A 140,012-nucleotide genomic window follows, 5' to 3' on the forward strand; every position below is an offset into this window, starting at 1 on the left:
TTGTAATACTATTACAAATGCTGATACTACTTCTACGACTCTGACAGTCACTTTTTAGTACTACTGCTGCTTGTACTTTTAGTATTACTACTACTGCTTGTACAACTACAGCTACTATTAATTTTCTGGTATTTGGTTGTCAAGCTGCTAGCTCCCGCTAGTGTTTTGCTAGTGGCTAACTAGTTAGCTCTCATCGACTGGAAGCTCTGAACAAGATGTAATAATGAAAAAAGAGCCAAAAAACTATTCTTGCTTATGAAAAGTTACTTTAAGTTTCTTTATCTCCAACGAACAACGTAGTATGCAATTGTATGCAGCACAGTGAGACAGCATACTTCTTGTTTCCGTTTTGACGCCGTCTACATCCAAGGAATGCTCTTAAACTTTGCCCCCACTAGGGGGGGATCCGCCACTGGTTGCAGGGTGTTCTCACCCTGTAAGTCATTCAATGACTGTCTCCAGCTGTCCCCGTGTTTGTTACACTGCATGTGTTGAACATGCAAATGTGTGATGTAATTGTGCTTTGCAAAACCTGTCAGAGTGATTTGGCTGCTCTGTCCATTATATTGATCTGTTGCACCATGGGATCAATGCTTAAATCATTTCTCAACAGATCACTACAACTCAATCATGGGCATGATTGCAACATTGTTATTAATTATTAAGCTTAATCAATCAATATGAAAGTGAGTAGAAAAAAAAATCCTTACACCACTGACAGGTGAAGTGAATAGCACCAACCATCTTGTTATAATGCAATGTTCTGCTGGGAAACCATCAGTCCTGACATTCATGCCCTATAGTAAAGTGCTAAATAAATACACTGACCATTTACCATAAACTGCATATAAAATTAGTTTTGTGTGCTGTGTGAGGGTTTTCTTTTTTTTTGTTGCTTTTTCTTTACAAAACAACACAACGTTTTATTTTCAATACAAAAATAAAATTAGTATTAAAGTGACTGATGTTATCTCTATCATTGGTGATCATATCACACTGAGGGGTTCAGTTCTTGGCATATTAACACACTGGTTTGCGAGGGAGGGCGCGCTATAAGAGCTCATCAGACACCAACTATTTGACAGCATAGCCCACAATGTGTGGTTTGATCACGAAGGGGAGTGGTGCTTGGATGTGTCTTAGTTTGAGATCAGAGAATCCGGCTCTCTCCAGGTGCTTCCATGTTTCCCGGGTGGCCTTGCATCCGCCGCAGTAGTACCAGAGGGGCTGCAGGACGTGCTGGAAGAAGTAGGACCAAGTGGATGGCTCTGCAACCACGTGCTCCATGAAGAAGAAGGCTCCACCCTGCAAGACAAACATTTGTTATGTACAAACTACAAAATATTAGAAATAAGTTTCCATAATTTCCTCTAGGGCTGGACCTGAATATCCTATCCGAATATTCGGTCATGAAGGTGGTACCTGAATATTTATTTTGAGACCCAACTATTCAGATAACCACCCCCCACTCCCATCACGAAGCGAACCAAATATTCGGATATTCATCATTAATCAGGGCCAAATATCCAGAGCCCAGAAACTTCTATTCAGGCCAGCCCTAATTTCCTCATAGTTGTGTGAGAAAAATCTAAGAATATTGACTGAAACCACATTCAGAACTCAGGCTGCAACTAACGATGAATCGATTAATTATCTGAGCATGATATACGTCATCAAAAGTGGAAGTGAGTGTGCAATGCAACAGAAATCACAGTCCAAGCAGAGCGCTGAACACAGACCGACGTCCGCGTTGCATCGTACATATATATGCACGATACCCATGGAGTGATTTCTGTTGGATATTGTGCTCAGGCGGTTAATCGATTCATCCCTAGTTGCAACCCTACAACCAGATGTTTTTGAGTCATGCAGGTGGGACGACCCTCCACCTGGACACCAGGTGTGTCTGCTCCAGTCGTCACCTGATTGAGGCACACCTGCAATCTAGTGGCTCAGCTGCACTTAATCGCCCCCATTTCCATTCAAACTGGCTTTCTGACAGGAGCTGCTGCCATGTGGAGCTCCAGCAGCATTATTCTGGGTTTTGGTTTTTAATGCCCATTTGGCTGTTTTGCATGGCAATAAACCATTTTCACTACATCATTACTGTCTCCTGGTTTTGAGCTGACTTTCGGAGCCGAGTTGTAACACAGATAGCACAGTGTGCAGTTCATTACAAAATACATAGAAAATCCAGTGGCAACCATCTAAAGATTACTGCTGAGCTTGAGCAAGTGCAGTTAATCATTTCCTATCATTGCATGTTCTGAAATCAAGTTACAGTCATTCTTGATTCATGTGATTTAGTTCTTGTTTTATAAAAGTTTATACATAAAAACATATAGTGTCTGTTCACCATATTTATTTTTTGTTATATAATCTCAAACCAAATGCTAATCATTTTTAAATGTTTTTTTAAATCATTTATGACCCAATACACGTTTTTTTTGGTTGTTTGTTTTGTATTTCTACAATAAGACATAAAATTTTTAAGTATTCCTAGAAAACTAAAGAACCCTGAACACTCCCTTTAAGTGCTGCTTAAAGTTCATCTCTGCTGTTTTAGTCACCTTTCCCTCTCTTGGATTTCTGAGATTCACTGTGGAAGATTATGAACGTTCATGTGTTTTTTTCAAATATATTTGCTCAAATTTCACATAAAATCTGAGTTTAAAGCTGAAAGCAGAATCTTTGACTTTAACATTCACAAGCCAACATTCAAAAAGTGCTTCAAAGATGTTATCAAGGCCTCAGATGACTGAATGTTTTTCCAGACAGTAGTTGTCAGTCATATTCTGAGGATCTTTTAGGGGTTGTTGTTGATGTAACTGACTACAAAATATTCTCAATAAAACATTCCCACAGTGTTAAATAATAACATTTAAAGAACATTATTGTGTTTTTAAAAGATCGTTGTTGAAACCAAAATAAAACAAAAACTGCTACTTTGTAGAATTTTTTGGAACAGAAGAAAATCATTCTAGCTGGGATAGCTGTGGTCAGGTCATATTAGTTGAGGGTTGAATTATCAGTCATGTTGTGACCTTCAGTCTATAATAAGCTACAGAAAACTTGGACTTTAATTCCATATTGTGTGATTTCCACTACGTATATTCAGTTTTTTCTTCACACTCCTATGCACCAAGCTATATGAAACGTAAACAGTATCTATACTCATAATCTGACCCTGCTACTCACTACTTTGTGTAGTGGGTTAGTTGTGAACGATTAATCCACAAGTTCCACTCCCCTCGCTGTGACCCTGATCTGCAGGTCACGGATGCAAACCAGCATTTGTCAATAAATTCAATTGTCTGGAGGACTCACAGGCCGCAGGATCCGGAGCGCCTCCCTCAGGGTCTGCTGGATGTCGTTAACGGAGCAGAGCACCAGCGTGCAGACCACCGCGTCCACCGACTCGTACCCGACTGCGCCCAGGTCCTCCCCGGTGGCCACCACGAACCGCTCATATGACAGGTGGTCGTTGTCGGCCATGCTCTTGCTCAGATACTTCTCGAAGTGCGGGTTGGGGTCGGTGCAGATCACTTTGCATCCGGCCGGGTAGTACTGGAAATTGGTCCCGGAGCCGCAGCCGATCTCCAGCACCGTGAGGCGGCCGCCGGGCTTGGCGAACTGGGTCAGACTGCGGAACAGCTCCTTCTTCTGCTCATGCATCTTCTCGTTGTAGGCGATCGAGAAGCCACTTAGACACATGGGGAAAATGCGTTCGTAGATGCGATACCCGCCCACGGCGTACATTAAATGCAGCGGCAGACACAAAATATTCATCACCGCCGTCAACAATGTCATTGCGAGCGTCATTTTTGCGGAGCTTCGTGTCGACCGGCAACTCCGACAGCGAGGCGTCAAGTGAAGTTTTATCCGAGGAGGAGAGCTCTACTGGGAAGTGAGCGGCAGAGGAGTCCCACCCCTTTCGCTGGAGCACCACAGCACTTTATGGAGGAAACAAACATGTCCAGAGGTCAACTGCAGGAGAGAATTAACTTTTCTTTTCCAGTTTAAATTAACTTCATACATCATACGTTTGTCAGATGAAAAGATAATTTTCCAAGTCGAGAAATAAAATGCAGGCTCTTGAAACTTTGTGTTCTTACACTCAAGACACAATAAGACTGAACTTTATCACTTCTTGTATCATATATTGCTCCGGAAATAACAACATGAGAATAAATGCAGTGCCTAGTACAACAGCAATAATGTTTAAATAAGATGCATTATTAAATATAACAATTAATAAGATACAATAAGATCAGAACAGAAAAGTTGGAATAGAAAAATACTTTGATCCCCAAAGGAAAATTCCGTTCTGTGAAGTGACCAACACAAAATGCACAACAAAGCGTAAAATATGCCACGATTAAAAATAAATCTATGTATTTTTGCCCCTTTGCTGTGATTAATAGTTTGCTTCTTCTCTCTAGGAGCTGTTGGGCCCGTGTGGCAGACTGATCCCCGTGATCCCTTCACTCCCTGTACAGTAGTGCACTTGGGTGTCTGTCAGTGGTGTGTTTTGTTTCTTCACATGTGTTATGTCGCATCAGGACCTTTCCCTCTCCCTTCAGTTAGTCATCTCTGCCTGGTAAACCCACAGCACTGTGTCTAGTGTCTGTATTTTGGAAGCAACTCAATTAAGCTTTGAAGGGGCCCTGGAGGATTGTGCAATATTGTGCCGCTTACTGATGATTTATTGGCATTGCCACCAAGAGATCTTCATTGAAAAATTGGAAATTTTAAGAGTTGTCAAACTTTATTTTGTATACAGTATTCTGGAATCACGTCAGTCTCTGGTGTTGTTCTTACTTGTGTGACCTTTTTGTGGGTGTTAGAGCGGTGATCCCCTCTAATAGATTGCCTGGGGGTGAGATTCCCCTAGGTGGCGTTGTTGGACACTTGGACAGTCTTGCCATAGTAGCATTAAGCTAACGATGTTTTTGTTGAGTTTCATGTAAACAGTTGAAGTGAGTTGCGTTACTGTAATGTAGTACATTTACTCAATAAAACTGTCAGTGGAGATGCTGGTTTACATTAATGTAATGTTTAGAAAACCTAAATATGTTTAAAACAGTGAGGTTAAGGTTCTGTGTTGTCATTAGTCCTGAATATCTGCTGGTTCTCTGAAGTTAAACTGAAAAAAACAGTAAATCTACTCTCTAGTGGTTATCATTGTTTAATGACTGATTCACATGTTGTAGTACGTATTCCTGCAGTATAGACTGGAAAAATAAACTCCCAGAATATGATAAATCTTATTGAGCATCTGTGGGATGTTCCAGGATAAGCCTGAGCTTGGGAGGTCCCACACAGCAACCCACAGGGCCCACAGAATTCACTACCACAGGACATCCCCAGAGGTCCTGTATCCATACCCCCCTGTATCAGAGGAGTTTTAGCAGCATAAAGGAGATCAACACAGTATTAGACAAGCAGTCATAATGTTATGCCTGATTGGTGTATTTTCAATTAAACTACCAACATTCTGCAGGTAAAACCTCTGTATTTCCTTTTCATACAATCACTTCAATCAAAGCAAAAGTATACATTTAAGTGACTTCATTTTCATATCATAAAAAGGTACAAATCAACCCACACAGGTAAAGACTGATACACAACAGTTCTCTATTGTTAGGATTATATCAATTTATCAGCAAGCAGGTTGGAAATGTGAAAGAAACACCAAGATAAACTTCTCACTGAAACTGTACACAAAATTAGTATTGTGTGCTGCGTATGTGAGGGTTTTTTTTTGCATCTTCTTTACAAAACAACACTAAATGCTTTATTTTCAATACAAAAATAAAATTAGTATTAAAGTGACTGGCATTATCTCTATCATTGGTGATCATATCACACTGGGGGGTTCAATGCTTGGCATATTAACACACTGGTTTGCGAGGGAGGGCACGCTATAAGAGCTCATCGGACACCACCTATTTGACAGCATAGCCCACAATGTGTGGTTTGATCACGAAGATGAGCGGCGCTTGGATGTGTCTTAGTTTGAGATCAGAGAATCCGGCTGCCTCCAGGGGCTTCCATGTTTCCCGGGTGACCTCGCATCCGTCGCCGAAGTAGTACCAGAAGGGCTGCAAGACGTGCTGGAAGAAGTAGGACCAAGTGGATGGCTCTGCAACCACGTGCTCCATGAAGAAGAAGGCTCCACCCTGCAAGACAAACATCCGTTATGCGCAAACTAAAAAATATTACAAATGGGTTTCCATAATTTCTTCATATGTGTGCGAGGTCTAACCTGCAACATATTGATGGAAGGCTGACGCACTTGAAATAAAGTGTATTGAAGTAAAATCTGAGAATACTGAAGGGCCCATGTTCAATATCTAATGGTTTTTGAGTCACGCAGGTAGCAAGGTGTGTAGTTCATTACAAAATAAACAGAAACTCCAGTGGCAACAGTCTAAAGATTACTACTGAGCTTGAGCAAGTGCAGTTAATCATTACATGTGTTGAAACAAAATTCCAGTCATAGTCCTGATTCACAAGATTTAGTTCTTTTTTTATAAGGCCTTCTACATAAAAAATATAGTGTGTTCAACATATTTATCTTTGCTATATAATCTCAAACCAAATGTGAATCATTTTTATATGTTTTTTTTTTAAAAATACAATCTCCTTTATGACCCAATACATATGCTGTTTGTTTTTTTGCAATTCTACAATAAGAATATTAACACACTGGTTTATATACAATAAGACTTTCATTTTTTGTTAAGTATTCCTAAGAAGGAAAATAAAGAATCCTCCTAAGTTCATCTCTGCTGTTTTAGTCATTGTTCCTTCTCTTGGAAGTCTGAGATTCACTGTGGAGGATTATGTATGCTCAAGTTCTTTTTTTTAAAAAATATATCTGCTCAAATTTCACATAAAATCTGAGTTCAAAGCTACAAGCAGGATCTGTGACTATGCAGCTATTTGAGTAGCCTGTGATGTGAAATGTGAAACCTGTACTGCACTTAAAGATAAGAATGAAGTTCTGCTGATGTAGGAAAATCACCTGTAATTAATAGTTTAAACTGTAGAATGACAAACATTTGTATCTTCACATTTATTTTGGATTTCTTATCGAATAAATGTCAATGTTTCTATTGAACTATTTATGGAAAAAGTCTGACTCAAACTATAAAGCAAAGCTTTTTTTACATCCTAAAACACATTTGGAGGGAATCTTTTAAAGAGTAGTTTCTAAAAACAGACAATTACTAAGCAGGGCATTTTACAGATTCAAAAATAAACACTTCTCCCTGTGCATGTGTGGGTTTTCTCAGGGTTCTCCGGCTTCCTCCCACTGTCTAAAAACTGGATAATTGGTAATTGTCCGTAAGTGTGACTGTGATTGTCTGTACGTGTAGCCCTGCCTTGCCCTCTCAGCTCCAGCACCCCAAGACCCTAATGAGGATTAAGAGGTGTATTGATAATGGATTGATGGATGAAATCTAGGAAAACATCCCAGCTAGCAGGAAATGTTCCCACAACATTACCTACAAGTTCTAAAGATGTCTTTTAATGCACGGTTAGAAGGAGATTTCTCATTTCAAAAAAATATTCCTTTAAGATTAAAAGGCAACACATTTTAACTTGAACAATCGGAGGATGTTGCCAGGTTATCTAACAAGAACATTCACAAGCCAACATTCAAAAAGTGCTTCAAAGATGTTATCAAGGCCTCAGATGACTGAATGTTTTTTTCCAGACAGTAATTGTCTAATATTCTGAGGATGTTTTGGGGGTATTGAGGAAACTGGCTGCAGAATATTCTCATAAAATATTCCCAGAGTGTTAAATGACAACAAAAGAAGGAACGTTTTCAATTCAGTATCCAGAAAATGTATTTAAAGAACATCCTCATGTCATTAAAAGAACGTTGTGGGAATTAAAACAACAACTGGTACTTTGTAGAACTTGCATAGTCACTACTTACATAACTCACTACTTTGTGTAGTGGGTTAGTAATGAATGTGCAGAGGTGAATGATTAATCCACAAGTTCCACTCCCGTCACTGTGACCCTGATCTGCAGGTCACGGATGCAAAACAGCATTTGTCAATAAATTCAATTCGGTTCTGTCTGGAGGACTCACCGGCCGCAGGATCCGGTGCACCTCCCTCAGGGTCTGCGGGGTGTCGTTAACGGTGCAGAGAACCAGCGTGCAGACCACCACGTCCACCGACTCGTGCCCGACTGCGCCCAGGTCCTCCCCGGTGGCCACCACGAACCGCTCATATGACAGGTGGTCGTTGTCGGCCATGGCCTTGCTCAGATACTTCTCGAAGTGCGGGTTGGGGTCGGTGCAGATCACTTTGCTTCCGGCCGGGTAGTACTGGAAATTGGTCCCGGAGCCGCAGCCGATCTCCAGCACCGTGAGGCGGCCGCCGGGCTTGGCGAACTGGGTCAGACTGCGGAACAGCTCCTTCTTCTGCTCATGCATTTTCTTGTTGTAGGTGATCGAGATGCGACTTTGACACATGGGGAAAACGCGTTTGTAGATGTTGTACAGGCCCAAGGCGTGCATTAAATGCAGCGGCAGACACAAAACATTCATCACCGCCGTCCACAATGTCATTGCGAGCGTCATTTTTGCGGAGCTTCGTGTCGCCCGTTAGCTCCGACAGCGAGGCGTCAAGTGAAGTTAAGCCGAGGAGGAGAGCTCTACTGGGAAGTGAACCGCAGAAGAGTCCCGCCCCTTCCGCTGGAGCACCACAGCACTTTAAGGCAATGTGGAAACAAACATGTCCAGAGGTCAACTGCAGGAGAGAATTAACGTTTCTTTTCCAGTTGTTCATACTTTTGATGTTTGTCAGATTAAAAGATATTGCTCAGAAAACGACAATAACATGAGAATAAATGCAGTGCTTAGTACAACAGCAATGACATATAAATATGATTCATTATTAATTATAATAATAAATGAGATCAGAACAGAAAATTTGGAATAGAAAACAGATACATTCTTGATCCCCAAGGGAAAAAAAATCTGTTGTGGGAAGTGACCACCACCACAATAAAAATAAAAAACGAGGAGAAAAGACACAAAATTCACAAGAAGGTGCACAATATACTATGATAAACAAAGTACTGAAGTGCAAAATGCAGCAGTGTCAGTTGCTGCCAATAAAAATATAATACAGTGAATTAGGATATTAAAATCTGTAAATAGAAGTGCAACAGCTGCAGAAAAACAAATAGCTTAGAAATAATTCTGGCAATTACACTCAAATAGCTTTTCACAGGACAGTGAAATATTTAAAATGTTAATAAAATATTATCAAATATTATTATGAAATAGGGCAAGTATTGGTAAAATAGGACATTTGCTCAAAAATTTGTATTCTGGAACAATTTACAGAATTATAACATTTCCTCAGCATCCAGTTGTCAATTCAGAACCGTTCTATATTAATCTATATTACCTAACATTAACCCCTTACTACAATATACAGAAGAAAAAAACAATAATAATCAAGCACACAGTTGATGACTCAATCTCAAAGACAATTTGTCCTAAAAATTTTTTTACAGGCACTACTGGGACACTGAAGTCTGATATAATCATACAAACAAACAAAAAGTGAATTAAAGAGCATAAATAACGTCAATGCTTCAAATAACCATACAGTGAACATGCATATGTGAACCACTGAAGAGTATTTCATTTTTTCCCTGGTATTATTTATCTATCTATCGCTCTTTGACTTGAGTAAATATGTTTTCTTAGATAAGGCTTCATGAGTTACAGCAAAAGGGCAAGGACCTCGCCTCTCTATGCATTATCTAATTTCTTGTCAGCTTATTTGAAATTGCTCCTACTTTAATATCCCTTCTAACATTAAGTGGCTGAATTATTCACAAGTAAACCAACAGAAAAAGAGGAAGAAGAACTAGCTGAATTCAAAGAAGCGATAGAAGTTTTAAAACACCTTTAATGTCTACATTTGCAACCTCTATTACAGTTGGTAAATAACGATAACAGTACTGACATTACTGTAAAGATTTAGGTATTTTTGCGGGAGCTTATTGCTACAGGTTTAATAGTGGTTTGTGTTTAGCCAAAATAACAGCCATTATCTTAAGTAGCTCAAGAAACTAAAATCTTGATTGTCGTGTTGGTAACTAGTGAGAACATTGAATTTTAGGGAAACAGTGAGTGGTGGTGTTAAGAGTTCTGACTTTTTATGGTAAAGCAGCATTTTTAAAAAATGTTTTATTTTTGTTTGTTTTATTCAGTTGGGAAAACCCACGCATGCACAGGGAGAACATGCAAACACCATGCAGAAAGATCCCAGGCCCACCATTTACAAACTCATTTTTCTTTATTTCAGACCTTGACCATATACAGCACCTAACTTTTCAGTCCTGCTATCACTCCTGCTTGCTTAATTGTTATATAGCTGTAGCTGTTTAAACATACTATGATACAGAATAATAAAAAGTGTTATTGTAATGTTTCTTACAGAGTGAACAGTAATTATACTCCACCTTATTCTTTTTCTGTCTTGGATACTTTCCATGTAGCAGCATTTCTGCATAGCGACTCTATAGTCCTCTTTACTTGGGGTAGGAGACTGTATTTCATATATTTCCAGAATTCAACAGTTAAACCACACCCATTAATAGTTTTTTTCTTGTAAAGATAAAACATATTGTTTCAGAATATATTATTTTATCCCTTCATTGTCAGCCAGTGGTGCAGGCCGAGGTCGCTGTGGTGCAAAGCAATGTAAACTGCTTGGAAGTCCTCTCATATTATAGTCTACAGTTAAATCTGACTTTAAATCTCACGTCTGTCCCTTCTACAGCACACTATGCAACAGATTTCATTATTTCAATATTCACTCGTTTGAAATGCAGTAAAAAGCTGCACAGAAAAGTGCCTAAAGATTTCCTGTAGACGTTAAGCTGCAGTTCCTTATTATTCCACAAGATAGAGACATAGTTGGAAGAAACTCAAAACAAACCCTGTCATCCTGCATTTTGAAGTGTGAAGGCTACAGACCAACGGTTCCAAAATAGTGATAATGATTATTTTAGTGACTGAATGTAAGCAGTGTGTCAAAATCAATCTAGAAGAGAGTTTTCCTTCAACAAATTTGTAATCAGGGACGCACACAATCTACTAGAGACAATCTTTATGGTTTTGAAAGTTTGAGATAAGAGTGAACTGTACTAATAAAAGTGAAGTATGCAACATAAGTCTCAAGTTTACCTTGTATGAACTTCCTTATTAATAGACTGTAAATTATTGTTGCTCTATGATCTTGATTTAAAAACTGTTATGACTAGAAACACACAGGAGCTGTAGGACCTTTAGAGCAGCACTCTGGAGCAATTACTAGATTTATTAGTTCAAATCAGAAACTAATAAAATTCTGTAGAATACTGATGTGCTGTAAAAAAAAAAAAAGAGGCAACAACAAACAAAAGCAAAACAAACAAAAAATACAACCCAAAACTAAACTACTCTGTATAATCAAGGTAATTTCAACTATGTTTAAATAAGACCATCTAAAGTTAATAATTTAAATGAATAGAGTCAAATATAAAACAAAAAGGATTATTTAAAACCTCCACAAAATAATGATTTGTTATGAAGAACAGAAACTTTATTTAACCTATTACTGTCAGGGGACTGCAGGCAATATCAAGCACCCCAACTGCCAAAGTAAACCACTAAGAGCAGACGTAGATAGGAAGGAGAGTGAGGAAATAATATCACTGTAACTAGCCCGATAGCAAATAACTGGCGCCAGTTCTGTTCTATGTGATTAAGTTGGGCAATGAAAGCTGCCATGGCAACTTCATAAAGGGGCTCTTCCGTCCATATTGGCATTGATAACAATAGGCAACATGAAGCTACCAGACAATCAACAAGACTACACTCAAGTCTCAAGTGTGATACTGCACTCTTTAATGCAGATACAGAGCTAAATATTCAAATAGTCTTGCCTATGTGAGATAAGGAAGGCCCTTAGTAAAGCAGGAGAAATCCGCTTTAAACAAGAAAAGATGTTTTGCTTCACACATGAGAGATAGATCAGTGGTAAATCTACTGCGCCATGGAAGATGAGCAATGACAAAAGTACCGATTACAATATGACTGGTTTTACAAAATAAAATTACTGGCAAGCAGCTACTCTGAACAAAAGTTTTTGTTCACGGTGCAACCGTAACAGTGCTGAGAGTGCGAATGTGAACATACCAACTAATAGCCACGGCCTTTAACTTTCTGAATTTGTCTCCCAGTCCCATTTGTCTCCAGCCTCAACAACATCCTGTTAGTTTGCATTCATGAACAACAGCCCAACTGACAAGAAGCTGGAGGCGAAGCAACAGAACAATAAAATGAAGGGAATGCTTCAGTGATGGTAATGTAAAGCAAGTTTCCATAATAAATTTTTGAAAATTTCATACAAAGGAACCTTCTTGTGTCCATTAGGATTTTTAAACAAAAATCGTCTTCACATTCAGGCTTTAGATAATTTTGGTTTTAATATATTTGGCATCAAATTTGACAAAGGTGTGTGTCTTGGGTCCTCAGCTCACAAAATACAGCAATGTTGCAGTGTGTGTGCAAAAAAGCTACAACCAGGACCTTAGAAATAAAATGTCCCACTGAAATCCATTACAATTGCTATTTTTGATCCCTCAGGCAGAACATTATGTATTCTGTGTTATTAGGTTTTCAGTTTGGAGATTTGGCTTAATTGAAAATTGTCTTTTTTTAATGTCCCCCATCCCCCCTTATAAAAACAACTGTGGCATCATGTAAACAAACTGTCATTTTACTGGTTCAAATCCTGAAAATATATGAATCACCCTATCAGACGAATAGTGATCCTCTCCTACATGAATATTTGTGAATTATGATGTAGATTTTAAAAAATAAGTCACTGAAATAGAAAAATAATTTTGATATATAAATTTTGGGGGGAATTATTTTTTGATGTGGACATTTTTGTCTTTAAGGACCTCTGTACATCTTTAAATGGACACTTAGGCATTATGTACTACTATTACAACATCAAAAAGAGTTGTTTTTGACAGTGCAGGAGATAGAAGAAATCAAAGCAGGGAAACATTGTTCAGAATACTTAATTCTGTCTATACTGCAGCATATTTATTGTCTTTTAGTGAATAATATCTGAAATGTGAAAGCACACAATGGCCTCCTTTTATATAAGACTTTTTTTTAAACATTATAATGACCTTGCACAAACAATATGAACTGTTTCACTGTAGCCCATTATCAAGAGGGTCACTATTTTGGTGACCTTGCTTATAGTGGTGATAATATCCACAATGAGTTTCCTTCTTGTCCTCCTGTCCTTCTGGGAGCCAGTCCAAAAATACCGGAAGCCAAGTTCAGTCTCTTGTGTTGTATAAAATTAAATATATATATCTATGAAATCTACTGAATTTCCAAGTTGAGATAAGTATTTTCAGCCCTTGAGCAGGCAGAGCAGAAAAGTAACAAATAAAACATAGCATGAACTAAATGAATGAAACTTTCAGGTACAAGCCAGAACCTTCTGGATAACAGAGGTATGCTGCCACCATGAGGACAGTTGTGAAAACACCTAACTTTTCTTTCTGTTTCGCTTCATTGGAGAAGCTGGTTTCCAAGAAACAAAACTTAAAAGCAGACAAAGTGGAGTCAAGGAATAAATAAATGGAAAGAATGGTGTTTCAGGAGAGAACGTTATATAGTTGAATCAGCTCTTGATATTTAGAAGACAAGGTAAAAGATTACAAAATAATTGCACTACTTTAAAAGTAAATTTATGAGTACATATCATACAAAATGTACAAATTCTTGATAAAAAAAATCTTTATCATCATAACAGCAATTGCTGCCAAGTGACAAAGTAACTGTCCAACACAAAGTAGTCCTAAGACAGAAAATAGATGCTTACTGTCACAAATATGACCCTGAAGAAAAAACAATTCTGCAGCACACTTCTGTTTATATAGTCTCTACTGTATGTGGCCTGTGTTGTAGTCATCGACACATAAAAGACTAGTTGTTTTAAATAGTGATAAATGACATTTGAAAACTTCGTCTGTGCTTGAGATGAACATTTTCGACTTACACTATGACATGCTGATATAAGCCTTACAGATTTGATATATTATTAAGAAACATAAAGCCAAAATCTCTGGAAATACACAGATGTACAATGAAAATATAAAGAGAAGGGTATATTTGGGTATTGGAAGCTAAAGCTATGTAGAAGATGTATGTTTTACTGCATTTGTTTGTTCTTATACATACACTGACTGTTGAAAAATGTCTTAGTAGTTGATTCACTGCATAAATACCATGCTATATTTTAAGATATTTTTTAGTGTTTGAAAGCAGCTTTGACACAGTGTACAGTATCTTTGTTTCATTCCATACAAACTGATTTGATGCTGAGGAATTCAGAAATACATAACGAGAAAATCAACTGACCCGTTTTGTTCAACTTCAATTATAAGTCCAGTTAAAGAACAGTGTCTGCACACTAAAATGTGAATGTTTAATTATAACCAGAACAATACCAGCACAATTATCAGAATCTTTGGACTGCCAATTTCTCTCTATGGTTATTAGTACTACAATAGAAAAGTTTTTTTAAATAAGTCTTTTCTTCTGATAATCCCCTGGAGGGTTGAACAGGTCATATCCATTTAAAAGGGCTTGTGGTAAGAAAGAAAGAAATATGCACATATATGTCGATCTGCATATGACCATTTATAGTAACTAATAAACATTAACAGCATAATATTCCAAAATCGAAAGCCTACACTTTGAAACAAAAAAATATGTATACTGTATATATGAGAAGTTAAGCTGAAAAAATGAAACCTATAACAGATACAAACACTAAAAAAACAAAAGTGCTACAAGGCCATTTTATGTCATTAGCAGCACTGCACATGCAAAGGTCTATAGTGGTTTCCTGCTTACATTCATGTCATAGCACAACTCAGAAGTTGTCAGCTCTCACATAATGCCAAAAACAAAAGAATTATGGGATGCCACAAAGGCAGCCATCTTGGCACTGCTGGAAATTGGCATTAGCAGGTAGAAAAAAAGGTAGCAAAAAAAGTGAAAATCTCCAAGACAGCTGTTCATTACACCGAGAAAACACAAGCCCAACATGGTACTACCAAACTGCCAGCTGGCTGCAGCAAGAAATGTCTTTCTACCCCACGAGATGACTGTGTGCTCATCCGTTCCCGTCAGGAATCATCGTCAGACCTCCAGGGACCTTAGAAATGAGTGGGCACTGTGGAGAAATGTGATTTGTTCGGCAAGGACAGTTGTAAACCGACTTCTTGAAGCTGGTCTGAAGTCCCACAGAGCACGGAAGAAGCCCTTCATCAAGGAAAGGCAGAGGAAAGTCTGGTTACTCTTTGCTGGGAATCACAAGGATTGGACTGTTGATGACTGGGCTAAGGTTCTCTTCAGGGATGAATCCAATTTTCAGTTGATGCCCACTCCAGCCAACTTACCGTACTGGTTAGGAGGAAGCCTGGAGAAGCCGACAAGCCAGACTGTCTTGCCCCTACAGTAAAACATGGGGGTGGATCAGTGACAATCTGGGGTTGTTTCATTTTGGGTGGAACAGGGCAAATGCCATTGTGTGAAGGTCAAATGAACCAGGTCATGAACAGGACTACTCTTGAAAACAGTCTTCTTCCATCAGCTGACTGGATTTTTCAACAAGACAATGCCCCTTGCCACACAGCAAGATCAGTTAACTTTTTGATGCGCAGTGTGTGTCAGGATATACCTATTTTCCATTGGATTTGGGTCACTTTTGACCCATGTTGTACATCAAAGGATGAAGGCTGGATGGAGAACCAGAACATTGGAGCCATGCCTTGGCCTGCTCCATTACCAGACCTAAATCCAGTTGAAAACCTGTGGAAAATCATCAAACACAAAATGGAGAACAACAAGGCCAAAAACTAAATAAATTTGTTTAACTTTGTGCAACAGGAATGGGCTGCTATGACAGCAGAACAATGTCAAAGGCTGGTGGAGAGCATGCCAAGATGCATGGCTGCAGTTATCAGAAACAATTGTTATGCAGTCAAGTACTAACTCCTGTGTGTATCATGTGACTGAAACAGACAGAAAAGAAAACATGGAATACCTAAAAGCACTGTTTTAACAGTACAATGCCATAGCTATTGATGGAAAAACTAACCTTAACCCTATCAAGAAAACCACGAAAATGGCTAGATATTGGCTCTACAATTAAACTTGTATGAGCTGTTTTTGTGATTATCATTATACTTATCCAAACAAATGTACCTTTAGTTATACTAGGCAATAAAATTAACAAGAAATTGAAGAAAACAAGGGTGGTGTAATAATTTTTTTAACCTGTCAAAAAGTACTTTGTTTGTTAGGGCAACAATGTGTTGCCAAGGCAACAGCATTTTATGAATCGTCAAAATTTTCACACTGTGGCATCATCAAGGTGGGAAGACTGAGCTGTCCAATTTTCAGAATGATATGACAAAGTTTCAGGTGATGCGACGTGCAAATGTAATGACAATAACATCTTAATGCCAATAGGTGTTGCTATGAGCATTTCTAAATTTATAAGTGTGGCTGTGTTCAGAACCGGACTGGTGTCCATCATATGAAGTTTGGTGCAGATTGGATCATGTGGTGCGGAGATATATATGGTTGAATTTTCATGGTGAGAAATCGAATTTTGCCGCACCTCCACAGACACGCCCTTTGATGACAAGTCACCATTTTCTCTGGGAATCATCATGAAAGTGTTTGGGCTTATGTCACCAAATTTGAGGTGAATCTGATCAACTGGGTAAGAATTTTTTACATGAAAGTGTAAAAAATGTGTACTTCCTCATTCCACAAGGTGGCAATATGACTGTCAATGTATTTAACCACATGGATGTCATCAGGGCACGACTCTGATCATACATGTAAAGTTTCAGGTACATTGAAGCATGTCCAGCAGAGTTAGACACCACTTCCTGTTTCATGGCGAAGGATCAACATTTTTGGGAACTGCCATGGCCACGCCCTTTGACTTTTGCGGAGCATTTTGATAACTTTTCATCAGGAAGCAGTGTTGCATGACCTGGCCAAATTTGAGGTCTGTGGGACTTACCCCCGATGAGTTATTATTCTCAAAACATTTACACATAATTCTAGATGACTGACTTCCTGTTGGGTTTAGGACGTGATTGACTTTTTGTGTGTCCTGATGTACTACACGTGCCTACCAAATATTGTAGCTGTAGGTCGTGGCACTTGGCCAAATGACCACTTTTTCAATTTTGCAGGGGGCGCTATGGAGCCAGTCCTTATGTGCATGCCAAGTTTGATGCATTCTGGGGTATGATAAGGCTGCCATAAAGGCAATTAATTTGCCAGGAGGAAAATGTATGAAGAAAAATAATAAGAAGAAACCCTAGGGTTTCAATAGGGTCCTAGGCACCATGGTGCCTTGGATAGTCGGTGCCCTTGTACCGCCTGTCCTCAGCACCGTCGGTACTCGGACCCTAATTATGAACCCATTTAATGACTGGATATATTGTAGAAAACTTCATTAGATCTATGTATATTCCTTTATGTTTATCCCATTATAAATCAAGACATCTCCAGCATAAATTGCTATGGAAATGGTGCCAGTTGTGCATAAAATTTCACCAGAATGCAGATAATGAAGTGTTTGTCCCTCTGAATTTCCCAGGGAAGACACCCAGACCACACACTGTGTCACCCCAAATATGAAAATGAAATCTATACCCATGCACAAAATGGTACATCCACTGTTTGAAACCATACCTACTACATCTGTTGTAGGTTATTGAACAAGCAAAATAAATGAAAAAAACAACTAACATTATGTTAAAACACTCAGTCTATTAATAGACTAAATATAAGGTGAAAGGAATGAAAGGCAAGAAAAAGTAAATTTAAGGTACACAAGCTAGAAAGAAATCATGAACAGAAGTAATTGATGTGAATGAAATAAGCTTAAAAGCAAGTCTTAGCTTCTGTCGAAGTTTTAGATTGTTATGAACAGGTGCAACATTGAAGTCCTCAACAAATGGAATTCATAAATCGTGCTTAGGCATATCAGCAGCATCTAAGCAAATTATTGAAGATGTAATGCTGTTTCTGTTGTGAAAGTTACATGCTGTCACATGAGTGAGTGATGTGAAGCCGGCCGCCGCTTTCTGTCTGGTTGGTTGGTTGGCTGGCCGGCCGGTCGGCCGGTTCTCTCTGTGACTGTGTGGGCCCCACACACCCTGCACGCACACACACACACACCATATCTACATTGTACATAGTTCACTTGTCATTATTTTCATAGAATAGTTAATAAATACCTCATCATAGACCAAATTACAGTCTTGTGTTTCTTTGTGTAGAATGTGGTCAATTTAACCGAGGATTCAAGACTTTTTGATATGAGATTGATCAAAATTTTTATGAATATTAATTTTTTTATTAATATTAATTTTTTCCCTAGAGATCTAGGGTGGTGCCCCAATTATTAATAACGAGAGCTATAAATCATAACGTAGTACCGCTACAATACATCCAAATCAGAGACACATCACCCACGACTACATGTCACCGCTTAAATATGTTGTTTTTACTGAAGTCCAGAGGTTTAACAGGTGCAGCAGCTTCTGACCTCTGTGGACTGAGCTGAAATGTGTTCCAGGGCAACAAAAATCTGATTATTTTATAGTACTGATGGTTTCCTCCTGTTACTCTCTGCTCTATCTGCTTCATCTTGGAATAATCCCATGGACTTTAATATGTTGCTATGGTAAATACACATCTGCTACTTGATGGTTATGACCTGGGTGGACATTTTAAAAAGATGACTGCAAACATTCTGCTGGGTTATTCATTATTGTTGTACAAATTCATGAAAGCCATTCACAAAAAAAATATTTCTGAATGATGTTTTTTAAATCAGTTTTTGTCTAAACGTACAGCTAACATTTAGATGATGTTTTGATGCGAGAGATTCATCTAATAATTTTGGTCATTCCACCAGGTGAATATTGCGTGTAATTTAAACTAAAATCTCTGCATCGATTGATTGAAAATTAAAATCAAATTGACAGAACATAATGAAATTAGCTTGATAACTACACTGTAAACCCAAATAGCACAACTACAAAAACAACATAGACAGCATCGATAATTAAAACCACATATTTACCTAACTATAAATTTATGAGTCTTTCTACCTAGTAATGATGCTTTCATTTTATTTGGGGAAGTGTTTTGAGTAAATATTGTTCACAACCTCATGATTTATTAGTAAATCATAGACGGTCTGATAATTGATAATGAATTATTATACAGTCTAAAAATTAGTAAATAAATAAAGACGAGCAGCGTCTGACGTCACCAACATCTTTAGGTGATGTACGTTTTCTTACAACAAAGTTCAAGATGGTGGCGCTTTACCGGGCGACAAAAACTGAACTGCTCTGTGGTCGCTAGAAGACTTTTAGAGGCAGATATTTTGTTCCAGCGCTGTGAAGGAAGCATCACTTTATCTTACTTTAGTGTAGTGTTTGCTCAGTAAGGAGACAACGTATGGTTCTGTTTAGAACTGCTGGTTCTAGCAGCCTCTCAGCCGCAACTGTTCTCCAAAGTCTGGCTCTTCTAACAAGTGCTTTGGTGTGGTAATTAAAATAATTGAGCCTTTTACAGTTAGCTTAGCTGTCTGTCGGCGGGCATGGCAGCGTAGCGGTAACGTTAGCATCATTAACTGGTTTAAATCAGCAATGTGGGTGTGTAACAGTCTGACAAAAACAACTTGACTCTCATATGTTTACGTACCTCCGGCCACATATTTTTCTGGCAACAGGTAACGTTTCCAACATCCAGCACGTGGATTAGCAGCACTTTTCCGACTCTGACGGATCCTGAGTCCTCTTAAAGTCTACAGTTTAGACGGAGACATGATGAGCTAGCTAGCTACATGTGTAGCTCATGTTACAGAGGCAGACACGCAACGGACAAGGTGAGTGACAGGCTGTATGGGGCAAAGGCAGTGATTTATTTTAGTGACGGTGAAGAAACATTTCCATTTCAATCCTGCTCTGTGTTAGTCAGGGCGGAATCAGCTGCAGGTTTGTGCACGTGCGATTCATTTGCTGCCTGGACGCGGAGCGGCGTGGGCCTTCTCCATAGACTGCATAATATATAATACATTATATATTCTAGAATCTGTGGTCTCCTCTAATGTGACTGCTGCGAGCCTACTGTGAGATTGAGTGCTTTGGGACGGGGAGGGATTCACAACAGCACCCGCTGCTCGTTGAGGACAGTGACTGCAGAATGATCCGCGCTTTCATGTCAGTCTCCAGAACACCAGAAAAGTCTCTAGATTTGTCATTAGTTGCTTTAACAAAGAAATGAAATAAAAATGGCGCTAAGAGGATATGAAAAGTCCCTGATTTATCCAGAAAGTTGCCAAGTTGGCATCACTGTGTGAAAAGAATCCAATCCTTGAGTGTAATACTGGATGGTTAATTGAGCACGTGGCAGAAAACAGCGCAGGTTGTCTTTTCTGAAATGTAAGGAACATGCATCAGAGTTAAATTCTTAATGATGAGAAAGAACTGAACTTAATTTTACTGATGTGGACCTTTGTTGGGATGTTTTTCATGTAGATCACTTTGAGTTGGACACTGTAGTTCAGAGGGAAGGTAAAAATGTGGAAGTCAGGAAAATAAGAGTTGTAAGTCAAACAAGAGAAGGAAGAAGGCTTATTCCATCCCAAAACACCAAATATTCAGGAAGGTGGATGCAGCACCATCTTCAATTTTACTGTGGGTGCTGGTGGTGGAAGATCATGATAAAAAAGCTTTGTGTGCAAAATTACAGGCTTATACTCCCAATAATTTTTGAGTTATGGCATTTTCAAATTTTAATAATTTTGGCCAAAATGCCCTCCCCCAAATCCTCGCCTGGAATTTTTAGGTTTTAAAATGCTTATATCTCTGCTTCTGGGTATCACAGAGACTTGAAATTTTTTTCTCCAAGCTCTCTACATGTTGGTGATGTCCTAGAAACAACACACACACTCAGGAGAAGTCTCTACAGAGCAGGGGGGCTTGCCCAAAATGTATAAATTATTTGTAAAAACCACTCGCGAGTAGGGTTAAGGGTGTTAAAAATACTAGAAATCTTACAGATTAATGTCTTAGCACCATTTAGTATTGCTCTAGACCAGACTGGCTTATAACTTATACAGGAGGAGCACTCTAGGCACATTATTTAGAGAGATATGGACTGCTGAACATTGCCCACCATGAAAAGTGCCTAATTTTCAAGGACCCTGAAGTCAATCAATACTGGAGCCGCCCCCCCCCCCCAATAAAACAAAACTGCACTTTTCAGAGTGGCCTTTTATTGTGGGCAGTCTAAGGCACACCTGTGCACTAATCATGGTGTCTAATCAGCATCTTGATATGGCACACCTGTGAAGTGGGATGGATTATCTCGGCAAAGGAGAAGTGCTCACTATTACAGATTTAGACAGATTTGTGGACAGTATTTGAGAGAAATGGTGATATTGTGTATGTGGAAAAAGTTTTAGATCTTTGAGTTCATCTCATAAAAAATGGGAGCAAAAACAAAAGTGTTGCGTTTGTATTTTTGTTGAGTGTACATAAACAAAATGCTTTATTGAACAGGGATAAGTGGATTTTACATCAAACATTTGTATTTGATATTTACATAAATACCTGTCACAAAATGAAGCACTTCAATAATTATTTTTAATATATTTCCACCCAATGCACTATTTACACGACCAAAGAATCATTTTGTTAAAATTACAGGACACGTTCACCACAAGTCACCACTTCTAACTCCTCAATGCATAGCCCATATCCTACTAGACACAACTTCAAGGTTATATAAGCAAACCCTTTCCCTCTGAACCACTGCAAAACAAGGAAATGGACTTCCTAACTCTGCCATTTGATATGGTCGATATTCACAGTATTGAGTATCTCATTGTTCTTCAGGATGCTTTTATTTACATTAGATCCTTATGTTTAAATGTCAAGATAGTGCATTAATCAAATAAGTTCCAGTACGGTCAGTCTGCTTCTTTTTATACATCAAACAGCTGGATAGAGCAGACATTTTGATTTCATCTGTAGCTGTATTTATTTTGCTTTTATGTGTGTGTGATATTTTTATGTATAGAAAAAAGACATTCATCAATCAGTCAACCTGACCATCATCATCCGTACGTCATAAGTAGTTGGAATGGCTTTCTAAATTCTGTTTGAATGTACACTACAGACGTTCTGTGAGCCTACACGATGAGCTTTGCTGTAGTTTCTTGGCATATACTACACTGTACAGGATGCTTTGCCAATTATGAACCACTGAATAGTCAGCTTTGTGCACTGATGGCACAAATGTCTGTACGTTTTGCATGCATCACTGCAATACTTTATTTTTGGATTATTCAAGTCTTAGACTTGTGCAGAGCAAAATTAAAGGACGAGACTCACAACCTTTATGTGCAGTATGTTATGCTTTGGGCAAATACCAGAATTTGGATAGGATTTATTGTGTTGCCATCGAGGCTTTAGCATGTGGTAGCGGTGGCAAGGTTTCAAACACACACCATTCTTTCAGTAACCAAGAAAAAGAACTTAAAAGTTTGGGTTAATGCAAATGATGGATGTCACAGTATTAGTGTTTTCACAGAAGACTGTGAAAACATTCCTACTGCCACAGTAGGAAAAAGCTCATTAATGAAGGGTGATGATGTGTTTTCGTCTGCTTTTGTTTGAGGATCCTTGCTTTGTGCCAAATGGTTTACTGTCAATGCTTACAGGGATGCTTACTATTAATAATGTTATTAGTGACACTTGTGTTTTTCCAGCTATGAAATGTTCTGAATTTTATGTGAAAATTCTGTGTTTTTGGTTCGGTTATACATCGACATGTTATCGATTTTTCGGTCCATGTGAACTACTGGCTGGTTTTGCTTCAGAATAGTAATAATAGTAATCACTTAAATTCAATTCATTTATATTTCTGAAGTGCCAATTCAAAATATATGTTATCAAGTGAATTATAGAGAGAAACCCAGCAAATCCAAGATTCCATTGGATTTCCTTAGAGCACCACTTGGCAACAGAGCAAGTCAGAAATAAACAATACAACCTAGTTCAGAAAACTGCTTCTCTGCTTTGCTCTCTGGTTATTTATGACAAAAAATGTATCAAACTTAATTTGTATCTGTAAAACCATTTGAAATAAAAAAAAATGGTTCTAAACCTGATATTTAGGTGCCATGCATTGTGTTTTAAAGGTTACATAAACTCCCATTATCAGCTCAGAGTGGTTTTGTAACATCCAGGTCTAATTCTAAAGATAATATGGAATTTCACACTTACCCACACATTTTATTTTTATAAGAAATCAAATATGACTCAAATTGCAATACCAATAACAACCAGAATATCGATAACTGTTGTTAAAAGAACTGTGTATTTTTTTCTTTTTTGTGCTTACGATGCTGCGGTCTGTTGTCCGTTATTGAAACTAAAGGCATTTACCGACACTCCCTAACAATTTGCTGAGAGTCATCAATTATGCAGGGTAGCCGCACGCACTGGGAAGGAAGATAGCAGCAACAATATGGCGACAGCCGCAGTTACTCCCGACTCTTTTCTACATCTGCAGTTCAGTGACAGCTGTCTGGATTTCTGTTAATGCGAGAAAAAGTAAGTAGACGATCTATTTCCTGCCTTGTCTTGATATTTGTTGGTCGTGGGATGGATCTCGGTGCTACTTTGTCGACTGACTGCATCCCAGTGCCGCAGAGCGGTCCCTCTCTCTCAGCATCTTTCCCCCCTCAGCGTCTGTGGAGGGCTCAATGCCAGTACATGGACAAACATGCATGCGAGGGTAGAAGTAGGAAAGATGTGGATTTTTTTTTTTTTAAATTACGAATTTAGGGGGAAAGACGGTGTGGCGATGCGCTGCGGAAGGAAGGAAGGAAGGTGGGAAGGAAACAGGGAGACAGCGGGTTATTTGGGGAGTTGGCCTGCCGCTGGATGGATGGCATTTCACTGTCAGAATGTGGAGACATGTACGCATCTGGGATGTAGCAGAAGTGAGATCACGTCAAACTTCTCTGAGTGGCGATGATAACCGGCCGGTGTCTCCAGAGTGCGTGAATGATGCGTGCAATTAAAAAAAAAAAAATCATGCCAGGCAGAGTTTTTTTTTTCTTGTGCCGTTATTTTCTAACTATGATTAGTTTTACCTCCCCCCCACCCCCTCCCTCCTTGCCTCCCTCCCTCCCTCCCTCCCTCCCTCCCACCCACCTTCTTCCTCCTCCTCCCTTTTTGCAATCTCTTTGGAGACTGTATTGCGTGAGGAGGAAGGTGCGTCTTTAGTTTGGCAGTCCTCAAAAGGGACCGCGGCACCCCGCTTTTCTCTTCATGCAGTTCCCCCCCTCCCCCCTTCATAGGAAATAAATAAATAAAAAAATGAGACCAAGGACTCTGGATCTCTGTCGTCTGGGCTTTTAAAAAAATCCATACGGGTGTGGTATAGAAGCATCAAGGCCATTTCTCCTTCTTGCTGCAACATAATTTCACTTTCTTTGCGTAATCGGGCTGTGCTGACTCCGTATGTGTGTTGCTTTAAGTTCAGGCCGGGGATGAGTTGTCTGGAGGACTTGTGCATTCAACTGACCTACTAGGAGTTAGTTAGAGCCTATAGCAGCAATAAACCACACTGCAGTATTTTAGGCTTCGGCCCTATAGAACAACGGCGCGCCTCTGTGCGAAACACTGGACTTTACTGGGGTAACAAATCAGACTCAAGGCACAGAATGGCACTCATATGATGAACATAGAAAGCAAGTTTTGTTTGAAATAGGAGTAGGTATTATTTATGTGTCCAGCGGCCTGCTCTGCATAATTTCTGCCCTTCCTTCCTCATTCCTTGTCTGCCCTTTGAGGAAAATTGATCAAAATTTCCAGTCAGAGCGTCATAACTTTACCAGAAACGGGCTTAGCTCAGGCGTCAAGAATAATGCATCCCTACAGGATGTACGAGTTATTTGAGGCCCCCTCCCTCCTTTTAATATTTGGCAGACAGTTTATTCTCTCAGTGATGCCGGATTTTGCTCACCTGCTCTCACTGATGCTGTAGATTTGAACGGAGGAGGCATATTTAGTGACAGACAGCATTGAGGCGTCTCTGCAGGAAATGAAGGATGAAGTTCGACCCATGTGACTCTGATGCAAGTGCCCTAAAGCTACACTTCGTCCTCGGGGTGTCCAGTCAGATGTCAAGTCATCATCAGAGCAGAATAAAGGATCTTTTTTCATTTGGTTCTCCAGGAGTGCGGCCGCGGTGCGTTTGGATGAGTCTCCTCCGCGCAGAGGACGCAGCGTCACAGCAGTTTGTTTCACGCTGCTGAACGGGACAGTGAGGAGCTTTCCTTTTCTTTTCGAGGCGTCTGAAGCTGCAGGAGTGCTTAGTTGTTGTTGTTTATTTACGCCGTTTATCATTTTTTGTCTCACTTTTACGGATTTAACTGAACCGAGGCCAGTTTTTCTTCTGTCGAGCTGCGCGCTTTTCGTGCCGTCTGTGTTGCGCTAAATGGAATTCAGTGCAATTGCTTTAAGAGCGACCCGAGCTGTCGTTTTAACTCATTATGTATAAGTCAGATTGTTGCATTTTGTGCAGTATTTCTCGTGTGATCCGGTGAGTTATCGAAACCATAAAGCAACATCTGCAAAAAAAAAAAAAAAAAAAAAAACCTGTCTGGCAGTTCTCCCTGCTGGCCTTTTACAGTTTTACTGCCAGTTTTTGGAGTCCTCTCAGCGTTATGTGTGAAGTGTTCATGCACAGCTGGTCATGCCATTGCATCCTGGTTTGAATCACCTTGACGGATCAATTGGTGTAGTGTTGGTGGAAGGAGACTTGGAGGTTGTGCCGAGGCTGGGTTACTTGAAACGGACTTCATCTCCGTCCTTTTTTCTCGAATATATCAGGCTGTTGGATCCCTCTCTGACTGTGGATTTCCTCTGACTTCTTTCTGATTTATGTCCAGGTCTGTACCCTCGAATTTGTTTGCTTGAATGTTGCGCACAGTGTCTAATGTTTAAGTGTATCAAGCAAAATGACTGCAAACCACTGGGGGATGAAATTCATCCATTGGGGGAGAACACAGCTGATAATATTGCCATAACCTCACTGTTTAAACAATAAGCCAGAGCCCCAGAGGTTAAATAATCTCCACCAACTCCAGCAACAATTTACAGACTGTCCTGTGACATGGTTTAGGAGTTTAAGGTGTGATTTGCAAATCAGAAATGACTAAATTGTCTTGTGTAGAGTCATTGTTGTGGTCAGTGTTGTAGGATGTGAGTCACCAGGACAGGCTGCAGTTGTAGTTTAGTGCAGCAAGATGCAAGCTGCTGGGTTTGCACAAAGAAAAACAAAAACAGCAGTTTTTTTTAATGTAATCAAAGTGAATACGTGTTGAAATCAGCTGAGAATGCTGTTTTTTTTTTTTTGACAAATGACCTTTTAACATATAAAGTAACATCGTGCAATACAGTCCTCCCTTTCCCACAGATGCCATTCACAACACTTCATCAGCTTCTTCTTATTCGTCAGTGGATTCTATTGTAGTAGTTCTTCTGGTTGTCATTTAGACTGAGGTTTTCCTCTAGAGGAGAAATACCTGGGCCTGTTTGGCTTCCTCGGTAAACAAGAGGTTTGTTTTGAACCTGCGTGCAGCAAGTCCTTGCTGTTTCTGAACTCCACCATAGCTCATTGTTTTCATATCAAAACAATTAGCTGAAAGCTGCAAAGCGCTGCAGACCTGGATGTCTGTTCCAGTGAGATCAGCAGCGACACATTCACATTACAGAGTGCCATTTTTAAAAAAAAATAAAAGAATCATGGAGCTAAAAGGAAACTCATACACAACGGAAGCATCCTTTGAAAGGAATAGTGCAAAATTTCAGGTGAGATATTCAGCAGAAAGAGGCCGTCTGACATATGAGCCCTTGTTGTTGTCATCTGTGAGCATAAACACGAGAAGAGAAAACCTGACACGTCTCCTTGCTGTGTGAAGTCGGGGTCACGAGGTGAGAGCAAAATGGGAATTTAATGCAGTCTATGTGCAGACTACCTGAGTTTAGCTTTTGGGCATACAGGATCAGTGCTTTAGTCATTAGGGTTGATGGAGAGAGCAGAAATACTGCCTACTGGCCCATGTTCCAAATGTTTGCACTTTTTCAGCTTTATTTTGCTTTGTTTGCTTTCTCTTGCAGAACGACTGAATTCCATCTGTGAGGCTTTGAGCAACACTAAACCTGAAAATGAGGGGTGCAAACCAACTGTTCTAAAATATAAATATGTCATTGTAATCATGACATTTTGTTGCCCACTCAGTGTTGTTGATAAAACAAAATGACAGCTTTTAAGAGATTAAATTATTGGTCATTCTCTCTTTTTTTATTTCTCTTCGCTGGGTATCTTTTGCTCACTCTTTCTCACATAATGACTCTGTATCCTTTTCTTTATCTCAGAGCTGGATGTCTGGGATGGAAAACAAATAAAGAGGAAATAGCTGCAGGATGAAAACATGGCCGCACCCCTTCTTGCACCCCCAGGACCTGACAGCTTCAAGAAGTTCACCCCGGAGTCTCTCGCTAATATCGAGAAGCGCATCAACGAAGAGAAGAACAAGAAGCCGCCGAAGCCCAGATCGGACAGTAGTCACCGCGACACATCTGACGACAATGAACCCAAGCCCAACAGTGACCTGGAGGCTGGGAAGAGCCTGCCCTTCATCTACGGCGATATTCCTGATGGAATGGCGGCCACACCGCTGGAGGATCTGGACCCATTCTATTTGAACAAGAAAGTGAGTTTTTATATATGCTGAAGGCACCGAAAAGACTGCATTTGCTTATTGTATAGAAACCTAAAACATTCAATGTTCCTTTAATTCTTTTCATATAATGTAGCCGCTGTGCTCAACTGTCAGATGGGCTAAATCTTTACCCTTTCCTCAGGTCAGACTGTAACACTGTGGGTGTAGAGTTTAAAATGAAAGTATTGTAATATTTACATCATGTGCATTTGTCCTCCCAATGAAAACATAAGAGGTGAATAGATGGAACAGTTACTCAGACAGGGGTAGACCCTTTTTCTTTTCTTTTCCTCTGAAAATATTAATTATTACCCTATATAGCCATTGATTCTATTGTACAAAATGTACTAGCATTCATAATTATTCCAACATGTGTTGCATTGTCACCTGGTGCCTGAATTTTGTTTTCTTTTACATAATTGATGACACTAAAAATGAATGCAGAAAAGGCACAGTTTGGTGCATAATTCACAAGAATTCAGGAAATGAAGTATGTGACGCTCAAAATGTAATTAATCGGCCCCCCCTAACATTCAGAGGAAACCTACACCAATGACTAGTCCTGTCAGTGAAGCTCGCAGTACAGAATTTCTCTGTCATAACGGATTCAAATCTCGCATCACTTCAAGCAAAATGGAAGCTGCTCTGTTAGATACAGATGTAGGGATGCCATAATAGCGAAGATGACCTTGAGGCATTTAGCAGCTTTTTAGTATTTCTTTAGTCACGGGTACCGGGGCTCTGCCTCTGCATGAGGCTGCACACTGAGATTATAAAAGGCCTGTGAGTTGGTTAGCACACCTGTACAGTCAAAGCACAGCTGAGGAGGAAGGACACAGCTCTGCTCCTGCAACACTGCAGGGCTGCTGTAAAATGCAGTGGTTGATATCATATAGGTTTCTGCAGTGTTGATTAATTGTATGTGTTAATGCCTGGTGAAGATGATGTAACAGCTGGAGGGGATGAGGAATTTGCCTTTATGCATATATGCAATCAGTGCTATCGCTGATGACAAAACAGCCTTGTGCTCTGTCGAGATGGGAGGAGAGGATGAATTGATAGTGAAGTAAACACATTTTTGTTTATCAGAGTAATAACTTTTGCTATAATTGACTGTTTGTGGGCAATTTGTAGCAGCACTGGGATTTTGAGGGATTATTTTTCTCCACTTTTGCTTATGCTTTGCAGCTATACTTTTTTTTAAACGTGAAGATAATTTAAATCTTATATTTTTTTCAGTTTGGTAATTCTGGACACTTTGAGGAGATTTGAAACAGATAAGCATATCCAAAAATCTGCACTGAAGGTCATATAAATTTTACTTTGATACTGCTGTTATTTGGGATTGTGACTCAGAGGACACAAACTCCAATCATCTATTTCTATATCTCCAAATTCTGTATTTTTTTTTATTATTTAGAGGAAAAGGCTTAGCTCTGCCCTTCATGTAGTTCTGCACAAACTAAGAGCAAAGGTAGAAGATGGCAGGAGAGGATAGGAAGTGGTGAGAAAAGGCCAGAAACCTGCTTTAGTACCTTCAACTGAGTATAGGTGTGGAGTCTCCTGTGTGGTGGCAGTGATAATGTGTAAGAGAATCTGTGGCCTTTATAGGAGCAAGAAGCCCAGTCAGCAAGACTGGCAATCTCAGCGAGCAGCACTCCCTCGTTGGACGGATGGAACCATCAAGTGTATGTGCCTTTTGTGATCCATTGATCCAGAGCCCCAGTTCAGTGGTGGCCCCAGGAACAGTTAAATTCTTGTCTTATAATGCTTCCCAACTTTGCTTATTTCCCATTGCATTCTTCTTCTCTCGCTTGTGACATTTACCTTTGGTGACTAAGGGAAATTGCTAGAATAATGGCTACAGCTGTGAGATGGTGTGTGCACATGGAAAATCTTCACACCATGAGAAAATTATGCCAAGATAATGTTTTTAGATGATTAATGCATAGTCGATAATATGTGAAATATGATGTTATAATGTTTGGAGCAGCAACTAGAATTCTCTCAATTTAAGTATTTTGTAGCTGAACACTTTTTAGCTTAAACAAAATCTCCATTTCTGTGGAGTCCACAGGATACGTGGTGTTTTTAGGACATTGGTGGTTGTTAAACATGTGGTGCAAACCCCCCACCCCCCCAAAAATTTGTGAAAATAGGGATTAGCATAACAGACTGGCTCTATGTACAGAAATATAGATGAAAGGTCATCCAGAGGTATCAAGTAAAAACAAAACCACTAAATTTTCCACCACTCAAGTACAAATGTTGTCTTTTTGCATGACGCTGCAGAACAATATCAGCCAACATTCACAAAACATGAAATCCATATTTTCTGCTCTGTGTGCCTCTCGTTCTATGATGACACTGAAGATACAGTATGCTGCTTGTTTTCTTAAACTCTTTGGCCTTTTTAAATACTTTCAGATATATATTATCTCCATGAACCGTAGCTCTTAAAAGCATGTGTTGGATTATTACTTAACTGATGTTTACAGTCTTCTCTCTACTCATCGACTCATTCCTAAAATAATTCAAGTGGAATATTCAGACGAAGAATAACACTAAATCTATTTCAAACATTGAAACAGACTTTCTGTAGATTGTTTTTAAAATATTAATTTAATCATGAAGGCAGTCCAATATGCATTTGTAGGCTCTGGCAGGCCATAAGCTTGACAAATAAAAGTGAATGGGACCGTTTTGTTTTTTCAAATTATCATCGACTTAAGTTGTGAAATATGATATCATCTATATTTTGGGTATGCCAGGGTTATACAAGAGATGTCCCATCATATAGGCATCATCATTGGTGTCAGCCAATAAAAGATTTAAAATTAAATATCCGCTTCAACTTAAAATTAACAGATTACTGTATGTTAGGCTGAAAGTTTCCAGTTTTACCTAGAAATGTTACCTAAAAATGAATCTGGCTTGTTTTATATGTACATTAAAAAGCATTGTACTGTACATGTGCACCTACAGTTCACATCAGGATAAGAGTCGGCATCATAATAGTTTATTTCCACTACAGGAGAGACATAATGTTCTCTGCAGTTAAGTGGAAAAAATAACGTGCATGCAACGGCATTGGAGATCAGCCATGGTGAATCTGAAGCTATCGGCATATTGGATATCAGCAAAAATCCAATGCTGTGCATCAGTGGGTTATACTCCAAAAAGAGAGAATTCATCCACAAAATATTATTTACAGGTAGTTTTTAATCAGAATCAAATGACAGTGGTCACAATCTTTAGTAAATACTCCATCAGCTGTAGCAAAAGCCAACATAGTAACTTTTTGATGATTGCTGCAGATACACTGTGGTTAGGGTCAGATCCATCAGCTGTGTCAAAGTATGACAGCTACAGTCCTTTGTTTTTTCTCAGCTCCACTGGTGAAACAGTGACACTTCTGCCTGGCTAATGAGCACATTGTTAAGGAATTACAAAGAGAAACTCGAGTTATTTTGCTTTCAGACTGCCAGCTGCATATCTTATCTAACTATTAGGTCCGGGTTTGTAGTATTTCTGCATGTATGAGTACGGGTTCTGACTTCTCTTCATTCTGCTCAGTCTAGATCGGCTAACTTCATCACACCTATCCATGTGATCAGCAACCGCACACCATCTTTCTGTGATTCATCTATCAATGCTTTTCCTATTTCACTAATGTATTTGTCCTTTTTTCACACCTGAGGAAGTACCTTTAAGTGCATTCATAGTTAGCTTCCGATCCTCCTCCTCTGTCTGTGCCCTCACCTTTCCAGGCTGCTCGTCTCCTCTACTCGACCGACAGTCATCCAATCGCTCACCATTGCACTATATGTCAATGAGTGTGTCTAAGTGTGTGTGTGTGTATGTGTGTTACCGTCAGCTGCAGGAAACCTGATCACAGCACTCATGCATAAAAGAGAGGAAGAGGGGGCAGTGGTGAGGAAGAGAAATGCAGCGTTGCAGTTCTTGTTTTCCCCTGTGATGGGGAGAGGACTGCCTGGGCTTTTCAAATGTCTGATGTGATTAGGCAATGTTAAAGCTGCTGTAGTCATACAGGAAAGGCAGGATGGGATGGATGGAGGGCGTACGAGTGTTTAAGCTGTGCACATTTCTGTTTGTGTGCAGAGAGGAGATTTCAGTCTACATGGAAATACAGTTATTGTGTTTCCACTCAAACTGGCTGCTGTGTGAACGAAAGGAAGTTTCGTCAATGCAAAAGCTCCATTCTCTTCCTGAATGTGACATTTTAGCGTCTGTCGTGCAACAGCAGCAGACCAGTCATTTCTGTACAGGCTTCTGCAGGGCAGCAGTGAGTGCACAAGGGAAGCTCACACCTAAAGCAGCTTCTGAAACTCAACATGTAGCATTGTATACACCATTACATTGTGTCCCTATCCCCCCCATCTCTGTCTCTGTGCGTGTCTCTGTCCATTACTCTCCTTTTTTCCCCTCTCCCTTCCACTGCCTCCTCGCCAGCGTTCTTTCTTTCAGGGTGTAGTAAATTAGAGCGAGGGCCAGGCTTTAGTGCTCTGTCTGAGTCCTCAGTCTCTGATGACACAGCATCCTCCTGTGCTGGGCTGAGTGAGGCAGGGATGGGGTGGGGGGGGTTGAGCGTGCTGTCACTGTTAGCCAGGTTGGTATAAAGAAGGAGGGTGGGGTAAAAGAGTGGAAAGTGTTTTTTACTTTCTTTCACAGCACAGCATACAGGTAAAGAAGCAGGATGACGCATTTTATCGAGACGGTATCATTTGCTGGTAAATTAGTTTGGAGTCATACATATAGAAGTGTGATTTTACTGCTTCTCACTCTTATGAGCTGAAGCAAAATAAATGTATTATATAGATGTAAAGCTTCTCAGGAGATCTGTGCTGTGTTGAACAAAGCATCAAACTGGAACAATGTTGAAGATATTTTGGTCAATTTAATCATGATGCACTTCTCTATAAAGGGCTCTCATTACAGAATAGGCTAAAATTTGGGTTTGTTCTGCAGAGACCTTTGAGTACAGATATGCTATAAAAAACAGAAACATATGTGCCAGTTGTACAAAACCCTAGAATATCAGATTTACAATTATAGTAAAACGACACACGACAAGTAAATCCACAAAACAGAAGGTGAAACAGCAAATGTTTGGCCTTTTTTCTTGGATAAATCCTCTTTTCAGAGTATAATTTCATTGCTATTTTCTAACACATCACCTAAACTTACAGTCAGTTTAGTGATTTCTGTCGGTCTGGGGTCCTGGGATGACTAAGAGAAATGCAACGCCCCTATTTGTTTTTTACTCTCTGTTATTTCCCTGCTTGCATCTCCCTGAGCTCGCTCCCTCTTTCTCCATCCTCCCCTCCTCATCTCTCTCTGTTTCTCTCTCTGCTGCATGCCTACCCAGTCCTCCTCCCTCCATCTACCCATACATTTCAGGTTTGGCTCTCTCCTCTCTGCAGCTCTTTGGCTTTCTGTTCTGCATCAATCCCCCTCCATCCCCTCATCTCTCTCTCGCTCTCTCTCTCTCTCTCTCTCTCTCCAGCTCTCTTTTGCTGCTGTCCCATACCCCTGCAAGCCCCTCTCCACATCCCTGCTCCACTATTCCTCCCCCCTCGCCCAAACACACAGACACAAACACACATACACTGTCCTCGCAGCTGCATTCTGCCTCCTGATTCTTGCATATGTGCCTTTTTCGTTAATGTTCTTTGGAGAAATCGGAACATTTCTACAGCTTTCCTGCAAATCTGGCTTTGCACAGTGAAACCTGATCTGCTGACCTGTCTATTTATACATACGTGTGTGATATATAAATATGGAGGTAGATCGGTGTTATGGTGATGAGCATGTAGTACTCTTGTGTGATTTCAGGGTGTACATGCAGTGTTTTGTTTGGTGCCGCAGCTATATATTTAAAGAGAGCTTTCTAGAAACATGTTTGTGTTCTTTGAAGTGGGATTTACAGGATACAGCATCTATGTGGTGCTATGTTTATCCACGTGAATCGATGCAGGTCATCCTCAGTTTACCAAACACACTAGTGCACCACATGGTTGATATTTTGATCCCACCGGAGCGCTTTGTAAGAGGCAAAACCTTCATTTCAACGACAATTCTCTCCAGTGCAGTGTGTGTAAGCCTGCTTTACAGAGAAATTAATTAAACTGGGTGAAGTTAATGACCGATCTGTCAATTAATCACCTTGAAGAATTTCAACAATCAAGAATGTAACAACCAGTGGTGTGGTGTTTACATCTGGATGTTGGATTTATGAGAAATGCTAAATGTCTGAACTCAGCCAAACTCCAATAAGTGCTTATTGTCTGCACCACTCGATTTTCCAGTTGTTTTGCATCGTCCTTTTGTGTAATTTCTTTTCTGACTGAGTAGTTTTGCTCATAGTTATAATTTGGCAGATAGAAGTCAGATGAAAGCATGTTGTTTTGTTTTTCCACTTGCTGTGGGCAGTATAGGTCTTTGTTTTGTGCCCTCCACGTTTAGACTCATTTCCGTGATTCCAGTAAAATCTGTGAGTTGTCTTTTCCATTTAGTTAAAACAAGAGTTTATTTGTGATTTGCTTTATGATGTGAATTGTGTAGTAAAAAAAGCCTCTTGACAGCGAAGCTTTCATTGATAGGAATTATTCATTTTGTATTTCTAAGGTTCAGTCATTCAACGATTATCGATTAATGTGGCAGATGATCAATTAAGGAAATTGCCTGACATTTGCATCCCTTGTTGTAATCGAGCCAAGTTGCTAAGTTTGCGTCAACAGCAGAATTTTCTGTCTCTAATTCAGCGCAATTCATTGAGTAATTGAAGCCTCTTTGCAAATGGGTTGTGAGTCTTTATAAAAAATGTCTGAATTTCAATCTGTAGTGGACGACGACCTGCACTGAATAAAAAAGGTCAAAGCACAAGTGTTCTCTCCACTACAGTGTCGACGGGTTCAAAATTCTCTAAAAGTGCAGAGTACTTATCCAAGGCAGGACACTTCACATTGACTAACCTATGGAGCATCGTTATGCATGCTGTGCATATGTAAACCACTAACGAGATATTACTCATTTTACAACCTCTCCTTCCATCTGCATACCGCGTTTGCCCTGTCAGCAAAACACTTCATTTGACCTCTGAGGGAGATTTACCCTTTGGACATGACTGTAGATCCTGTGTTTTCCTGCTTTTATTGTGCCCATTAAGTAGTTTTTCCCCCCCCATGTGACAGGAAAAATGGTGAGAGGATATTTTAGGATGTGCAGATGCTCAATAGGCAAAAAGTACCAGCAAAGAAGAAGGGAGGGAGTGAGAGGAGTCTTCTGATGCAGAGAATACATTTTGTCTTTCCCCAGACTGTAGACGCTATTTTTAATTTAATTAGATTTCAGGACACCACTGGTCTCAGGACACTTTGGGTCGCCTCCCCGTTTCTTTCTAGTGTTTTCCTGTGGTGTGAACCACCAACTAGTGGTGTGTGTGTGTATTTACCCTGGTGCTGGTGTCAAATGGATACGAAAAACCAAATGTATCAATTATAAGTGCATCCTCTACACCAGCAGGTTAATATTTGTGAGTTTAGTGATTATTATTATTGTTTTTTTGGAACTGGTATTTTTTTATCCAGTAGACAAAAAAAAAATATGTTAAGTTCAACAAGATTCAAAAGCTGTTCAGCATTTACATTTGATCACAAAAGATGCATTTTAAACTGTTAAATTCACAGAGAATAGTGAAATAATTTGTTCTAGGTGTAAGTGGTTGCCATCATTCAGTGGTGGTTTAACAGACCACCATGTGTTTTCTGTAAATACGGGCAGCTGACATTGCCAGTGGTCTCATAAATACACAGGAGAGGTTGTGGTTATCAAGAAAAAGCAGCTTAGCAGCAAATGCATTCATAACTTACACACAGATCTTATCCAAGCCGCACATTTGTAAATCATTAGTGAACCAAATGTAACCTGCAGTGCCTGCATGTGTAAGAAGAAACTGGGAGCACTGGGAGCACGGCAGTAAATGTGAAGCTTCTCAGTTGTCCATTTGTTTGTAAATGGTGCTCATACTTTTCACTCTGCCCCCACATTTTGGTTTTTGTTCAGAATCGGGTACAAGCATCCACGAGCCACGCACAGGTATGGACAAACAAACACACACTACTGCCTCAGCCGACTCCCCAGCCCCACTTGGCCCAGTGGTGTTTATGGGTGGGGAGTGGCTGTTGAGAGCCTAGAGTCAGCAGTACTGCCCCTGATCGATGACAGCATTTGCGGTTCCCTTCCAGTAAGAGCTTTAAACTTGGGAAGAAGAGAGTCATTTGGCCACAGAGAGGGGAGAGCTTCCCATGCGCCTGTCTGCTGCCTCTGAGACATCTCGCAGCTTTTGTCCAGGCGAAAAAGCTCGCCAGTACCGAGGCTCAGTGTCTGATGCAATCAGGATGGAGGTGTTCTCCTGGTTCTTAGGTGACTGGACACAGAGGAAGTGATGTCAGTGAAGTACAAGGCAGACTCACGCCCTTGTTGCTGCTGACTGTGTACGCTTTTCTAAACATTTATTCTTTCACTGTATTGTTTTCATCCTGAATTGTTTATCCCTGGGTATATATTCCAAAATAGGTGAAGGGACAACATCAAATTCAAATGCATTATCTGTATTGTGACAATCAGCCCCTTAGAGAGGAAACTAATGTAATAGGTGCCCCATGACTCATTACCTAAAATAAGAGGCACAGACGTCTTTAGATGCACTTAATTCTACAGTTTGTCTAACTGTCTCTCTGTCTCTCTCTTTCTCTCTCCACAGACATTTATAGTCCTAAACAAAGGAAAAACACTCTTCCGCTTCAGTGCCACGCCCTCCTTGTACATCTTAAGCCCTTTTAATCTACTTAGGCGAATAGCTATTAAGATTTTGATACATTCATATCCTTTCAAGTGGTTCACTTTTATACTTTCCAGTGAATGAAAACAGATGCAGTTTTTCAGTTTCAGTTTCTCTGCAGTGTTTTAAGTAGCCAGTAAAGTGAAGCTAGCCTACTGTAAGCACTGAGTCTGTTCAAGTTTATCTGCAATTTCATAATTTTATTTCAGTTATTGGTGTGTTAAGATGATGTTTAGTTGTCTGTGGAGTTTTTCCTTAACTCATGTGTTCTCACGTTATTCAGCATGATCATCATGTGTACCATTTTGACCAACTGTATATTCATGACATTTAGTGATCCTCCAGAGTGGTCCAAACAAGTAGAGTAAGTACACATCCATACTTCTTCTCAGCAATCCTCGTTTAATGCACCATAACTGTTATTTACTCCTTTCTCTTTTTTTTTTCAAGGTATACCTTCACGGGTATCTATACATTTGAGTCACTCACAAAAATTGTTGCCCGAGGTTTTTGTATCGATGGGTTCACGTTTCTCAGAGACCCATGGAACTGGCTGGACTTCATGGTCATCTCAATGGCGTAAGTATATAAAGTCACTGTTATTATTTGTAACAAAGGAATTATATATGTTAATATTTGCATCACTTACATGAAACAAATGTGATTAAATGTAAAAAATGAAATGCTTCATGGTTATTTTGTGACTTTCATGATCAATAAACGTAATATTTTAGCATATTGATAGATGGAAGTTGTGAGAAGTGATTCTCTCACAAGTCACAGTAGATAAAAGATAACAGCAGGTAAATCAAAAATGGCAACAGAACTCTTTCACAGCCGACATATTTGTTATTTAAGCATATACGCAACTTATCCCGTTAGTAATATCTACATCACAGGAGCTAGTACCAAGGCCATGGTGTTCTGGTGCTTGTTAGCTCATCATTATCAAATAGTAGCTGTGAAAAAAGTCTGAGTTAATTTTGGTGCAAAATATTACAAAAAATACAAATTTCCTTCAGGCAAAATGGCACCAGATAATAACCATCTTACACATTCTGTTAAGCTGTGTGTGTCACAATACACATTTATGACACTTTTATTTTTGTTTTAGTTCCAACTTCCAACAGCAAACTGGCGTTGTGCAGTTTTCAGTAGTAGTTTGTAGCATTAACATTACTGTGGTTATTTTATATTGCATTAGACAGCAACCCCAATCTTAATACTACAATGCAATTTTGGAGGAATAAGACAGAATCTGTATAATCAAAATCTCTTGTTGAGGGCCATCATGAGACAACCTTCAGAAACATCACATTTTTTTTGCTTCATACAACTTAATGAGCTCAGTCTAGGAATTAAAGCTAAACCCCAAAAAATTTGTGTCAAACAACACATAAAGCTGTTACTGTAACCTCAACTTTATGTATATAGAGCCTTTCATACAAACATGCAGCCGAAACTGCTTAACGAAAGATTAAAACAACACCAAACATGGCATGATGCTTATCCAAATACATTTTAGTGCCAGTATTTTGTTTCCTCTTTGGATATAGATTATGGATTTGTTTACCTTCTGCTATTTGCAGGCTTGTAAAGACTAGACTGAGTCGTGCGTATGTGATTGACAGGCAGTAGGCATTGTTTCTTGCACAGAGCAATACTCACTTTTGTAAAGAATTTGACATTTTTGAGTGGCTGAAAACTATTCTTCGGCCTTCTTTTTCATAGAAATATTTTTTTATTAATTTGTTTGAGGATTTATAGCGAGTTTTACAAAATTCTGCAAAAAAAGCTGTAAAGAAAACTGCCTACAGCACCTTCAATCCACATCAGTCCATGACATCATGTTGATAAATCTCATTAAACTATTCTGTAACATTCTCTTCTTTCTTCCCTCTGTTCGGGATGGCTGCTGAGTAACTGTATCTGATCCACCTTGCAGGTATATAACAGAGTTTGTAAACCTAGGCAATGTGTCAGCTCTGCGTACGTTCAGGGTTCTGAGGGCTTTGAAAACAATTTCAGTTATCCCAGGTAAGACAGTCCAGGTGTTTGTGTTTTGCGGGTGGGCGAGTCCCGGGGTTGATGTTAGGTGTGGTTTTGTTCCAGTCCCTCTTCCTCTTCCTCCTTCGTTCTCTCCCCACTGGTTGGACAGGTGTTCTCTCTCTCACCGTGGTGTCCCCTCCTGGTCTTCGGTGGTGGTGATGGTGTCGTGCTCTTGCGCGTACATGCGTGCGTGTGTGTTGTTATCGTGTGTGTTGTGTGTCATGGGGTTCTGTTCTGTGTGTCATCCTACCTTGTTACAGATATATAACAGAGTTTGTGGACCTTGGAAATGTCTCGGCGCTGAGAACGTTCAGGGTTCTCCGAGCATTGAAAACTATTTCTGTCATTCCAGGTGAGACTCCCATTTAAACACTAAGGCTGAGCTTACGTTACCTATATAACTGTCTTTATTTATGTTTATTTGATATATTTTTTCTTTTAATAAGAGGATGGTTCAGATTTTTTACATTATTTTCTATTACTTTTGTTTTTTGACAATCAAAAATGGTAGCAATACATTTTTGATAGGCTTAGCAGTCTATTGGCAGTCTTATGGGGTCACATGTTCCATTTACACAGCTGGAAATTTACAGCACATGAAGATATGCAACGGCTGTCTTTCTGTACATCCGACCCTAAATGAAATTAATGTCTAAAACTTTGTGACATCATAAGGCAAGGTATATTATTTCTAAGATATGGACTTTCAGAACGTAGCATAAGCAGCTAAATGAACAAATTAATTAGGGAAACAATTTGCCCATCATCTGTCACATCTTTGCACGTATAGTTGGTGTTTTATTTTGATCCAGATTCTAACAATCAATGATGCTGCCTTGTTGTTTTTAAAAAAATATTTAATTCTCTAAGACTGCCAAGCCTAATTTGACGACATATTGACCTGCATGAAGCTTTGAGACACATGCTTTTACAAGTTTGGCTTAAAGAGGCTTTTCGTTTGGATTTTTTTACTTTTTGAGTTCTAAGAGAGAATTTCATTCAAGATTTAGGCATTCTTTTGGTTTCTTCTTCTTTCTTTTGAAGATCTTTGTCCATCCTGGGAATGAAACATAAACACAGTCATAAGTGAATATTGTTATTCCACAAAATTCTGTGGTTACATGGTACTGTGCAAACATTTTAGGCATTTTAGAAAATGAGGTTCTCATAGTATTTGGCAGGCAAATACCAAGTTTATTCTGTGGCATAACAACAACCCCACACATACAACTAGAGTCAGAAGGAACCATCTTTAAGTCCTGCAACAGATGGTCTGCTCCTCACAGAGCCCTGATCTCAACATCGAACCACTCAGGGATTACACCAGACGGAAGATACTGAAACAGACTAAATCCGCAGAAGATCTGTGGCAGGTTCCCCAAAATGCTTGGAACAGCCTACTTGCCAAATACCTTGAAACCTGTGTCCAAGTCTACTCAGGAGAATTGTTGCTGTTATAGATTTAGTGCCTAAAACCTTTGCACTGTGCTGTTTGTATCTCACATTTAAATGATTTTTTTCTTGGTGAGACATAGTCACACAAATTTATACATTTTCTTATACATTACATCCACTCAGAATGCTTGTAAAACAGTGATACTGACCCCATGAAGTTACTGGATTTGAGCTCACATGCACACAAACATCATCAGTACAGTTAGTTCCCCCTCTAGTATGTTTTGCTCTGGGCTAAACCAGCCTGAGGGCTCGCCCAGCACTGTGAGAGTGGGACTGAGGGGTGCCTGAGATGGGAATGGTTCTTCACTTAATGCAAGGTCATCATCACGGTTTAGACGGGTGATGCTGACACAGTCAGTTCCTTCAGCCTTGGCGTTTAAATGACCTGCATGCCACCTCTCATTGCTCTCCCCTGAATCTCCTTCACCCCCTACAGGCCTCGACTCTTCCTTGCCTGTCTTCTCTCTCTCCTCTCCACTTGCTGCTTCCCTGACTGAGCCTGATTCTTTGTGTTGTTGGCTGTTTGCTGTTTGCGCTGCTGCTGCATTCAGCTGATCTGTTGGATGCACAATAATTATGAACTGAAGTTAGTCGGGGATGTTCCAGTAGATGGACACAAGGAGTGAAACAAAGTATTTCAATGTTTCAGTTCTTATCCAGATGCATCTTAAATTCAGGCGGAGCCTGCTGAAAATGCTTCAAATCACACAGCTTCTTATTTCTATAGCTCTCCTTATGTACATGGAATAGGTACTGTAAAAATCTGAACATGTAAATGAGTCTTTCTGATGGAAACATCCCGTACAGCTGCAGTATTTGTTGTGAAATATGTTCTCCAAAAAACAAAATGTCAGTTCTGTATTTGTGATTCACCTTAAACGCAAATCAGTGTGCTCTTACTATATATACTGTTTATATACTATATATACTACAGAGACGTGTCTTTGATATTATTACAATTTCCTTTATACGTCTCTTTTTGACAACCATATAGTTAGAAAACTGCATTAAATAGATCTGCTGAGGAGTTTGGATACATCTTTTGACCAGTGTTTTCTTCTTTAAAGCCTCTCGAAATGCATTGAATAAGACATTAAATAGTCTGAAGTACATAAATACCGTAATCAAAAGCTTGGAAATCTTTATGAAGTATGATTTATTACCATTGTGAGCCCTGCTTCAGCTCTGGTTATCAACAACCTACCAAATTGCTGATCCTAATCGGTGTAGGGAATGTATATGACAATGTAGTTTTCTGTTGTAGCTTCACCCACTTCAAGCTCGTGACATGAGCACAGACAAACAACAAATACGGAAATCTCTTAAGTGAAATAATAAAAACAATTTTAACTTGGCCAGAAGATTATATGAAACAAGATGGCTTTTTTAATTAATGCCTGATGATTCAAGAACAGGTCCATGACAGTACATTTTACTGCTACAAATAAAACTGAAGGCATGTCTTTTAGAAAGTAGCCATATATGCACTATTTATCTGAACTACAACACTGAATTATCAAATTTTCAACTGTGACTGTCCGTGAACTAATCTGAAAAATAGCGAAATCTAAACTTAAAAATTGTTATATTTCATCAAAAAAGACAATTTTTTTCATTGTCATTTTAAAGTTTGTGTTTGCTTCTCCCAGACATTGTAAAAAACCAAACAAACAAAAAACCTTCACCTCTTGGCACAACTGACTGAAGTCACATCTGACTAACCATGCAACCAAAAGTCACAGGACAAAAATTTAGGGAATTTTCAGATGAACTACAGGCACAGAACAGTAACCGCACCTTTCACATGAATAGACGGGAAAAGACTCTGTAGTATGCAGTCTTTTTTTCAAGTTTTGGTAAGACCTGTGGACACAAATATATTTCATTTTTCGTAAAATAAATAAAAGAAATTCAGCTGTCATTTAAAAAAAAAAAGTGATTAATTTCATTATAGCTGTGTCATACTGCACAACAGACTTTTCCAGTTCTCTGCTGTTTTCATAGAGGTGCAGGATTTTATATTGCAGTGAAAATGAGCCCACAGTAGATAAAAATAATATGGCAGTAAAAAGCCCAGAAAGTGCTTGGAGTTCAGAAGGTTCAATGATGTCCCTCTGAGTAATACAACTCTTCAAAGGAAGACCTCAAGTTTAATAATTTTAGGACATTTTCTTACTATAAATATTAAATTAAGTAACTGCAACATAAAGCCTATCAGAATTATTGTGAAAAGAAACAACGGGAGTCAGCAGCCAGAATATTAGCACAGTAAAGGAGACGGGTTTCTCCTCCCAGGAGACATAGAGAAGCAGGACAACATGTTCTGCTGCCTCTGAGCTGCAGTTGTACCTGCAGACAATGACTGGAGATATTAAGCCCCCCCACACACACCCACGCACGCCCACACACAAGCCCACACTTTGCACTAGCTACACTTTTTTTATTACCTTATGGGACTGCCCATACCCTTATTGCACTGTGCTTACATTATTTATGTTTGGATATCAGAGAATTCCAATTTTTACGCTTAAATGTCTTTCCCATCTAAACTGGGTTCTCTTTTTGTATAAATTCTCTCCAGCTGGCTCTATTGTGTTTGCAACTGTGCAGTAGCGTGCCATGCAGCAGCTAAACCATGCTGTATTAAATAACATATCACACTTATATAATAAACCTTTTATGCAGGATTTAAAGTCTACAGGTTGCGTCAGTGCATGAAACTCATCAGGCTGAGCCTTGATGAGACATAACTGAACAATAAATGTAGTATAGTCATATTAACCCTAGATAGATTCTGATTATCACAACTATTGTTATGAGTTCAATATAAATATAGATAACTCATAAATATATTCATCTGTCTCACCACACTATACTTTCCTGCTAAGATTGAGTTTCTGTATGCTTAAATTATAGGTCAAGTGCTAAATACCTGCAGCACGGCTTGCAAATGTCAAAATAAAAATCCAATCATCCATTATCTATACACCACTTCATCCTCATTAGGGTCCCGGGGAGCTGTAGTCTTTCCCAGCTGACTTCGGGTGAAGGCAGTAGACACCCTGGACAGGCCACTAGTTTATCACAGGGTTACACATACAGACAAACAGTCACACCTACCGTCAATTTAGAGTTACCAATTAACCTTAGCATGTTTTTGGACTGTGGGAGGAAGCCAGAGTGCCCAGAGAAAACCCACGCATGCACAGGGAGAATATGCAAACTCCATGCAGAAAGATCCCGGGAAGGCCTGGACGCGAGCCTGTTGACCTTCTCGTTACGAGATGAAATAGCTAACCACCAAGCCACTGTGCAGCCCCCAAAATAGAAATGTTAAAATAATTTTTAAATATCTGTAAAATTAATCAAGGCAGAAATGACAACAGAACAACACCAAGAAGTACCATCTACACGCTGGTTTATACTGTATTTATACTGTAAGAAACACTGAAAGTCAATTTCTGGAGTTGAGGCTTGGCAGCGCTGGGCGTAGGTGCTTGAGAAATCATTCTTATGCCTGCCAAGTTTAGATTTATGTAAGAGCCTACACAGCACAGGGTTAAATACAGGATTAGATATACGTTATCTAACTAAAGTTTGATTTTCTATGTGACTTGAGTCAGCTCTAAGTTGCAGCTATAAAACCAAACCCAGTTTATACAATATTATCATCCCAAAAGTTGCCAGACGTTTTATTTGTGTCTATCGGTGTGTGTGTGTGTGTGTGTGTGTGTGCGTGTGCGTGTCTATGCATTTGAATGTGTACGCTTGTGTGCGTGTGTATGTGAGTTTGCCTGTTTTCATGTATGTGCATTTGTGCACATTTGTGTGTGTGTGTGTGTGTGTGTGTGTGTATATGTGTGTGTGTGTGTGTGTATATGTGTTATTTGTATTAACTGAACAGGCCTGAAGACCATTGTGGGTGCTCTGATCCAGTCTGTGAAGAAGCTGTCGGATGTGATGATCCTGACTGTCTTCTGTCTCAGCGTCTTTGCTCTGATTGGGCTGCAGCTGTTCATGGGGAACCTGCGGCAGAAGTGTGTAATCTGGCCAATCAACATGACTGAGCAGACCCTGGCAAATGGCAGCAGGGGCTTTGACTGGAATGAATACATCATGAATGACTGTGAGTTATTACTTTGACACTTGATTAAACTAGTTGCACATGACTACATATATGGGACATAACAGAAAGTTGTTGATAATGATTGGCTTTTAGTATGAAATATCAACAGAAACATTGGCTAAATGAAGTGACATACACATGTTTGCCCTGTGGCTAATGCAGGTAAATGTTCTTTGTTTTTTTTCATAGCCAATTTCTACTTCCTTCCTGATCAACTTGATGCTCTACTATGTGGAAATAGTTCTGACTCAGGGTAAGTCTGTGCTTATCTCAGTAAATTCACACCATGTTTTATTTGTGCTGTATTTTCAGGAGGTGTCTCCCATTTGTCTGTTGATTTTCTATGCATCTTGATGCGTATTTGTGTGTTTGGACTATTTTGCCTTCCCAGATGACCCACTGGGTCAACTCCTCTTGGTTCTCAGCCATTTTGATGCTTTTTATGTGTTTTATGTTCCTGAGAAGCTTTCTTCTTGTGCTTTTCATTGATACCAAGGAGCAGCAACAGAACCATCTTAACAGTTTGGTAAAAGGCAACTGTACTTCTCATTTTCATTCTTGAAACCTTTTCACGATCTTTCAAGAGACTTCTTCAGTTCTAATTGACTGATTGGGAGTCACGGATATATAACGTCACCCTCCAATCCCACAGCTTAGTGTCCATTAATGACACAAGATTCACACGCCTTGAGTTAGGAATGGTTGTAAGAGACCCAGGTGAGGGATGCTTAGATATTAATGAAGGCGAAACCTTCTATGGAGACATCTGAAGACTGCATTATAAGTACCTGACAAAAGGTGTCACATACTAACTCCAGTTTAATACACTTGACTTTCTTCACTCCTCTCTCAACCCATCTATAACCTCTGTCCAGAATGTGAACATTACTGTCCTCCAAGAAATGTCTCTTATCCTTTAGATGCAGGTGGACTGTTGATTCTTGTCATCAGGAGCTGGTGTTCTGCCATGTGCTTGCAGAGTGCTTGTTTAGTCTCCCCTATATATAGGTCTGTGCACCATATCCCTTTCAAAGGTGCTCCTTTGAGATGTCGGAGTACATTAGGTTTTCCTAGAGGAGGTGCTCCATTAGGCCCTGAGCAACAATGCTAAAGTCTGTTGAGGCATTTGCTTCTTGCTGTCTCTCTGACCCTCTAAATGCTCTCCTCGATGCCTTCTCCTTACAGTGTTCTAAAGATCTGCTTAGGTAGCTTTACCCCTCTGCTTTCTTTGCTCGTGCTGCCTCCTAAGAAATTTGAGCCACATTCCTACAGCTGACTGATAGTCTCCAATCACCAATTGTTGTTGACAGTTGACATGAGCCGACACTTCTTATCTGCATCACCCTTGACTGTGGCTTCAATGATCCTGTCCACAGCCTCAGCAAAGTGGAGCTACGCTTTCCAACCACTAGACCTATGGATGCTTAGATTTGCATTGGCATGGTATTTGTGGTGTTTAGAGGTTCTGGGTACTTTAGTGTTCCTTTGCATCTTATCAGGTGATGATCTGGGACATTTTACCACTCATGCTCCCTTCAAGAATCTCTTTTTGAGATGGGGGATCTTCAGGCCTTGTGGGTTTGTACAAACCTTCTCATATCCATAAAAAAACCATTGCATCAGCATTTTACCAAGAAATTGGTGGTACCAAGGGGAGCAATAAGTAATTCAAGTGCATTCTTTACTGTGGCTATATGTACTTTATTGAGACAGTATGTGTACTCACATACACATACAGTCAAAGCAGTTAGATGTTTATTCATAATTCATGAGCCAGACTTGCTTGCTTTTGAAAAGTTCATGAAAATTAAGTAAAACATATCAATATCTGACTTCTATTGTGCACACAAAACCATGGATGCACAAGCTACAATAACAACAAAATACTAGTATTTTTTTAAGGCTACTTTTATGGCTCTGTTGCATTTTAGACAGCGATGCCTTTAACATGCCAGCAATGCATATCCCAACTGTCCTGTTAATAAAGTGGCACAGTTCAGGTAATTTTTAAGTTCCAGTTTTTGTGTTGCTATGTGTTCCTTCCAGACGATGTCCAGAGGGCTTCACGTGTATGAAAGCTGGAAGAAACCCCAACTATGGTTACACCAGCTTTGACAGCTTTGGATGGGCTTTCCTGACCCTCTTTCGGCTCATGACTCAAGACTTCTGGGAGAATCTCTACATGCTGGTAAAGCAGTGCTTTCCTAAACTCCTCTCTCTTCTCCTTACCTAATTGACACACAGTATGGCTTATCGATGACCTGGTGTCTTTCCCACACCTATTTTAGAGACCGCTATTACTATTATTAATTCAGTCTTCAGCAACTGTCTACTGTATAAGCACTACCAATGATTTTGTCCTCACTTCATCATAATAACATATATAGACATAATCAGCTTAGTACCTCAATGAATCAGCAAAAGTGCCTCTCAGCAGCCCCCCCCCCCCCCCCCCCCCCAGTTCATTTGCCCTTTGAATAAAAAGGAAGGAAAGGCAGCTGATCAGAAAGGCTGTAGCCAGAATGGTGTGACTTCCAGGATTTTGTGTCTTTCATACAGGAAGAATTTAGAAATAATTTAACAATTTTGAAATTGCTTGCATTCACATTAGAGCAATTAAAATTGTGGATTTTTTTTGTTGATGACCTTTAGATCACTCGTATTCTATGCCAAACAAACCAGTGAACCACCATTATGCATTTGCTTTCTTCCTTTAGGCCTCTTATTTTTGTTTGAGAAAAATATAACATGTGCACTGGTATCTGTAATTTTAAGTTACGTTACCATGACTCTGCACTGGCATTCCTTTCCTCCTCCTCTAAACCTGCAGCACCACAGCCATAATAGATTCACCTCATTTGGCAAATAGGCCAGTCCCCGTTGTAGAGTGTGTGTGTGTTTGTGTGTGCACAAACTATACAGTGTTGTTTCTGTTTTCCTGGAAAAAGGCTTGAATTGGATGCATAAGCAACAGCACTGCTGACACAACAAACATATACATACAGTACCTCTGACAGAATGACAAAGCTCTGCAGGACAAATAAGTCAAAACATTAAACAACGGTTTTACCAAGATGCATTTCATTTATATCTCATTATTAGTAACAATGTTTTAACGCCTTATCTTACGTGTTAAATGTCATGTCTCATGTCAGACTCTGAGAGCTGCTGGGAAGACCTACATGATCTTCTTTGTGCTGGTCATTTTTGTGGGCTCCTTCTACCTGGTGAATCTCATCCTGGCTGTGGTGGCCATGGCTTATGAGGAGCAGAACCAGGCCACGATTGAGGAGGCGGAGCAAAAAGAAGCTGAATTCAAGGCCATGCTGGAACAGCTCAAGAAGCAGCAGGAGGAGACACAGGTCAGTGTCCCACACACATGCAACTTTACCCATTTTTCATCGTCTACAGTGTATAGTTTATATTGCATGTTTTGTCTCTGATGTATGTTTTTGTCTGTCAGGCTGCAGCCATGGCGACATCTGCCGGTACGGTGTCAGAGGCTGCGTTAGAGGATGAAGGAGGGGGGCACTTGTCCCGCAGCTCCTCCGAAGTCTCCAAGCTGAGCTCCAAGAGTGCCAAAGAGCGTCGCAATCGCAAGAAGAAATGGCGTCAGAAAGAGCAGGAGAAGGAGAAAGGAGATAGTGAGAAGGTGGTTAAGTCTGAGTCCGATGATGGCAGCAAGAAAAGCACCATTCGTTTCCCAGGAAGTCGACTAGGGAGGAAGACATCAATCATGAACCAGGTAAATTAGCAAGAAAGGGACTATTAGCTCCTGCAAGATGATGTGTTTGATGACTTCCGTCTAGCGAACTGCTATCTAGTCTCAGCCTGGTTGTTGCAATGTGCAGGAGGGAATCCGCTACCTTTGTAGGTCCACCAACTGCCAGTCCTTTGTGTTGGCAGTTCCAGCCTCTGATGAAGCTGGTTGCATGCTCAGAAGGGTGTAGTTTCTTGTGAGGGCTTTGGAGCGACAGCATAAGATGCATTTGCAGATTTCGAGTTTCAGAGTTGACGTGCTGGTGACTCTGCTTTGATTGATCTGGGGTTTGGTGGATTGGGAAGCTCATACACCTGACAGTGCATCCCCATTGAACTTGGTATAATCAAAAAATCTACTCACCAAAAGTAAAAGTGCTCATTGTGGGAAATATGTCGTTTAATCCAACACACTGTCAAATTCGATGAGTGTCTCTTAACAGTCTGCTAGCTATCCCCTATATGCTTGTGTTGGAAAAAATCTAGAATTCTTCTACAGCCCTGGCTCTGAAAATTGGAAACACGGTGGCTGGACTGAGACACACAGCACTATTCCAGTTTGTTCTGTGCAGGACGGGTAAAAGGAGATGAGAATGAAGGGAAAGGGGATGAGTGGGAGCAAGAGGGATGCTAAATGTGTTACATGCTAAACATCTGTATAATCTGACAAGCTAAGCATTATAATCTTTACCTTTAATACACAAGCAGCACTCTGCTGTTTTGCTGGGTGATGCAAAGCTAGTTTACATGTGTGATTTGCGCCTCAGTTCAACAATAACCATTTGTTATTATAGGTTAATATGCCTACTTTTCTTGATTAATTGATTGATGTTTTGGCTTTCAACACTTTAGATAATGGTGAAATAAAGAATGATTTAAAAAGATAAGACATCCATCTGATACCCAGAGAAACCTTTAAATGTCTTGTTTTGTCAAATACGTCCACAATCGTCTAGGCATTTATGAGAATCATAAAATTTCAAAAGGCAGAACTCTTATGCCATTGATACACCAAATGTTTATTAGAATACATGAAATTACATTTCTGTCAATTGGCACAGTAATGAATCAGTTAATGGTTTCAAATGTAACTGTATGTATGTGTTGGGTAGTTTGATGTATGTTTTATGTGACAAATTGTCCTATTTTTTTGAACTTTTCCTTTGCTCTGCATGTAAAATATTAATATGTCAAATTTGTGCTTAGTACAGAACTTGGAGCAGAGCTCCCATCACATGCTTCATTCTAGTCTAGTAGAGCTTTCTGCTTGCAAATCTTGACCTAGGGAGTTGCTTGCTTGTTTTACTGCATTGTTTTTCCTTGTCTCTTAGACCCCTGTGAGGTATGTTTCCATGAAATTCTCTGTAGCTTGGTTTTGAGCTCCTCCATGCAGATTGGATTGTCAGTCCACTCTGGCCCTGTTCACATCTCTCTGAGCTGTCACTGTCATGGCTGTCAAGCAGGCTTTCATGATTATTTCTGAATGGTCAGCTTTCCAGTCTACAAAAACAACTTCTTATGCTTGTGGAACATTGTCAGTTGATATTCCTGGGATCGCTGTTTGGTTTGTGACTTTAAAGCCTCATCCATTTGATGCAGGCTGAAGCTGATGAGGTCAGCTAGCTGCCCTCCTCCTCTTGAGTTTCCTTTCTTTACCCACATCCATCTTGAGGCTTTTTTACCACTTCAATTGGGGTGTAGGTGACTTTTTGGTCCTTCTGTCATTCAGTGTTGACTATATGGTTCCCGGTGATCGAATTACACCTTGTGATACCTTTCTCTCAAACTGCCTAACCTACATTCACTGACCTTCTCTTTGTACTTGGTTGATCCAAATGGTCTCCCCTGGTGACTGTCAGCTCCAGCATGATGATTTACAGCTAAATTGTATCTGTGATTTTCTCATCTCCTTTCTTTTATGAGTTAATATTGTGCTAAAAACTAAACTTCAAAAGGAGAAAACAATCTGGTCAAATTTTTGATTCTTTGAGATTATTCTCAATTTGTTGGTGAAATTGTGTGTCAGTATATAGCACAAAATCCAAAATATTCTTGGGATAGTCAGAGAAGTCCTAATTTTCCTTCTAGATAAACAATCTAACATGCATTGAATCCTGTACTCATTTGTGCCTTTATCTGAACTACTGTCCAATTTGCATCAGTTTTCTCATTTCTTTTATCTCTCTCCTCTGGTTTATTCTTATACCCTCCTCACCTTTTCATACCTCTTTATTTACACACCCACTAACTCTGCATTTTTTTTTATAACTCTTTAACACTCCCTCTCCTCATTTATCTCTTCAGTCACTCCTCAGCATCCCCGGCTCACCCTTCATGTCACGCCACAACAGCCGCAGCAGCATCTTCAGCTTCAAAGGCCGTTCCAAGGACATGGGCTCGGAGAATGAGTTTGCAGACGACGAGCACAGTACAGTGGAGGAGAGTGAAAGACCGCCGAGGTTCCCTGTTTATACCTTACCGTCGCAACAGCTACAGCGGCTACAGCCAAGGCTCCTCACGGATCCATCCACTGGCACCCCACTCTGGAGGGAAGAGGAACAGCACAGTGGACTGCAATGGCGTGGTGTCTCTCATCGGCCCTGGCCCGGCAGACGCCTTCTGCCTGAGGTGAAAATAGATAAGGCAGCCACTGATGACAGTGTAAGGACGTCCATGGGACACCAATACAGTTTAGGCATGATGGTGGTGGCCCCCGGTCTCTGCAGCTTCTCCTTCACAAACCTCTCCCCCTTGGCTCTTGTTCCTCTTTCCCCTAAACTCAGTAGCTCTCTTGTCCTTCCCTAAATATCTGAATTCAGTTTATGATTTTTACCTTACACTACCATTTATACTTCCAGCCTGATCTAATGCCCTTTTTTCCACTGCTTCTTTTTTTAACAGCTTTAGAAGGCACTAACAAGCTGTAACAATGTCCACAAACTCACTGCCTTACCAGCATCATGATTATTATTTTACTAATTAACGGGAATTCAGTATGAGATCAGCCCCTCAGCATGGTGACAGAGTTGTTAGGGAAACAACTCTGTCACCATGCTTGTCCTGATAAAGTCATTTTCATTTGTTTAAAAAAATAAATGAAGACAATCAAAACAGTTCATAAAACACACTCCTTACTTCAGCCTCTTTTCCATTCTTAGCAACATTGCACATTCAGGTTTATACTATTTCCTGTCTTTGTTCTTATCTACTCTTCTTTTTCTTTCTGCCTCTTTGTGTCATTTTCACTCTCGGTCTGCAGCCGTCTCTTTCCTACTTGTCCTCATTTGTCCTCAGCAGCTGAGCCCCTCGATGGTGCAACAACAAATCTGAATCTTTTCTATAACAATATTTCTCCTCATTTTAGCTAGCATGTAGACCCCTCTTTAATTCAACCAATGTACCTGCTTTTACCTTTTTTATCTCTTAAAATATAGCATGGTGTATCAGCAAATGATGTCTTGAATTCCCCTCTGTTCTTGACATGCATGCCACTGCAATGCAGTGTAATGTTACTTAAGGTATGTAGTTATGTTAACACAGTACATGATGAAGGGATTGGAAAGTGCACTGTGACTTCTCAAATAAAAACCACCATTGAATGACTTTGAATGTAAAAATGGAAATCAGGGGGATCACAAATAAAGGCCTGTCTCAAATTTTTTTTAAATTGAAGCTGGTGTCTATCCTCAGCTGTATAAAATTAAGGCAACAATTTGAGAATTTACAGTGTGAATAACATCGATTGTATGTGACAGAAAATGCTTCAAGTGAACAAATTATGTATTTTGGGGCGAGCGTTCATTGTAATCTGATGATCTGATGTGAAGAGCTGTGTTTATCCCTTATTGTCTTCTGAGCAGACCTAGAGCATCGTTTACTGTTTAGGTGGCTTTCAAGCATGCGTTTGAATGTGTTTTTGCTTTGATATAAGGAATATCTCTGAGTGACATTGTGTCTTTCTCCGAGCACAGACTACAGACGTGGAGATTAAGAAGAAGCACTCTGGCTCTCTCATGGTATCTGTGGATCAGCTCAACTCTTCCTTCAAAGGGAAAGACCGTGCCAACAGTCAGATGAGCGTAGTCACCAACACACTGTTAGAGGGTACAGAGAGTGCATTTGTTTCACTTTTCTCTTGTCAAAATGGTTTAATCCTGTGCCTTTGGAGGTCAAATTTAGAGCTTGGCCCAAAGGGATTTGTGTAACTGTGTGCATTAATCTAGACGTAGAACTTTCAGGGGTAGTAAGGCTGGAACAACAGCATCAGCTGTCTAATATCAACACACTGAGTTGTTGTCTGCAACTTGTGTGTAGATTCTTTCTTACAAGCAGATGACACAGTTGAATTTAATATTCACCTCACTGAGATTGCAAATGAATTCATACCTAAAACTGACATTTCATTTATCTAGATAGGACACCGTGATACACATTTTCATTGTGAAACAGTGATCATTAACCAGGAAATTTAGTAGTAGATAGTAAACTGGAAACCCTATTTTGCTTGTATAGTTCAAGGAACTCGCGCTGAACTTCTTTTATTTTTTACCCTGTTTGGGTCTTTCTTCATCTCTTGTGGCAGAGCTGGAGGAGTCTCAGAGGAAGTGTCCTCCCTGCTGGTACAAGTTTTCGAACATCTTCCTCATCTGGGAGTGCTGTCCCATCTGGCTGAAGATCAAGCACATAGTTTACTTGATTGTCATGGACCCATTTGTTGACTTGGCCATCACCATCTGTATTGTTCTCAACACCCTTTTCATGGCCATGGAACACTATCCCATGACTCCGCACTTTGAGGAGGTCCTGTCTGTCGGCAACCTGGTGAGAAACTGCAGCTCTTCTTTTGTCCTTTCTTGCACCATTGCCATTTGTTTTGTCATCTCTATGCCTGCATGGACCTCATTGTCTCTCTCGAGAGCTACAGAAGCACTGCAGATTTAGTTTCCCCTGCCTACATAACCTCAAACCAGTTCATCAATGCATCATATGATATGTGCACTTAAGAACTCACACAGTATATACAGGAATCTGATGGGGTCTCATTAAAGATTTAGTTCCATCTTAATGTAGCCAGCTTGCCTGCTCCCCAAACTCTCATCACCCCCACTTAGGTCACTCACCCTTCTTCCGTTGCATCCTGCTTATGTCAACTCTACTGAACTCTCTAACTGATCTGTCTCTCATTTGCTTGCACATACACGCACATACATACGCACGGCTGTTGCGAACTAGTTTGTCTGAGTACATATTAACCAAATCCGTAGCAGACATTTTAATTTGTGATATTGGCTTGGCACCATGTCAGTACTCAGACCGGAAATGTGGTCATAGACATTGGCAAGCTGTCCAGAGTGAAACAGGAATTGAACTCTGAGGAATCTACTTTGATGGATGCTGCAGTGTGAATCATTGGGTGTTCTCTGCAGCGCTGACTGGACATACGATTAGCTGTTGAGTGGACAGTACGGGAAAGGCTCAGAGTGCAAGAGTCCCATACAGATCCTGCTGCTGCACAGCGCCATTGCTTTTTGACCTTGCCCTGTCATTCTAGTTAAAATTTTGACCAAATCAACGTTTTTTTAAAAAAAATGCATTGTAATCAAGCAAGCCAGTTATCCAGTATTGTACCCAGTATCATTTAGGATTTCTGTTGTGAGGAAGAGAATAGAATTTTGCTGTTTTTATGTCTGATAATTAGCGCTATTATGCAATTATCATTTGAGTGCTCTTACAGCCATTTAAACATATTTGTCACACTTCCAGTCAGATTTTATCAAGTCACAGTTTCCAGAAATTAAACAGTATCTGTTAGCTGGTAATCAGAACACCTTCAGTGCCGACTTCGTGCAGCACTAGTTGGTATAACTAACTGTCCAACTAATAAAACAATCACAAATCCCACTGAAATGTCATTGTTTTCCTGTTTCACAATGAAAGACATTGTTTATTTTTGATCTGTAAGTTAAAAAGAATACATAGAGACTAAAATCTGTGGCCGGTTTAAATGTAATATGTTTTTTTGTGTGAATCTGTAGGTATTCACAGGGATCTTTGCCGGAGAGATGTTTGCCAAGCTGATTGCCATGGATCCCTACTACTACTTCCAGGAAGGCTGGAACTGCTTTGATGGCTTCATCGTTACTCTGAGTTTAGTTGAGCTGGGACTGGCTGATGTGGAAGGTCTGTCAGTGCTCAGATCCTTCCGATTGGTAAGTGGAAAACATTTGTTTTCCTCTTCTGCAGGAAAGTATCAGGAAGATGAAAAGACACTTTTATTAACGTTCTGTCATGCTTTTATTTATGTTTGTCTCTTTCTTTGCTGTCATTAAAGCTTCTTATCAAGGCTCTGTTGAAGCCTTGAAATAGCTTCTGTAAATAGTAAACTATCAACAGGTGTTGCTTTCCGAATAACTGTGGAGTAATTCAGTTTTCTATTTCTCTTGTAGCTGAGAGTGTTCAAATTGGCCAAATCATGGCCAACGCTCAACATGTTGATCAAGATCATTGGTAACTCAGTGGGAGCTCTGGGTAATCTGACCCTGGTGCTGGCCATCATCGTCTTCATCTTTGCCGTGGTGGGCATGCAGCTGTTCGGCAAAAACTACAAGGACTGTGTGTGTAAGATCGCGCAATCCTGTGAGCTGCCACGCTGGCACATGAACGACTTCTTCCACTCCTTCCTGATTGTGTTCAGAGTGTTGTGTGGGGAATGGATCGAGACCATGTGGGACTGTATGGAGGTGGCAGGACAGAGCATGTGCCTTATCGTCTTCATGATGGTCATGGTCATCGGAAACCTGGTGGTAAGAAAAGACGGATTACATAGTGTGGATGGTACTGAATGGTAGTAGCTCACTGTAGTTTCCCACATGTACTGAAAATGCACAGGCTGAAATATTGAGGTGTTTTCTTCCCAAGGTGCTGAACTTGTTTCTGGCCCTGCTGCTGAGCTCGTTCAGCGCTGACAACCTTGCTGCCACAGATGACGACGGTGAGCCGAACAACCTCCAGCTCGCAGTTGCCCGCATCAAGTTGGGGATTGCCTGGATAAAGACCAACGCACGGGTGTTTGTAGCCACAGTGCTCAAGAAGGTACAAAATGATTACACTTGTAAAAGAGCAGTTTCTTGGCTTTTAAATGACTTGAACAATTTCCAATAAATGTTTTCTTTGTCTGACAGTTTGATGATAGAATTTTTGTTTTCTAATACCTTGTTTTGTTCATATTATTTTCTCGCTCTGACAAGCAGCCTATAGAAGATGAACAGAAGCCTCTGGATGAAATGTATGAAAGAAGCTCAACTGCATTGCGAACCATACAGTGGACATCAACCGTGAACTGGACTATCCTAAAATGGCAATGGCACCACCAGCGGCATTGGGAGCAGTGTGGGAAAGTACATGATTGATGAGGACTACATGTCCTTCATCCACAACCCCAACCTCACTGTCTGTGTTCCTATTGCTGTTGGCGAGTCAGACTTTGAAAACCTCAATACAGAAGACTTCAGCAGTGAATCGGATGTGGAGAACAGCAAAGATGTGAGTAGGAGGGACTGCTATTAAAGTGAGCATAGTGGTCGTAGCAGTGTTGCTTGCTTAAGAATTTGCAGATGATTTGGGTGAAATATTGCTTGATAGAGACAACATGATGGTTTTACTTTGGATCTTGATTTTTAAAGACCTGGGGTCAATGCAGACATATGACAAAGCTGTGATTGTTTTGTATTTGATAACTTCCACCTACAATATGGTCATGTTCACCTCAAAAGCCAAGTGTATCATTTCATGAAAGGTAAGCAGAACTGGTCTGAGCTGCGACGCTTAAGACACTTAGTTTACCTGACATTTCAGAACATCCATTAGGACAGAAGCACTGTACCATTGAGCCTGTGTGCTGAGCCTGCAGCCAGAGAAACGCAGGCCCAATGAGAGAACAGACAGGGAAACATAGTCTACTATATATTATGAATGTAGAAGAAGGATGAGCCAGACATAAAGTTTGTCTGATGCGTGGGGTCACCTTGACCTGGTTTGTTGTAGAAAGAAGGAAGATAATGCAGCTGCATCACGACTGTACCTGCATCAGGTTCATATTCCACTGGGCTCCCTCAACCAACCACATAACAGTCTTCCCTGCACCACAGCCAGCCACAGGGTACACTGCAAGGAGAAAGCACTGAGAGCTGCTAACAGCCAATCAGAAGAGGTCCTTCTGGTTGTTTGGTAAAGGGAAAGTGAGAAGGCAGAGGGAGGAAGAGCATATGAATGCATTTCTTTGCTGACAGTTTATAACTGCAAAGTGCAGTATCATTCTCTGGTGAATTTAATTGGCTGAGTGTCTGCATGTGCACAAGAGTGTGGATACTTTATTGGAATAAAGAAGCTATTATGCTACAGTTTTACTAGTTGCACTCTATCACCTCGATGTAAGAATGACATGATATATTAGGAAAGGTGAGCTTCACCAGGCTTGGTGAAATGGTCACATGAATATATATATATATATATATATATATATATATATATATATATATATATATACACAAATTCTGCATAGTAATTAGACTTTTCATTTCAACAGATTTCATTTTGTGTTCTTAGCTGACCCTTCTGTTTAATGCGCATGTACAATCATCATGTAGTTGTTTAATTCTTTCATCACCAATAAATGTATCCTTCATCACTGAAAGATCTATATTTATGCAAATATGATAATGATTATCGTTACCAGTGTCATCAATCACTGACCAGGTTTAATTGCATTCATGTGACTCTATTAATAAGTGTGCAGAATAGAAAGTGGCAAAGGGGAAACTAGCTACGCTACATGGCTACAACATGTATACCTCTAGCAATCAATCATGTTGTGCATGTAAACACAAAGGGGCATTAATGTAATGGCTGCACTGGCACAGTGCTGTAACTATACTGTATGCTTTCAGCATCTCACTGCTGAACCTGTAGCATAGAAAAAATCCGAGGTTGAACTGGTCTCTTCGGTCCTCTGTGTGTCCTAGCTGGATGACACCAGTTCGTCTGAGGGCAGCACAATAGACATTAAGCCTGATGTGGAGGAGGTGGCAGTGGTGGAGGTGGTGGAAGAGTATCTTGACCCAGAAGCCTGCTGGACAGATGGTAAGTGATGTTTAATATCTGACATTTTGTGCTTAGTGATACCAATGAGCAGACATATTATCATCAACATTGTATATTCTTTATTAATGGCACTATGGAGCGTGTTGCCTTGTGTCTTTACTTGTACTGTACTGTATATCCTTCTATGTGCATCAGCGGTTGTGTTTTCATTTGTCACACAGAATGTGTGGCCAAATACAAGTGCTGTGATGTTCCCATCACTCATGGCTGGGGGAAACACTGGTGGTTCCTGAGGAAAACCTGCTACCTTATCGTAGAACACAACTGGTTTGAAACACTCATCATCTTCATGATCCTGCTCAGCAGTGGAGCACTGGTAAGATCATAAGCACACACAAGTATATAGGTTCCCATTTATGCACACACTCATAGACATTGCCTAATGCCTCTACTAGGTCTAAATATTGTTATAAACACATAGAAACAGAGTCATTCTGTGACAAAAGTAGGTGATAATGTGAGCAACAACTGGGAGGAAAAAATGAAAAAAAAGCAAATAAATGCATTTAGCAGTCGTTTAGAAAGGGTGAATATCATTTCCCTTTAAGGATGTGAGCAAGCAAGATCATGTCCTGCTCTTCTGCAACTGCTCTTGATATGATTGTTGCTAATGGACAGCAAAGTGCTTTAATGCACCAACCTTTCAACCAGCAGAATCCAGCTTAGGTTTGCAGCTTTCTGGAGAAGGAAGGCCTCTAGCCAAATCAAAACACTTCTATGCTGAAGAAAAGATGCTGGCAATGGAAACAATTATTAGTTTGGTCTCACATGGTTGAATTTACTTTATTTTTTTAGTTGTTTTCTGTAGTGTGTACCAAACTCTGTATCAAACAAAGCATTTAAGCTGCTTATAAAGTATATAAAGCAGTGGTGATTTAGGATTTTAAAAATGGATCCAAAAGTCTGCAGGCATTCAGCTGCATTCAATAACAACTGAGACTGATACAGATAATAGTAGTGGTAGATAAAGATTCCCTAGTATTTTTCATTAGTTAACGCAAATCGAAAATGAAACAGAAAAGCTGTAAAGTGCAGTTACCTTCCAGTTTACTCATTTTTATGTGGCAGTGATAAATGCTGTAAAAGATTAGTTAAGCCACTGTTTCTGCCGTTGTTTAGGCCTTTGAGGACGTGTACATAGAGCAAAGGAAGACAGTCCGCATCATTCTGGAGTATGCTGATCGTGTTTTCACCTATATCTTCATCCTGGAAATGTTGCTGAAATGGGTGGCCTACGGCTTTGTGAAATACTTCACTAATGCCTGGTGTTGGTTGGACTTCTTCATTGTCGATGTAAGTACGCTTGCATGCTGTTTAGCTACATACAAGTCACTTTGTTCAATTCCTCATGTAAAGATTTTATGACTGTAGTGTCTTAGGAACCCATGGATTTGAGAGATTTCCTCACTGGTCAACGTTGAACATTAAGCAACATTAAGGGAACATTTTAGGAGTCAGAACATGTGGTAGAAATGTTCTGTAGCACTGAAATCAACATAAGTGAAAGCTCAAGCTTTGAGTGTCAGGTTCCTTGTTTTGGAGTCACAGAGCCATCCGTCTCTCAGATTTCGGCTTGTCACACAGTATTCTTTACGCACCTACATGTTACATAATAACGCTACTATCACAGTTTTTGCACAAAGTGAGCTTCAGTGTTAGCTGAACTCTTCAGAGATGATGGGAAAACAGGGATGATTTTCTGCCTCTAGTCTGTTTCATATAGAAGAAGCTGACCAAACGGGCCAAGGTCTGTAAACATGGTCTATTCCTTGAACTACAAAATTGAAAAGCTAAGCAGTTCTTGCATTGTTGGGTCATAGCCTGAGAGACTGTTTTTATGTAGTCAGCATGGTGTAGAAACACAAGCGATCACAGAAATTTAGATGGTGAGAGTGGACATATTATGCAACATCACTGGTAATGTGATATGAGGGCTGTTTCCTTGCACTGTCACAGCCACCACTAGAAACTTTGAGCCCCCCTCACAGCAGCACTTCTCAGACACAGTAAATATCTGTAAACCTTGATGTGTTTCCTGTCTGGCACTTGACTGCTGAGTCATTCCCTGTTTTCCCACTCTGCAGTTACATATGGTTTGTCCTTTTCTGTCATTTGTGCATGATGAGTTTCTCACTTGAATTTCTTCTTGCATATTTATTTGAAAATGGAAGAATTATTTTATGTTCAACCCAACTTGTGCCAGATGAGGTTACAGTGAAATTCACTGCTTTTCAGAAGTGACACTTTCCTTGTCATTCTGTGGCGTCCTTACATGTTGTGATGTTGACATGCAATGAAGAGGAAGAGTGTATGTAGAGAAGCATATCAATTTGGAGACTCTCGGTTCTGAGAAAAAATCTGAATTTGGGGAAAGTCTCGTATCATTAAAATGTTGGACTACTGAATGATTTTTGCAATGACAGCTGGATTCCCAAGTGAAATAATTTCACTCTACCCCAGGATTAATCAAGTACTATCCAGCACTGCAAATTACCTTAACAAGGTCAGGTTTTTTTCTTTGACAGTCTTTTTTTCCCTGAAATTCTGCTATTTTTTCTCAGAATATTAAAATTAACTCATATTTTTTCATTGTTGTCTTAACTCTCTCCACGTCTCCATATTCTCCACATAGCTATGTGTACTTGATAATGTATTTTATGTTGTGCAAAGTCATTTATGTGTTGGTAAGTTGTCCATTATTCCCTGACCACCAGTTTTCCACCACCGTTGACTGTGAGGTGCCAGTCTGTCTGTGACTCAGTATTAACATCCATAATGTATGTTGTGTTTCTTGTGGCTTTCAGAACTTGTCTTTGAGTTTCCCCCAGTACCCCCCAGTTGCCGTATTTGAGAGTATTTAAGCACATATTTGTACATCGACATGTATAGTCCAGTAACTGTCCCAGTGTCCTCAACAGTCACGTGTGTTGAGAGCTCTATGTTACCAACAGCAACTATAGGAATAGTTGGGTTGTCTTTGTGTTTATCGTCTGGATTCATCAGCAGGGGAATATGATTATCCAGGAAAAAAAATCCTTCTGAAAGCTTTTTTCTCATGTTACTCGCAGTGGCTTTGCTCCTACATTTTGTAGCAATGAGTAAATTTTCACCTGATGTAAAATGGTATTCAAAGGTAAGATGATCAACACAAATCAAGTGGATTGTGGATATCAATAGATCAAACTTCAGGCCAGTTTTAAGATGAAAACTTTCAAGGTGGGCCATGTATACAGAAGTTGACCAATAACAACCAGAAGGATGAAATTATGATCCAAGTGTGTATGTCTGTCACCAAGTCTATGCAGAAACATATGTATGTCTCTTTATATTGTGATCTGCAAGGTTTGGGCAGAACATAGAAATGACAAATATGCTGCAGTTCACTTAGGTAACACTTAATAAAAAATAATACCTACATTTGTGAATCCTAATCTATGTAGTTGTAGTTCTGGTGTTGATCCAGCTCTTCGATAATTCTTACCATTTTGATATGTTGTTGTTTTGGAATGCATTATATTAGGATTAGTAGTTTTGTCCATTTGACCACCCATTGTGTTTTAGTAATATTATGATGCATTATTCTTAAATAGCGGCATTTCCCAAAAATGCCATTCATCTTTTTTGTCTAAATTTCACTAAAAGCAGAAATTGCATCAGAATATTAAATGTACATCATTTGGCTTTTCTTTCTCAAACATAAATGAAGACAACACCTTATTTCCCTCATTCACTGTGTTGTCGGTAGTCTAATTTAGAGATGTATCTCATAATGGAGAACAGAGGAGTCCGTTTTTTCAGCTTTGTGATGGGATCGATTGCTTGTGGAGCCCGTTACTGTTTCTCCAAGGATAAACCCTAAAACAAGCAGAGATCTCAATATATTGTGAAGATAACTTAATCCTGACTTTCCATGCAAACCTCCACCCTAATGCTGACCTGTCCTCTCTCTCACAGCAGGTGCCTATAAATGTGTCTCTCTTTAAGTTAAGAGAGACATTATGCAGCTGTCAAGAGGGACTGAGGGTCGGTGTTTGGGGGTCCAGGGTAAGGTTTATGTGCTGTGGTGGGACTTTCACAGGTTATCCTTCTCTTCTAACCTGAAAGTTGTCCTCAACCTTCTGCGTTTTCTCTCCCCTTTTAAGTAAAAATGCCCTCTGGTGTGGAAACTGTACTGTTTTGTACTGTGTACCGTGTGTATATTATTGTGTCACGTTGATTTAGTGTTGTGAACACATCTCTCCTCTAATTTTTCCCTTGTTTGACTCTCTTTCTCTCCCTCTCACTGTGTCAACCACAAGTTTTCTTTCCAGGTGTGCTCACTGTGCTGTTAAGCTGGTTATCACGCTAGACTGGCTTGCCAAACTAAACCCAAACACAAACATAAGCAAACACTGGGGGGAAAAAAAAGAAACAAAAAAAGAAAAAAACCTTTGTGTTCACTTTATTGACCTCTGTATACTGTTATAACCCTGTTTAACCTTTATGTTGTATAGATACATATACTTACACATATAGAAACTATATATGTACTTATATATATCTGTATATAACCATTCAGCCGTCCTTACAGTTTATTTAGGGTCCACCTTTCTCTCTATATCCCCTCTAAACTATGTGGGTCCTCTCTTCTTTTGCTCTGTCTTTCCTTCTCGTTCTGTCCCTATCTGTGTAGGTGTCTATAGTCAGCCTTATAGCTAATGCGTTGGGCTCTCCGATCTAGGCCCGATTAAATCACTCAGGACACTGAGGGCCTTGAGACCCCTCAGGGCCCTGTCACGTTTTGAAGGGATGAGGTAAGACCTAAGATACCAGCAGCTGGTGCTTTTGCATGCCGATTAAAAAAGCCTCAAACGCATGCTAGAGATGCCAATGTTAGAGCATTTTAAAAGTGTCTCTGAGGAAAATTATTTGTAAGTAGCCCCTTTGATCAGTGAGAAGCTTTTTGCATGGATGCAGATCATCTCAGATGGTCATGATACATCTGATTTGATTTATCATATTTCATTTCATATATGATAAATTTAGCTTTATGTTAAGGCATTTAGCAATGATTTATCCATTAAAATATGAACCTATGTAAAAGTCTATCCAGTGCACTTAGACTATAACAGGGATTTTGACTTGAATGATGCAGCACATTTCAATAAAACCTCAGCTCTATTCAGTATCAGCTGAGGCACAATTAGAGGTTGGTATGAATCATCACACAAAACCTTTTTAACGCTGAACCACAGGACAAGGCTGATATAGACTGAAACACCATCTGTGTGAGAAAGCTGATGCCTGTCTAAGTGTTCCTGTGCTACAGAGACCCTCAGCTGTTGAACTGATTTGGAAATCTGTGCACATGGTCAGTTAAAACCTTTCTGCACATTTATTTTACAGTGCAGTTTATTTGCTAGTCTTTTAGTGTGTTCACAGTTTCCACATCAGTAGTTCTAATGCCAACCCGACCCCGGGAGGGCTCTGTACTGAGTTTTGCCTTATTACTCGGTAATATTGAAGTTTATTTCTGATCATTACTTAAATGTGTGATGGGTTGAATTAGCCTCTAGTTGTTGCTGGGCAGAAAAAAAAACCTCAGCAACTTCTGACTTTGGCTGCCTCAAGTGTCCTGTTATCTATCTATCACAGTTTGGCTTTGGCATTGTCACACTGGAAGACCAACAAACTTCTGTTGCATACCCCCCTCCCCCGCCATCCTCGCTCATCATCCTACAGTGAAATTTCGTCACCATTATTTTCATTACACCATTTTGCAGTTTATCTCATAGATGCATTGTCCTATATTATAATATAAGGCAGCAACACTGGATTAAAGAGAAAACCTAAATATTTTGACATTTGTTGTTTGCCTGATGTTTTGATTTCTTGAATTATTGTTTCCATTGCACCTCAGTGTTTGGAAATGCACATTCTTATGGCGCCCTCCTTTAGCTAAGAGCTTTAATGACCTCAACTGTGTGACATAGTTTATGTAAAGCAAAACTCTGGGTATGTAATTTAGAATAATTTCATTTTATGGAGTGTAACACTAAATGAAGTGCATCTCATACTAAATCTTGAAAATGTGATGTGGAGCTAAAACTGGGTTCAATTATAAGGGTGGGGAATTAAATGTACTTCATTAACACTGACCAGCTAAAATGTTGACATCGATGTATAGCCTTATAGAGTTTCCTTATCGTGCTCCAGAAATATGATAATGTTTAAAATGTGATAATATAGCCTTCTACAGTAGAAAATGTAACTGCAACCATTTTCAGACATTGGGTTATCTCCACAAGCACATTTACTTGTTTTATGTCAGTAGAATGTAGCAGATATTCATATTTTAATTTTAATATAGTAATTTTTGCTTTTACACCAGTTTAATGTCTTAAGAATGACTTACTGGAAGAAATGACAAAGAGTCAAATTGTTGCACTTGTTTTTAATTGATTGTTATGACCTTCAACTTGTGCTGAGAAAACAGATGACACATGAGGAGCTTCTAATGGAGGGGAAAGAATGTGCCTTTCGATGTAAGAGTGTCTTGGTGTTCTTATGTGTGAACATCGCCTTGCAGCTGGGATGTGAACACTAAATTACGATTCTGTCTGTTTCCTCACTTCTCCTCAGGTTGTGGTGAACGCCTTGGTGGGTGCAATCCCCTCCATCATGAATGTGCTTCTGGTGTGTCTCATCTTCTGGCTCATTTTCAGCATCATGGGTGTCAACCTATTTGCTGGGAAGATTATTTCTGTAACAATGAAACAGCTGAGGAGATATTTCAACCGGATGTAGTGAACAACAAAACAGAGTGCTTTGCATTAATTAATGCAAATTATTCAGAAGTCAGATGGAAAAATGTCAAGATCAATTTTGACAATGTAGGTGCAGGATACCTGGCACTTCTGCAAGTGGTAAGATATCTTTTTTGCCACAACTAATTTGTATTTCTTTGCTAATGTCAGCTCTTGAACATGTTTTCTCACACTTGTGACTACCCCACTACCCAGGCAACATTCAAAGGCTGGATGGACATCATGTATGCAGCAATAGATTCTAGAAAGGTACGCTTTCCCCAGTTTGACAGTCAGTCTCAGCACATAGTACAGCTTTGTAAATATATTTTTGCTTTTGCCACTTTACAGGTGGAGGATCAGCCCATCTATGAGGACAACTTGTACATGTACATCTATTTTGTCATATTCATCATCTTTGGATCGTTCTTCACCCTAAACCTCTTCATTGGTGTCATCATTGATAACTTCAACCAGCAGAAGAAAAAGATAAGATTTATTTTCCTCACTTTTTTCAGATAAGCTGATTTGTTTGACTTTTTGGGGAATTCGTTGTTATCATTGAAGGAGGATCTGTATCACTCGAGTTAGGTTTCCATATCCATAGCCAGCAGCATATTAGGCCATAAAGACTGGAAACAAGGACATGGGTTAATTAGTGGTCTAATCATAACCAAGAAAACAGGAAATATGTTTTTCAAAGTATCAAATGATCCTTTCAAGCTTAGAACCTGAACAAATCAAACAAATCCAAGAAGCACCGCTTGTCTCATGTCTTTATTTTAAAACTTATTAAATAGCAATGGACAGAGATACTCTAAATTCCTGCAGACTGTAACCAAATTGTTTTTGTCCCTTTACTTTTGGAGTCAGGATATCTTCATGACAGAAGAACAGAAGAAATACTACAATGCCTATGAAGAAACTAGGGTCAAAGAAGCCACAAAAACCAATACCCAGGCCCTCAGGTAAATATTTTTCTGCTGTCTTTACCACTAGACATGTTTGATATTTTAAATTCTAAAAACTGAGAAATTGACCCTACCGTCCCTGTTTCCGTTTCTCCCTTTTCTTCCCAGAACAACATCCAAGGCATGGTGTTCGACTTTGTGACGCAACAAGTGTTGACATCTCCATCATGATCCTCATCTGCCTCAACATGGTCACTATGATGGTGGAGACAGACGATCAGTCAAAGGAGACCGAGGAAGTGCTTTACTGGGTTAACTTCTTCTTCATTGTGATCTCACCTGAGCGAGTTTCTTCTGAAGCTCTTTGCGCTGCGTCACTATTACTTCACCAATGGCTGGAACATCTTTGATGTGGTTGTGGTCATCCTTTCAATTGTGGGCAAGTTTCAAAAAGGTTCTTATACATGGGAAAAGAAATGTGAGGCAGCTTGTGGGAAGAAGCTCAGGTAGAGTCCATGTAAATAACCTCACCCAGGTACAGCACCCAGAGATTAGGGGGTTAGGGGCCACTTAAAAGAAAAACATGTACAGTGAACAAAAGGTTGCATACATTATAAAGACCATGTATTATCATGGCAGTTTGAGATTTGGAGACTCCTAAAACTCTTCATGTTGTATAATTGAAACGTGTCTTTATTACAAAAGACAATCATGCATGATTTTATAAATTCAGGTCTTTTGGATAAATGACAGTCTGTTGGATTAAAATATGCATATAGCGACTTGAGTTATCAGTTTTGGTGACGGTAGAAAGCCGTGCCTTATCAAATTTTCTTAGTGACCTCCTAACGTCTTGTGAGGGATTAACAATTGACTACAGACTACAGTGCTGACTCCTTTACGCCAATTTAAATAGGCCTGATGCACTCAGACTCATCATTTGGCTGCAATGAGCAGAAATATGCTTGGAGAAGCAAAAAAAACTCTTCAGAACACCAAACCTACCGCCTGGCAGGGTGATGCCAATATTATGCTCTGGGCTGTTCTGCTGCCAGTGGAACTGGAACACTGAAGGATCATCAACCAGAAGATTGGATCTCGAACTTCGTTGAGTGTTCCAACAAGACAATTACACCAAATACATGTCAAAAGTGGTAAAGAAATTGCTAAATCAGGCTGGAATTAGGGTTTTAGACTGATCTCCCCAGTCCTGACTTAATCACCATCAAGACCTTGTGGACTGTGCTTAAATTAAGATTGTATCAGAAAGCCAGGATATTTAGCTTACAAAGGAGTAGTCAAAGATACAGCCAGATGCTTGTAGATGGCTACTTAAAGTACCTAGTTCAAATGCATGATTGCTTTTTTTGTGACAAAGACCTGTGTCCCAATGATTCAATCACAGAAAATTAAGAGATATAGGAGTCATTGAAAACTCAAGATTGACTTTACATAGACTCTTTACAAGTATATGTAAAACTTTGTATATGACTGTATATGTTGTCTTTCTTCAGTCGATAGAAACCCAGACAGTTTTCTTTTAGTTTTAATGTATGTCTCTATAATCTATATAATGGTGGTGAATGAAATATCTACTCTATATATTTCTACATGTATATCGAGTGTTAAGACAACAAAACAAACAACAAAAAACTTGAATGTGCTGTTTTTACTTGTTTAGACATAATATATACAAAGTAGCAGCAGTCAATGGGCAGTTTCAGTGATAATATTCCATACATCCTAACAGAACATATGCTGTGTCTTTTGATTCCTTCTAATTCCAGGCATGTTCCTGGCTGACCTGATTGAGAAGTACTTTGTGTCACCAACGCTCTTCAGGGTGATCCGTCTGGCTCGTATCGGCAGAATCCTGCGTCTCATCAAAGGTGCCAAAGGAATCAGAACTCTGCTGTTTGCCCCATGATGTCCCTTCCGGCTTTGTTCAACATTGGCCTGCTGCTTTTCCTGGTTATGTTCATTTTCTCCATCTTTGGCATGTCCAACTTTGGCTACGTGAAACATGGGGCTGGAATTGATGACATGTACAACTTTGAGACCTTTGGCAACAGCATGATCATCCTGTTTATGATCACCACGTCAAGCTGGCTGGGACGGCCTGCTGCTGCCCATCCTCAACTACCCCCCAGACTGTGACCCCTTCTTAGAAAACGCTGGCACCCCCGCCACGGGAGACTGCGGCAACCCGTCTGTGGGCATCTTCTTCTTTGTTATGTACATTCATCAATTTCTTTCCTAATTGTGGTCAACATGTACATCGCCATCATCCTGGAGAACTTCAGCGTGGCCACGGAGGAGAGTGCCGACCCGCTCAGTGAGGACGACTTTGAGACCTTTATGAAATTTGGGAGAAGTTTGACCCTGATGCCTCCCAGTTCATCACCTATGCCAAGCTTTCTGACTTTGCTGATGCACTTGAACACCCGCTCCGTGTCCCCAAGGCCGAACACCATTGAGCTGATCGCAATGGATATGCCTATGGTGAAGTGGAGACCGCATCCACTGTCTGGACATCCTGTTTGCCTTCACCAAGCGCGTGCTGGGTGACAGTGGCGAGCTGGACATGTTGAGGCAACCAAATGGAGGAGCGTTTGTGGCGGCCAATCCCTCCAAGGTCTCTTACGAGCCGATCACCACCACTCTGAGGCGCAAGCAGGAGGACGTGTCTGTCAGAATCATTCAAAGGGCCTACCGCTCCTACCTGGCTCGGCGGGGTTTTGTCTGTAAGCGCAAACCAGCCAACAACAAAGTGGAGAATGGTGGTAACAATCAGGAACAGGAAAAGGGATGGGCACTCCCTCCAACTGCCTCCCTGCCCTCTTATGACAGTGTAACCAAGCCTGACAAGGAGAAACAGGATGACAACAATGAGGGCAAGCAAGGGAGGAAAGAGAAAGGAAGAAACCAAAAAGACATCAGGGAATCTAAATGTTAGGGCGGTGGATTAATAATCACAGTAATAACAATAAGATTATAATAATGTAACTTCAAGCAAAGCGAGAGGAAACTCACCCAACACAGATGTACAGATTATTTCATTTGCAAGTCAGAAAAAAAAATAGTATTCAATAATTTTGTTTACAGACTTCATTCTTATACTGATGCAGAGGGAAGCAGCTTGGTCTGTTACAGCTTGAAGACTCTTGAACTTTAGTCAAACCAAACATAATCAGCATACTGTGTGACATTGTTGTATCTAGACTACTGACCTTAACAAGGAAAATGAAAAGACAGGAACATGTCTGTTGCTCACTTACCACTGGTCTACAGATAAGACAAGTAACTCTACACCAAGAGGTGGAATGAAAAAAAAAAAACAGGAATCCAGCACCTGGATGCAAGTAACGGATTCCTATGGAAGACAGTGTTGTCGAAGTAAAACAAGGATGCTGCTTGATGCTGAAGAATTGTCCTCTTAAAGCAGCCAGTGAGGGTTGCTGTGTCGTTTAGCACTGAAACATATAGAGGAGCAAATGACACACTCACTCTGTGAGCAAACAGAAGGATGACTGGTGAGGGAAAGACACAAATAGAAGAGTGTTGGAAGTACGTTTTGTTTTCTTAAAGCTAGAAATTGTTGATTTGAGCAGCAAAAATGCAAACAGATAAAAAAAGAACAATATTCAACAGTTTGCCCATGTCATTCAACTCTTCTACTCATTTTATCTTTGTTATACCCACATCAATATGCTTTTTTTTAACATGGGCTTTCACACCAAATTGGTTAAGGGTCTGTTTATTATGGGGTCAACTCGGGCCAAGGGCTTACATTTACTCAGAAAGATTTCCAAACAAATACATAAGTAATTGTGCTTGTTCAATGCATAGAAATGACTTGCATGATGGCATGTTTTGATCAGAAATCTTGCATGAATTATCATAGTCCACAAGACACTAATACTCAGACCACAAAGGTGGCTCGACTGTATGATCGAGACATTGTCATAATTTGAAAGTTCAGAGTAATTTGTTCAACAGAGATAAGTGACATGGGGGTTGATCATCAAAAATAGATCCAACATTTTTATCGCATCACTCAACACATTTCAGATGTTTAAATTGTTGCCTCTATAGATGGAAGAATAAAATGGTTATGGTTATGTGGGTGAAATCCAAACCATTATTTGCTGCTCTGGAGATTTTGAGTGTATAAGATGTGGTAAGAGTCTGCGTGTATCATGGGAATGAAGTGTTTGTTAATCTGGACTGAAATATTTTCAAGGACGCAACACTTTGAAACAAAAAAGCTTATATTTATGATTTGTATGCACCGATGTAATGTTCCATACCATCTGCCTTTATTTTTGTGTGAGCGGGCATTTTGGGAGTCCTACTGTCGGTGGTTTGTGGGGATTTCACAGGTATGGCAAACTCCTTTGTATTTCTGATGTTTCTCTGTGGGCGGTTAGACCTTTCTGAAAGGGCTGAGAAGAGTCTGGATTATTGTTCGGTTTGCATAATTTGATTTCACATAGCTTATTTACATATGTGTAAATGTGTTTTTGTTTGTTAGTTTGTTTTCCCTGATGTAATTTCCATGTTTCGGTGGGCGATGAGTCTTATTTTACACAGCTGTATAAGCCACATTAAGCCAAGAGGGAATCAGTCTTGTGTTGGAACATATTTGCTGGGTGTTTGAGTCGTATCCTATTTTAACGAGAAACAAAAATGATGAGTGACTGATGAGAACATTGTGTGTGGAGAAGCCAAAGAGATCTGCCTTGTTATCCCTTGTTGCCCTTTGTCCATGGAGTGGGATTGGGTGAAGTATGCCCGGCCCGTTCTGTTTATCGCTGTCGTTATTAGACAGAGAGACCCTAGAAATGTATGCAATGCTTGAAAAATTCATCCCTTTTTCTCAGGAGATATTATAGATGTACTATTATGAGCTCTGCAACAAAATGCAAGTGAATGTGATGGAAGTATTTATGAAATCATGTTTTACTCTTTTTGTTTTATGCCATGTTGATGGACAATGATCTCGGCTGGCTGTCCCACGTTGATGGCCGCCCGGTCAGGGGCCAGTTTAGTGCTTCCTGCTTATGATGCTTGGAACTATAGGGCTAGAAAGCATCTCAATGAAAAGGCAAACATTGCGCTCACTTGTAATAGTGACATTTATACTGATAGCGGATTACATTTGTGGTTAAGTCATTATGGACTGTAGTCTGGTCTCAGTTAATTTCAGCGAACAAAACAACAATGTTCACCCTGATAGCAAACACAGATACAGGAAACACTGTGAGGAGATGTCATGAGAGTGAATTGGGATATGTTGGTTTTGAGCAGCACACAGAATTCTTTCCGAAGCAGGAGTGGAACGATCAGTGGATAGGCCCCAGATTTCAGTATTTAACAAGTGCTCTGAGCCTCTCATTTGCCATTTTTTCTTCATATTGCTCTACTGCGTAACAAATACCAAATAACCAACAGAGCACTGGATGCATTCTTATGGTACTGTGAGCCTAAGCACCACACCAGAGCTTTTGCACTCCCTGTTGTGCAGTGATGTCACTTACTGTTTATGAATAATTCCCTCATCCGTTTTCAAGTTCCATGTTCCAGTTGCTGCATGAGATCTCCAAATTCAGTGTGGGTGTTAACTTGAACCAAATAAAACTCTGAATGATAAGCATTAAAGCTACTGCCGTCCATTTTCTCCAAGATCTCCATGGATTAAAGATTTGTGTGACGGAAAGAAACCTAAAAATAATTTTTTTAAAAAGTGAATACACATACATTCATTTGGGTGGGGGAAAATAAGAATTAAAATTCAGGCTAAGTTCTATAGGGCACAAACTGCAAAAGCAAAGACTGGACTTTTTAAGAGACTATAAATAATGTAATATATTATTTTAACAGCATGTGTAGTTTTTTTGTAAATACAAGATTACTTTAAAAAAAAACTACAGCTATTAATCTAACACTAAATATTAATAACCATAAATAGAATGGCTTCCAGCTGACACCCCTTGTCACACTTGTTAGGCTGTGACGCATTTGTTAGATGGAATAGATTTTTTTGAGTCACTTTTCACAAAAAAGAGGGGAGTAAGCTAAAAGAATCTATATTAAAGAGCAGAAATTGTATTTAAAACTGTATAAATCAATACGTACATATACAGAGCTATATTAAATATATATTATATATATGTTCGACCACATATATATATAGTATATATAATACTAGAACAATGTCTGTAAATCAACTCTCCTGTCCACTCCTTGTATTGAGGTGAAACCAGAACCACAGAGTGTAACTGATCATGATTCTTTCTTTGTGTGGTATGTTCAGAGAATAACCAAAACTCTGGCCTGCCCAGGACTTCTGCATACTGGGTACCAGCGTACAGTGCATGGTGTTGTACTGGCTGCTTGCTGAAAATTGTGGAGCCTGCCTTGGTGAGAGGATTGCACTACCAGCATACCCTTTTGTACATGTGTGAAGATGTCTTGCCCCTAGTTTCCTATATTGTACACACGAAGTTATACAGATACAGACAGACGGACACACACTCACACTCACAGCCTTTTTGCAGGCGACTGCTGGTCAACCAGTGTGCCCCAGTATGAGCCACAGCTCACTTTGTGTGACAAAAAAAAAATGTTTTGCTTGCTGCAGCTCTAACCCTCCATGTTTCCCCCCTTAACACGCTGCTGCGGTTTGGAGTTGATCTTTCATTTTTGCTGTCACTTTCAATATGATATATCTAATGATTTAAGGGTTAGTTGTCTTAACTGTCTGTGTGTTTGTTTATGGTGCAATATCTCTTAACGGCACGTGCCTTTTTAGCTTTCTATTTAGTCTGTCAATAAAATCAGCAGCGAGGATCTCAACACCCATGGGAGTGAATCAAAACGGAGCACGATAGAAAAACGATGTATTGAGTTCGAAATTAACTTAAACTGAAAAACTCACCACCTAGATTAGACTGTCTGGACTAACATCTTGTAGAGTCATGTAGTACAAGTGCTCTCTCTGTGTGTTCTGTTTACTGGCTCTCGGGCTAGTAAAAGAACAGCTTGCCTTCTGTTTTACACGTTTTGTTCATTTCCAGATGTTGGTTTACCAGTCGGTATAAGAGGCCATTCTTTTGTAGCATGACTGAGATAAATTTCTTTTCTTTGAAAATAGGTTAACTGAAAAAAGCCCTTTTGACTGTCATTATCTCTTGCCACTAATACAGTCAGAAAGAGGACATGTGTTGCACAACCACATGGGACAATTAAATGAGAATCGGTGAAAGAATGTCTTCATTTGAGCACGAATCTATTTCCAAACAATAAAGCAGCCTTCCAGTTATTCCTCTGGCTGATGTCGTTTTTGGTTGTAAAATGAATGGTTGTGACTTCCATACAGAACAGTGTATGTTTCACCATACTGTGACGATGGATGGCTCTGGCGTGGTTTTACTGCCTCGTTTGCTGTTATTACTGTGAGGATTTAAATGGTGGCATTTTGCAACACTTTCACACTCTAGTGAAGGTAATTTTGTTTGCTTGTTGCTAATAATCCAGTCAGATTGCTTGAAGTTGCAGACATGACAGAGAAAAAGCCAGAAACAGCCGCAAAAGGAAAACCTACAGTCTGTTTCACTTTGGGAACAACGTCATGCAGAAATGTGTGAAATGCACTCTTTTGGTTCATGTTTTAGTAACACCCAAACACAATTAGGGTTTGATTTGATGTGGTTGGGTGTGTCATGGTGCAATACTACTAAGATGGCAAATGTGTGTGTGCATGTGTGTTTCTCTCCTCTCTCCCCCCTCCTGTGTGTGTGTGTGTGTGGTGGCGCACTGAGTGAGGGAGGAGAGTGGTAGTGGTGGGGGTAAGCAGAGACAGCACTGCAGTGCAGATAGATGAATGCAGTGGCCTGGGCTGAGTCAGCAGCATGCTCCCAATAGGCTCAGACTACAGTGCACTGTATAGCACCTCCTCTCCCACAGAAAGCAAAGCAGAGGGAGAGCAGCGAGCCACTTGAAGAAGATGAAAAGTAAATGAGAACAATGAACACACAGTACAAAGCAAGTCTGTTGCTAAGGATTTCTCCTTCACCTCCTACCACCAAATGCTGCAAGTGTTTGCAGTGCGCATTTTTCTTTTCCTACTGCGTGATGCTGCATCTTGCAGGCTTTTCACACATGACTTTAGTCAGATTTTAATTGCAAAATATGGACATCTGAAGCTGTCTTTGCTATTTTGTTCATTTTAGAGTCGTACCTGACTTAATTCCACGCTGTGCTACCCTAAATGTGCTGGTTTTCTCTCCAGACACTGTCAGAACTGTCTGTATGCCGCACTATACACACTCTGCTTTGTTTTGTCTCTCCCCCCTTCAGGTTCCTGTCCTCCTTGCATCCATCTGAATAGCAGGCTCTTAGCTGCAGAGGTGGGACGTGGATTAAGTAGGACGGTGGTGGTTGGTGTGATCTGTCGGGTTGTTGGAAGTGGGAGCAGGTTTGTGAGGGAGAGAGAGAGAGACCATGAGTGTGTTTGTGAGTGTAAGTGATACAGGGAAAAGAGATCGTATGCCTTCAAGGAATCAATGTAATCTGAATGAGGTAGTGTTTGTTCATACATACAGCAGTTTGTCTGATTCTGTGTCACGTCTGTTGCATCATGCAGAAGAAGACTCAGTGGGTGCATGAACCTGACATGTTTGGGTTGAAGAGCTAAATAAAAAAAACCTTCTTTCCCCTTTTGACTTGTTACATAACTAAAGAGGGACCAATTTTGCCAAAATGGAATAAAAGATGTGACAGATTTGTACGTTTACAGCCCTTTTCACTCTAGTTTTGCCCTCTGCTGCCTAATCTGTGTTTGGTTACAGTGTCTGCTGCTAACTGCTCTGCTTATTTCTGTAAAGTCTCCTACACACTTTGCTGGGCTGCTTCGAATGACTTCTCACAGCTATCTAACACCCTCTAGTGGGACTTGAAGAAAACAACTCAAGACAGCAATGTAATTTCCTTGGATTAAAGGCATGGTTGAAAATTAATGACTAAAGGTGCCTGACTAAAGGTGATGTGGTATTAACTCTGTCTGTTAATCCTAATAAGTTGGTCGACCAAAAAGAACAGCAGCAAATATGGCCCTCAGTTATTTACAGTGACTGCATTAACAAAATCCAACATTTATTTTTAATTATGTTATTTAAAGATGGAACATTTGTTGATTTTCAGCTGGCGGAGCTCTAAATGCTTGGTGTTCATGTGGACAGCAGGATGCTTCATGAAATTAAAACGTCATGAGCATCTCTCTCCTCCAGAGTTTATTTTACAAACATGCCAACTGAACATGGACACAGACCAAAGACTTGTCAGTCAGGGCAAGAAAAGTCCCCTTGAGGAAACCCACCCACTATTGTTAATTTTTGTGTCTTATTTTTAAAGTATGGATGGTAGGCCTTCAGAGCAGGATTGAAGTCTAAAGGCTCCTCATTTCTGTACAAGGTAAATTCTTAAAAATCTATCAAATATTATTTCTTAAGTATTAATGATTTTTAATTGCAAAAAAAAAGAGAGAATTTCTTGCTCTTCATCTCTGAGCTTGTTAATGTCAGAGTCTGACTGGTGGAGAAATGTTTAGGTTGCTAGTGCTAGTTTTCTGCTTAGGTTTCAAGAGAGGATCTCATTAGATTTAAACAGCATTCATTTACTAATAGAATTAAGCTGCCTTTAAGTCAGATTTCATTACATTACATCGACTGCTCAGCCCCTAGTTGGTTTCAGAGGGAAATTCCACGGCCATCTTGACCAAGAATCGGCTCTGCCCGCACCATTCAGCACCAGTGAGTCCACTAACAGCTGCTTGTTTAATGTTCACCTAAATGTCAGCTGAATATGTGGCCTGAAGTGTAGCCTAATGAAAACGTGGAAGTAAGATCATTTCCTTTGTGTAGTCTCGCCAAAGTTGAAGAAAAACAGCTGATTATAATGAGACAAGAATATGTGTTCATGTTTGTAACTAAAATCAAGCACAAAATTTGTTTGTAGGCCTTTTCTTCATATTGAGGGGAACAAGATTGTCTGATCCAGATTTAAAAAATGTTCTTCAATATAGTTTTGAGAACATTAACAGTTAGTTACATGTGGTAACCTTACAGATTCTGCATAGAAAAAGTAAAACAGCTTCTAAAACATGATTCCCTGATAGACTTTTACTGGTAATCAGGTATTTTACATTTGGTCTGCTTTTCTCTTCTACACAAATGAAAGTCTTTTTGTTTTGTGGTTTTACTTGATTAAACAAGACATTTGAAAATGTCACCATTAGTTTTGAGAAATGTGATGGACATTTTCACAGTTTTCTGTCATTTTATAGAACAAGTGATTAATGCCACGTTGTAAATATGCTCCTTGAGGTGGCTGCTCAGTGTTGCTTTTCTCAACTAACAAGCATTTTCAACAAGCATTTTCCTTATTGAATAATCTGCTACTCATTTCTACAATTAATCTAATATTTATTTGCTTAAAGAACCAATTACTTGTGCCATCATACAGACATCCCCTTAACCTGAAGGTGGAGTTCTGGAAACCAGCTAGCAGTAATACAATGTCGTGTAAGAGCTTGAAGAACCAGGGTGAGCTGACGATGTTAATAGAAATAGTATATTTACAGCTACCATGTTGTGCCATTTAATCCTTTGTACAAACAGTTTGAGTGCAATTTGTGCACTTTAAAGAGTATTTTTTAGCAAGGAAACAATCATCATAAAAGAATAGCGACCTAAAGCAGCTGTATAATTGCATGGAAGTCAGTGAAAATCTCTTTATATGTGTTGTTTTCATTTGATCCATCTGCGCTGACATTTGAAAGAATCTATTCGTACTCCATCCACCACTTAAGCTCATGTCTTTATGATTTTTTTCAAATCATGTTTTGTCTCTAAGTTGACACTCTTTGATTAGTTGTCTGCCATAAATATTAGTATTCTCAGAGTTTTTCAATATGACAGGATGCTTCTTAGAAAGACCCTGTAGGTGTCACTGTTCCACCTGTTATGTGGCACTGCAGCAGATGGACTGCTGCTTGTGTAACTGTCATCACTAGAAGGGCAGACACAACAATTTGGAAAAATTGTCATGTGTACTTTAGAGAGAAAAAAAGAAAACAAGCTCTTTTTGTTTGCTTGCTGTTTTCTTTTTCTTAAGGTCTTGAATCTCAGAATGAGAACTTAACCTGGATATGACGACTGCTGGGATAAGTCCATTAGATGGGAAAAAAGGCTTAACTAATGAGGATGGATGCTTTAATGTTGCTTCCATTACAATGATTTCTCTAAAATGCAGTCTGTAAAGGAGTTGATGATATCACCATTATAGGTAAACATAAGTTTAAGGCAGAGCAGTTTTGAGCAAAGATGGCTTTGCTGTGCAGTGCTTGACACTGCAGCAGAGTTGTATTCTGTGGCTGAGAGGACAAAAGCTTTGGACATCTGTCACATGCCAGCGCATGCTCTCCGCCTTCCAGACAACAAAGCTCTCTTGAGCCTCTCTTCATAGCACAAATGGTCATGTGGTCTCTAACAACTTGGGAAAAGAATATTAATTTAGTTGACTCACAGTAGAAATAGGAATTTTGTAACGCTTCACTTTAAAGATGTCCCATTTCTTTACGATTTTTCAAAGTTCATAGAAGAAGCTATGAAATATGGTTTCAGGGGCTGAATGTAACAATGTTCTGAGACTGCAATTACAATTAGTTCATTTAGTTGAATGTAAAGCTATTTTCCTTCATACCAATGAAAGAAAATGACTATTTTATTGCAGAAAACTACATTTATTTTATGGCACTTCATCTTTATTTGACAGGACAGTTTGGAGAGACTGAAAATTCAGGGTAGAGACATGCAGCAAACAGTCTGCATAGAGTCAAACTGGGGATTCACTGCTCAGGACGTCTGTGCCTTAAAGTCACCACTTGACTATCGGGTCACCCCACAAAGCTTTACTCTTTTAAATTGTTTATGTTGTATTTTAAGCCTGCTCAGAAGTAAACCACACATTTGTTCATCTGACTTAAAGACGCTGGGTTAATTAACTCACATTAATATATCAGATTTTTCTAAGAAATATTTAGAGGATGAGTGAATATATACCCCAGTGATATAAAGAATTGCCAAGATTTAAAGTTTCCTGTCAAACATCAAGTTTTAAGGTATTTCAATGGTTGAGTGGAATAAATATACACCGTAGAGTCACTTTTGCACTAATATCTCTGTTAAAATGAAATTTGGAGAGTAAAAACAGTCTTATAATATTGATTTTCCTATATTAGGAGAAGCACAGGTAGAGAGAAGTAATATGTCACTGTCAAGCTGCAACATTTCTATTTCTTGATATTTGTTTTGTGGCTGCCATCAAACCGTTGATCCGCTCAGGGATCAGGGTCGCTCCTGGTCAGGGTATTTGTTAGGAGGAAAATGTTGCAAGAAAAGAAAGATGCCACTCAAACCTCAGACTTTTTTTTCATTTCCACAGACAAAAAGACAAAGACAGTGGGTTTTTTTTTTTTTGTTCTTTTGGTACGATATCTTCATTTCCATGACACAACAGTCTTTAGTGAGGTAGACTAACAGGTCAAGAATTAGAAACAACATTGCTCCTTAAACTGGCATGTGAAATGACATGAAATAAATACTTCCATGTACAGTGTCTTCAAAATGAGGTAGAAATGGTTACAGAGAATGTACAAGATACAACAGAAGTACAACTGAATTACAAAGATAACACCGAAGTCCAAATTTTGTCCATCTGACAAACCTGACTCCACTTCCTTCACTGAATCAGAGTAACCAAGAAAACCAGGAAACAGAAAATACTTCTTGCAGTATGTAGGTTCATGTAGAGCACATTCTTTGTGCGGCATTGAAGAGCATTCATTTGTTGTAGCTAAGCGCTTAAATACTTTTAAAATCTGGGGGTAAGAGTACATCGTTATTTGTTTAAAACCTTTTTTTTAATAATCCGTATTTTATTTTGAAGCTTCACCTGCTGTCTATTTTTCAATACTAGAACCACATTCTGAGTAAGATGGGTGTACTTTTCCAAAAGAGGCAAGAAAATACTTTTTCATCACACTGAATCTCTGAAATCTTACTATTTAAAGGGGGTCCATTCTCTGCTTTAACTTTGGAGTTGGGTTTTGCCAGATCCTCCAAAGCGTTTGATTTGCAAAAATAACACATGGCACAATTTAGGAAGGGTTGGCATAGCAGAGCAGCAAAGCTACAACATAGTGGGGGGGGGGAGGGTTTCAAGTTGCAGCTGTACATGTTTTCTAACAGTGCACACTCTGATAATATTAAACCTTCCCTTCTTCATGGTGTCAATTCATGTTGGAGCTAATTTAAGCTGACTGGTGACACGGTGCCAAGTGGTTTTAAAATACTGGCATGGGAAATAGGTATTGGACACTTTAAGACATTTAATAATCCTTCCTGTTCTAGAGCTCATACTGCAGCGTGTGTATGTCTTGATATGCCAACATGTGTTTATCAGGAGTGCTTTGTTTTGTCTGCAAAAACCATTTCCCCACTGCTAACTACACTAACACTTAACATGTCATTCATTTCTCCACCAAAATCTATAAGACAATTACATTGATACATGAAGAAAATATGTTTCATAAATCTAAAAACATCATCGATGTACATTATGGCATGTATTGTCCTTTTTAAAAAAAAATATCTGAATTACATTCAACATTTCAGGCCTTGGTACAAAAACCTCAAGTTTTCCAGAGCTAAAGAAGCCGTGCTGATAGTGTTTGTGTGCATGCGTTTCATACTATTGAAAGTTCATTGTTTCCCTGAAGTGTTAGCCATGGCTCCGTTTTCATCCTGCTCCATAAAGCTCCCTACAAACACCTTAAGGTAATAACATACATTCTTATTTATTCTTTTTATCAATCTGAGGTAACGATATTCTTCCTGAGTATTCGATAGCATGACTATAAATCATCCTTCTGAGAGGCAAAAGTAAAGAGAATGCATATTTTTTTTTACAAAAAAAAAGTTAAATCTTAGCAGACAGGCTGGTAAATCTTCATAAAGAATGTAATGTTGAGCAAAAACAAATAGTTTGAGGCACTCACTCAGAAGCATATATCCTCCACTTCAACCTGCAGGCCTCTCAGTCTGATCTGTGCATCCAAAATAAGTCATAAAAAGCCTTCACGCACCTTTGAACTGCTCTGAGTGAATTTTAGCAGTACGCAGACTTGCATTTGGGTGTTCGGTTTTTGGTTGTAACTTATTTTGTAATATTTTAAATACTAAACACAAGGCATACGCTTTGCATTACTCACATTCTCCTGAGAAATGGTTAATTTTAGGATTAGCAGTAATGTGCACATCAACTACATGCTCAGAAGATGATCTGCATTTACTTATGTACTGCCATGTTAAAATGCTAAATATTATGTTTTTAAATGAATCTTAGATTATTTCCCCACTCGTAAAGAATTTAAATTAAAGGGCAGCTTCATGTCCACTACCACATAATCATTTGAGCAGCTTGACATGTATAAAGTGGGCTAAAAACAATGAGAAGGGCTGAGCAGAGGAGGCAAAGCTCCGGGGTAAAAATTAGATAAAGAATGAGACAAAAGGAGGCTACAAAAACCGAAAAATGTCAAGAAAAAGGAAAAAGCAGGACAACATTCATTTCTCATGGCCGAGTGATGCAGCAGGCCCTGCAGTCAGCTGTAGCAGTGATTGTGCTGAAGTAGTATGGCAATCTCACCATTTCAGTTATTGCTCTCTTTACTTTTTGGTCAGAAATGATTTTTTTTTGTGGTGTGATAGAACATATTGCAGTCAGGGGCCTTTGACATACATAACGGCCACAAATAATTACACCAACGCCTCAAACAGCAATGCTGCAGTGCTGCTGCCACAGTAGCAGAAAGGAAATAAATAGGATCCTGAGAGAAACAGACACTCATACATTTAGACTGTCTTCATGCTATTTATGTAGAGAATGCCTCAACTTCACTCCAACGACTCAACCTCAACCTTAGAGGGCAGAGCGCCTCTGTGAATCTTTGTAAAATCATGAGTAATGAAAATATTAAAACATGCACAAGAAGTACCAGTCTAGTGCCCTCTTGTGTTTACTCAGGATATTCAACTTTTCATATACAAATTCAATGTTATTCTCCAAGTGTGTCCAGGTAAAGAACCCTGGTTGGTTTTAAGGAGCGAGGGGAATCCTTTCAAATTCTGCCCGGGCTGTCAGCGCCCTCCAGTGGGGTCCTCAGATCGAGTGTGAGATGAAGGTATCTTCATAGACATTCTCTGCTGCTGAGGAAAGCTGTGCTCCCCTGATACACTCTCTCCTGCAAGGCCTGATGGTGGGCTGTAGTCCCCTGCCCCACCATAAGGAGGTGATATCAGAGGCTTTCCAGATTTGTAAGCCTGTGGGTCTGAGGCCGATCCGCTCATATCGTAGCCGTTGCCGTTACCGTGACCTTTGCTGTGAGCGTTTCCGTGGCCGTTGCCGTACTTTCTGTAGCGAGATCCCTCCACCTCTGCTCCCTCCTGTTCTTCCTCCGTCATCTCAAAGGCCTTGCGTTTCAGCGGCACCCCTGCCTCAGAGCTCCCTCCGAGGCTGTGGGATGGGTAGCTGTAACTGCCCCCCACCATGGTGGGCCGAGGGGCCAGAGGAGTGGGAGCACTAATCCCAGAGGGCAGGTATGAGGCACTGGGGTGGCTGTATCCAGAGGACAGGCTGGTTTGGGGGTAGCATCCTGGAGGGTAGTTGTAAACAGGAGTGCTGGTGCTGTAGCTGGGCACTAGAGTAGGTGCGGCCTGCAAAGAGTGTAGAGTGGCAGGTGGAAGTGCTGCGCTAGGTTGAGGGCAGTATCCTGAGGACAGATAGGTGCTGTTGTAGGCCGGAGGGTATTCCTGAGAGGATGGGGCACTGCAAGTGCCAACACCACTGTAGCCCGGCTCCGAGGCCAAGTTACTGCTCACTACTGTTACGCTGCCTGTGGCCGGGATCCCCACAGAGGCAGAGCCCACTTTGGTGCCAGTTAGTGCCTCCAGTCCAGGGTAACACTCCATGCCCTGACCCAGAGCCCAGGGCTCAGATTCTGTTTTCAGGAAAGTTCCAGGCTCTGCGTAGGCCCCGGTAGCTGGGCGCTCATAGGACAACTCCAGGCCCGAGTACTTCTCAGCGTAGCGCTTGAGCAGAGAAGAAGCGGTGAGGGCTGATATGTCATCACTGGCCCAAGGATAACCTGCAGGGGCATAGCTGCGGCGAGCGGCTGAGGTGTAGGGGTCGTGTTTGTGGGCAGACGGGGGCGAAGTTGTGGAGGTGACATCTAGGTGCTGCTCAGGCCACTGAGATAAAGGGGCGGCGTGCTCCGGAGACCAGTGCATCTTCAACAGACCTGACAGAAAAAAAAGAGCAAAGCAGTGAATTTACACAATCTTAAAATAAGGATTCATCCAGCTCAGATGACCTCTAAACCCAACTTGAGGCATTTTACTCTTTGTTTCCCAAAACCTCCTTGAAAGCTAAATCTGAATATTTACCCACGAAAAACGGACCTTTTTCCAGAATCTTGTCAGTGCTTAGCCCATGCTCTTCTACATCTCATCCAGGCAGGGGACAACTGTTCAAATCTTTATGAGAAGCCGCCTACATAGCCCCCAGCCTGGTCTCCACGGCGATAAGCCTCCATCAGCCTGCGCGCAGCCCTCTGCCTTTGCCTCTCTCACATTGGGGCCATTGTTGTCTCTCTGTGAGTCTCTTAGTCCACAAAGCCACCCCCACCAAGCGTGTGATCTAATTCGGCCCAAACCTCAGGGGTCTGCTGGACAGGGGCAACAGAGGGCGGGGTCACCGGGGAAAATGATCAGAGTAGTTTTTCTCCAAATTACACAAAGACTGGACCAGTGCTTCTATGAACACTATTACAAGTGTAATGAGTGATTGAGCAGTCAAAAGTGTGATTTTCATATGGCATGTGTGATTACATATGCACATTTACACAAACAGAGTAATCCACTGGTTTAGTGGTTGAGGGCTTGGCTTTTTGAACTGGCATTAGGCCAACATTCCAGGCATTGCAGAGTATTATTAAACTGTCCTGACCCCAGGCTTGGACCAGAGGGGCTTCCCTCCATAAGCACCGGACAGAAGAGGGTGCTCCTGCCAAGACTTCATCAGTACATGAAATAACTATGTCAGTATATTTCATTATTGTGATATGCTTTATTGCAATATATCTTGACTTTAGTGTATTTTAACTCTTTTTATGACCCATTTGCTAGTTTATAGATGGGACTCCGTGCAGGAAAATATTAACGGACTTCATTATTATATTTAAATACAGTGTTAATTTCTGCCTTCTTTTTAAGTATATAATCTTTCTGTCTTTAGTTTGCCACATCTACACTGGTTGTCTTGCTGCAATGAGCAACATGTGATTATTTTGTGAGTTCGGATGGGGCGTGCCGCTAGCAAATATTTTCTTCATGGAAGTTCATTTTTAAGTGGGAGTGTTGTCAGTAAAATAAGTGGAAAACATTCAGCAAGGCTTACAAAACCCAACAAAGTCACAAATATGTCCAATTTACACTGACACAACCCGCATATGACGTATATTGATTATCACACATGCCCACACACGCTTCCTCACTCACACATTCGGTCTACAACTGTCTCCATGTGGATTACACCAGGTTGTGTCATATGTCCACCAGGACCCCCAGATGGGCCTCTAAACGGTCCACATGTTGATCCCTAAATTAAATGAGCCTTCAGCCCAATAAACCCACTCATCCAATCCAGGGATTGCGGTGCTCTTGACCAGCTCAAGCTCCACCCCATCTCTGAGAAATCCCTGTGCTCCAGGGAATTCTGACTGGTCATGGTACCCATCCTAAAACATTAAAGGCTTACATTCCCAACAATGCACACTGACCCCACTGATTGAGACCTACCAGAAAAACTCAGAGTGAAAAATATGTGGCGTCCTGATTTACACAAAGGTTAGAATGAAAGTTATGTCATTTAACCCTGTAAGCAAGGTGTTGATTCATAGTATTTAGTAGTAAGTCTACAGATCATGGGCGGATTACCAAATGGGCCTACTGGGCACAGCCCTAGGGGTCCAAGGGGTTAAGGGGCCCCTAAGCCATGGTGCCTGCTGCACAGCGACCGTTATTACATTTCTCAATGAAGAGCTAAAGGACGCAGTCATTCATGTCAGTATCAGAGCCCCCAGAATCCCTCTGAAGACCCTGAAGAAAGAACGTGAACACTTGCAAGAAAGATGGCATCGTGACATCTTTACATGTGTTTATTACCATCACAGGCTTTTTTTTAAAGGCTGCAACAGAGATGAAAAAGATGCCCCTGTGAGTCATTGAAGAAATTGGTGTGATGAAATTTAAAGCGCAGTTGTCTTGTGCCCTCTTGTGTTCGCTGTTAAAATGAAACTTTTCACTGACAAATTCAGTGTTATTCCCCCTAAATCTGTCTGGATTTAGAGACTCTCAAATGCCCTCAAATCTGATCAGCGCAGTTCTCCAATCATGTATCTGTGATGTACTATCTTCATAGACATTGTCTGCTGATGAGAAAAGCTGTGCACCACAGTACACTCTATCCAGGTCTGATTGTGGACTTATGATGCTCTGTTTGATATTATAGGTGCAGGTAACACAGTAATACTGGGTAAATGTGTTCTTGTAGATACTTTCACAGGTGCAGTGTGAGTCAGTGACTGTTACCACTTTTTTTTTGGCAAGGTGACAATCTTGGAATGACTGGACTATATCTGTGTGCCAAAGCAGTACAGCAATAGAATTTCATTTTTAACTATATCATTACATGTTGTCATAGTACACTATGTTGGCAGTTAAACCTCACCTATGCAAAGAAAAATGTCCTTCTTCATATTAACTGCTTATATATTTTTTCCAAGATGTTTCTGGATGTGTTCCACCAGCATCCAGTCTATTTTTTTTCCAACTTCTAGCAATTCCTCCTGTTTCCTACTTTATTTTATACTTTGTTTTGCCATTTTTTGTATAAACAAATTCCATACTAAATACCCTAAATAACGAATACATCTCGTGGATTTTTTGACAGCAGTATGTTTCGTTATGCACAAAATGGCAATATTATTAAAGCTGAATTGTATTTCAATATATTTTCGGATGTAATGCTAAAAACACCTAATGTTAGAGAGGGAAATTATATTGGATCAAAATGTTGTGAATATCCAGATAGTGAGCAAACTTTACTCAGCTCCAGCATTTCACTGGGAAAACAGTAAATAAAGTGTGACTTCATCAGATCCTCAGTTGTAGCCTGCAGAGATGCTTTAGGTAGACGGTATGCTACAAGCTTACCATCACCATTAACAAACGGAGAAGTTCTCCGTCATCTAAGGCTCCTTAAGACAATCATAGTTAAGTCCTAGAAGTAAATCAGATTGTCAGTTGAAATCTTGTATTGACTAAACTGACCTGAAGGTGACTTATCCTTGACATCCTTGAATTTATCATTAAAGCTTGTTAAAATTACAGTTTTTTGCCAACATCCCTTTGATTCTGTGTGTAGTTCTAAAAAGCTTTAAGCTCAAAACGAAAAGCATTTAATTCATCTATTTCAATAATAACAACAGACAGACGTAGCTTTCACCAATGACACTACTCTGTAGTCATGTGACTGGTTGTAATAACAACACTAAAAGATGCAAGCTTCTGTCTACAACGTGTGATCTTTGTTTAAAAACGGAGCAGTCTTGTGGGCGTATTTACACATGTATTCAAATCTGAACATCACAGACACACAATCAGGATCATCAGACTGGTACTCACTGGCCATACTGATTGCAGGCATGAGCCAGTCACTTGCCGGCTTTGTCTTCAATCTATTCTTGTCACTCCGTCTTCACCAGATGGTCTGTAATCTCGCCAAGACATATTTAAACGCAGCAATCTACTGTGTCTGGAATCCTAATCAAAATTCAGCACAAGAATGTGAAAACTGAACAAATGGAGGGATCACTGTGAGATCAGAGGATGGAAGAGTGAACCGGAAGGTTTGGACGGGTCAAGGACCAGACTGAGGGAGAAAACCAGACTAATGATGGATTAGAGCATATAAGGCTTATGGGAGTTTCAGAGCTTGGCGACAATCTGACAGTCAGCGACAAGAATTAAAGAAGCATCACTAGTAAACTTAAGCTGAGACTATACTTCCTGCGGACGTGCAGCTGTGGACACTACGACCATAGACTTGTTCTAATGATACTATTCTTAAGTCTGCTTAGCATATGCGGTAGATTGTCTTCATATGCCACATATGGACACTACTGAGCATGCCCACTACTGCCCTTGTAGTGTTGTGGCTGTACAGACACAAATTTGTTTCCAAGCGAACTCCCACAGACCTGGGCAGATGACTAAATTTACATCACTCTGACCTTTGCAAACCTTTGTGTACTTAACAGATGCAAAAAGTGTAACACTGGCTTTACTCCTTATTCTTACAATAAGCTTGCAAACTTAATTTTACTGCTTCACAAATATCAAAACCTACTCAATAACCACTGTGCAGTAGCACAAAATGGTATCGCTGTTTAATATAAACTAGTCTCGCTGCACCTTATCACTCCACCAAAGAACACAGCGGAGTTATGTGACAATCGGCGTACGTCTGTCTGTCTGTCTGTTACCAACATTACTCAAAAACGGACTAACGGATTTGGATGAAATTTTCAGGGAAGGTCAGAAATGACACAAAGACCAAGTGATTAGATTTCGGCAGTGATGGAGCTTTTAGTCTGGACCCACAGATTTGTTAAGGATTTCCATATCATTGCGAGATAGGAGTCACTGTAACTATGACAAGTGAACACTACGTCAGCTACCTGCTGACGATCACATGGGATCCTACTACAAATCTGCCGCTGTGGACTTACGATACAAAGAACAATTGATTAAATTTGGGGGTGTTTCCGAGTTCCATCAATTCCCGCCACCCTCTACATATTTACGTCATGCAATTCGGTGTCTGTACACAACGCGCACATACATAACACACACCTGTGTGCGCAAGGTCATTTTGTTTGTGGGTGCATCTATATTAAATGGCCACATTCCATGATGCTGTGATTTCTGATCATCAATAAGTAATAAAAAAATGCTGCATTTCTGACAATGCCATATGAGAGTATGAACAGACTTGGTGGAGCACTGCGCTCTCTGAGTGCTTTTCTTGTTATCATTCTGCTATAGGAGGCAAAATGCTGCAGTTGTTTGCATTTCTTTAAGCCAGTCACAATCATCTGGGGGTGGAGCTAAGCCCAGGATGCAGCAACAGAGTCCCTTAAAACAATGTCAGGGGAACTGTTAAGGTAGAACATTTATGTGCAGGGAAATGACTAATTCACCAAAAAACTAAACAAAAAAACTAGGAGAACCGCCTACAGCATGATCCGAATTCTCAGACAAACTTGCAGTTTTCAGTGTAGTGGGTTTTCTATTTGCTGCTTTTGTTGTTCTTCACCACAGATTAGGAGTTTTGAAAACGGTAACACATAGATAGCATAAGAGGAGGCAATAGGCACAGCCGATGGCAGACAGTAAACAGACATTTTGTAGACATAATAGTTACAAACACACAACTGTAAAATAAGGCAGTTGAAGGGTATACGAGACTTGTGCTGTACTGGTAGGCAGATACTTTATTGACCCTGAGGGGAATTCAAGAAATGTATTCAAATGTAACATTTCCACTTAATTCTCTCTATTTGAGGGAAAACATTTTTCTTCCACACTGGTAGATACATACGACACATATACATATAAAAGATCTATTTAATGATGTGTAAATGTAGTATTATAAGGGACTCATTGGAAAATGTCTGACATGCGTCACAAATTGGAAAGTACAGTTAGTTAACTCTTTATAAATACTGTTGTTTTCTTTTTTAGTTGCCTAATAGACATGCAGCTACCTATATTCACCTCATTTCCATTGTAGATATTTTTCATATTTTCACACTGTATAGATTACTAAGACTGCTACTTGATGAAATGATTTTATCAAAAAAAATTTAAATTTCACACTCGCAGGTATATCAGTTATTCAAGAAATGTGAATTTCTGTAGCTGACAACAACCTGTGTTGAAGTGAGGATGTCAGGGAGCTAGGTTTGGGTGTTAGGAGGGATGAGTGAGGAGCCCCTAACCCTAATCTAGCACTTCGTGTAGGATTGGGGCTTGGAAACACCCTCCATTATTGGTCATGCTTGACTCACCAACAGACAAAGATGAGTACTAAGCCGGATTGGTACCATGATGGCCTCCCTTAATCATTGTGATTACCATACTGTTGACTAGTGTTTCCTCTGTGCCCTGCTGTAGTTTGGACACTGGACTCATAAAATGGAAGCCACTCAGAGAAAAACACAGAAACAAGAATACAAAAGAAGATCAAAGCGTATGCTGCGCGACTTGCTGTACTGTTGCTACGTTGTTCTCTTATGTGCCACATCTAGATCTGAATAGGCTTTAACTCCATATGCTTAGGGACCTAGCCATGAAAATAAATTCAATTTAAAGTTATCTTCTTTGCATCTTCCATTTAAACAAACTGCCTCCACTACTTCTGCTTCCCAGCAACTTTTACTTTGTATTGATTTCCATTTACTTCCACAAAGTGTTCAGCTTCACTGCTTACATTTTGCCAGCCTGCTCTTGTGTGGCTTTGCTTTGGCGTGGATTTTATTTTTGGGATAAATTACTTTGATCACCCTAAAAAGCCTTTAAGCTTTCTTTAGTGGAAAAAGTTGCAGCTCGGATGCTTCTTGTCACATAAGATGTGCGTCAGGACACCCCGGGGGCTTTTATCACTGCTTTGATGTTGGTGGGAGCATGTGATGGTGTGTGTGTGTGTTTGCATGACTCTGTATTTGTGTGTACATGGTTGCGGTTTGATTTGGAAAGTAAAGTTAAAATGGGGAATATCTGATTGCATTTTTCCCACAGTCTTTGTGCTTTTATCTTCCTCTGTTTGAAAAGTTTCTTGACTTGAACATTGTGTTCATATAAACAGCCTCACTGTTTATTTTTTCTTCACAGAGCTGTCAGAAGTAGGGTGTTTCTTATATTACAATAAACAGAAATGCTAACATGTTTTCATGCAGATCTAATGTCAGTCTGAACACGATCTACAAATTTATAGCTTCATAGACATTTCAGACACTTATGGGAAAGTTGGCACTTTGATGCATGTGCCTCTGTTTAAATCTTTCTCTGTAACTCTACTTACTGACAAAAAATTAACTGAAAGATGGTTTTATGTGCCTCCTGTAGCAGCGCAGATCTTCTACATTATATCATAAGCTTGAATATCAGCTAAGTTGCCACTTGGAATCTTTATTATTGGACGGTTTGATGTTTATGGTACAAAGCAGGGCTGTATAACATCCGTTTTATGTGTTTATTCTGAAGCCAAAAGTAGACATGTTTGCATTCTCTTACATTCATTTCCTGATGCAGACCAGTAACAATAGTGGTGAAGAAAATGTTTACGCCTCAAATGGCTTTTGTATAGAGAACGATAAGATTACATCAGAAGAGGAGACGGCCTGTTAGAGCACCAAACGAGTTGAGGCAAGACAGGATCAAGCAGAGTGGGTTAGAAGGAAACGCACAATCACAAGCAGATAAATACTGCATGTGTGAGGAGGCACATGTAATTTACAATGAAGTCTTCTGGGACATGAGAGAAACAACACGATCACCGACAACTCAGAAGTATAAATCTGCTTTGAGTGTGCCTGTGTGTAATGAACTGTCTCAACACAAGCAAGTGAGTCATTTTGAGTCAGAAATTAAGTAAACATGGTCAATTTTTCATCTGTTTTCATCAAGACATACGCTTCAATGCAACGTGCGATAAGTGAGTGTGTAGAGCTAGGGATGGGAGTAAAGAGAACCTCCCAGCCTCCACTAAAAAACAGTTCCAGTGTTTCAGTCTTTATCAGTTGCATATAGAGATAACTTACTATATTGTTTGGCTGAACCACATGAATGTCTGCTTTAAGGATGCACAATTATGCAGTTCATTAATGTTTTTGTGTGTCCACAGAGGCCAGTCCGACTCCTGGTCCACTGCATGGTCAGTATGAGTAATTAGGGGTTAATTAGATGGAAGTACATGTGGGGGAAGGGGCGGACTGGAATGGGATTTGGGGGATGTGAAGCATCAGAGATGGCGAGCTGGTGTGGGATGGGGAGCGGAAACAAAAATCACCTTTCTGGAGCTGACGGTTCTCTGTTCGTGCTTTTACCCCACTCACAATAAACAAAGAAGTCCCCTGAAGACGGACGGACAATCGAAAATACACACACAGAGAGACACATACACACAGGCTCCAGGAAAGTACACTCCCATATTGTGGCTTTCATGCAGCGTTTAGCTTCAGCTGGCCAACAGGCAGACGGACTCTTGGTCATCTATCAGATGAGTCAAGCGTGCTGGAATGCCGGGAATCTAACCTGAGATCTATTTACAAAGCACATATCCTCTCCATACACTCAGTACGCGTTGTCCATTCACATGATGACAGAACAGAGGCAGAAAACAGAAAGAAAAAGACAGAACATGCTTACTTAGAGCATTGATAAATGACCCCTAACTGCTGTTTGCACATTATTGGGTGATTTGTATTAGTTAGAAGCTGATTCACGCCAGTGTTAAGATCAATACAGAACGGATGAGAAATGGGATGTGAACATACATGGAGCATATCAGGATTCGTGTCGCTGTAAACATCAGTGTACTCATACATCAGCCAGCTAAGGCTGTCCTACTTTCTTAGAGGGTAAATGAGGGTTGGATTGTTATGTAAGCAGTGACCACAGTCTAAAACACTGAACACGGAGACAGTGTGAAGGAGGATCTGCCGAGAAGACCCTCCCTCTCCCTGATGTTTCCCCTTCCCCCTTTTCTCCAGGCCTGCACAGTCCACCAGGCCACACTGCTGTCAGCCACTCAAACACTGTCTGCTTCAGGTTTTTCACGTCCCTAACCTCCGAGGCATTTTTAAGCTCCTAATCAAACGGCAAGCCGAAATGGGTGCAGCCAGTCACATAGTTTTGCTCCTGAATGCCACTAACAAACTAGCTTAAGAATCCTGCGTTTTGCCTCCTCCTTATTTCATTTTTCACTTTTCTTTCTCTCAGTTTTGGCCCCTGCACTCTTGTTTCCTTGAGGCTCCGTGTCTCTGTGCAGCAGTAAAGACAGGACTGTGTGTCCCAGCATGTGTGGTCAGTCTTCCCTTCCCCCACGGCTTCAGCTCACACACTCACATGTGGCAGAGGCTGGCCGGGGCTCATTGTGTCCACTCATATATCAGGCTGCAGCTGACCAGTCCCTCCTCACGTCTTCTCCATCTGCCCTTCAATTTGCTCTTTCTCTCTCATTTTACCAGCAGCACACATCTTTACTATAACACCTAATGAGGATCTAAAGGTGTGCTACAATTTGTTTAACAAGCTTTCGTGATTGGTACGGAGGACAAAAGCAAGTGTCTGTGTGTGTGGAGGCGGAGGGTGATGTTTATGTGTCCCACTATACAGGACTAATGAGAGGCTGTTGACACCAGGTTACTAACGATCTGGCTTTCATTCACAGAATCGCTTCACCCTGGTGACTGGCGACTAAAAAGCGCTAAAGCTGCTCATCACTCTCACCGTGTCACACTATCATCATTATAGCCCTTAATGAGCTGTGGGTAGCTGGGATTGTGTGTTTTCTCATTCGTGCGTGTCGATGGGTTGGAAATTTGCCAGCATGTGAGATTCGACCGAGGCGGTTGGGAAACTGCGTGCGATTATACGAGTGCGTTTAGTCAAAAGTTTCTGTGGGAAGAAAACTAACATGATGCTGCGAGCCACTTTGAGGGAGGAATGTGACACAAGCACGCTACTAAAACTTCCGTCTGCCGAGACAACTCCCTCATTCTCCCTGGACGACGGCACAAAAAACAAAGTCAGTCGCTGCACCTGTGTAGCCGCTGACATGCAGAAGTAAATCCCTGTTGCATTATTCCAATCAGGTTAGCGTTGTAATCCTGTTAAAGCTTGGCCTAATCAATAAACCGCTCAGTCAATATGAGCATATTCAACAGCCTGGATAGGAACCTTTCATGATGTATATACCAAGAGGGACTATTCGGTGATGTGTAGGCGAGATTTATGTGATTTCATCTGCTTTTGCATATTGATGTTGCAAATGTAGGAAACACATCTCAAAAGCTGATAAATTAGATTGCACATTTAATAACAAGGCTGAAAAAATGTCAATACAAATGCAATTGGAGTCAACCGAAAACGTACAGGTGTGCTAGAAAGTGTCTAATCAAGCCATCGTGTGCCTTAATCCAGGCTGTTTTGCTGCACAATAAGTGGATGTTGTTCCTGAAAGCACAGCCAAAGGCGCTTGAGCTGCTGTCTGTTCAAACTGACTGTTACTACGCGATATTCACATGGAGGGGCTGAAAAAACAGCCACTGAACACTTTCTGTGAAATTCCTCAATGCAAAGCCCGGAGACTCAGCTGTTAAAGCCATTAGCATATCTGCCTTCTCAACATGACTTCTCAGAGAACCCCCTTCCTCCCCACAGCACCTCGCTTCCCTCTGCACAGTCACAGGAGATGAGTCCTGGACAAAAGAGGAGCCACAAGAAGAATGTGTACAGGAAAACAGACTTTCAGGCCGAGCAAGGTTACGGTATCCACACACAACACGACAACATTTGTTCCCAACGCATTCAGCATGCACACACAGCGGTGGACTTACTGTATGGGGTGACAGGACTGAGCATTCTGCAGCCCTGGCCCCCAGGTAAGGAGTAGAGGACCGGGTCCACTCGGTGCTAGTGAGGGCCCAGCTGCATGCTGCGGGGCCTTCCTGGGTTTCTGCTGCTTCTCCTGCTGTGGGCTGAGTGGCTGCTGGTTTGGCTAGTGACCGGCCTCCTGTATCGCCCCATGGCTCATCTCACACTTCAACACCACTCTGACATGCTGCCACCTGAAGAGCACAAACAGGCCAGTGTCAGAACCACCACACACCACGATTGTTGTTGTTCCAACCCAGACTGTGGGATATTATCAGATAATGCACAAATAATGACAATTATGCTTATTTAATTGCATTTTTTTCTCGATGTTAAGCTTAATATCCCAATTATTACATTAAAATAGCTGCTGTGAGAAATACTTGTGGCGAATACTTGCAGCAATATTAAACAATATTGACTGACAATGAGCTTGTCATGCACTCCATACGCTTTCCTCGTGTTTATATGTGCATATACATTACATGTGTGTAAAGGGAGAGTTGGAATGCTGAACGTTCTGACCACAAAAACGACCAAGTTTCAAAATTCTGTAAAACCTCTCGTGTTTCAACACAAACACTATAAACCACAGCGACAAATAGAACTTTGCACCGTCTCGCGAACAAGGACACTCCTGTCCAGCAGTGCATACATATGGTAAAAAATGAAGAATGGGTGCAGAGCATATAGACTTGTAACACACACCCAACGGTTTGACATTCGGAAAATCAACAAATGAGAGCCTAATGTAGCATAACACGCGTGCGTAAAGGGAAGAATTACGCATGGACAATCAAGCAGGCGAAATGAAAACGCGCACAAGAAGACATAAAGCACTAGAAAAAAACGAGGAGCGAGAACATGGAAAATGACAGGAATGTGCAAGAAACAGCGGAAAACGCTGTCATTACTGTTAAATTCACACAAAGTCTTCTCCAACAAGTATGTAAATGGATACTGTACCTGACCATGCCTGGATTTACGCGCTGAGTGGCTCAATTTGGAAAGTAATCCACTATTCCACAAAGTAGTACAGCAGCAGGAGCCGATGTAAACGCGTGTGTGGCAGTGTGTGAATGTGTGTGTGTATGTGTGTGTGTGTGAGAGAGAGAGAGGGTGAGGGAGGGAGGTTTACGCACTCTTCTGGGACCCTATCCTTTTCTCCTACACTCCCTCGCTCGCCCTCCAGCTCGCTTCTCCCTCCTCCCCTCTCCCTCCCTCGCCTAGTGACAACAGAGCAGCGCATACATCCCCTCCCCCACCCACAACCTCCCCCCTCCTCCCTTTTGTTAAAACTATTTCAGCAGGAAGGGAGAGAGAGGGAAAAAGTGACCAATCATGCAGTGTCAGAGAAGAGCCTGTTTCCTCCTGCTGTATGTGTGTGTAGATGATTTTCTTTTTTTCCTTTTGGTTGCATGTGTGTATTTGTGTTTCTGATGCCCTGATGAGTGGGCATGTTGTGTTGGGACACATGCTCATGAAGAATTTTGAATTTTCTCCTTCACTGATCACATGAGAAGTTCAGTTATTGTCAATGACTTCTATTGATCTGGTACATTGATCTTAGTATTGTTGGGAGGGTGGGGTTGAAACAACCAGGTCAATATTACCTAATTCCTGTGGTAGCCCATCCCCCCGCCACACACACAAATACACACAAACACTCAGTCCTGCACACATGCATGGGCAACAGCAAATGACCTCCACATTGGCCTCAAACCTTTGACTAAGAAGTAGGTTAATTTCTTCACCTGTTTTTGGTCAATGTCGCTACAGTGTACACAAGTAGTGCTTTCTTTTTTTATATAGTGCTTCTTCTTTTTTGTTGCGGGTCATTTAACTTTTTGCTCCAGTTCCTTATTTTTGCTCAAACCCCGGCCACTCATACATAGAAACACAGCTGTGGTTCTGCATTTAGAGTTATGGTATAGGCGGGACAAGCTGCCTCACTCCTCATGTTACTTTTCTGTAAACAATCAAAGGCCCTGCAGGACACACTCCTCCTGCTTTGGCTGCACACACACACACACAAACAGGCACATGTTTGACATGTGTGAGCTGCTTTTCAGAGAGTGGTTGTTCACAGAAAATACTCATTGTCTCTTGTAGTTTCATCTCATTGCAGCATAATCACATGAGTATAATCACACAGTTTCCCTCCTGCTTGCACCAACAGCACGAGGTCACGCTGCGGTGAAGCAACCACCGGCAGACTATAATCTGAGAGCACTGAGAGTTGAAATGTCGCCTATAATAGCAGAGGAGGTAGAGCCTTGTTAAAGACCTTCCATTGGGTGACTCAGAGGAGTAATGGCTAGTGCAGCACTCAGCTCTTTCCCCTTTACCTGCTTTGCTGACAGACACTGAAAAAAAAAAAGCCACATTGTTGTTTTGCAGACTAGGAAACAATACATCTAAACAATCCCAAATGTGCTGCGGGGGGCTTTTTTTTCACCATAGATAGGGTAGGCCGTTTGATACATTGTCACCGCCGAGTCCCCAGATGTTGGCCTCTCATTAGGCCAGGAACACCTCCACATGCAACCACGAGGCCTTCAGCAGGTTACAGGGACAAGCAGAGGGACAAAGGGCAGAGTGTGTGCTAATGACAGTCCAACAGAAAGGTGCGGCTATCAGCAGGTTGGAGGAAAAGTTTCCTGGCATGGGCGGAGGGGAGAAATTCCACCTTACAACTCCGAAACAGATATAATGCAAATGTACACAGGAAGGCGGATTTCCACCCTCCCACATATAACGGTCATGCTGGAAATTGGACATGGTAACTCTAACCCTGCACTGCTTTGGTCCTGTGGGTGGGATAGGTCACATGATAGCCCCCCAGAGAAGCTCAGCTGTTTGCCACTCTAATTCTGTCTCAAGCAGCTGAGCACTGACCCACTGCTCCACTGAACTGTCCCAGTAATGATAATTGTGTGTGTGTGTGTGTGTGTGTGTGTGTGTACTTGTTCTGGCTATACTTGTGGGGACCAAATGTCCCCACAACTGTAGGAAAACTGAAAACAGTGTCACTTGTGGGGACCTCATTTTGGTCCCCACAAGTTTAAACAGTGTTTTCTTTTATTTCTTGGCCATGTTGTTGTTACTGAAAAAGTAAAAGTGCAAAAACGTTTCTTTAGGGTTAGCCATTGTTTTGGTTAGGGTTAGGGTTTGGTTAAGGTTAGGGTTAGGGTAAGGGTTAGGGGTTAGGGGTTAGGTATGAATGGGAGTCAATGGTATGTCCCCACAAAGATAGAAAAACATAGTGTGTGTGTGTGTGTGTGTGTGTGTGTGTGTGTGTGTGTGTGTGTGTGTGTGTGTGTGTGTGTGGGACAGTTCTAGAAGCAGGAATTCAGTTGATGATGAAAAAAATCACCGCATATCTTCTAAAACTGCACCGCTGTTGTACCTGCAGAGTTAAGCATTTTTCATTCCCGCACGCCGGTTCACAAATGATGACAGGGGGGAATTATGAGGCAGAGAGAGAGAGGGCAAAACAGGAACAGGAAATATTTGGGAAAAGAACAGGAAATGTGTGTGTTGTCGGTATTGTCTGCCACAGGCGACGTCTTTTTTATTTTGAAGAAAACAAAAAAGAGCAGAACCCAACAATGACAACAAGCCTTATAAATCTTTGTGACAGCAAAACACATCAGTGAGGCGCACAGTTGCGCTCTGTTCCACTATAATGAAATGCCCCCTGTAGTTCAGTTCAAACCAGTCCCATATGCATTATCCTGCAGTCAGAAATAGACCAGGAAACCATGTATAAATCAATCCTCTTATTTCCTTAAAAGTGTAGCTATACATTTACATCTTCAGTAGAGATACCAGTGAGGTTATGTCCAAAAGCTAGGTGGGGAAGTCAGAGCGCAGAGGCCTTTCATGGGATTTCTTTTCTTTATATCGCACAGAAACTGGACACAACACGTTACATCACATGCACTGAGATGTACACAATTGTTATGCTTTTAATATGTCTAGTGTGGATATTCCTGTCGATTGTGTTCTGTTTATCTTGTCTGGGAATATGACATTGACTGTAATTCACCTCCAGAATGAAATCAATGAGCACACTAACACCACATTCTCATATTAACTCCTCATGTGTCCTTCCTTCTCATCAAGCGCAGAATGTCAATTAGCCAGCCTCACGTTCACAACGTGCCTCTTCAAGGTTAAATGGCATTGCTGTGCCAATCATGTCCAATTACAACACTACAGCAAAGGGAGTCTACAAGACATTCTAATTATTGTTTTGTTTTCAGGAACTCCAAATGCTGGACAAAAGAGGATTTAGATTCATATAGTTTTATGTGCACAGTTGAAACACGCAGCCAGTGCAGCTTGCTACATGCACACAAGCGCTCTCCACCTCAAAAAACACATGACTGCACACTGCACACACAGCCAGTGGAGAGCTCCGTGTTTGAGTGGCTTATTGTTCTCTGGCATAGAGCACACAATATCCAAGTCTGGTAATAGAGGTTAGATTAATTGCTGACAAATCTGTATTCAGCAGTTCCCTTTCTCTCTGCTTGACAGATTTATGACAGAGATTGATGGAGAGGAGGGACGAGCTAAGAGCTGTCTCTGTTCACTGAGAAAAGAGGACAACAGCTCAGCGAGTCAAAGAGAAAGGGAAAAAAAAAAAGACAAACAGGATTGTTTTGGTCGGATCTTACACATGAACAGCAATTTTGTCTGTGAGCTCATAGGAGGCATACACTACTATATTTTATGCTGTTCTGACCAGAGAAGTTACCCTTAATAAATTTTGCTCGTCTGTTTTTAGACAATCAGCGCAAACTGGAAGTAGGACAGATAGCCTCCAATAAAGAAATATATGGTCATTCATGTTCTTTCTACACAAGCTGAAAGCAAGACCTGTCAATGGGGAGCTAGCTGATAGTTGCTATATGTTACCATTCTTCTCCAGCTTTTGGATAGAGATTTATATTTACTACAGAGGCACAGTAGTGGTATCATTATGGTAATCTAACTCAACAAAAAACAGTGATAGGTTTATTTCAGAAATGTTCCTTCAAGACAGTATTTCGACTGCCAAACACATCTCTGAGTAATGTCATTAACGATGTCTGCATGCCATTCCGGTGTGTCAGTTTCAGGTTTCATAGATTAAACTGTCAGATCTACACAAACAGGCCATAATGACCAAATTATTTGTTGAATCTTTGCTTTTTCTGTTTTGGCATGTCTCTTCTTACTGCCGGTGACTTGATGTGCACAATTAAAAAAAAAGAAGATAAATAAGATGATCAAAGAATAATTCTTCAAACTATAGAAAACATCGTTCATACTCTCAATGAATAATCAGTAGTTTCGGTGCTTCAGGAGGGAAAAAAAGGTGCATTCCGGTTCCAGTTGATTTTGCAGATCTCCTTCATAAAAATCCCAGACCATCACATGGGTACAAAGAATTTCTTTAGATGCCTAAGCAGAAGCATTAAGACCAGAGTTGGTTGACTCTGTGCTGACCTTGAGTTTTAATGAAACTAGACCCTCGTGATAATAATCAAGGCAAATACACAAACAAATTAGCTGAAATTACATAGAGGGCAAACACGATGATGCATATTTGGACCAACTGGCGAGACTCAGAGTGAAATGAGAGCTATCCATCACAGTTTAATGGATCACCCTGATGCTGCTGATCCCTTGTTTTAGCACGAGATGAAAAAAACACCTTAAATTGTATGTCCACCTCCCTCCTCCGACCTGATGTCACAGCTTGAAGCCTGTCTCATTGGTTGAGGCCGTTGCCCGCCAGCTGCTTGTAATCAGGAGCATTTGGGAGTCAGGATCACATGACGCCCTGAAGGCACACATGCACACATAGATATACACATAGAGAGAGCAGTGCATCTTTAACCTCATACCCCTTCCCACAGGCTACTCCTTTGCAGTCAGGATCACCTCCAGATGTGCACACTGTGCTCTCACCTCAGGACATAAACTGGGGGAGGGGTGAGGCAGAGGGAGGGAGAGGATGGTCTAATGAAAATGGAGGTCGGGAGGAAGGTGAAACACCTCATGTGTGTGTTTCGCAGGATCTCAAGGGTGGTATTATTGTTTATCTTTTTTTCTTTTTTACAATGATGTAATAGTTTTGGATTCAAGATTCAGGGAGGACAAATTCCCCCTGAATGTGATGGAGAGGATTTTGACTCTGCTGCCTCCTAGTGGCACCACTTCTTAAATACATTCATGTGCATAACAACTCAAACATGCAAATACATACATTTATGGAGAGTACTGTTGTCTTCTCTGCAATATCAGCAATGCAATAACTCAAACCACAGTGCTCCGTTTCAACTGTAGTTATTTATTTTTCCATTTGTCCATATTCAAAAATTAAATTACATATACATATAAAACATGTAGATTTGTTTTACTCAAGACTAACCATTCAGTGGTTGAAGAGACAAGGCATCACTCTTTTCTATGGCTCCAAGACTATAGGATTAAGGTTACTGCAGTACAGGTGCTCTCCTCCCTGAAAGCCTCCCACTCCTTCCTCTCTCACATTATTTTCCTCTGCTGTCACCTTGTCCTTGAAACAGACTCAGGTTTTGTGTTATATTCATTAGAGGGACACAGCCTCACACAGTGCACAGATTCCACTTGTATCTACACAAGAAAATGAAGCGGCAAGGGCAATAGAAATAAATGGGACCTGGAAACAGTGCTTTTTTTTTCGACAGCTTATGCCTCATTACCGACTCTGAAAAGGTCTGTTTTACGTTGGATGTTAGTCAAAGGTAAAAAAAAATGACAGCACAACAGGAAACCGCAATGTATTCTATGACAGGCACACATGTACTGCACATATATTTATACTCACATCCATCTAAATTTATGATCTCTCCTGGTCACATTTATATGCAGTCAGCCTACAGTACACTGAAGGCTTTTTACTGTATATTCACCATACATTCACAGCTACATTAATGAGTTGAAAGTCAAGCTTAAGACACATAATGCTCAATAAAATATCTTGAACAACTCCTAATAATTCAGTTCTTTTGTTACAGCACATTTACAATCCTTTAACTCTGGATGTTCAACAGTGATTTTACAATTTGGTTTAGTCCACCCCCCTCCCCCCACCTCCCCTCCTTAATTTACACAGCATTCATGTTTATTTGCACCCACCCATGTGACTCTTAATATGTATTTACACAATGAATAATATTTTAATCATGCCGTTTACTAATTCATCTATGGGTCCTCAGATGCACATAGACTATTCACATTCAGAAGTCTGAAAGAATCAAAGCAGAATTACATGACAGCAAACACACAAAACTTTCATACGGGTCATGGAGGAGGTCATTACTGCATGTGATACTACACTGATAGTTCAGTTGTGCACTTTGCTTTAAAGTCACTTAAGCGGAAGAGGAGATGGGGAGGAAAAATCATTGAAAATGGTTTGTGAATTGATATTTAACAAGATGTTGCCATTTATACATTTTGAATATGACTAAATGAATCCGTAAATGGATCAGATATTTCAATATATTCAATACTTTATTCACAGATTTTATGACCAGTAGCATCTGGTGGCCACTGTCAGAGTCACGAGTCGGACTTTAATATGCTGATGTGTAACTGCAGCATCCCTGATTAGACTCCAGGTCAGGACCTGTGTTGCTTGTCGTCCTTTTTTCTTTAACTGCGAATATTTCCTCCCAAAACATATGAAAGATAAAATGGTGAGTAGCTCTGTGTTACAGCCCAAGTAAATATCAATGAGTCAGTTTAATTTGATTCTGTAAATCCTCCATCGAAGATACAAGGATGTGACAACTGCGGTTTATTACACAAACTCCTCATTTCTCCCAGCAGACAGCTTGGTTCTCCAAGGAATAAAAAGCCGTGACAGTCATTCATTCACCAAAGCGTTAGTTATGTGCTGCATTCTTCAGCCTTTCCCTCAGCTGATCTTGCTTATATGTCATATATACAGAAAGCAAAGAGAATAGGTTCTAATTTTATATCTAAAAATAAATAACTGTAATCATTTTTTGTAAAATAATTTAATTGTTTAATAGAGATTTTGAAAATAAAATATATCACAACCTCTTTATCTACAGAAAGTGCATCTACAAATAAAGTGTTATTGAAGATCATTCTTTCAAAGCATAATCTCTCTCTGCTCTCTTTCCAAGCTTTGAGGTGACAATGGTGTGTGAAACGGCAAAAAGAGAGTCTCATCCTACAGAAATTCAAAGAAAATAATAAACTGAAAACCACCACACCTGCGGAGCACATTACAGTAGAATCTAATTTATCTGAACTGAAATGTCTCAGGAATGAGCATGATAAGTGAAAAGGATCAATGTCGAGATCGTAACTATTGATTGTGTGTAACTGTTGCAATTTTCTTACTGCCACATGTAATTAAAGTGTTTTTTGGCTTCAAATTCCACCTGAAGATGGATTAACAAGGTTGTAATTTTACAAAAGGACCCTGATAAATAAAGAAACTGGTATGGTTAATTTTGGTTGGATTGTGGATAAATTATTGCTTAAAATGAAAAAACATTTCACTATTTTTAATTCTTTTCTTGACATTCAAAGGGACACAAGCACTCTCTCTTGTGCTGTTGCACACGCACGCACGCACACACAAACACACGCACGCACGCACACACACACACACAAACGCACGGACGCACGCACACTATACTCTGCTTTACCCTGACCAAACATCATCCAAAGTGCCTTGCAGGAGCATTCATAATCTTGTCTGAGGTAAAGAAATAAGACAAACTACGTGACAAACATTCTGTAGAACAACCTTCATCCTAAACAATCATTAATTCATAGACAAACATCCATAAAGGGATAAAAACACACACCAAAAAGCACATTATTGATGCCACTGAAGTGGGTCTTCTAACATTTACAGTTTTCAGTTGAGATCATCACACAAAACTGACACAAAATTTTGCGCCTCAAAAGAGTATGTGAAGCTGCAATGTCAATTCTACCAAATAATCAACCACTATTTGTTTTTTTGTTTTTTTTTAAAAGAACCCACTCATGGCACAATGGATAAAAACAGACTCTAGATTTAGAGTAGGTTTAAGGAATGATGATTGACAAACCTACACAGATTAATAAAAAGAACCTGGTTTGTTTTACAGGAGCATGTACGCTCCATTTTATAGCCCAGCTAAGTGTACAGTGGCAGGGTGAAGGTTAGATGTTGTTTCTGAAGAAAGGGTGAAAAATGGGAGAAGAGGCTGTAGCTGTTGTTGGTATATATGTTTGTGTGTGCTTTTCTATCTTTGAGAGGACCAAATGGCTTTGAAGCTGCTATAATTGACATCTTATTAAGAATGAATCGCATGGCTACATATGTGAAAGAAGGGTCAATTGCAGCGAAGGACCAACAATAAATTATCACCCAAATCTGCAGTTCCCCTCAACTTTACAGAGCTTTATAGCTTATTGTTTTGGGTTTCACTCTCACAACGCTGTTTTCTATTTAAGGACAAGCCTCACGAGCTGCTGACAGGCGGCGTTGTAAGGCTGTTGGAGATGGTACACCCACAAATAAGTCTTATGTGAATGTATGGTTTTCCGGCAATGAAACAGAAAACGTATCTCAGTGAAATCATCGCGGCTGCCAGCAGCTGTCAGTGTCTCCTCACAGCTGGTTCATTATTTACTGCCAGTGGAGCGCCTCCAGGATGTATCTCTAGATTACTTTAGCGAAGTCATCTCATTGCTCTCCACAAATTAATTAAAATTGAGCTGTTCGACAGTATTGGATTCTCACAGGTGAATGCTGTGTCCTCCTTAATATCATCTCTCAATTTCACATTAGGATCAAGAGCCAAAGGCAGTGGGTTTGCCAGCACTTGTCACTACGGGCTTCAGTTTCTTAAAATATTCACAAATTTGGCCACTGCTCACCTGGTTTAGATGCCTTAAGAGGCTGATGTTGTGTCTATGTGATGGTGGTGAGGTTAAAAATGAAACTGAACTTTAAAATATAAGCCAATGATAGAGAAAGTGGGTGAGCTTAGGGTTAGTTGCCAGTCACAGGGTCAGAGTTAGAACGGCATTAGCAATGGTTTCAATTCCAGAGCTCATGGCCGGATTAGATTTGAAATGTGGTCTTTATTTACAAACCTCACAAAGATAGAAGAACGTGTGAGTGCACTGCACCCTTGCCTTGATCTGTGTATGTGGATAGTATTATATGTTATGGGTAGCTGGTAGTAATTGTTGAGACTTATTTCTCTAAGCACTGAAGTGGCTGATGGTTGAGGCAGCCAGATCGTAGTGTCCTGTTGTCCAGAACTACAGTCCAGTGATACAGCTGAGTCTGCCAGGAGTGTGAACGCCCTTTACTCATCAATGAACGCAATCCCTTCAATCCTGCAGGGCGAAACATAGAGAGTTATGACGAGCAAAGAGCACAAATGCCCTCAATTTTCAAGGACAATTTCAAGCAACAACTGCAAGAAACAAGTGACAATAATGTGTAGAAGGAAAATTTCCAGATGGCAGGGGGGAGGAGGAAACAGGGTGTGGCCTTGCCTTTTTAGCAGCCACAGGACGAGTGTCCTTTTGATTGGAGTTGAGGGATTTCCACACCGTGGTTTTAGACATTTCATCAGATATGTTAATATCAGAGGGATCACACCTGAGGAGCAGGGAAAGGAGGGTAAGAGTGGAAAACAAATACAAGAGGAGGAGGTGAGGTGTGACGTGAGGATTAGGAAGAGGTCTTAATGTGTTAGTAATCACAAGGGGTACTTGAAACCAGTACACCACACACTACTATATAAAAAAACTGAAGGAACAGTGACATCTTACCACTCCAATCAGCTGATATCCATGCTGTAGATTTCAGTCTGTGTAGGTGTGAATGTGTGATTTCTCACCTGGGATCATGTGCTTTCGGAGTCTGTACAGGTTTGCTGCTCTCCATGGGGATCTGAACTGTAGTCGCATCTTCCTTTTTTGTGCTGAGCATAATCTCTGATTCCTACGAGACACATTCAAGCTATAAACATACAAAGGCAATATGTGCATGCTTACTGATCTCGAATATGAGCTTTGCATTCAAACATTCTCTTTAGTCTACCTCTTCCATCTTCTTGGAGGCATCGTCAAGGTTTTTTTTCTTCCACTCCGGCATTAAATCATCCAGGTAGCTCAGCTCTCGTTTAGAGAAACAAAAGTCCAGCAGCTTGCGGATGAAAACCAGAGCCAGCACCTGCAGGCACAGGAGGAAATAAGCCATCAGTGTAATTTAAAGTGAACACATGGAGAGATGAGTGAAGCCAGATCGGAGGCCAGCGGCAGTCGGCTCACCATCATGGGGAAGACGATAGCGGCCGGGGAAGTCTTGATGACCCAGAGCAGAACCAGACAGGTGAGCTGGGTGAGAGTGAATAGGTGCACCTTCCTCAAGGGGACGTGTCGCAGATAGATGAAGTCCGGCTGGTGCTTCGCCGGCATACCAAACAGTTTCAGACGGTCAAAGAACTGAGACATGAAAAAAATAAAATAAGAAAAAAGATGGGCACAGGTGGTACAAAGGTTACTGAAGGTAGGGAGAGAATGAATTAATGGAAGCAGAGCCGAGATGCAGATGGTGAATATGGCGGAAGACTGGAAGTAATTATGAGTGACAAATTTAGTTGGCTTGTTCAGACAATTAACTGTCAGGCCTCAATGAAATGCAACAGGATTAATTAGATCAGGAGCAGCCATAACAGGGACAGTCAAATCAGAAAGACACCGGGATGGAGAGGCCATGAGAGCAACTCGGAACATTTTGCACTTGAATATCTCAGCTAAAGTAATAAGCTGGAGAATGGCCAGAGCTGACTATCACATGTCAATGTCATTATAGCGTCTTACATATTTTCTCATGGTATGATGTTTTTGTTTGTGGATAACCACAAAATAATTTTGACTCTACAACCAGGAAATGGTAAACATATTGACATTGCTATAGATCCTATTCACCGTGAAAGATTTTATGTTACCTGGATGCCTTTTAGTGAAGAGGCTCCCATGTAGAGGAAAACACCGTACAACACTGGCATTGGAATGAACTGGAAAAAAGCAAGATATGTCAACTTCCACTTTCACTAATCATCCAATACAAGTGTCTGCACGCTTTTTCACAAGACATTTTGACTTATCATAGTACAGAAAATGCAGGTTTACTTGATAATATAAACAATGGCACAAATCACTTTAGATTATTTAATAAAGTCTGCTTCAAAAAGGTTACTTTGTCTAATTCTTCCGATTAAATGTCCCGGCCAAAGGGGGGCAGCATTGCATAGCTTGTCTGACAAACCTGCAGGGCTTGAGTCATGAACACAGAGCAGCCCATGAGCAGGAAGATGACCAGACCAGTGAGTCTCTGCTCTCGAATGCCCAGGAACCGTGGCTGCTCTCCTGGGGCTGAGCTCTCTGACTCCAGCTTCAGACTGTTTACATGAGAGATGGAAAGGACAGTGGCTGCTACGAACCAGGGCAAACCCATGATGGAACACACAGCCAGCATCACACCCACCATCAACAAGTCCAGATGGTACCCACAGCCTTTCTGTAAAACAGAGAGAAGATTGAGTTACGGGTCCATAACCTATGAGTGAAATATGATTTCAAATTTCAGGGGTTATTTTTCTTGCCAGCAGCTTGTGCTCTTTGCGATTGATGATGACGGCTGTAATCTGCTGGTCCATGAAAATGAGGATGGTGCAGAGGAGAGCAGGAATAGAGGCGGCCAGGACTGTCCACCATGGGTTGCGTCCTATTGGATTGATCAACCAGCCACGGTCATCTCTGGTAGGCTGGAGAAACAATTAGCAGAGGTATGAGGCCATAATGCAGCTTATAACTCTTTGTGGTGCTAAGAGCAAGTTGTATTCATACCTGGAATTTACTCGGCACCTTCAATTTTTGGGAGGGCACTCCAATAGCAAAGTCAAGCAGGACCATAAAGACAATGGTGAGGAACACAGCAAAGTCACTGATCATAGACCGCACCTGGACACAAGACATAACAGCTCTCAGAGGTCAGCAATTACTAATGCATTTCCTGATAATCTATCACTCAGTGGACTGCTAACTGGTTGATTACCTTGGTGGGAAAATAACGACTAGTCTTGAATTGTTTGAGGAATGCAGACATGAAGAACGTTGAGAAGAACAAGATGGTAGACCAGAAGAGGACATCTGGGGTGTAGGGGCCGTGGTGGCCACATGCTGTCCCAACAAAGTGGCCCTGCAGACCAATACACTCCTGCAGAGAATCACAGAGGTTATGTAATACCAAAATGGCCTCTGATGACTCATGTGGAAACAGATTGAAGAACCATTTTATCCCAATTATCTGACAGACAGAAAGAATCTACAAGGCACAAGGAAAAGACAACACACCTTTGGTGTACTCAGTTATACACACAGCAGTGAAAGGTTAATTGATGGACTGTCCTTGTCTGTGTTTGCAAAGGTCCTGAAGACAGTTTAGCTGCTCAAGGGAAGGTTAGTTGAATGTTAACAGAAGTAAACAAGCTGGACCAAAGGCAGCATATGCTATCACATGAGAGTTGCACCAACATCAGGCATCATTAGGAATGTGTGAGTGTGTGAGTGCTTCCACGTAGTTAGGTTACCTTGACAGTCAAGTTGGCCCAGGGTATAGCAGAGGCTGTGATGTTCCTCTCACTCCACAGTTCTAAGGTTTTATTACTGGGACTATCAGGCTCTGCGCACCTACAGCTGCAGAGAGTGATGAACATACACAGGGAAATCAGTGCATGTTGGCTGACTGGAAAATGTTCTTTTATTAGTCAAATTAGGCCAGACATGAAAGGAGCTCCATGCAAGGATGTGATCACTACTGATTCCCTTTTGCCTGACAATGACACAAAATGACAAGATGCTTTATGAAGATGCTTTGGAAAAAACAACAAAGAGAAGAACATGCTGGAGCTATAGGTAATTAGTAGTCTGTTGTACTCACTATGCCAGTGTGAGCTTGTCTAGATCACTATGTGCATTGAAGGGGTAGAGTTCTCCCAGGTGGAACAATTTCTCCAAGGCTTCATAGATGAAGATGAGGCAGATGAGGGCAGCGAATGCCTCCTCTGTGAACGAGTGATGTAACATACTAGAGAACTGGCATCCGTGGCAACCAACACCAAGCACAGCAGGGCTGTCCACAGGCCTATGCATGTTCGTAGAGAAAGATAGGACAGGTCGTAGTCCCTGAAAGAAGAAGGAGAAGGAGAAGAGGGAGTACACAATGAGTTAACAAAACAAATCTCATGACGGTAATAATAAAATCACAGAGAACTTATTAAAACACTGTACGTACTTGCAGAATTTAAAGAGGATTTTCTCAAAACCAGAACAGGACCTGTACTGCCCAGAATGGTGAGAGGCTGACCAGCAAACAGAGAGTAGGCGACTCCAGTCATAGACGCACCAAGTAAGGACTCTATGGCACTCTGGAACATGTGGCAGAAAAGCAGAGTGTGTTTTCCTTTATGTACAGTATGCAGTAAAGTACAGCGTCTATGTTGTGTTTCCAAACACACTACAGTATCTGAACACATTTTTGTGTTGTCAGTGTTAGTCTCTTTGTGCTCTTACAATGCGTCCTTCTGTCGCCTCCCCCAGCAACCCTCCAAAGGTGATGACAGGAGACATGCAGGCACAGTAGAGGAAGAGGAAGGAGGCCACACACTGGAGGCTCAGACCGTCCTTAAAGTCACTCAGATAGAATGGAGCTTTTCTCTTGATGTCCAGTGTCAGACCACCAAACAACCTGAACACAGCACACAAACAAAGAAGAGGACTTGTTTGGAAACTTGTCTGAGAAAAGGATGGATAATGTCCAGTTGACACATTGTATATCAAAAACACGTTAAGAATAGAAAATAATTTGCCAGCAGCATAATGGAAGGAATAGTTCGGCTTTGTGTCATAGGAGATTTTACATATTTTCTGAGAGCTGCGTAACAGCTAATCCTGAACCTTATGGCTCGGTCTTTGTGTTACGCTAAGATAACTGCCTCCTGCCTCCAGCTACATCGTTAGCACACAGATGATTGGTAACAATCTCACGACAAGATAACAAATACGTTTATTTTCTAAAGTCAAACTGCATCTTTACGGGGATATTGAAGTAGCTAACAAATCCAACTTTTCAAGAGATGACTAGCAAAGGTAAAATTTCTTGTTAGCTTTGGAAAACCAAACACAAAAAACCTATTCAAAATGACTTACTCTAGTTTTGTTAACTTCTAAGTTAATGAAACTTGTGCCTCATTAGTGAATGCCACGCCTTCTAATGTGTCTCACGGTGACTTCTAAAGATCGCTGTTACTCTTTAAGAAATAAAGTGGAGAATGTTCTGGTGTGTGATTCCCTTTAGGTGTCATTTGCTTGTCCCTCTCAGTTCCTCGCAAATCCAAATTTAGAGTGTAAGTAAGTAAGTACATCACCTTCCAGTTCTCTGCAGCTCTGGCCCATGATGTTCAGCATGTAGCTCTTCCATGACCTGGCAGACTGTGCCATTAGGGACTCCTGGCATTTTTCCTCTTCTCCTGCAGACATCAGGAACAGACCAGAATCAAAGAACAGCTAAACTCTGGACCATTTCAAGGCTACTGCTTAAATTGTGGCAGTTGTTGCTAGAATTTAAACCAGAGAAGTAAATCTTTATGTGTCTGTAGCCATGTACCTGAGATGGGACATTCTTTGGGGGCTCGATGCGGATGGACGGGTCCCACTCTCCTGGTGGCAGGACGGTCACCTGGTCCAGGAACTCATCTATCCCCGCTAGCAGGTCACTTCTGTCTTTTGCCTTGTATGCTACGTCATGGAAGATCTGGTCCAGAGAGAGAAAAAGGACAGAGAAAACTTACATTTCTACCTTAGCAAGGCAAACGCTGATATTTTCTATTTCTGTGAAGGATTCTGAAGGTTGATTCTAACTGATAAAGGTCTTACCTCATCGGTCATGATGGTTGCCATGGAGCGCCCAATTTCATGTATTGCTGAGCCTTTCCATCTGGGCCCAGAAGAATGAAGAGGAACCTGATATTTGTCAGCAGATGAATTTACGCTGTGCATATTCTTCCTGGTTTATTGAATTGACATAAATTGATTTTGTAACTAAAGAATTGTATCTGCAGGGAGCTGAATACCTGGTGGGTATGGGGACCTCAGTCAGTCCGGTGAGCAGTACAGCAGGAGAAAGGCGGACAAAGGCCACAATAGGCCTCTCCAGGAAGTCCAGCTCTCCCACTAGCACATTGGAAGCCTCCGCCCCCTCTGGGATCTTTTTCATGAAATGCATGTCCACCTGTGGAGACAAGTCAAAAGTCAGACAAGAGTGCAAAAAGAAATCAAAATCCCTCTGCCCTATAGCAAGAGTACAAAACAGAACTGCCTTCAATCTAAGAGCTGCACATAATACTCTACCACTGCAGGCACAACTTAATAGCAAAGAACCTAGCTAGCATTTCACCGCTAATGATATTTACAGTTACAGTTACAGTTAGTAGCTAAAGGAAAAATTTATACATGTTCTTTAGTGGATTTATTTTACAGTCCTGCAGTGATGGATGGCTGAAGTAGCATAAAGCATTTTAAATAAATGCAGTTTCAGTATCGTTTGCTAGGTGGCACTAGGTGACCTCGTCGATGTTGACATTTACTCAAAACAGACATCGATTATTTAGCATTAACAGCATTTATTTACTTAAGATCTCACACTGATATTGTCAGATGTATTAACATGTACATATTTGCAATTATGTGCTTTTACAGCTTTCCACAGCCTGATTGTTTACCTTACTGAGGTCCACCTGGGTACTCTCCTGCCCAGCACCGTTCTTAGCTGGTTCACTAGGTGGAGGAGGCTGTGGAGATGTGGCTGATCCTGAGGGAAACAGGTAGAGTGAATTTGAGCAACAACATTTTATATTTATTGTTCTCCTCAAATGTATTTTTATTTAATCTATGAAGGCATTCATGCTCAGCTGTCAATATGTCTCTCTTTTGGATCACCCATGGTCAAACCATTTTAGCAGTTTGCCCTTAAAAGCATTCAGTGTCACTGTTCAGAGATATATTTGTCAGTTACTTAGTCTTGTTGCTCTCAGTTTCTGATCTTATCGAAGTAGTCACCCTTAAGAAAACTCCAGTGCAGCTAATAGAAACACTTTACACAGGTTTTGTAGCCCCACTGTGCAAAATTAAAAATCATGAAATCTTTTTTTTTTAAATCAAAACACAATCTGTGAAAACTAGTTTGATGCTCTCAACCACTGACAGATTCGCACATGTGCTTGTGTGTGATACTCAGAGTGAGCCCACTGTCAGATGGGGCTCTGACTGTTTGCGTGCTCCTTCTGTGATGGAGCGTACAATTGGAATCAGGTTCTTCTTCTTCTCGTTTGATGGTGGTGTCTCTTCAGCAGGGCCTCGCGGACCCGAACTCTCACACTGTCATCCAACTCCATGTGACGCCTCCTGGTGGTCCCAAGCACCATGTCTGCAACACATACACAAACTGGTAAACCCTGATCGGAGCATCCCTGGAGCATATCAGTGGTATAAGACAGCTTTTATTCGCACAATACACTTTGTTTCAACAACAATGCCTTCCTTGATCTATGAAATTGTTTTGTCCCCGTAACTGCTGTTTTTAAATAAATATGCAACAATCTGCTGAGACATCTGCCTTTGGCACAGCGCTGAACAGAAGGTGTGTGTTGAAAGTGTTAGTTGGGTCAATATGTGTCCAGCATATCTGCTCATGTGGGACTGCAGAATAATTAGCATGTCTCTCACAGCTTCTGCACTCTCCTCCGTTTGCAAGTCATGTCTTGCTGACTTGCTGAGTCAGCACTGGATCTTACCTTCCTTCCTTCCTTCCTTCCTTCCTTCCTTCCTTCCACAACAGTCAGTTGGACAAACGCACGTACACACACATGAAACACATCCAACGCATACAACACGCGGTGCCAAAACATCCTGTCTTTTCCAAAATGTCCTCACTCCACTGGTCTAACACTTAAATTGACCCTCATAAAGACACACACGCACGCACACACACACACTTTAAAATAATACATCATTATGAGATGAAAAGCATGACTTACCTGAATTTCAACATCCAGTGTCAGGTGACTTTCTAACTAGTCTTTGATTTTCTAATTAGAATGTCACATGACACTGAATGTTGAGGATGTTGCCTAGTAACAGAGTTTAAAGTCACAGGCAGCAAAGTTCCAGGTTTTGGACCATACACAGAGACCCTTGTTTATTTTATCTTTTGTGCTTCAACCTCAACACTGTCCTTCCATGCGTCTCCAACTATTCACCAGCCTTTTTTGAAGTGGATCTGTACACACCCACACACACACATTGCAGTGCCTGCATTCATTCTGAGCACACTTCAAGGCCAGCTCTAATGTGTTGACCTCAGTGGCAGCATAATCAGCCATGTTAATAAGGACACTGACAAGAGAACAGCACAAATGAGCCTGCAACTGTGCCAAAACCCACAAATGGTACACTAATATAGATCCCACTCACATTTTCTAGGCTTGAGAATGGCTCAAGTTCCTTCTAATTAGGAGGCATAGCAACAGCTCTGCTTTCTCCAGAGCATCATCTGACATTCAACCATCAGTTACACAGATGATAACGTGACAGATCTGATATTATTGGCTATGCTCCAAGCACAGGTGCATCCAGCCTCCTTTATGTGGCACCCTGTTCCTATAATTAGCAGTAAATCACTTTTGTTAAGTAAGTCACAACCTAAAATGACTCTAATCTTCAAACTTTAAAAGGGTACACTAGATTCTATTAGAGGGATAGCATTGAATGTGATTACTTGAAGCTTTATGACACTGAATTACCAACACAAATATGTTTTTAAATTGTTCAACAGCAAATAGCACAGTCAGTAGTGAGACTGACATTTAAACCAAGGCCCTGTGTTTTTTGTTCACATTCTTATTATCCTTTCATTATTTTTAAGTAAAATGTAGAGAAACATTACAATGCAATGACTCATCATAAAGCTAATGACCTCATTCTCCAGAGCCAGGAACTGGACAAAACAAAACTAGCAGTCAGATTTTTACCTTTTGCTGGTTCTTTAAATGCTCATCTGAGTCGTGCTATTCAGCTGGGAAGCTTTACCATATCCAAGCTTTAAAATTGTGATATTCATCGTAACCACTTTATTCTACATGTCTCCTTTAAAATCACCAAAATTAAAGCAGCCAACAATAATTAAATGACCAAAATCTGAGATTTTTTGACCTAAACTGGGATGAACTGCAGGCTGTGTTTACACAGAGCAGATAAAGGAAAGTATGGAAATAAATTCTAAATACAAGCAATTATCTATAGTTTGTTAGAGTCGCCATTTTCTCCAATATTGATAACACCTGTGGCGACTTGGAAAAATGTACATATTGAGTCCATTTTTATTTCTTTTTAAATGACTGAAAATATATAAGAATTATTTTTTTAAAAAGTGCCCATAGTGAATGAAAATGTGACAAGAGCAAAAACAACCAGAAACTGCTTGGGGTTAAGAGGATTTACAATCTATAGTTGATATTGATTGTTATTGTTTTATTGTAACATGCATTTAGTGGGTGATGCCATTTCACCCTGTTTCTTAAGCAATTCCGATTTTATTTTGTCACGAAAAGGGATACAAATACAATTTGATGTGGCTTAAAAATTTGTGTTAACAAGTAAAAGGTTTTGTCTCTCTTTTTATCTTGACTACTGCCAAATGCTGCTGGCAAGAGTCACATGGAGCAGAGAGAAAAAAGCAGAGGAGCTGAGAGGTGGAGGAACAGAATGATTGGAGGAACAAGGTTGTTCAGGCTGTAACTCCGTCACAGTGTGACCATGAAGAACAAGGAATGATGAAGGGCTTTTAACCATGTGATGATATGTATGTACGTGTGTGTGTGTGTGTGTGTGTGTGTGTGTGTGTGTGTGTGTGTGTGTGTGTGTTGTGGGATGATTGGACATTAATGTGAATGATTATACTAAAAAAAATGATTTTTTTATGATTAAAGTGTGGACAGTCAACTGCAGAAAGCGAAGCAGTGCTGAACTATTGTTTTGTTGGCTGTGCATGTGTCTTTGCATGTATATAAATCATTTACAAATCTGTGAAAACCGTGATCTCTCACCCGATGATTTACATGGGCAGGCCTTATCTAGCATTTAAACTACAGGTGCACAGTTAATTACATACCTGTAAGCAAATGAATGCAGTCTCTGGTAACTTTTTAGTTAATTGTAAATTTCAGAGAGAAAAAAAAACTAGTCGCGATTTCTTTTCTGCTCCGAAACCTCTCTGTTGGTCGTGATTGATGCAGAAGAGAAAAATAGTTGTTTCCACTTTTCCGTGAGTGAAGAGTTTGTGGTCAGCGTTGAGACAGTGTTGACAGCTGAATTGGAAGCATATAGAGGATATCATGGTATTGTGTTAAAACCACGATTAGTCTCGGTTCAGCTGCGTCTTCTAGTAAAGCAACCATGAGAGGATAGACAACTGTAATGATGGTTCAGCCTCGTCACACAGACAGCCTTCATAAGCAACAGTGTTTCTGCAAGTGCGGCAAATGTTTTTTGTGTTTGATTTGTTTTTTTATGTGCTTGTTATAATGTCAACATGACATGGAATTTTTTCAATCAGTAGTGACCTCGTATGATTAACAGTCTGACGGGTGTGGGTGATGCTCCCCTCAGCCCTGGACTGTCCATGTGTTTCCTCTCTGAAGAGGATAAATTATTTGTAATAGATATCCAGGGGCCATTTAGGCTAAGATGTGGAGCCTGTTTTTATAGCAATGAATGTAAATTATATGCAAGGACAGAGACAAGAAGTCACTTTGGAGAACAGGGAAGAAGAGGACAAGAAAATAAATTGTGAAATTATATATCCTTTTCAGGAAGCAACACCAATCACTTAAACCAATGATAAAACCTGACTTTTCCCAGTGCCCTTATAAAAATTGCTAAGCCGGAGCTTGGCTTTTGCTTAGAATTTATAGCACTGCCCTGCTGGGATATTAATAAATATGTTAGACAAATTCTCACCTGCAATCTCTTCCGATGCAGTCAGCATGCATGTCAAGCAACACACTGCCGTTGATGATACAACTGCGGAGCTCAAACAGACTGTGGAGGGAAAGCGTAGCAAACGTAAGGTTTGCTCCACCTCTCGCCTCCATCCTCCACGCCTCCTCAAACTTCACCACCTGCAAAGTACAGAGAGACAAGAGGTCATGGACACAACAACAAACAAGTGAAATCTCTTATTGCAATTAAGAATATAATGACAGTCTGTTAAACTGAGGAAGAGTAGATCTGATGAACTACAGTACATTCTAAGAACAAATGTCTTCGTGGTGTATGAATAATATTTTTACCAAAAGAAATAGGTTACTTCAGGAATGGTGGTGTCACTCGGTAGCCTAATCATTTGCATTTGATTTGAGAAAGTCATTTGGGGTGATGTACTCGCTGTTCTTTTGTTGGATTCATTAGGGGTGACGACAAGAATGAGCTGACATTGATTTTGTTATCTGTTTGTCCCATGTATCACCAGTTGTCAGAAACTTGGTACATGTTTTCTCTGATGATCTCATTGTCAGCAGACTAAACTTATTTCTGCCTAATTTGGTTCATTTTTCCCCAGTATTTTTCTATTATTCAATCTTATATATTCATACTTACTTGTTCCAAACATGTTAAGTTGTCCTTTCACATGCTATGGACTGTCATTCATAGGACTGTCTGAACTCGGGTTTTGCTTCATTGGTCATCCTAATGTACTTCATGGCATAGTGACAGAAACTGTGGCCCTGAGAGCCGACTGTGCTGCGGTTTGAAAAATTTACATGTAAATAGACAATAAACGAGGAAATTTGGCAAATATTGTTATAGCACCAATTTGATGATACATTTACAACATTTAGAGAAAATGCTGCAATATGATACAGTACAATAACAGTACGTGTTGCTAAAAAAAAAAGAAGCAAGAAATCCTGCTCAGCGTGTTCATCATGACTATCCTGTTTCTAAAAAATATTAAGATAAATCCAACAAATATCACTGAGGAAAAATGGAAGGATTTAAAAAAATTTACATTAAGCTGTGCTAGATGTCTTCTGGTAAGGTTTCTCATTCATCCAGGTCAGGTATATCCAAGTTGTTTAAAGTCCAGTGGATTGGATTTAAACCAAACTTTGAATGTGCTAGGATGTACCAGCAGAAGGAATTTTTTGCCTCAGTTCATACCATAGGAATGAATCATCTAATGGCTTTGAAAGTTGCTCTTACAAGTGTTATTTCTACATTCACGTCTACACTGTTTAAAATAACTGCGTTTACTGCATATAGCTCTCCTATCCAAAGCACTTCACAATTTACCTTCATTCACAGACCGGCCGCAACACACTCTGCTTCTGAACCACAGCTGCAGACAGAAGCGCTCTGCTTGATGGAGTGAATGATTTTTTTATTTTCCCCGACAGTCTTTAAAGTGTGAATTTTTAGAAGTTTAATAAATACAGGCTCAGATCAGCTCAATGCACACAGCAGCTGGGGAGCATTAAACCTTAAAGGCAAAGATGTTTTCCAACTCTACACACAGATCAGCTGTCAAATCCTAATGTGGTTTACTTGTGTCCTCCCAGGAAACAAACATCAGCATGTGTACCTGAGATTTCGAGTTTGAACAGCGTGAATGAGATCACAGCAGTGTTTGTGTGATTCTTCACATTTTGCCTTGAGCAAGAAATGATCCACTAAGCTTTAAATGTAACTACTTGTACACCTCCCTCTTCATAACAGTACAGCTGTAGGGCTGCTGGGCTGTCAGAAGCTTTATTGCCACGCGCTGTTGCCAGCAGCTCCCAGAGGAGATCCTGACCTGGCTTGTTTCCTTCCACTCAGCATCCTTGCCATCCTTCACACAGATCTCATCCAGCTCGGTGAACAACTCGTGGGCCACATGTTCAGCATCCTCCTCTGAGCCCAGGATGAACTGGACCGCTGGGACGGCGTGTCTGATGAAGTGAGAGGATGTGAGGGAGGAACAAGAGGTGAACAGGAGCTCTCAAAACACTGCTTCAACCACACACAGCACTTTATATTTTGTCATAACATGTCTTTTAAATGGCTATTGAGCTCCCAAACACACACTTCCACACACATCCAGACACACAGGCAGCATGTTGACTAGTTCCTGCTCTTTGTTGGCTAATTAGTAGGCTTGTCAATTTTAGCCTGGAGCACTGTATGTGCGTGAGTGAAGTGCACACAGTATTGACAGGCTTTGTTTCACAAATACTACTTCCTCTCTGAGAAGTGGTTTTGCAAGTACACACACAAGTATATGAGCCTCAAAACGCTCTGGATTTAAAAAGCAAAACTGTGTTTGTGTGTGTTTGCGCTACCGTGACTGGAGCTGGTCGTCTCGGTTCCCTCGCTTTGCTGCGTTGCGGTGCTTCCTGACCTCCTGTCCCTCTTGCGGTGGCGGGAGCCGTGGGCCTTGTGGTGACGATGGCTCTGTCTGGGCATCCGAACCCCCACGAACAGAGTCCTGTGGCCTGGAGAAGAGCCAAAAAAGGGACTTTACTGAGTATTGCTTTCATATTTGTACCGCTATACATCGATGTTGCTTTTTACCGTAAAATATAGATGCAAACAATAACATCCTATTGGTTCTTATCGCATCTTAATAGTTTGTTCATTCTTGTGCTTAGTTGCAGCATGATTTTCTTTGAGACAAAGCACATTAGGAAAATCATAAATCATCAGAATGATCATATAAATGCCTATTAAGATTTTGTAGACTTCAGTAACAGCACTTTAAAGGCACACAAAGCAGGACAAAATAAATAGTACTTAGTTTTATATGAATAGTAATCCAATAGCAAATAAAGCTGCCTGTTGTCTTAAGGTGAGCTTTAGGCCTTTCTGAGCTGTTTCTATTTTTATTCTATTTGATATTTTTAAAGAGAGAAGAGATCCAGTTAGACCAAAGGGCTTCTCATGAACATTTATTTTTGTTTCTGCAGTCATTGCCAAGTCTGTTTTGTCTTTTATTTTATATTTATTTAGTTACAACCAAAATGTCATGCCTGTCATTTCTGAAAACATGTTTTTTCCCACAGGCCTTGAGAGTTTGGTGAAATTCTTTTCTTTTCTTTCTTCACTTATTTTTAATCACATCAGCTCTTCAGTTCTTTTATGCTGCATCTATATTAAATGTGTATTTTGTAACCTCTAGTTATTTCTTATGATATTACATTGGTCTCCCTTTGACTGTTTTTATAAGATGTGATGCAGTCCTGCCTTCAGCCTCTTATTTCTGCGTAATTCATCTTGGAGTAGATTTCAGTTCAGAATTTCTGATGGGATCATTTCAATTAGCTGTGGATGAAGTCGGCTTCAAACACTGAAAAGGAAAAGCCGAACAGACCAGGATGAAGCAGAGAGTGCTCTGCAGAACAATGCACACTATGTTCTCTGAGCACTCAGGATTAAAGCAACGGAGAATGAAAGCTATTAAACTGAGGCGAAGATGTTGGCCTGAAGCACCCCAGGGAGAGTCGGGGAACAACACCCTTCCTGCTGCTTGCTGCCCAACATTGATCTCAACCACTGCCATCTGTAATTATCATCAGTCTTTTCAACTTTGAATACAACATGCTGCGATAACAAAAGACTGAATTCATGTGACACTACGCTGATAATAATGGCGTTTATTAGAATAGCAAAGCAGTGTGTTCTGAAAATAAAGCCCCTCTCCAGACAGTGATTAAACAAAAGTCTTGCCACTCAGTAACCACCTTGGTAACGCCTCTGGGCATTCATTTCAGGCTAATAAAACCAAGCAGTTGTCTGAAAGAATCACAAGAGTCATAACTGCAATTTCAGTAGCTGCTAGGACATAAAAACTGCATTTTTACAATCATCAATCAAACCAAGTAAAAATGCTTTAAGAATTTGGGCTCTTTGTTCTAAACTAAGGTTCAAAACCCATTTTCCTCATAACTTATAGTTCTACTACACATGAGCATAGTTTCATGGCACTTGTCTTGCTTGTTTAATAACACCAAATGTCTACTGGTTTGGTTGATAAAAAGCAGAAGATTGGCTGTTTGAGGGAAGGGGCGGGGCAATATATCAGACAACTACGACCCCGCCATAATGCAGACCTAATCTGCACTACACAGTGACAAACTGTAATAGAAGATTAATTCAGAAGTACATGTTTGAACCAGAAACCGATTCTCAAGAAGAATTATTAGACAGAAATCTCACCCTGTAAGCTCACAAAATTAGTTTGTTATGTTTGTACGTATAAAACCCTGCAAGTCTTACACTGTGTTTTTGACATCGTCATTGGTTTTAGAGTGGAAATGCTGCTTATTTCACTTCTAATGTGTCTTCTAGCATATGAAAAATGCCAAATGGACATGTTAACAAGGTCAAAAATGTGATTTTCACCAGAGGGGGAAACTGAGGAAATGAACAGAAAACTGCTAAAACTAAAGCCTAGACAAAATTTTAAATAAATAAATAAATAAATATTTGAATAAGTCATTATCATGGAAACAATAATAGCGCCATTATCCACTCAGATTGATGATCAACAAGATAACATCCTCATCCTAAAATCCTAAAAACAATTCGCAGTGTAAAGTATCAAGACACATAAACACATACAAACAAACTCTAAATATGACTCATTCATGCAGAAGCTTCTTTTCAGCTCATGCTTCATCCCACTGTTTTGTCTCATTAAATATAAATATAAAGCACAGAAGCGGTCTTGGGAGATCTGCTGCAGGCTGAGTCAGGCCAGAACACCTGGGGTGGATAATAATTAACCAACCAAGTGCAGATACTTCAGGTTTTAATGAATCAGGTTTTAATGACATCGTAACATTCAGAGGGAATTTATGTGCTTTTTCTGCATGAAAAACATCTGTGGAGTGTTTCAAATATGACTCATAGAGTTTGAAATGGCCAAAATTTCCATTATGTAGAATATCATTTTCTCCAGTTAAATGCAAACTGCAGGTGTGAAGGTTGTTGGTGACAGTCATAGCTCAGTGGGTGGACCAAGCACTGATTAAAGCCAGAGCGTTGATGCCAAGCTTCTGTCAGGAAAAAAAATATAGATATCTGCGTCGAAGCTTTAAAAGGAACAAATATTTGAGCACTGCTATGTAGGTGCAGATATTGCTAACAAAAGCAGGCCAAATCAACACTAAATCCACATCAGCTGAACATTAGCTCTGGCATGCTGCTCCTCTGACCACTCATCTATCAGTGATGCAGGGATTTGGCTGCACAGTGTTTTCTCCAGCTTCAAAGAAAGGACATAATCTGAGATAACATATGACTGTTTAGGGTGCAGCCTGATGTGCATGGCTGGAAGTTTGTAGTTGCTGCTATTTTGTTTTTCTTCCACCTCACCTCAAAAAGTATAACATGAATGACTTGGGGGAATAATAAAAAGAGGAAATATATGGAAAAGTGATGAGCTATTTAAGCATGAGCTATTGTATAATAATGACAGAATACTGTGAAAAGCAACAGCAATCTCTATAAATTAGAGTTAAATTTGATTTCTTAAACTCTGGCAGACACTGATTCTTGTTGACATCTATCCCCACCCACACATCAGACTATGATGCTGGATGAGACAAATGAAAATGCCATGAGAACCATTTTAAATAATTACCACTATTTCTAAATGTGCATTTTACTCACCTTCTAGTTCCTCCTTCTCATAGTGGATGTTCAGTACTGAGCTGGTCCCTCCCTGGTCGACCACCACCTCCTCATCTGGCCTCTGATGAACACACAAAAGACATACAGCACATGCTGGTATATTTTAATATTGACAGTTTTTGTACAGACAATAGGCTTCTTTATAGTCTTCATCAGACATCTAGTTCTCATGGAAAAGTTAATCACATTCATCTCTTTAACATCAATCCATGAAAGAAAACTCAAAAGGTCACTATGTCCAAGAGGTGTCCCTTTAAGGAGAACAATGTAACAGAACCGCTAATTGGTCAACCCGGCGAGAGCTTTTTGATGATAAGCATCAAATTCCAGACAATCTATTCTGAGACCGTCTGGTATGGACACACACACACACACACACACACACACAAGGACAGGCAGGCAACCACACATCCACACAAACACACACACATAGCCGAGGTAAACAGAGTATGAGTCAGTTGGAGAATGTGCTAGGCTCTACTATCCAGGGGAAATCAAATCAAATTAGCAGAGTGCCATGTCCAGCAGCAGTGCTGCTGTTGGCAGACTGCTGCAGGATGTTGCTGTTGCTGCTGTTACTATCCCAGCGACAAGCCTTTCTCAGATACAGTGGTTTTTGCTCATGTACAGTGGAGGTTGTAATCTGTGGTCTTGTGTCTGTCCTATGGTAATGAGGGCAGAGTGCTGCAGGAACCTCCACAGTGCATCTGGAGTTACTGTGCTGCTGCATCGTCTCCATTTACAGGATGTCTTGTCATTTCTCTGCGTGAGTGCTCACAGTAAATCTTTGATTTCTAATCTCTGCTGGCCTCCCACATGCTGTGAGTGAGTACATACCACTGTGTCAAATTAGAAATTATTTCCTCCTTTCTCTACATGCATATCCAGTATTTGAGCATACTGTGGTTAAACAGGTTAGAGCTGGTAGCAGTAAAATCATCAGATAAAATCAATAAATACAGAAAAATAGATGGGGGAGATGTGATTTTCCATATTCCTCAAACAGCAGCAATATACAGTGCTTTCAGACTAACCTCTGAGTGCAGACAAACGGACACACAAGCACACACAGCCACACACACACAACGGTATATAAGTGCAGCTTTCGACATAATAGATATTTCTGCCCACTCTGTGTGAACACACAATCTTTACAGACTGGATATGTTTCTATTAGTGTGTGAGGGGGTGGATGAAATAAAATATTCACCACTTTTTAAAAATGATTACAGATACAGAGTGTTGAACATCTTGGAAAAAGATGTATCCATTTGGAAATAAAATATTTATGATATAAAATGAATAGATACACCGAAATGGCACAGAAGAGGAGAGATATTTTTCAGCAGTGAAACTCATTGCAGAGCTGTGGTAATGTATTAGTTAGATGGTCAGTGACTTACATCCTTTTCAGTGTTGACTTGGTTTGATTTAGCATGATTCACAAGCCCTGCAATGACACCGCAGACCTTTAATCACCACCATTAAACCATGTGATAATTTATAGCACAGCTGCTATCTCAGCCTTCAGCTAAACAGATGTAGATGTGAAACATGTTTGTGTGTGCTGAGAGTTGACCAAAACACAGATGTGGGATGATGACTGTCCACTCAGTGCATTTCCCTTTCAGGGTGAAGACTGAGCAACAAACCCTGATAATGCACAGTCTCTGCCATATCAGTCTTTTGCTGTAGTTAGTCCATTATCCAACAGTCCAGTAAATGCAGGTCACACTGTGGCTAAGATTGCTATATGATGACCACGGTGGGAAAAATAATTGCAAAATGTCATGTTGAAGCACCAGTTGTATTATTAGAGTGACACTGAAAATGTCTTGGTCTGTCAGAGCCCCATGTAGGAGCAGAAGCCTCAGTTATAATAAACATTATACAGACATATTGGATAACTTTGCTTGAACACCACCACACAGAGAATCACAGAAATTATCAAAAAATCCCCCGCAACATTTTAAAATAGTTGTATTTATATAGCGCTTTACATGATACATCACATTCACACACTGATGGCAGAAGCTGCCATACAAGGCGCTAACCACAACCCACCAGGAGCAATTAGGGGTTCAGTGTCTTGCTCAGGGACACCTCAACATGAGCTCAACGGGCCGAGGATTGAACCAGCAACCCTCCAGTTACAAGACGGCCACTCTACCCACTGAGCCATGCCGCCCTGGCCTCATTTTATTGGAGTTCATTGAGTAGACGATTCTGTAACCTTCCATTTCCTCTTGAGACTTTTCTTGCTGGATTTGCGAGGATGATTAGGATCATTATCCTGCTGAAGCTTTACCTCTGCTTACACTTCCAAATTTCAGACAGATGGCTTAAAATGATCCTCGAGCACCCTTTAAAATGATACTCAGTGACTGCAAGCTGCCGTGTCCCCGAGGCACTGAAGCAACTAAAAAACACAACATTTCAAGTGATGCATCCCCTGAAAACCTGCCTTTGGTTGGCATCAAACATTCTACAGTACTTTTACTATGTCCATTGATTTGTCTGCCCAAAGCACAAATTACCAAAAGGCCTGACCTCTACATATATGCCCACTGACACACTGTAACTTTCCTTTATGTTCTTTTTGGACAGCAAAGTCTTTGTCCCATGCAGGCCAACTTCAGGCAGTCTCATACTGAATGTAGACACCAACAACTGAAGCAGCCGGTCCAGGACAAAGTTGTAGATGATTTTCCTCACAGTTGACAGTTTTGTTGCTATTGTTGTTTTTCTAAATTCGGAGATCTTATCAATTCGCTACCAGACTCACAGCAATCCACAACCTTTCGTCTTCAGGCCTCAAGGGGCTCTTCTTTAGATCTTGGCATGAAGACACCACACACTTCAACAGCAAAGATAACAGCAGAGCCCAGACGTCAGAGGTTTAGCTAAGACAGGTTCCCAGTGTCACTTCCTAAGAAGCTCCTAATCATTAGCACCTAATAGTATATTTAGGTGCCAGTGAGTCACCTTTATTAATGAGCGCAACGAATTCAGATGTTTGCTTGTTCAAACATGTCAAAAAAGACGATACTTTCTATGACACGCATTTACTTTTCATGACTACTCTTGGACTTGGAGCAGTATAAAATTATATGACTGGCTAATGAGCCTAATTGTTCCCTGTGTGAAAGCTTTTCAGGACACAAAACTACACTTGCATTAAACCCCACATGCATGGCTGTGTGTTTTACTGCAAGATGTGTGTATTGAGCACGAGAGTGAGCAGTGATTCTTCTTAGTTCTCTCGGGATTTGGCTGATAAAACACCATGCACAGTTTATGGACCAAAAAAATCTTCCTCTGAATTTTGCTGGTTTCTGGCTGCAGTCATGAAATGATAAATAGAGATAGTGCTGTGTGTGTATATGTGTGTGCGTAACTCCAATCTCAGGCTGTATTTATATGCACACTGAAGCCCCACAGCAGTATTTTATCTACTAATTCCTTTAGTCTCTTCATGCTGCTAAAAACGGAACTGCTAAGAACATTAGCACAAGATTGTGATAAGAAAAAAACTAATTAACATGCAGCGTAGACCCATGAATGTCTTACCTGATTATAAGCACAAAAAAAAACAATCAAATCCAACTCCAAAAAGACTTCTGTTTTGTTGAATGCCAACCCCTTTAATATGAGCCTTTATTTCGAGATCCCAAGACATCCAGTTAATTCACCGGTATGGGTGGCCTGGTGTTGCCTTCTTCCCTCCACCGTATCAGTGCTTTGGGATTTCTTTCTCTTCCATGACTGGGCACTTCATTGTCCCAGGATAATTCAGTCCTTTTAAAGAATAAGAATACTTAATTAGAGATTCGTGCTTAGGCTAAACACTGAATGCGATTCATGGTTTTACAATAATGTATATGCAGGAGATGAATGTGTGGTTGAATAAAAGGCCAGTAAACATGTATTTACATGCAATAGCCATGTGCACTGTTAGTGATTTTGGTTTAATTGCACATATGAATCCTGCTACAGGAAACTGAGAAATCTGCAGGTGAAAATAGTCTGTGACAAACACGCTGTTCACTCCTGTTTCAATAATGTTGGCTTACAGCTGCAGTAACCAGCTGTTAGGAAATTATTTACAAGGAAATGCTAGAAAATGACTTACTCTTTTAAAAAATAAAAGGAGATCTTAATGATCTGTTTCTGACCATTCATGTCTTCAGTAAGGGGAATCATGCAGACAGAAATAGAAAGTCCAAAAGTACTGAGGACAGACAGTTGCATTGTAGGTATTGGTTGATTTGTGATTTGCTGAACTGTGGATGAACTGTATGAACTTTACTATTGATATATACCTTAAATATGTACAAATTTAACATTAGAATTCATGAAAGAACCACATGATTGCATTTTGTAAAGGTTGCAGAACCCGCGGTAAGCAACAATTGTAACAATCTTGACAAACTGTGGAGTGTTTGCACCGTGGTGTCCAAGTCCTTACTACAGATCTTAGTCACATATTTAACTACGTTTCCACGCATACACTTATCCGCTGGCTGATACTCTGTGTGCACTCACATGTAGCCCTGATTTCTCTCACATACACGCAAAGTGTTATCACTCACTGCAGCTGTAACGGTGAATTAAGGCCTCTATGCAGTGCGTGGGTTCAGACTCAGGCTCTAGGCAGTCAGCTCCATTAGAACTGGAGCTTTACTAAACATATAGACACACAACAACCCAGTCTGGATGAGAGAGACCAACTTTAAAAGCTCTTTGTCCCAGAAAGGATGGTAGACGATCAGATCAGATCAATTAGTTGCGATCTGTTCGGTGCACAAACACACAGGGGGAAAAAGAAAAATTATTCTCGAAAGGCTCATTTCATAACTGTAACTACAGAGTACATGAAGCTAAATTTCTAAAAGCAGGGACACAACATAAAAGAGATGAAATCTTCTTTTAGACTGTCTTATGTTGACAAAATCAGATTACACTATCCATGCAATGATTATGATGTTGCCTCTCCTGAGTCTATGCTCTTCAAAACACAATATGACTCACAGCACATAGACATCCTGGTCACAGTTGACTAACAGCGCCTTCTTAATGGCATATTCATGGAGGTATGTGTTTTTTTAACAGGTTAATGGTTCCCTGTCATTCACAACTCACCTCTCTTGTGTCGCAAGTGCTTCAGCTAATTAAAAGCTCACATGGCACTTAAAGTTTTGTTTACTCTCTCTGTGGGTGAGCACATCTGTGGCCCTCAAAGCATGCACGTGTGCGTGATTTTCCACTGACAGGGCAAATTATTTGTGTATTGCTGCCTATTTCTATCTCCTGGCAACTGTCCCTCTTTTCTTCACTCTCGTCCTCCGGCTCAGTATCAGTCACAGTACTCGGGTGGGTTTATGACTTCATAATTTTCCACACAGATTAGCTCCACAGTACAACAGAGTAGTCCCACTGCTAGACCCAACATGGCTGCCTGTCCTTGAAGTTCTGTCCTTTATAAGCATATCAGTGGAAAACCAACTGTGACAAACCCACACTGGAGCTGCCTTGTGGCTGGAAAGAGAATTATATGATAGTATTGAACCAAATCACCTGAAGATACTGCCATGTGATTCCAGCAAATGACTGGAGAGCATTGTGCTTGAACAAACACTCAGCTCTAGTTAAGTTCTGCTTTCATAGCATATCACGAGGATCAGCAGCCCAAAAGATTCAAATTTGCCTTCTAGATTGTTCTAAAAAATTACAGGCTTATTGAAGGACAGGTTCCAAATTCAATATCTAAAACTTATATGAGGCTTTCATTGTTTGAATTTAGTATCTCCCACAATAATAGTCTTTTTAGTTTAAATCCAGTCTGTGTGCTAAAAGACCTGGAACTCTGAGAAATGTATTTGATTTGTGTAACTCAAGACTGCTGAAGCCTCATATGCTTTACATGAACTCTGAAATACACATCTGTGCAATGTAATCCTTCAATTCACTGCATTTGTTTTTTTGTTGCATCTCACAGATCCACACGATGACTCCAGGCACCCGAGTCTCGTCGCTCAGCATGTAAAGTCAAAAATAGAAAAATGTTATCATCCGCCTACGTTTGATAACCAAAGAAATACAAGACGTATTTTGTGGCAGGCCAGATTGTCCCAGAAAGATGTTAGATTCCCAGAGCAGAAGTCGCACACAGTGCCCTACTTAGGATGCTGATAAACCTCCCTTTGATGCAGAAAGTCACTGTAGACACATCACACAGCACAAGTTCATATGAGAGTTTGATATCCAAACGAATGTATTAGTTGCAATACTCTAAAAAGAAGATACAGCACCATACATTCTCTGGTTTCCTCCAGCAGACCTGCCAACCTTGGCGAAATATTTTGAGTACCACTTAATCTCACACACGCACGCGCAAACACGTGCACACACACACACACACACACACACACACACACACACACACACACACACACATGTCGCGCTCATGTCGATAGGAAAAAAAACTCGCGGTGCTTATTTCCCCGATATGACATCGTATTTTCAACGTGAAAGTAACGTTATTAACAGTACATATTTGACAAAAGACACACACACACACACACACACACACAAACACACACACACAGAGACACACACACCATTTTACCGTTTTAACCGCCAGCTGCTGCGGGTGGGAGCACGGGGAACAGGGAGAGAGGCGGAGGGAGGCAGAGGACAGGAGAGAGCGGGCCAACAAGGGTTCGGCAGACTCGTTATTCTCTGCCACTCTATGATGATTGGTTGAAATTGCACCACTACACTGCTGCATCGTGTTGTCAGGCATGAGTATTGCACATCCACATTTCTAACAGCACTCACAGATGTCTGCAGCTTTTTGAGTAGTTTAATGAGGCGGAGCGTACCAGCGTATTTTGATGTCAAATTGCGTACCTGCTACGCAAAATGCGTACAGGTTGGCAGGTCTGCTCCAGTTAACTTCAAAACATGTTTGACCATTTTAACTGCAGTAAAAGATTAGTTTCCCTTCATTACTGTGCTGACTGTATGACTTTTTCTTCCTAGGAAACACACTGTGCCTCAGTGACATTAAAGCTGTTTCATAATTCTTGCAATTTAAAGTTTCCTGAAGGTAGTTTGTCAATCACAAATCACAAAGTATACTCAGAGTGCATCAGATTGAAAAAGATTGAACCGACTGTCGTCCAGAACAAGTAGAGCAGCAATGATTTGCATCCCAGTCTTCTGACTGAGAGGGACAATCAATTGAGTGCACCAAAATGGCTTCTCACTCCATCAGGACTGTGAGGGAGCTGTGAGTGGAGTCAGCTCCTGAGGAATGAGGCCTGCTGGCTACTGTGAAGATGCTTGAAATCCAGACGGACAGCTGACATAACCCATCACAGACACTGGGTAGTTGCTCAGAAGAGCTGAGATGAGCACATATTGTTGCAGAACTTGAGCTCATAGAGATCAGCTAAATCACCTCTGAAGTTAACATCCCTGCAAGACACTGGATGGGAAATTCATTAAAGTTCATGCTTGATTCTGCAGAGCAGTGTGGGCTTTAGAGTCTTTGGAGATGTCTGTCATTGCTGATTCGACCGATCGTTGTAATGACCTCTTTCTCTCTAACAAAACACTTGTTGAGCGGCTCTCTTGGGACAAACTTCCTCTACTTCTCTTGATTGTGTTTCTCTGTAGCCTCCTATTTTTGTCTGCACACGCCATTACTGCCACCGCCTCGTCTTTCTACACTGACCCCTCTCTTCTCCCCTCACAGAAGCACCCTGATCTGACAGCAGAGACACAGATCCTGCCTCAGACAACTCGGTCTGTCACTTCCAGACATAAGGGGAAAGGATGAGAGGGGCGGCTGTTACGGCTGCTTCAGCCCACCAGTAGCATGAGTCATACACACCTTTGTTGATGCCACACATACGATTCTGCCGCTATGCAGCTCTCGCTCTCTAATTGTTTTCTTTCTAGAGAGATTACCTCAGGCTTAGATGGCTGTATGGGGAAAAGACTGTAACATACAGTGTAAAACTGCAGATGTTTGGAGGAGGTTTGGTGGTTTCACCTTACAGAACACGTCGTGAAATTGAGACAATAAACACCAATAGAACTGAAGGCCTAAAAAAGATTTTTGGATGATTTTCCATCATCCTTCTATGCGATATCTTAAAAAAAAAATAAAAATGTGAGAGGCAACACGACCAGCTCCTCAAATATATTTTTGCCATATCAGTTCTGTTGACCTGTGGGGAGCATACACTTCTGTGAACGTGCGAACTATTTCAAACCAAACCAATCCCATTAGATGGTGGCTTTGGGCATGACACATTACCACAATAGTTCTCCAGCCTGTAGGCAAGAACTGAGTATTTCAAAGTATTTTCACATATGCAGAGCTCAGGCTTGTAAAATCAGAGGAACTTTTCCTTTGGAGATTTGTGCAAAAGTACAGTGCTGCTCTTTAAAGCACACATTCATTCGTGAGACAGGCCAGTACGGATCGCTCTCACTAAATGGAATCTGTTTCACCAAACTGATTAAAGTGAAAGCTTGGGACGGGCGCCAACTGGCTACGGTAAAAGGACTGAAATGGGAAACTGTGACAGTCTACTGTTTGAAGGACTAAAGCTAAGACAAATTTATGACTGGAGTGCAAATAATTATGATGAAACTGCAAGTTAAATCACAGCCTTACACTATCAGGTAGTGACACCATGAAAAGCTGAAGAACTTTATCTCTGAGATGTACAACAAGGGTTCATGGATTATCGGACTACTTGAATATCAGGTCTGATATTAAACATTGTAGCAATTATCAGATTATGTTAGTTTAGTCCCAATTAAAAAAACACATTTAAAATGCGCAATTTTCGCTCATATGCATTTTATGTAGTCGCCACAACACTGAAACATAAATGTTGAAAAGTTCTCTTTTATATAAATATACGTTTAAGAAAAGCAATTTCAGCAAAATTCTATATATATATATATAAGTTCTAAATATCACTCATCAGCCTACATTTGTGCATATGTATTTGTACTTATGTGCCATCTGTGTATAGCAGCTGACTTTGTAGTATGTGACTGGGTCTGTATGATTGAGTTTGTTGTCTGTGGGGGCCTATTGATTTACATCTCTGTGTAGGAAATATGAGAAGAATCAGTGTTGAAAATGATACGAAGTCTTCCGTCAATGCATTACTTCTCTTTGTTGTAGGTACATTCATTGCATTAATGAACCTGAAAAGTATGAGCTGTAAATGGCAGACCAGTGACGGTATCAGAATGTGTACCTGAACTAGAGAGACAGCAGAGTCAGAAGGATAATGAAAGCGTAAAGAGTCTTATTATAGCAATGATTAAAGAGTCAATAGGTGCAATCAGTGAATAACATTTAACATTTACATAATAACTGCATCCAAAGCAGAATATTAATTCTTGCATTTGCTGCTAAGAGGGAGCAGTACAGCATTAGATGCTTTAACCATTTATATACTTTCCATGAATATAGGCTTTTGGCCAGTCTCATATCCATAATTGCACCATTATAACTTTTTTTTGCATTTCACTGTATTTATATGCAGGATCTCTGCATATAAAAATCCAAAATACAAGACCATAACCCCTCCAAACATATGTTTAAATGTAGAAGAGAAGATTCATCTGCAACCGTTCTAACAATTAATCATTTAAGTCTCTTATAAGTTTGGCAGAAGAGGATATCATCTTGGTCCAGCTTCCTGTGTGTGAAGATTTTTGTTTATTTTCATGGATGCTGAAAACCTTTGAATTTTAAACTTGTCAGGCAATATCCTGCATTTGAACATATCAACTTGAGCTTTAGTGGCCTTGTTTGCAATGCACCCTTCCCCAGCTTTTTCGAATTCTGTTTGATTAAATGAGGAATTGATCTTTAGATTTATTGTTTTCATATAAAAATAATCATCGACTACTGTGCCAGCATTGTACGTATTGTTATGTGGGCTCACATAATAACCTTCAACATTAATGCTGTAAAGCACTGCTTACAAACGAACACAGCTGCTATTTATCACTGTGGATGAGACTATTCTGTCCAAGTACTTTTTTTATTATGCTTAATTCAGCTGTTAAGAAAATTGTAAATGCTGAGTCTCACTTGCAGAATAACCGAGCATGTTTACTTCATAGTGTTGCTTTTTGCTCAAGCAAATGATGTGACCTTATACGTGGGACGCATAAACAGCACGCTGGCAAGCGTTTCAACAGGTAGCAGGTGGGGAGATTGGCAAAGCGCCCGGTGGGTGCCGACTGAGCAGAACACCACAGATATGGTGGAGACAGTGGTGCAGATAGTGACATGAGCTGGCACAACTGTGGTGTTTGAAGACTGAGGCTCCCTGGCAGTTTCCTCTTCCTTTCTGAAAGCTGTCTAATCATATCAGAGACTTCCCAGCTCACCCCTGGTCCTTCTCCATCTGTCTGCTGCCCTCAGACTGGATGTTATTATAAATCACTATAATGACGTGGCTCTACTTGGTCCAATAAGCTATGATGCTGCATGCAGTGGTGCTTAAAATCACACCTTGCTGCATGCCAGCTTCAATAAAGCACTGCTGTGGTCATTCATGTATTTGCCCTTACTGATCAGCTGACTGAGGATCTGGTGAAGGATCGCACCTCAACAGAACATTGGAAGAAGTAATTCCCCCTTTCAAAGCCCTTCACAGCACAGCACAGTCTTTCCTCTGGCTGCCTAAAGACGAGCCTGTATTGAACAGAAACTCGGCTCTTTATGGAGAACTGTGGCAGAATGGCGTCAAGGTCATTTGAGGGTAACTGAAAAAAATAACACCTCGTCTAATGAGGAGCCAGCTGAGAATCCAAGCAAACTGCTGCTGCTGCTCTTCCTGCACACATGCGACTCTGGCACAAGCAGTTTACATTTTAATGAGCTGCGCTATGTGGGCTGTGTGGAAATGTATCGATATCTGATCAATAATCTGCTGCACTCTCAGAATGTTGTGTCCATTGCATTTGCAGATTACAATCATCCGCGAATGCTCGAGCAACAGTCACAATAACTAAGACTGCTCTGTGCAGTGCAGTGCAATGTGATGTGACGTGATGTGATGCGCTCTCCTGGAATTACTGCACGTGTTTGCGTCTCAGAACAACAATAACAACATCCTCTGATCACAGCATCATCCTGCAGGACAGCAGACAACTTCACATCCTGGATCACATAACGAGTCCTCTTACGGATTAAATGTACAGTAAAGACAAAAAAGAAGGAAAAACAAGTTAATGTTGAACATTTCAGCAGGCACCTGCAAGAAACACCCTGCAGGTGAACCCTCCTGTCACCAAAGAGTTGTTAAAATACGACACTCTCCATCTTTGAGTTTCCGTTAGTGGGCAGAGAATTTCCAACCAGTTGTTGGAGCTCATGTATCGCCTGGCGTGTGCCACCACGTTGTACCAAAGAGACGCGCCACGCATTAGATCTACGAAGTGCACTTTACCTGGTAGCTCAGGATGCTTTCGGGGTCGTTGGCGTGCACGCTCATGGCCTCTGGGTTAACCTGCTCGGCTTTCACGGAGTGTAAAGGTGAGACTTTCTCTGTCAGCCTCTCGACGCTTTCTCAGGGCGTTTGGAAAAAAAATCACGAGTTGGCGACAGCAGCTCCTTCCATTTCTGCAGACATGTCAAGTGTTGACATCTCGTCCAGATGAGGAAAACGGTGAAAATGATTATTTTGCCCCCCCCGTGTTATGATGATTTCCCAGCCGCGCTTCCAGCTCCCCTCCCTCCTGTCCGGGCTGTGGGAGCAGGATGCAGACAGCATCACTGTGGCGTCAGCCAATCAGAGCGCAGAGGCGGACAACAGGCTGCGACGCACTGCTGCTAACCAGCACAGTGGAAGAGGCTGCTATAAGCCTACAGAGCCACTTCGCTATATGCAACGTACAGTTTGACAGCTTCTCATCCTCTCAGCAGCATATTTCCTGCTCTGAGACCACTAAATGGTTCGGCTATTTTCTCTGTTAACCTTTACTGAGCACAAGAAAAATACCCTTCATGCAGCTCTCTCACCATAGAGAGCCTTAGGGTTATGAAACATTGTTTAAAAAGTTCACTGGTGGAAAAAGTATGTGAATTCTTACAATACCATAAAAAATAGCATGCAAAAATGTAAAATACGCCATCAAAATGAAAGACATCTCACTTGCTACTCGAGTGAAAATACAATAATGTAATTAGCTTAATCAGAGGTACTCATTGTGGATAGGTTTATATAATTATGTATATTTGCCTATATTATTAGTAGTAGTGTTAAAATGTATGGAAATGTTGGTGCATTATGGGGGGCACACATTTGAGCTGGAGGCTTACCATTGGGCCTTTCAAGCTGTAATAATGCACTCCATTTTCGGAAATGATGCCATATTATGTATGAAAAAAACTACAGTAACGTGCAATTAAATCCATACAGAAGAATAAATAATATGCAATATTCGTCTTTGAAATATTGTCTATAAAGTGGGACAAAATGGAAATACTCAAGCAAAACTTCCTCAAAATTGTGCTTATCCACTGTAGCATACTGTAATGGCTCTGGTTTTGCTGCAGGGTGATTACAGTACAGATCACTTTACTGTGATGAAACCAAACCTAAAATGTGGATATAGTCTTCAGCAATAAAAAACTTACTGAGCATTAACATGAAAGAACAAGTACATTATGGATCTGACTGATCCAGCTGCATGGTTTAAAACACACCAGAAAGCCTCGGATGCCACCTTGCGGGAAACTAAGACATTGTTCCAAATAGGATTCGCTGTATGCAGGACTGCCAACTCTGACGCTTTGGCCGTGAGACACACGCAACTCAGTCCCTTCACACGCTTTCACGCCACACTCCAAATATCACACGGGCAAAAAAAAAAAGTTCCACTTTGCTGTTATTGGAATATGTAATCTCTGGGGAAAATCTAGTTCGCGTTTTTACTCCAGAGAACGCCAGGTTTGTGAAAATCCGGTCCGCATTTTCCGTCCTACACGTTTCCCGGTCATTGTGCAGCTGTCAGGTTGGCTGTATCTGAGTGACCACCTGTGTTTGAAACATAGACTATATATATACAGTCTATGGTTTGAAAGCCTGTGTGTAGCGCTGCCTGGTCAGTGGCGGATCTTCTGTGGGGGAACGGGGGGGCAGTGCTCCCCCCCGCTTATTGGCCACCCAGTGTGTCCCCCCAAAATTTTCGATGGAAATTTAATTTACATTACTGATGCTCTGACTTCCGACGCTCCTGAACGCAACTTCGTTGTCCGACTGCACCTGAATGCACCAATGGCATTAGTTCTAAGATCTTTTGATTGGATTTTGTTTGGATTTGAAGAAGCTTTGAAGATGTTTCCTTATACAGGAGAAGAAGACGAGCAGCTTCGTACCTTTGCGGTAAGAAGGCTGTGGCTGTTTCTCAGTACGTAACTGTCAGTACTTGCATTCTCACCAGGCGTAAACTAACCGTGACGTCACCCGTTGGTTTCAACGGCGAGAAAATGAAGCCCGGATTTTGCTACTTCCTGGTCGCCGTTTTGGATTTTTTGGAGCCAGTGACGTAAAAAGCGTCATCAAACAGACTGGACCGGAGAGCAACTAGGGGCAGGATTGGCTGAGAACTCTCTTATCCCGCCCACGTTTTGCCGCAGAGGCTTCTGTTGCTGTCTATCAAGTATAGCCACGCCCCCTGGCTCCGCCAACTTTAAGGATTTATTTAAAATTCAGTATTGATTTATTTTAAGATCGGCCACCTGATCTCTCATTGTGACCATGAAAACTAACGGGAAAAAAATCCTGAGCTGTAGAAAATCAGTCTATCAAATTTTATTTTTTCCAAAAATGAATTGGGGTCTATGGAGAAAAAGCTTCTTGGAGCCAGCCCTAGCGGACGGTGTGATATTGCAAGTTTTTGACACTTCCGGGTTTGCTTCAATTCTGGAGCCAGATGCTACGTCCATTATATATACAGTCTATGATTCTCACGTACTCATGAAACATCATCATCGAGACTGCATCGGACCAGACTAGTGTGCACAGATATGAATCAGTAGATAGGACACGCCTCTTTGCGCTGCGAGGCTAAGCTACTGGGGGCAAAGTTTCAGTGCATTCCCTGGATGTAGATGGCATGAAAACTGAAACAAGTATGCTGTCTCACTGTGCTGCATACAATTGCATACTACGTTGTTTGATGGAGACAAAGAAACTTGGAATAACTTTTCATAGGTAAGAATAGTTTTGGGCTCTTTTTTCATTATTAAATCTTGTTGAGAGCTTCCGGTCTATGAGAGCTAACTAGTTAGCCACTAGCAAAACACTAGCGGGAGCTATCAGCTTGACAACCAAATAGCAGACAATTAATAGTAGCTGTAGTATAGTTGTACAAGCAGTAGCAGTAATGCTAAAAGTATAAGCAGCAATAGTAGTATAAATAGCTGTTAGAGAAGAAGTATCAGCATTATTAATAGTATTACAAGTTGTAGTAGCAGTGTCAGTATCGGCAGCAGTAGTCAGTGTACTATCACTACCACTAGTTGTAGTCACATTACTATTACTACCACCAATACTACCACTAGTAGTTATAAAGCCTAACTCATATAAATCCATTTTATAATTTGTGTTCTTACTCCAAACCCATTTTATGATTGGGATTACAGACAATCTCAAATAATTGAAATGTTACTAAACAAGGTTATACTTATTAAATTAAATAGCTTTGGTCTCCAGTGTATTGGCTAATTCAGTTCTTTGTCCTTAATTTATTAACATAGCAAGTCATTCCAAGTTTCCTTGTCTCAATCGTACGACATAGAGTGTAATTGCATGTGTGTAAATGTAAGCTTTAACCAGCCTTATGACGCCCTCTGGGACTTGAAAGAAGTTGAACACTGTCCGCAAAATCTAATGGGGCACTGGCCAGAAGGCATTAGCAAGATCTAAGAAAACTACATGCAGGTCTTTCTTCTCCTTCATGGCCGTCTGTATCTGGTGCCAGTTGACATTCGTGTGTTCCACACATCCCGAGAATTCACTTATCCCTGCCTTCTGCAGAGGGGGGAGGCCACCACCCACCTCCTCCTCTTACTCTCTGCCCTAACTCCACCCAGACTCTGCCTTGGCTCCACCCATGTGGTTACTTTATTAGGAGCAGAAACTACAATGTCAAAGGGATGACAAATTTATTTCTTTTTGTCTGATCTGTAGGTCAGTGGGATAAGGATTTACCTGTAGAGCTGCAGGGTGCTGGTTCAAGATTATACTCTTCTTAATTTTTTTTGAAAATCCTGACAAAGACAAAGAAAGAATAGTGCCAGTGGTGGGTCTTGAACCTAATACCTTCTGCTTGGTAGTCTCTCCTCTTATCCCCCTGAGTTACTCACTCAGATACTAATTCCTCTTTTTTTGCACATTTATCATCTATTTTTTGCTGTTTTCATGTTTTTTTTTTAACTCGAGTCTTGACTTGACCATTTTTCTCAGGAGGTTGGACTTCAGCCTTTGTGCTGGAGGGTTGAACCCTCAATTCCAAGACTTTCCAAAGTCTCCAGACCTCCCGAGTCCTCGGGACCTGAGCTTTCACACAGTCTGAGGGCTGAAATTTTCTAAGTCCCACAGTAGATCTCTGTTGGTTTGAACTTTTAGACAGTCTGAGGACTGATTATCTTCTAAGTTCCTGAGTAGTGCTCTGTTAGTTTGAACCTTCAGACAGTCCGAGGACTGAAACTGAAGAAGTTGGCTGATGGCTGTTAGTTTGAACGTTTAGACAGTCTGAGGGCTGAAATTTTCTAAGTCCCACAGTAGATCTGTGTTAGATTTAACTTCAGACAGTCCAAGGACTGATATCTTCTGAGTTCCTGAGCAGTTCTCTTTCAGTTTGAACTTTCAGACAGTCTGAGGGCTGAAATAATAAAAGTTTCTCAGTACTCCACTGTTAGTTTGAACTTTCTGGTTCACAGAAACCTTAAAACTTGTGACCATGAGTCTTGATTTCACATTTAGACCATCAATCTGAGTTCTTCTCAGACCTTCACCTGTGGGTTCTTTAGAAATCCTGAACAAACTTTGATTCTCTTCACTGAACAGTAAAGTTTGTGGAGATCAGAAGGTAACATTAGTTTGATCGATGCCTTCAACTACTACTAAATGGTCTGTATTTATATAGCACTTCACTATACCTGCAAGGTACCCAAAGCACTTTACAAGATACGTCACATTCCCCCCGCTGATGACGGAAGCTGCCGTGCAAGGCGCTAACCACAACCCATCAAGAGCAATTAGAGGTTAGGCATCTTGCTCAGGGACACCTCAACATGAGCACAACGGGCCGAGAATCAAACTGGCAACCCTCCGGTTACAAGACGGCCACTCTACCCACCTAGCTATGCCACCCCCAGTAGACTTTATCTGGAAAGCAGTTTTCTGAAATGAGCTCTTAGTAAATTTGTCCACAGTCAAACCAAGTACATAGAAAGAGGAAATGTTTGAAGAAACAACTTGTTTTCATTTCAGATTAGAAAATGCTTTCAGACCTTTATCTGTTTTTGCCGTTTTTGATCGTTTTATTGTCTCTTCTGTTTAATGTGATCTTCTAAAGTCTAACTGGTGTCTTTTCAAATGTTTTTTTCTTTAGTTTGATTCTTCTCAAATGTTTCGTTTTGCTCTTTTCTCACATTTTATTCTTTTTCTAATGTCTGATTTTGAAATGTTTTGTCTTTTTAATGTTTGTTGTTTTTTCAAATGTTTAATTGGCTTGTTTGAAAAATGTCCTTTTCTTTCCCAATGTTTAATTTTTAGATTAAAATTCTGTTAAGGTTTTTCTTTTTAAATGCTTCATTATATTTTCTGATTAATTCCTATTTGAAGTTTTATTTTCTTTAATATTTAATTTTCTAATTAAACATTAATTTTTTAAAATAAATGTTTTGTCTTTTTAAAGGTTTAATAATCTAATTAAATGTTTTGTATTGTTTTTAAATGTTTGATATTTTTCTTGTTTAATTGTATTTTTTAAATGTCTAAAATATTTCATCTTCAATGTTTATTTTTGCTGAAAAAATGTTTAAGAATTACATGTTTTGTTTCTTCCGTTTAATTATCTAATTAAATATTTTGTCTGTTTAATATAATTTAATTGTATTTGTTTAATTTCTATATAAAAATTTTATTGTATTAAATGTTTTTCCTTTGATTTAATTGCTTTTTTGATGTAGTTTATTTCTTTCATCTTGTTTCCATCAAGATTTTAACCCCAACCATAAAAATGAAACAAACCCTTCAATCACAATGAAAATACTTCTGTTTTCACAATCATGAGTTAGTCAGTTAATCAATTCAACTTTATTCATTTAGCACCTTTCACACATGACAAAACTAAACAAGCAAAGAGAAAAAACTATGCTGAAACTATGAAACTCAAAAACATTAAAAAAAAAAATTTAACATGATAATAAAATATGTTGTGTCCAGGGGATAGAGGGAGTTTATTGAAGTCTTCTTGGGCTCACACAGTAAATCATTTAAAATAGAAACTTGGTATTCAGTCTAAGGAAACTGCAGAGCGACAGAAGAACTAACAATATCCTGTTTTTTCCTTTAATGAGTTGACTCTTCTTGTGCTTTCAGACCAAAGAACTACAGACTCTTCACAAACTGCTCAAACTCTTGGTACAGGACCTCACCACACGGGTCAAGAAGGTTTCCTTCTCATTTCTACTCTGAAGCTCAACTTCTCATGCTTGAACTGCTGACAAATGTTTCTGCTGCTCTAAAGTCTGGTCTCCAGAACTTCCTAAAAACTCTCAAAGTCTCTTCTGCTGCAGGTTGCTTTGTAGAACGGTTACAGAAAACCTCACTAAACCACATGGAGGGGCTTCAAGATAGTCGTCCAAATGAAACCGTACAAAAACCAAACTAGCGCAACCCAAACGCTAAAGTCTCCTGCAGCCTACCAGAGAACCTCTTTAAACAGAATCAGGACAGGAACTCTTACCTTCTGGACAACCAACGTTGGTTCACAAACAAGAACGCAGAATGTGTCTGACCAAAAACCTCTAAAGACTCACTACAGCCAAGATAAAGACACAACTCAGCTGCACCAAATCCACTAATCACTGCACACATTAGCACCATGTGATAACTGTGGCTAAAGAACCACATTTACTAAGACAACTATCCAGTACAAAGCCCTGAAACACATTAAAGACAATTTTATTGCTGGAAGCTGCAAGCCAACGCCTAAAGAACAAACTAAAAAAACAGAGCCAAACTCGGTTCAGTGGTGAAGAGAAGCAGAGGAAATGTTTGACTGCAGACATAAAGCAGGAAGACACTGAGCTGCTCAGGTGTTCCTGATAACACAAAGCAGCCACCTGGACAGCCAATAGGAACACAGCTAACTGGAAGTCCAGAGGGCTGCCTTAGTGAAAAAAAATTTAGTTTAAAGTTGAAGCAGAAAGTTAACAAAGAAATTTGAAAACCACCTTCTGATACCTGAAATCTCTGAGTTTTCACACAAAGAATGCCTGGACATGTCAAACTGGTTCCATAGTAGAACCGTCACTGTAAAAACATCATAGTATGGTGTGTTGCTCAGAAAACATTCCGCTGGTTTCCAAGGGGTTAGGCGGTTATTTATTTGAAAGACTAATTTTAGAACAACACCACATGTGAGCAGAAAAATCACAAAGTCTGTCTTTAGTTCAGCTGAAAATATTAGTTTTTGTCTTTTTTATTGACCAAACTTTTCAAGAAGTAGATGAAGAATAACTAAAGCTCTCATGTAGAAGTCCAACTTATTTTGGATCCTTGTGGAGAGTTTAATCTTAGACTTTGTAAAGCTGTTGAGTTTTTAGAGTCACATGGATTGTTTTGACATTTAATAACCGAGTCCTGAAATAAAATTACAGCTGTGAATTTCTGTCATTTCGTCTGGACTAAAACAAATAACAGCAGCATAAATCTCAAACGTCATTATGATGAGTCTGGATTGAGGTTTCTCGCTTGATAATGATCAAAAGCATGAAATTTAGGTTGGTTTAAAGGAATATTCCCCCTTAATTCTTTGAATGTTGACCTAAAAGGTTGGTTTCAGGAAGTATGCCAGCTGCAAGGTCCTCACACATCCACCTTAAAGGAACATTCCACTAAAAATCCCTGGACATGTTGGTTTAACCGAGTATTCCATCCAAAATCCTCAAAGAGACCTGAGGGGCTGGTTAAAAGGAATATTCCACCTAAAACCTCAACTAGGGCAGTATGCGTAGCATCGACAACAGAAAGAGGTCCTCTCTCGGTGGAAGAATGCATCCGAGTGCACTAATCTCAAGTGCCATGGAGGACTCGAGTAGTTGACGTTTCCTGCTGCAACCTTCTCTTTTTCAGCTTTCTTCCATGTCCCATCACTCCCGACCCCTGTTTTTGTTGATGTTTTTGACCCTTTTTCTGAGCTTTGACCAATCCGAGAACATGAAGTACATCATCAGCATTGGCAGTGTAACCAATGGAGGGAAAACCACCTTCACCAACCACCTGATCAAGAACCTGCCCAACTGCTGTGTGGTCCATCAGGATGACTTCTTCAAGCCCCAAGATCAGATTGAAGTTGGTGAAGATGGCTTTAAGCAGTACAATGTCATCACTGCTCTGGACATGGACACTATGATGAGTAGGATCTTCGTGTGGCTGGAGAACCCGGTGAAGTTTGAGAAGTCTCATGGCGTTAATAACACCCTGGACACAGAGATGGTCCCGAAGTCTGACCACAAGGAGGAGGAGGAGACTCACATCCTCATTGTGGAGGGCTTCCTGCTTTACACCTTCAGGCCTTTGATCGACGTGCTAAACCAACGTTACTTTATTTCCATCCCATATGAAGAATGTAAAAAGAGGAGGTGCTCTAGGAAGTAGACGGTGCCAGACCCCCCCCGGCCTGTTCGATGGCCACATCTGGCCCATGGACCTGCAACACAAGAACATCTGCTCACTGTGAAAGATTATTGAGAGCAGCTTTTTGTGATTTCTATGCAGAACACTGTGATGTTTGCTGAGCTGTGCGCTATTAAATAATTTAAGAATAAGGAATATTGTTACTGTTTATTATTGTTCTCAGGTTTACTATTAAATGTATAGAGTACTACTTACGGTATTTTATTGTATTTTAAAATTTACATAATTGCACAGAAGATTTCAGATTATTTTACCACAGATCAAGGGTACAGATTATTGTTGTTCACTGTGTATTGGGTTGTACTCATTTTGATTTAGACTGATTAGTAATCAGAACCCTATGATGTTTCTGGTATACAGCTGAGAACTGGTTGCTAAAAGTACAGAATATTATTTCTTATTTTAGGTGTGATAATTGTCAGTAAACATTCTGAGAAGTGGAAATTGACAGGGTTGTATGTAGTGCTGTTCTTGCACAATGTTTGTCACTTAATTGCCCTCAGGATACTGTTGTTGAGCTTACTAGTTTTACATAACAGGCAGATGCTGCAGCTAATGATGCTGTGATTCACATAAACAAGGAAACAAGTCCATCATAATTTGAATGTTAACAGCCCAAAATGAAAAGGTCATATACAGCTTTCCTATTGGGTTAAAGAGCTAAAAAAAAACCAAAAAAACATGAAAAATACTTTGTAAAAGCGAGAGGTCGGTAGCAGCTTTCATTTTTTCTTACAACTTTTATAAGTTTTATAACTTTTATTAATAATAATAATAATAATAATAATAAAAATTTATTTATAGAGCACTTTTCATACACAAAATGCAGCCCAAAGTGCTTGAAAAAAGTGATATAAAATATAACAGTTAAAAAAAACAGAGTAAAACAAGGAATGCAACAATAAAAACATAAAACAATAAAAATGCTAAAACAAAACAATAGCCGTGACAATAAAATCAAACCAGAATAAAATAAGTTATACACTCTTCTCCTGTGAGGTCCAGTCAGACCTGGTTTAGTCCTGACATAAGTCCATGTCACCCTGCTCCTGTGGGACAGAGTTTAGTGTCTCATTGTAATTCTCTTCAGTGCATGGATACATTAAGTTATGAAGATATGTTTGTTTTTTTTTTTGCTTAAGCACTTTTTA

The 140,012-nt window shown here is 40.4% G+C and overlaps 5 protein-coding genes across 5 annotated transcripts; 1 reads left to right on the forward strand and 4 right to left on the reverse strand.

Annotated features, from left to right (window-relative positions):
* Positions 1-263: 263 nt before the first annotated feature.
* On the reverse strand, positions 264-5,302 carry LOC110957745 (putative methyltransferase-like protein 7A). Its single transcript, XM_051948211.1, has 2 exons — positions 3,328-5,302; positions 264-1,305 (listed from the first exon to the last, which is right to left on the reverse strand). The coding sequence occupies exons 1-2, from the start codon at positions 3,820-3,822 to the stop codon at positions 1,075-1,077; spliced, it is 726 nt and encodes a 241-aa protein (XP_051804171.1). The 5' UTR covers positions 3,823-5,302; the 3' UTR covers positions 264-1,074.
* Positions 5,303-5,451: 149 nt separating this feature from the next.
* Positions 5,452-8,695, reverse strand: LOC110957736 (putative methyltransferase-like protein 7A). The gene is made up of 2 exons (XM_022203917.2): positions 8,114-8,695; positions 5,452-6,182 (listed from the first exon to the last, which is right to left on the reverse strand). The coding sequence occupies exons 1-2, from the start codon at positions 8,606-8,608 to the stop codon at positions 5,949-5,951; spliced, it is 729 nt and encodes a 242-aa protein (XP_022059609.2). The 5' UTR covers positions 8,609-8,695; the 3' UTR covers positions 5,452-5,948.
* A 14,943-nt stretch (positions 8,696-23,638) lies between these two features.
* On the forward strand, positions 23,639-72,414 carry scn8ab (sodium channel, voltage gated, type VIII, alpha subunit b). Its single transcript, XM_051947861.1, is given in 44 exon segments — positions 23,639-23,796; positions 27,634-27,971; positions 36,766-36,883; positions 37,117-37,207; positions 37,294-37,422; positions 39,153-39,244; positions 44,255-44,476; positions 44,666-44,729; positions 46,523-46,664; positions 47,632-47,838; positions 47,940-48,221; positions 50,540-50,683; positions 50,685-50,838; positions 50,841-50,863; positions 52,207-52,339; positions 52,818-53,056; positions 54,271-54,444; positions 54,682-55,038; positions 55,154-55,327; positions 55,486-55,522; positions 55,525-55,584; positions 55,587-55,777; positions 57,256-57,373; positions 57,556-57,710; positions 58,514-58,687; positions 62,067-62,100; positions 62,103-62,187; position 63,499; positions 64,016-64,127; positions 64,130-64,299; positions 64,396-64,449; positions 64,531-64,668; positions 65,041-65,094; positions 65,096-65,164; positions 65,259-65,301; positions 65,304-65,425; positions 65,427-65,529; positions 66,878-67,009; positions 67,012-67,193; positions 67,195-67,332; positions 67,335-67,443; positions 67,446-67,552; positions 67,554-67,595; positions 67,597-72,414. Coding segments are annotated over 43 exon segments (5,907 nt in total). The 5' UTR covers positions 23,639-23,796; positions 27,634-27,689; the 3' UTR covers positions 68,047-72,414.
* A 5,148-nt stretch (positions 72,415-77,562) lies between these two features.
* si:dkey-195m11.8 (fidgetin) lies at positions 77,563-93,198 on the reverse strand. The gene is made up of 3 exons (XM_022203927.2): positions 92,957-93,198; positions 91,954-92,184; positions 77,563-81,510 (listed from the first exon to the last, which is right to left on the reverse strand). Exons 2-3 carry the CDS (start codon positions 91,976-91,978, stop codon positions 80,351-80,353), a joined length of 1,185 nt encoding a protein of 394 aa, XP_022059619.1. The 5' UTR covers positions 91,979-92,184; positions 92,957-93,198; the 3' UTR covers positions 77,563-80,350.
* Positions 93,199-98,316: 5,118 nt separating this feature from the next.
* Positions 98,317-118,934, reverse strand: slc4a8 (solute carrier family 4 member 8). The gene is given in 33 exon segments (XM_051948242.1): positions 98,317-102,409; positions 102,572-102,677; positions 102,919-103,022; positions 103,122-103,253; positions 103,352-103,525; positions 104,032-104,100; positions 104,352-104,603; positions 104,689-104,850; positions 104,933-105,046; positions 105,141-105,302; positions 105,676-105,781; positions 106,026-106,158; positions 106,161-106,270; positions 106,380-106,410; positions 106,413-106,512; positions 106,658-106,832; positions 107,512-107,592; positions 107,594-107,613; positions 107,751-107,897; positions 108,020-108,063; positions 108,066-108,106; positions 108,217-108,374; positions 108,865-108,953; positions 109,390-109,473; positions 109,476-109,568; positions 113,159-113,171; positions 113,173-113,259; positions 113,261-113,301; positions 113,304-113,319; positions 114,996-115,114; positions 115,117-115,131; positions 115,522-115,674; positions 118,853-118,934. Coding segments are annotated over 32 exon segments (3,108 nt in total). The 5' UTR covers positions 115,646-115,674; positions 118,853-118,934; the 3' UTR covers positions 98,317-102,403.
* Between the last annotated feature and the right edge of the window lie 21,078 nt (positions 118,935-140,012).

This window comes from Acanthochromis polyacanthus, chromosome 5 (genome assembly GCF_021347895.1).
Source record: "Acanthochromis polyacanthus isolate Apoly-LR-REF ecotype Palm Island chromosome 5, KAUST_Apoly_ChrSc, whole genome shotgun sequence".
NCBI lineage: Eukaryota > Metazoa > Chordata > Actinopteri > Pomacentridae > Acanthochromis > Acanthochromis polyacanthus.

Excerpts from the sequence above, each read along its gene's own strand:
- LOC110957736 (XM_022203917.2), bottom strand. The coding sequence starts at position 8,608 with ATGACGCTCGCAATGACATTGTGGACGGCGGTGATGAATGTTTTGTGT. Across the intron at positions 6,183-8,113 it reads TGCACCGGATCCTGCGGCCG|GGTGGAGCCTTCTTCTTCAT; the intron begins GTGAGTCCTCCA and ends TTTGTCTTGCAG.
- LOC110957745 (XM_051948211.1), bottom strand. The coding sequence starts at position 3,822 with ATGACGCTCGCAATGACATTGTTGACGGCGGTGATGAATATTTTGTGT. Across the intron at positions 1,306-3,327 it reads CGCTCCGGATCCTGCGGCCT|GGTGGAGCCTTCTTCTTCAT; the intron begins GTGAGTCCTCCA and ends TTTGTCTTGCAG.
- si:dkey-195m11.8 (XM_022203927.2), bottom strand. The coding sequence starts at position 91,978 with ATGCTCAGTCCTGTCACCCCATACA. Across the intron at positions 81,511-91,953 it reads CAGTCCTGTCACCCCATACA|GTCTGTTGAAGATGCACTGG; the intron begins GTAAGTCCACCG and ends TTTTTCTGTCAG.